The sequence below is a fragment of the Microtus oregoni genome, unplaced genomic scaffold, assembly GCF_018167655.1.
Source record: "Microtus oregoni isolate MIOR12 unplaced genomic scaffold, Mior012 000038F_ref0000394, whole genome shotgun sequence".
NCBI classification, from domain to species: domain Eukaryota; kingdom Metazoa; phylum Chordata; class Mammalia; order Rodentia; family Cricetidae; genus Microtus; species Microtus oregoni.
Genome location: NW_024543097.1, coordinates 2,097,902 through 2,212,500, shown reverse-complemented (window position 1 = coordinate 2,212,500; position 114,599 = coordinate 2,097,902). Strand labels below are relative to the sequence as shown.

General features: G+C 43.7%; 7 protein-coding genes, 1 long non-coding RNA gene and 1 pseudogene across 15 annotated transcripts in view; 8 read left to right on the top strand and 1 right to left on the bottom strand.

Moving 5' to 3' along the window:
• Nucleotides 1–461, top strand: part of Idh1 (isocitrate dehydrogenase (NADP(+)) 1) — a 22,060-nt gene extending 21,599 nt beyond the window's left edge. The window contains exon 9 of the mRNA XM_041631997.1: nucleotides 1–461. This exon is cut by the window's left edge and continues 429 nt beyond it. The gene's annotated coding sequence lies outside the window, so the exon portion shown is untranslated.
• Nucleotides 462–22,430: 21,969 nt separating this feature from the next.
• LOC121433479 lies at nucleotides 22,431–28,999 on the bottom strand. 2 transcript variants are annotated; one of them, XR_005972320.1, is made up of 3 exons: nucleotides 28,890–28,999; nucleotides 23,236–23,324; nucleotides 22,431–22,970 (listed from the first exon to the last, which is right to left on the bottom strand). It is a non-coding gene; the product is annotated as an uncharacterized LOC121433479 (long non-coding RNA). The 2 variants fall into 2 exon arrangements; XR_005972321.1 differs by having other exon boundaries at nucleotides 22,431–22,886.
• CUNH2orf80 (chromosome unknown C2orf80 homolog) lies at nucleotides 24,110–52,330 on the top strand. Of its 3 annotated transcripts, none has more exons than XM_041631904.1 (9): nucleotides 24,110–24,239; nucleotides 27,336–27,456; nucleotides 28,824–28,905; nucleotides 30,616–30,698; nucleotides 32,737–32,824; nucleotides 33,369–33,440; nucleotides 48,595–48,682; nucleotides 48,969–49,086; nucleotides 51,745–52,330. In XM_041631904.1, the coding sequence occupies exons 1-9, from the start codon at nucleotides 24,173–24,175 to the stop codon at nucleotides 51,764–51,766; spliced, it is 741 nt and encodes a 246-aa protein (XP_041487838.1). In that variant the 5' UTR covers nucleotides 24,110–24,172; the 3' UTR covers nucleotides 51,767–52,330. The 3 variants fall into 3 exon arrangements, with proteins under 3 accessions (XP_041487838.1, XP_041487839.1, XP_041487840.1); XM_041631906.1 differs by having other exon boundaries at nucleotides 24,182–24,259; XM_041631905.1 differs by lacking the exon at nucleotides 48,595–48,682.
• A 1,303-nt stretch (nucleotides 52,331–53,633) lies between these two features.
• On the top strand, nucleotides 53,634–56,184 carry LOC121433449 (gamma-crystallin A). Its single transcript, XM_041631872.1, has 3 exons — nucleotides 53,634–53,901; nucleotides 53,995–54,237; nucleotides 55,869–56,184. Exons 1-3 carry the CDS (start codon nucleotides 53,893–53,895, stop codon nucleotides 56,139–56,141), a joined length of 525 nt encoding a protein of 174 aa, XP_041487806.1. The 5' UTR covers nucleotides 53,634–53,892; the 3' UTR covers nucleotides 56,142–56,184.
• Nucleotides 56,185–66,842: 10,658 nt separating this feature from the next.
• LOC121433460 (gamma-crystallin B) lies at nucleotides 66,843–69,204 on the top strand. 2 transcript variants are annotated; one of them, XM_041631887.1, is made up of 3 exons: nucleotides 66,843–66,851; nucleotides 66,936–67,178; nucleotides 68,929–69,204. In XM_041631887.1, exons 1-3 carry the CDS (start codon nucleotides 66,843–66,845, stop codon nucleotides 69,202–69,204), a joined length of 528 nt encoding a protein of 175 aa, XP_041487821.1. The 2 variants fall into 2 exon arrangements, with proteins under 2 accessions (XP_041487821.1, XP_041487820.1); XM_041631886.1 differs by having other exon boundaries at nucleotides 66,936–67,184.
• A 9,602-nt stretch (nucleotides 69,205–78,806) lies between these two features.
• On the top strand, nucleotides 78,807–80,523 carry LOC121433457 (gamma-crystallin C). Of its 3 annotated transcripts, none has more exons than XM_041631882.1 (3): nucleotides 78,807–78,815; nucleotides 78,908–79,150; nucleotides 80,251–80,523. In XM_041631882.1, the coding sequence occupies exons 1-3, from the start codon at nucleotides 78,807–78,809 to the stop codon at nucleotides 80,521–80,523; spliced, it is 525 nt and encodes a 174-aa protein (XP_041487816.1). The 3 variants fall into 3 exon arrangements, with proteins under 3 accessions (XP_041487816.1, XP_041487817.1, XP_041487818.1); XM_041631883.1 differs by having other exon boundaries at nucleotides 80,248–80,523; XM_041631884.1 differs by having other exon boundaries at nucleotides 78,908–79,154; nucleotides 80,255–80,523.
• A 6,911-nt stretch (nucleotides 80,524–87,434) lies between these two features.
• Nucleotides 87,435–89,046, top strand: LOC121433461 (gamma-crystallin D). The gene is made up of 3 exons (XM_041631888.1): nucleotides 87,435–87,443; nucleotides 87,531–87,773; nucleotides 88,774–89,046. The coding sequence occupies exons 1-3, from the start codon at nucleotides 87,435–87,437 to the stop codon at nucleotides 89,044–89,046; spliced, it is 525 nt and encodes a 174-aa protein (XP_041487822.1).
• Nucleotides 89,047–107,115: 18,069 nt separating this feature from the next.
• Nucleotides 107,116–107,994, top strand: LOC121433499 (annotated as a pseudogene).
• Nucleotides 107,995–111,523: 3,529 nt separating this feature from the next.
• Nucleotides 111,524–113,158, top strand: LOC121433462 (gamma-crystallin E). Of its 2 annotated transcripts, none has more exons than XM_041631889.1 (3): nucleotides 111,524–111,532; nucleotides 111,620–111,862; nucleotides 112,886–113,158. In XM_041631889.1, the coding sequence occupies exons 1-3, from the start codon at nucleotides 111,524–111,526 to the stop codon at nucleotides 113,156–113,158; spliced, it is 525 nt and encodes a 174-aa protein (XP_041487823.1). The 2 variants fall into 2 exon arrangements, with proteins under 2 accessions (XP_041487823.1, XP_041487824.1); XM_041631890.1 differs by having other exon boundaries at nucleotides 112,900–112,992.
• The last annotated feature ends 1,441 nt before the right edge of the window (nucleotides 113,159–114,599 follow it).

Below are 114,599 nucleotides of genomic sequence, written 5' to 3'. Positions count from 1 at the left end.
GAGGTGCAGTTTGGTGAAAAAGAAGGGCACTCACTTCCCTGTGCCCGTGAGTGTGAGCCCTGGGGCTTTGTGTGCAAATGCTATCTCTGTGGAAGAGCTGCACAGTGAGCCTACACAGGATGGAATGGATAGATGTATGCAGCCATGTTTGTAAAGAGCATCTGTGTGTCCAATATACTAAGTATATTTTAAGGCCACTGAAGAATTCCAACTCTAGAATAGATGCAGACTGGAGGTTTTCCCTCTTTGATTTCTCTAACCCCTGGCCTACCCTAAGTATTATCCCACCCCAAGGAGCATATTTCACCCGTGTGCAATCATGAAAGCTGCACCTTTTTGGATTTCTGCTGGCCTCTGTCATTTCTTTTATATAAGTGTGATTTTTTAGAAGTGGATACTAAACACTATTCCAGTCCAGTCCTTCCAAACTGTTCATTTTAATTAAAATTATGTGCTAATGACTCTTCTGAGTGTTTATTTATTGTGTGTAGTTAGCGCCGCCTTCGTTTCTTTTCCTATTACTGTAGTGAAATGCCTTGATAAAAGCCACATAGAGGAGAAAGGGTGAGTTTTGCCCCACAGTGTAAAGTACAGTCCCATCATGACTCGGAGGAGAAGGGAACAGAAGCTTGAAGCAGCTGGTCACGTGTCCATAGTCCCAAGGCAGAGTGGGGAATGCCTGCTAGTGCTTAGCCTGCTTCCTGACTTTTACGTCGTCCAAGACTCGCTGCCCAGGAAGTGGAGCTTCCCACACACTAACCATCACAAATACTAGGTTATATCCTAGCCATAGGAACTGAATTTGAAAATATGTTTTTTCTCTTAAGTAGTTTACTGTGGGGGAAAGTGTGTAAGTTTGTAATCAACAGACAATGAGGGGAATCTACATGTAAAGAAATGACTGACTTAAGGGACAATTAACAAAGTGTCAGAGCAGACACTGCATAGACTGAAGAATGTGGGCGTTGCCGCGTAAGTTCATAGGGAGACAGTGAAGACTGCTAAGAAGGAAGAGGCACGATCATATTTTCAGTCTTAAAATAGCACTCGTGGAGAATTCGTGGTGAAGGGTAAGATCGCAGACACTTGAGGAAGGAAGACTACTTCAGAGGCGACTGTAATAGAGTAACTGGAAAGCATTGAAGATTCTATGGGAGGATGACACTGAGAAGATCATGGGATGGGCTTCTAAGATCGTGGAAGCGGATGGGAAGGACTGATGGCTCAGCGAAGTGCTTACAAGAAGACCTGAGGTCAATCCCCAAATAAAATAAAGAAGTCTGTGTAATCCCAGTTCTGAGGGGATGAAGACAGCAGGTGCCTGGCCAACCAGTCTAGCTCACTTGGCAAGTTCTGGTCAGTGAGAGACGCTCTCAGAAAAATAAGGTGGATTGTACCTGAGGAATAGAAGTCATAGCCTCTGGCCTACCCATGCACGCACACACACATACTCATTATACATAAGCCCAGAGAAACTGGACAAGTGTGTTTCTCTATAACAAGATATGTGGGGATTAAGAGAAAAGTTCAAGTCTTAGCACCATGGAAGGCTATCCACATCACAGTGGCTTTGGATCAGCAAGCTCTGTGGATCTTCACTCTTTCCACCTCAGAAGTCCATGAGGGGTGGGGAGATGCCTAAGCCAAAAGCGTTGGCCACCAAGCTTGGCAACTTGAGATTCCTCTGTAGTATTCACACTGTGGAAGGGGAGATCAAGGTCGTTAAGTTGTCCTCTGTGATACATGCGTGTGCTTCCCCATGCTCCACCCAATGAGAATTTAAAAATGTAAAACAAAAGAAGTCCACGAGTAGGCTGGCCATCTCTTGGCTTTTTTCCAGTCTGCCCTTCTGGCAAGCTTGAACTCAGGCTGTAGACACTGCCAATACATGAGGCCTTTCAGAATCCAAGCAGGGAGTGATGAAATACCCACATTTGACCCGGTGCCCCAGTGCCACCCTCATGGTGAACCCCAGCCTAAACCAGTAGTCACAGACCAGCTCTGTTGCAACGAAAACCTCACAACGTAGAGAAGGCCCCATCTCATCCCAGACAAAACAAGTTATAAACTTGCCACATCAACTCCTCGGAAGAGGGGAAGATACTAGCATTCATCAGTTTCCCCAAATTTCCAATTGACCAAGTTTCCCTAGGACAATAGGAAAAAAAGCCGCATTGTTTCTCACTAAAACTATTAAGAACACATGGAGACAAAAGGAATAAATACTTTCATCTACATAAAAGCTTAAGATACTTTGTTTTGTGGGGAGGTGTTTCAAGACAGGGTTTCAGACTGACCTCGAACTCACAGAGCTCTGCCTGCCTCTGCCTCCTAAAGCCTGGGATTAAAGCTGTGCACCACCGCTGCCCAGCAAATTTAAGATACTTTTGCCAAAATTCATGTAACTCAGAACGTACCCTTGAGGATGACTTCAAACGTGTTATCTCACTGCCTCAGTCTCACAAATAGCTGGGATTACAGACACGTATCACCATATCTGCGCTCAAATATTTTGGAACTAAAATTTACATTGACAAGATATGTGTCATTTTGGATGATAGTGGTCTCAGCTACGTGGAAATCAAGCCTGGAGGATGACTTGAGACCTAAACTTCAAGATCAGCCAGGGCAACATAAAAGACCAACTCTTAACATGAAATTGTGGAAGTTCTTTGTATTCGCCTTCCCTTAATTAAATTTACTGACTTCCATTTAGACTTTGGGTGGTAATATTTCCGTAATTATTATAATACCCATCTCACCCTTTATTGACAAGGTGATAATTGATGAAGTGTTGCATCTAGGGTGGGATCTGGGTGGTAGAGTATTTGCCTAATAGGCATAAGCCCTCTGCTCAGGACTCAGCACTGCACACAATCAGACGCAGTGTACAGCGTGTAATCCCAGCCCTCAGGAGGTGGACACAGGAGCATCTGAGGTTTAAGTTTAGCCTCTGCTACAGAGCAAGTTCAAGGCTAAGTATTACATGAGAGCCTGTTCCAAAAAAAAAAAAAAAAAAAAAAGATGGACAGATCATGTTTCCACTATCTTTTTGTTCCATAGACCCTTTGTGGTAGGTAGTAATTATGACTAGTAATGTGTTTTAAGGAAGGAAATGAGGGCACAGGAGGGAGCTTTGATTGAGACTATAGAATATCTCAGTGGCCATTTGGAACTGGACTTCAGGGGTCCTAAAACTGAACAAGGCCTTGTCCCACGCTACCTGAGTGCAGCATGTTTGAGAGTTCGGGAGGAAGAAAGTACAGCCTGGAAGAGAACAACGGCTTTGGACTGGGTGATCGATCTCTCGTCCCCTCCTGCTCTCAGAGATGCTGGGAGTTCTAAGAAGTGCCACTCCAATGCCCGGGCCCAGCGTCTGGCCAAGAACCAGTTAATGTCTAACAGCACAGGCAGATGAGCAGCTGCTGACTAATGTGTCCACAGGCTAATGGTTGATTTTGTAACCACTAGAGGGTCAGTGCTACTGACCTGGAAAATGGTTCCTCAGCAAAACCTGATGGCAGCAGGGTTCATGGACATAGGAGGAGAATTCCAAACACTGGAATTTTTATATTTCACAGGTATTCTTTCCTAGAGGAGTTTTAAACTGAAAAAATTCAAGTAATAATCAGGATTATATTTCTCCTATTCTTCATATATAAAATCTAATAGCCAGATGGTGGTGGTGCATACCTTTAATACCAGCACTCAGGAGACAGATCTCTGTGAGTTCGAGGTCAGCCTGGTCTACAGAGCTAGTTCCAGGACAGCTAGGGCTAATACACAGAGAAACTGTGTCTCAAAAAACCAAAAACAGTATGTATGTATATATAATTTATGTTATAAATATATGTTATAATTTGTGTTATAAATGTTATGTATAATCCATTAAGAAACATTTGTGTAGTGCAGATTTTCCCACAGATGAAGGCTCTTGCTCTCCCAGCCATTCAGGAGAGGAAGGAGCTCTAACTCCAATATAACAACAACAGCAACAGCAACAACAAAACCCAGCAAGGAAGGCTGGGGCACTTATGTTAACACTGCCAAAATGTCCTACTTTTTACTGACTGATGTAAGTGATCTCATCCACAATCCCTATTTTATATTAGGAGGCATGGAATTTTTAAACTGCTAATCTGCATTATTGTAAGCCAGGGGTGCAAAGAAGACAGAGAAAATGGGAGCCTCAGTGGCCAAGCAATGCTGTTTTATAGCAAAATGGCAAAAATTCTCTTTTGCAGTGTGATTGAGACAGGGTTTCTCTGTGTAGCCCTGGCTGTCCTAGAACTCACTCTGTAGACCAGGCTGGCCTCAAACCCAGAGATCCACCTGCCTCTGCCTCCCAAGGGCAGGGATTAAAAGCCCTAAAAATATTTACACGGGAAATGGATAGAAAATAAAGAACAAAGTTTCAATAAGAGACTAACAACTTTGTGATACCTTAAGTCTCTGGACTTTCTGATTCCTGGATTCCAAGGATAAAAGTGACTAACATTTACATTCCCAAACTCCCAGTGTAGGGCAAAGGAATGTTTCTCCTAAACCCTCTGAAGAAGGGCCACAGGAATAAACTGACAAAGACTGATTACAAATACACAAAAGAGCATGGAAATTTATTAATGTGTAAAAGGGAAAAAATCACAGCCCAGCGTGATTCAGAAACTCAATTGTCCCTCTCCTACAACACAGGATTAAGAATGTCCCCGATAACGACCAATTTAGGAGAACTTCATGGGTTTGCAAAACAAACACTGACCCAGGACAAAGTCCATAGAACCCAACAGATAATGGCATATGGGTGATTCTCTAGGAGACCTAAATAGAGGACTATAGCGTGGAGCAGACCAAAAACATTTATCCCATGAGTTCGGTTTTCTCTGATTAAAGAAATTTTGGAGATTGGGGGAGACTACAGGTAATTTATTGTGTTCCTTTATTAGAGGATCGAGTCAGGTCGATAAAGGAATTTACAGAGTGTTTTTTCTCACTTTGGAAGGAGTGAAGCAAGAGGAGACCAGAGTGACCTCATTCTAGTATGTTCTGTGATCCCTCAGTATTGAAGAAACAGTATTTAATATACCACTGAGCCAGAACACTATTTTATAGAAAGTCCTCAACTAGGGTTTGGCTGGTGTTTCCTTGCAATCTGATTCAAAATAAACACTTTCGACAAGAGAAAAAAAATTACTACAGAAGTGATACAGTATCCACCCAAGTGAGGCTTCCTCTGAGAGCAGCATTTCCGGTGGGCTCCTTTTCCCACCAGTAAACCTTTTGATCTTTACCCATCTTCTAGATCTCATGGTATCCCATCCGCATGCTCCCGCTAGCTCAACAGTTAGTGTGCATGGGAGACAGGACCTCTGGAGATCATAGACTGACTTAGAACCTGCATGCCACCGCACAAAGGCAGGTGTGGGCTAAAAGAAAGGGAAGGTGGCAGGGCTCCTGACCCACTGAAGACAAGTAGATACCTATATTTTTTTTCATTTTCAAGTATAAAGTCAATGGGCTGTGCATTCAGATGATAATCAGTGGGGGTGAGAATCATTGGAACAGGCAGTGGGGGACTTCAGGAGGTTGACAGTGTTCAGTCTCCAGAGAAAGGTCATGAATAGAGTGTCCTGTAATAATCTGTAAAGTCACATGTTTGTGGTTTGCTATATCTATTTTTAACAATAGCAGCTTCCTAAACACACTGGGAAATGTGGAGCTTTGTTCTCCCACCACAGCACGTCTATTACCATGCTTGAAAACACAGCATCTGTGATAGCCGGCTTGAACCTTTCCCAAGACCAGGTCTATTGATATTAACTCATGGAAGGAGTGGGGAGAGGGTTGTCAGTCCCTCACCTAAGGCTCCAGGCTCCCTTGTACCTCCTGCCTCTCTCCTGAAGGACCCCATGCTCAATATATGGGTAGTGTGTGGAGTGCGGACTAAAGCAGGATTATTTCTGTCTTGGTTAGTGTTCCTATTGCTGTGAAGAGACACTATAACCTCAGCAACGATTAGAAAGGGAAACATTTAGTGGGCTGGCTTACAGTTCAGATGTTTAGACCCTTATCATCATGGCGGGAAGCAAAGCAGCATGTAGACATGGTGTTGGAGCTGAGAGTCCTTACATCTTGATCCTGTAGGCAACAGGAAGTGGTCTGAGACACTGGGCTGGCTTGAGCATATATGAGCATATATATAAAGCCAACCTCCACAATGACACACTTTCTTATCCACCAAGGCCACACCTCCTACCAGTGCTACTCCCTGAGTTTATGGGGGCCAATTACCTTCAAACTACCACACCGGCTATGCATCTTTTCAGAGGTCATCATTAATGCTGTGGTGAGACTTCTTGGTGGTACGGATGTTTTGGGGTCATTCATACTCCCGAAAGTAACCACTCTACCATACTTTTGTAGTTAAGCACAATAAACTCATTTTTGGTTGACCAGTCAGATTTGGGTGGAATCCTTTCTTTGGTCTGTCCTTGGTGCCCTGTCTAGAGTTTGCTCACATTTCTCCAGGAAAAGTCACACTACAGGAAACCTAACCCAAATGTCCCAGGGAAGACAGTACAGACCCACATTCTCCTGGTCCAAGAACTTTCTCTGCAGCACTGGCTTTACTCTACCTTGCCTGACAGAATGGCACAATTCCAGTACATCATCTTCAATATTTTCAAACATATACTAGAAAGTTTCTCTTACAAGATGCCGTCATCTGAAATTTCCCAGTAACTTCAGCAGTACTAGACAGTAAATGTTATAGGAGAGACTCAGGAGTTTTTAGATGACTTTTTGGAGTTCCAGTCCCTTGCCTTGATGAAGTCATGACACCTTCCTGTTGGTAATATTTGGGATTAGTGTTTTGCTTTGAGTTCTATTTTGTGGTAGTTTGAAAGAAAATGACCCCGAAAAGGAATGACACTATTAGGAGATGTGGCCTTGTTGGAGGAAGTGTGTCACTGTGGAGGCAGAATTTGAGGTTTAATATGCTCAGGATACTGCCCAGGGAGTCAGTTATCTTCCTATTGCCTACAAGATGTAGGACTCTCAGCTCCAGCACCACGTCTGTCTGCACATTGCCGTGCTCCCTGTCACGATCATAATGGACTGAACCTCTGAAACTGAAGTGAACCACCCTCAGCTAAATGTTTTCATTATGAGAGTTGTCACGGTCATGATGTGTCTTCCCAGCAATGAAAACCCTAAGTATGACGTGTGAGAATTATGTCTTACACATAGTTTAGCTCTTCAGGAACTAAGTTTCAATACACATAATTGAATCACATTTTTCTATTCTGGGGGAATCACTAAACTTGCGTCCATTTCAAATTTTTCTCTTACATGTTTCTTATTTCAAGAATTTTTCCATTTCTTAAGTAATATTTGGGAACTATGAATTTCCCAGATAACTGGTTTTACATGACACAATGGGAAACTGACTTTGTTTTGATTCTGCTATTTAAGGCTAGTCTCACCTACTTGAATGCTCACAGATTCTCTCCTTGCAGTTACTGTTTTTGCTGGGATTGCTCAGTGAGTTTCCACCCCCTCTGATCCTGCTCTTGGTTTTTATTTTTGAGATAAGCCTGATGTCAGTCACTTGTTTATTTGTGCAAAAGCTGCCACGCCCTGTACTATTCCATGGAGACTTTAAGCTTGGATCTCAGCCAGAGCTGTGAGCCTGCTTTTTCCATCTTTGAAGAAGAGCTAATTTTTTTTCTCCTTTGTTTATGTCTTTGAACCCCATTCCTATAACAAATAGATTTGAGTTTGTCCTTTACTTCTGACACCCTTGGAAAAGCAGTGTTGCATAGCACCCATGGCCTTCTAGAAGACTTCATCTCCACAACTGGGGCTTCCTTGTGACTTACTGTGACAGGAATGCCTTCCAGAATTGGTTTGGAGTTAACTTGGGCCTCATTTTTTTTTAAAAAAAAAAGAACACATAATTTAATGTCCTAAAGCTGTGTCAAGATAAGCACCATCCTTATCTGTGCAACGAGTGCCTCTGTGTTTAACCTTGCCCACAGCTGTGATGAGGTCTTGGCATCTGGGGGCATCTACACCACGCGGTTAATATAGTCCATTTCCTCAGATTACAGGGAAAGTATCAGGCTTACAGCATCTGCCTCACAAACTCATAATTCTGAGCACAGGGTAAAGAGTTAAGGCCCACAGCATCTTTGAACTGATAGCATATCAATGATCTCATTGTCTATTCAACAATCAGATTGCATTGTTTATAAATAAAAAGAAGAAAACATCTGCCCATGAAATGAGTTTAGTCAGCCAGCTTTCTGGGAACTCTGTGGCCAAAAGGCCATTGTAACGGAGACTGTGCGTTAGTTTCCCTGCCCCCTGCCACCCAGACCCGGATAATCACACAGAAACCTTTTTAATTACAGCACTGTTTGGCCAATGGCTTAGCCGTCTTCCCATTTCTATTCATCTGTGCATTGCTACTAGGTTGTAGTTTACCAGTGCAGGCATGTTATTCCTTTGGTGGTTACATGGCGTCTACCTGACTCCACCTTCTTTCCTCCTCTGTCTCTGCTTGGATTTCCCACCTTGCTATATTCTGCCCTGCCATAGGCCAAAGCAGCTTCTTTATTAACAAATGGTAATAAAACATATCGACAGCATACAGAGAGGAACACCACACCAGGCTATGAGCAAAACTGTGAACATTTTGGAAGAGACACATCAGAGCTTGGTATGGTTTTGGAGACATACATAGCAAAAATGTCCATGTCGTTTAGAGAAGAAGATAGACAAGCAGAAACAGCCCACCTGGCACCGTATCCTCAAGTGCTTCTCCAGAAGTGAGCCAGCACATGCAACCAAACTCTCCATCTCCTTCTTCCTCAGCTAACTGGTCATTCTTCCCAAGTCTGGTTATGAACATGGACTGTGATATATATAGGAATCTACCAGAAGCAAAGGCTGCTGCCTAAATTCCAAATGCCATAGAAGGACGTCTTCAGAACCATCCAAAGAACACCTCAATCTTTGGAATTTCAGCATGCTTCATACAAGGTTTCTTAGGGTTTTTATGTCAGGATAAAACACCATGACCAAAAGCAGCTTTGGCAGGAAAAGATTTATTTCAGTCTATATCACAGTCAATCACTAAGGGAAGTCAGGACAGGAGCTCAAACAGGGCAGGAACCTGGAGGCAGGAGCTGGTACAGAGGTCATGGAGGGGTGCTGCTTACCAGCTTGCTCCTCACAGCTTGCTCAGCCTGCTTTCTTAATAGCGCACAGGACTATCAGCCTAGGGATGGTACCACCTACAGTGGACTGGGTCTGTCCGTGTCAATAATAGCTACAGCCCATACTGTGCACAGACCAATCTGGTGTGTGTGAGGGTACATCTTCTCAATTTATGTTCTTCTCAGATAACTCTAACTTATGTCAAGTTGATAAGAAAAATAATCAGACACAAAGCTTTCTCTGTAGTAGTTTGTTATGGCTAAAAAAAATAGTAGCCAGACAGTTTGCAGAATTTTTCCATTACTTAACTGCAGAGGGTTCATCAGAGATAGTCTGAAGATGTCTAAAAGGACATATGAACTAAATCTCACATAAATTATTTTTATTCCTACATAAATATATCAATGAATGAAGTTAAAATTTATATATCAGACTTACAAAGATATTAAGAATGACTAATAATAGGATGGAAAAATTATAAAAGCATACTATAAAATGTCATTTAAAACTTTGAAAAAAATAAACCCTTCCAAGTTGTTCATTTCCGGAATTTTCTATCTAATATTTTCAGATTAAAGTTGGCCCCAGGTGACTGAGGGACCCATGGATAAGAGGAACTACTGTCAGAACATCTGGTACTCACTTTTTTTGTTGCTGTTGTTTGATTGGTTTTGAGACAGGATTTCTCTGTGTTGCCCTAGCTGTCATGGACCTTGCTTTGTAGATCAGGCTGGCCTTGAACTCATAGATATCCGCGATGAAAGGCGTGAGCCACCCCATCCCCACCCCACCCCCAGCTTTTGTACTCACTTATATTTCATAATTCTTTGACCAATATTTTTTACACTTAATGCATTTTTTTCCGAAGTAAATCTTTGGCACTGATGAGATGAGTCAGCAATCAGAGCATCGCTGCTCTTCCAGAGGACCTGGTTTCATTCCCAGGATGAACACCTGCTGATTACTCTTTCTGATGCACACAGTTTAGTTGGTAAGTTCTCTCAGTTGTTTGACCTGTGGAATCAGCAGTTTCTGGTTTCTGGAAGACATACTCTGAGTCCCACTGTTACAAGCTGTTGGTTTCAACTTCTTTCTCCCTCACCTCTGAACCTTAAGTCGTTAGGCTTGGATTTGGTGGCAGACATTCTGCTAGTGAAGTCAGGAGGCTTGGCAGGGCTGGTGCGGTGCTCTTTAAAGCAGGGTCACTTGTTGAGTGAGGAGTTCCTCATTCTGTACCTATCAGGGATATGTGCCCTCGTTTTCAAGAAAATATACAATATTTGCCCCACTGCACACAAAAACTTAATCAAAAGACCACTAATCACAGATACATCAGGGATCATCTGCCACCACATCAGAGCCACGGTAGACATCCCTGTAAGCCCCGAGACCATGTCCTAACTATAACTCAAATAGCACAGACACTGAGAGAAACAATTAGTAAATGGGACCTCCCGAAACGGAGATGCTTCTGTAAAGCAAAGGACATGGTCAGTAAGACAAAATGGCAGCCTCCAGAATGGGAAAAGATCTTTACCAACCCCACATCTGACAGAGCAATAGCACTTTTGGGTATATACCCAAAGGATGCTCAGTGGTACCACAAGGACGTGTGCTCAACATGTTCATAGCACCATTGTTTGTAATAGCCAGAACCTGCAAGCAACCTAAAGACCCCTCGGCCAAAGAATAGATAAGGAAAATGTGGTACATTTACACAATGGAGTCCTATACTGTGGAAAAAATAATGACATCTTGAAATTTGCAGGCAAATGGATGGCTCTAGAAAACATCATATTGAGTGAGGTAACCCAGACCCAGAAAGACAAGTATAATATGTACTCATTCATAAGTAGCTTTTATTCATAAAGCAAAGGAAAACCAGCCTACAATTCACAACCCCAAAGAACCTAGGCAACAAAGAGGACCCTAAGAGAGACATACATGGATCTAATCTACATGGGATGTAGAAAAAGACAAGATCTCCTGAGTAAATTGGGAGCTTGGGGATCATGGGAGAGGGTAGAAGTGGAGGGGAGAGGAAGGGAAGGGAGTGGAGAAAATATATAGCTCAATAAAAACAAACAAACAAAAGACCCGTAAGCCCAAGTTACCATCTAATGCTATTTTATTAACCCAGTAAACACTTCAAACTGATGTTCTATTGTGTGGAGACCTCTGCTTTCCCAAGAATTTTTCTCCAGCTTCTGCACACACACACACACACACACACACACACACACACACACACAGAGAGAGAGAGAGAGAGAGAGAGAGAGAGAGAGAGAGACAGAGACAGAGACAGAGACAGAGAGAGACCAATTTTTTCTCTTGTTTCTGCCTGTCTAAGGATTAAGTATTACAGACTAGATTGACTTGGCTGAGTCAGTTTGGCTGAGTCAGTCATGGTCAACCCAGACTTCAAGGTAACCACCATAAATCATAACAGATCAGGGTCAAGCACCAGACCCTGCGGGCTAATGATCTGGCGTCCTCCAAAGTCAGAAGTTCTGGGTAGTATTCTGAATTCTGCCTGAGGGTTTCTGTTGTGACAGTGTGTACCTGCCATGCCAGAGAATTACAGTCAGCTTCCGTGGGTAAACTGGACACTCCTAACCATGCCTTCAGGGAAATCCAGATACCCTGAGGGTGTTCTCAGGTCTCTGAGCACTTTCTAATCAGTTCTATCTGTCTGCTAGTCTTGCAAAGGTTATCAGTTGACTTGACCCATAGAAACTTGGAAGATGATGAAGTTTTCAAGAGGAAAATGTATGGTTGGAATCATAGGGTAATTATTCATTAATGTAATGTGTGTGAGTGTGTGTGATAGGAAATAAAGAGCCTTAAAATAAGCTGATTTAGTCTTCCCTTGGAAGACTGTCCTTCGACATCAAGAGGCCAGTGACTCCCCACAAATACCTTTGACAGAAAAGGATTTTAGGCATAAAGAAAAAAAATGGTTCTACCTCTGGAGTTAAGGGATACTTAATAGAACCATAATTTACATTTAGACTGCATTCATAAGTGGAAAAGAGCTGTGGCCTAATGGGATGGGAAGAAAATTCTCTCTCTCTCTCTCTCTCTCTCTCTCTCTCTCTCTCTCTCTGTCTCTCTCTCTCTCTCTCTCTCTCTCTCTCTCTCTCTCTCTCTCTGATTCTCTGGCAATATAAGCTCTTAAACATGCATGCACACACACACACTCCCAACAAAATGTGCTGTCGGCATCCACACATACCAAAGGCTAAACCGATGGTCTCCCTTACCCAATCTTAGACTTTAAGCCTCCAAAGCTGTGAACTAAATAAACCCCATTTTCTTTTAAGTATCTCATATGTCAGATATTTCATCACCAGGGCGCACAGCTGGCTAATGATTAAAAACAAGAATATCTGAAGGAATACACTGCAATGAGCAAATCACCTGGAAAGGCTGTGGCATGCTGTTGCCACTATTACACACATAGTAACACAAATTCTTGTGCAACTTCCTTTGGAACCTGCAGATGAGCCTCTCCTCATTTTTTGGGTAAAAATTAACTTAATGAAGAACTTAGATCCATCTTTGGCTGCTGTGGGACAATGGTCTATATTCTGTCAGTTATGTTTAAACGCTGATTGGCCAGTAGCCAGGCAGGAAGTATAGGTGGAACAGCCAGACAGAAAGTAGAGAAGGGACAATGAGAACAGGAGTATTCTGGGAAGAAGGAAGCTCTTTCTGCAGTCCTGTCCAGACACTGAAGAAGCAGGATGTGACCTACACCACTGAAAAAGGTGGTTAACATAAATAAGAATAATGGGTTAATATAAGTTACAAGAGTTAATAAGAAGCCTGAGCTAATGGGCCACTCAGTTTATAATTAATGCAGACTCTCTATGTAATTTCTTTGGGGGCTTACCAGCTGTGGGAACTGGGAAGGACAGAAACCCCAACAAGCAGGCCTTCATGTTCCATTTGTCCATTTGCTGAACTAATGGTAGGGTTTGGGAGGAACCCCAGCCATACAGTTTTCTGACTGCTGGCAGGCTTAGCACATCTATCCAATGTCCACTTCTGCATTAATCACAATAACCAAGATAAAGAAACAGACGAAATGACCATGAATAATGAATAAACAAATAGTATGATTCTGTATATAAATGAAATTTGTATTAAGCCTTGAAAGAAAAGGGAATTCTGTCATTTGTCACAACATAGATAAGTATAAATCCATAATAAATAATAAGTTGGGCATAGAAAGACAAATATTCCATCATCTCACTTAAACATTTATCCTTCTGATGATGAATTTATAGAAAAAGAGGGAATAACAGTGGTTACCAGAGTCAAAGGGTGGGAGAAACTAAGAGGTGTTAGTCAAAAGACATGGGATGGGTGGCACATGCATTTAATTCCAGAGAAGTGGATCTCTGTATAGCTAAACAATTTTGAAAGGATATACAGTTTATGTTTTGATTTGTAAAATAGTATATGGAAAACATGTAGATGATAAGAGCCAATCAATAGTTCTAACGGCAGTGAGAATAGTGAACATTGTAGATCACACCTGTGAGTCTTCTGTGTTAGAATGAGTCCAAAGGTCCACGAACACTCACAGAAGCAGGGAGTTATCTTATTAATGACTCAAATAAATCATCAATTGCACCGTAGCAATGAGAGCACCATAGTGTGCCATTGCCTGCTGTCATTAATGAAACGTTATCACCTCTGCCGCAGCCTTGTGTGGCTGGGACATGAAGCCAGGCTTGGTGCATTTCTGGAATCTTTGATCTGGTAAAGATTAAATAGATATTGGTGTTTTAATTAATACAGTTTTGTATAATTATTTTGGGTCTGAGCAGTCAGGAGTGAACAAGCAGCCTCCGTCAACAGATTGGCACATTATCGTGAGACTGAATAAATCTACGTAAAACCTGAGAAAGCTTGGAAAGGAATCCTAGACACAAAGAAACAGTTTAGCACAGCTTCTTGGTAATCACAGTTTCTCTTTTCCCAACTGGCTCATGGCAAACAGGGGCACCATGACTCCTTTAAAAAAGATGCAGTAAAAACTATGCAGTTTCTTTAAAAACAGCAGCTTCCTGGTTCACCAGCACAAATTGTTCTGACTCCTTCAAGAGATCTGGCTAGAGAGCATTTAAATAGGGTTTGTGAGCAGAGTGCTACAACTTACTTAATTGCAACATAGACCTGCTGGGTGCCTGAAAATGGGGCAATGTGCATGGCTCTCAGAGGCAGCAAACACGCCTCTGCCATGTTGGACTGGGCTAAGCAAACACACAGGACCTTAGAGTTGGTCCTAGCCACACCTGCTTAGAATTTTTAAAAAAAGTGGTCTGGATCAGAAAAGTATTACAGATACGCAATAAAGACAGATTCAGATGAAAAAAAAAAACCTCTAAATGGGTTACAGTGTTGAATAATATATGTAGGCTTGAGAAAGAAAGAGGAAAAATAGTATAGACAGTTATAATGTAAAAGAATACAGACAGTCATAGGTTAAAGGAGTAAAAATAATAAAGTAAATATTAAACTTGTAGAAAAAGTAATAGAGTAAGAAAAACAAGCCACATAAACATGGAATATACACAGAGAATCTGGGTTATGTATATTATGGTGTTTTCTTTGAATTTTTTGACTGTGAGTGTAAATACAGAGAGACATTTCATTGTATGGACCACAAAGCTAAACCTACATATATATTTTAAAGGTATCTTAACTTCAAAATTTGGGTCTAAGAATATGTTGCTTTGGAAAAGAGGTTCTACTTTTGTTTCCACAGAAGATGAGAACCTGTGGATTTCTTCCAAACTAATGTGGTTTGATCAAATAAGACCCCCCTGAAACAGTGGCCCAGATGGTCCAACACCCATGACGACTTCATGACTGCTGGCTGAGATGGACCTACTACCCCACAGGATACAGCATGACAGACCTGATTAACAGTGTCCCCAATCAGTAGGAAGTATTCTAGACAACAACATCCAAATTCCCTAAATGATTGTTTATAAATGTTCGTTTACATCTAAAGGGGGATATGCTATAGAAATTTGCATTGGTATCGATCTTGGTTTATTAATACAAGTTTAAGGTCAATTTTGTTAAATGTATATTTCTGCTCTTGATTAAGATATTGTGTTTCTGTAGCTCATTTAAAATGTAATGTATAATTAAGATATATAGGTTAATAGATAATCATTTATAATAATCAAGCTTCTAGTCATGTTAGTAGGTTTTCTAGATAAGCAGAGATATATTTCAGTTAGGTAGATAATCTTCAACATTTTCAAAGACCTACAGGGCATGGCATTTAAAATGTTTTAAGAACTTAGGACTTCTCATGACAATTACTTCAAGAGGAAGATGGGCATTGAAGAAGCTCATTATGGAGTTTGCTAGTCAAAACTGCTCTTGCCTGGACTGCTTGTTGTTATGCTGTATGAACTGGACATGCAGGACCCATGAAAAAATGACTGCTGAAGTTATCTAAAGTAGGTGAGACAGTCCGTCAGGTTCCTGCTTCATGAAAGAGTCTGCCAGAAATTCTTCAGGACACAGAAGAAAGTGACTAACAAACTGCCAATATTGGCAGAACTGTCTTCGAAATTTCCTGCTTCATGGAAAAGTCTGTCAGATACTATGGGCCTGTAGGCTGAAGACAGATGCCCCAATGTTACAGAAAAACTTGGGTGACTGTCCAGGCAGTGAGATGTCTCTGTCAATTCTAGAGTTTAGGAAGTTACTTAAAATGCACTTCCTGTTAACTTAGGTAATATTATATCCTTCTGGGGTCTTTGATGGAATTGAAAAATGGATAGTTTTAACTATAGTTTTCCTTAGTTATGATAAAGGATAAAATATATATAAATATTGTAACTATAATTCTTGCTTGATAACTGGTTTTGTTATATGTAATTTTACAACATTAAAGTTAAAACCTTTCTTTTTATTGAACAGAAAAGGGGAAATGCTGTGGGAAGTCCTTCTGTATCTGTGTTGCTTTTATTGGTTAATGAAAAAAGAAACACCTTTGGCCTGTGATAGAACAGAATAGAGCTAGGCAGGAAAACTAAACTGAATGCCAGAAGAAAAAATGCGGAGTCAGGAGAAGTCATGTAGCCACTGGAGACAGATGTGCCAGAACCTTGCCGGTAAGCCACAACCACATGGCGATACACAGATTAATAGAAATGGGTTAATTTAAGATATAAGAGTCAGCTAGAAATATGTTCAAGCTATTGGCCAAACAGTATTGCAATTAATACAGATTTCTGTGTGATTATTTCTGGAGTCTGGGTGGCCAGGAAATGAATGAGCGGTTTTCCCGCAACAGAGCAGGTAGGAAAGATAGAAGTGACTGATGACCTAACTCATGTGAGAAGGAAAATATAAGTTCTTTCTGCTTTCCTGCTTAATTCCTGATGCTGGAAGAGCCATACCTTCTGTTTTCAGTATCCAATATACAACTAGTAAATAGGTTTGTGATTTTAAATCGAAGGCAAGAGGAAGGAGAGAGTGGGAGCAGGAAGGGAGGGGTAATGTTGTCTGCAAAACCATGTTCTAGCATGTGGAGAGTTTACCAGAGCAAGTCCCATGAGGAGCTTCTTGTTTGCAGATCATAAATACTTAAGGAAGAGGTTTTAATTTACCAGCATATGGGATGAACCAAAACATTAGAATAAAGGTCAATTTTACTTATTTAATTTCTCAGGGCCTTTGAAGCCTTTGCTGAGAATACCACATTAAGGCTTGATATTTACTTGTGTCTGGTTTGAGGGATTCAAAAATAAAGTCTGTTTTCTCTTTGCCCAAATTTGAAGTCATTGGGAGATAGATACAGAATCCAGGCAAAGAACGTGCTAATTTGATGACCAATAAAGCTGATATTGAAGGATAGCGTGGTGCCCTCAGTGATGCTAAGGTCACGGGGCTGTTTTATGAACTTGTTCACTGTGTGTGCAACTTAAAGTAGCACCAGGCACCCTAACAGCGCCCATTTAGTGTTGACTGTGATGTGTATTTTAGTCAAAAATAAATCATGCTACTACATGGTACCCTTGTGGAGGCCAAATTACTTTCTATCTTCAGCAATACAATGTGTCACAGGCTTCCCTGGTGGTACCTTATCCTGTCATGGAGGAGCCAGGAGAAGCATGTCCTAATGTACTCAGCTAAACCTGGGTATGTGTTCGCCAGCACTCACACACGGGTATGAAAAGGAGACTGTCAAATAGAGAATGTGTAACGGTCTAGTGTGATGTTTCCCAGGAAAATGGCTTTGAAAAGAGAAAATGTCCTTGAGCAAAGCATGAGCTGACTTGGGAACTTGGATTTCTTCAGACACTTGCCACTAAGAATATACCAGTTAGGTACGTTTTCCCCAGACTGACACAGAAGAATAATCTGCAAAAACTCTAACCTGTATTTCCTTGCTCCCTTTCTCATTCTTCTCACACACGACAAAGCAAAGCATTTGGAGTAATATCAATGAGATTTTTTTTCTCTCCACAGGCTACAAGAGGGATTTATTTTCCAAAAGTTCCACCAACCAAATACTTAGAACAAGACATTTATCCTTGTTTAGTAGCTCACTATGAAGCTGATTCATGCTCTAGCAATGGGGCCTCCAGAACTGTAGAGATAATGACAGCTATACTTCTACATCCTATTTCCCCAGCCCTCAGTCAGGAAGCCTCTGGCCTCTGCCTCACTTGTGGACTTGGGGACTTCTCTTTCTTATCTGTCTGTGTCAAGGGAAAGACAATCCAAATCCCTTCTGATGCTCATAACCTATGATTCTATGATTCCAACTCAGGTGCTTGAATATCTGTCTCCTTGAATAGCCCAAGTTTTCCTCCCTACCCCACACTCCCCCTACAGCCAGACCAGCTGGTAGAGAAAGGAAAACCACAGTCTTCTATTAAAGGTGATAAAACTAGTTTAAATTTCATTTTCTATATCAGCAAGTGCATTTTTATTTAAATTCAATAGGTGATATTTTAAAGCATCCATTTTTCTACAACATCACATTTCTACCTTCAGTATTTTAATAGCTGGTATATCTAATGAGCTAAATCTATCCTGCAGTGGGGAGGAGGGAAAAGGGACAGGGTGTGGGTCCACTGGTCCCACTTACATTCACCTTACACTTGACACCATTTATATGTGCGTGAGAGCTGAAACAAGCAATCAGTAAGTGAGACAAGGAGCGTGTCTTCAAGAGGCATGCAGAGAAGATGGCTAACACGTCTCCTTATGGTCACTGACGTTTTCAAAACATAGCAACAGCAGGAACAAGTCGGATCTTGTTTCTCAGGCAACCTAGAGGACAATCATCCATTGCAAATACCTTCCTTAAACAACAAATGACAAAAGGACTTTAGAAAATGGATTTACTAATTCTGTTGGAAGAATTGGAAGACCCTGCTTTAAGAGTTATCATTGTTTTCTTACCTAAGAACAAGTCATTTATTTGTGTGTCTGTGAACATGATCATGTATGTACACACATGTGTGTATGAATGTAAGTCCAGAGGTCGGCACCAATTGAGGTTTCTCCCTCATTTGCTCTTCACCTTATTTTAAAATTTTTATTTACTATATTTGTGTGCGGTGTGTGCAAAAGTGTAAGCGTGGGGGCACAGGTGCCACAGTGTGTGTGGGAATCAGAGCACAACTTTTGAGAGTGAATTCTCTGCTACTGTGGGTTCCAGGGCCTGCGCTCATCAGGACCAGTGGCGATCCCTCTCATCTGCTGAGTCATCCTACCATTCCCCCACCTTATCTTTTGACACAGGATCGCTCATTGAACACAGATCTCACCAATTTGGCTAGGCTGGCTGCCAGGCCAGCCACATAGGTCCTCCTGTCTCTGCCTCCCCAGTGTTGGAATTACACACCCAGTTTTTATGTGGATACTGGAGATCAAACTCCACATGCTTGAATGTCAGGCACTGAACTGACTGAGACATGTCTGTAGTCTGAAGTTTTTTACTTTAAAAATAAAATGAAAATCCTACTTTTAAGAACTTAGTGTATGAGTTGGGTGGTGGTGATGTACACCTTTAATACCACCAATCTGGAGACAGAGGCAGATGGATCTCTGTAAGTTCAAGGCCAGCATGGTCTACAGAGTGAGTTCTAGGACAGCTAGGGTTATACAGAAAAACCCTGTTACAAGAAACCAAACCAAACAAACAAAAAGAACTTAGTATATAGGGGGAAATAAGGAAAAACGGGGTGGCTTTTACTGGAGAAGAGAAATGGAAATTTTGCAAAAGGAAGGGGAAGAAAGAGGGAAAATAACACTGAGGATGTCTGAAAAGGTTAAGGAATCATGTTACTCTTTATTTATCTAAAATTACAAGTAACACATTCCAGTGTGCGTGTGTGTGTGTGTGTGTGTGTGTGTGTAATTTTTAAATGAAGTCATCCCATTTGCATGGACAGCGCTCCACTCCAAGAACCATAGACTATCTAACAGAAATCCCACTATCAGGCATGAATTACCCCCTTTCAAGTTGTAGGTCAAGGTTGTCCAAGAGACTCCCCAAACAGTACAGGCTATTGCTGTTGCTTTGGTTGTCTCCCAGAGGTTGGAAGCAGTTTAAAGAAGCCTCTGCTGCTGTTGCTTTGGTTGTCTCCTAGAAGCCTCTGTTGCTGCACTTTAGGTGCAAGACTCAGGATTCCAGCTGGCTCTGGCCTGAGAGCCTCCTCCCTGAGGACTAGTTTTCACATTACCAGAAGGTTCTATGCAAGCTGCCAATGGAAGGAGGCAACCAATAAGATTACCCAGCTGTATCACCTATGACTCACAACAATGGCCAGCAAGGCAAGATATTCTAAGGATTCATATCTTGATGGTAATCAACAGTTGTCTAATTGGACTTAAGACTCACTTGATAGGAAGGGAATTGTGCTTGGTACTAGAAATCTAGCCAACTACCTGGGGCTGATGTAGTTGATTGGTTTTTTAATTTGATTTCTTTTTTTTTTTCCAACTCTTTTGGGGGCCTGCCACCAAGCTCCCAAATGAAAACACAGAACCTTATTCTTTCTTATAAATGCCTAGCTTTAGCTTGGCTTGTTTCTAGTCAGTTTTTCTTAAATTATCTCATCTACCTTTAGGCTCTGGGCTTTTACATCTCTCTACTCTATTTATCTTTCTTTACTTCTTACTCCATGGCTGGCTGTGTGGATGACTGACTGCTGATTCCTCCTCTCCTTCTCTTTCTTGTTCCTCCTTTGCTCCTCTCTTCTCTGTTTATTCTCTCTGCAGGCCAGACCCACCATTTATCTCTCCTGTCCAGCTATTGGCTCTTCAGCTCTGTTATTAGACCAATCAGGTGTTAGACAGGCAAAGTAGCACAGTTTCACAGAATTAAACAAATGTAACATAAAAGAATGCAACACATCTTTGCATCATTAAACAAATATTTCACAGTATAAACGAATGTAATACATCTTCAACTAATATTCTCAACAGACTAGTGAGGTCATTGACCTTAGACGAGAACTTTCTGCCACTACTAAACCCACATAATTCCTAGCTGCATTCTAAATACTTCTCTCTCTCTCTCTCTCTCTCTCTCTCTCTCTCTCTCTCTCTCTCTCTCTCTCACACACACACACACACACACACACACACACGAGTGTGAAAGCAAACACATAAACAAACAAAAACCTTCTCTTTGCAGCAGATGGAAACCATCACAGGAAACCAAAACTGGTCAAAATGCAAAGACGAAATTGATCATAGGGTTCCCAGCCCCAGTGAATACATCTACAGTACAACTCCTGAACTTTAGGACTCAGAGAACGCCATGAGAAAGGGGACAGAAATAGTGTAAGAGCCTGAGGACCAGGAAATACGATGTGGGATTGTGTCTCCTAGTAATGGCAGAGTAGCTTCAGCCACGATACCTCAATACTACGATACTGAGACAAGATCTGAAGCAGTGCAACATTGCCAGACACGCTAACATGGAAGAGGAGAACTCATGGGGCCCCCACCAGTAAACAAAGAACTACAGGCAGGTAAGGAATACAGAGAGCAGGAGAAATATTCTTCCCTCGGGAGGAGCCCTCTAACTGGTAATTGGTTATCCAGTACCAAATCATATACATACAAGTAACACTAAACAGAGCGCGCGCGTGTGTGTGTGTGTGTGTGTGTGTGCGCGTGCAAAACAAAGAAAGGGGGCATTAAATCATGAGGGAGGAGGCATGGAAGGAGTAGGAAGAGAAGAAATGATATAATTATATTTTAATTTTTTAAACATGGGGAAGGGGTCACTTCTAAGATGTTTCAGTGACAGCCTTGTCTCCCATCATTCATCATCTCTTTTAGGAAATGAAGAGCACTTTCCCAGCTTAAGAACAGTGCAGTTGTGTAGTGATGAAGTCCCTACCCCTGGATGTCGCCAGTCTCCCAGCTGAAGGATAGTGCAGTTGTGTAGTGATGAAGTCCCTACCTCTAGATGCTCCTCAGTCTCCCAGCTGAAGGGTAGTGCAGTTGTGTAGTGATGAAGTCCCTACTCCTGGATGCTCCCCAGTCTCCCAGCTGAAGGACAGTGCAGTTGTGTAGTGATGAAGTCCCTACCCCTGGATGTCCCCAGTCTCCCAGCTGAAGGATTGTGCAGTTGTGTAGTGATGAAGTCCCTACCCCTGGATGTCCCCAGTCCCCCACATGCATCCACGATTGTCAACCTTCTTTGTACATCAGAGCACTTGGGGAAATTTAAGAAATATGATGACTTGATCTCACCCTCAGGGATTCAAAAGTAATGGTTCTAGGAGTTTTTAAAGTCCCTCAGGTGGAACACACAGCCAAGTCCGGAATCACTGATGCAAATAGAAACTGGATGCTCCAACAGTCTCTAATCCTCCAGACTGGTCCTGATGTGCCCAGACATGTCTAAATCCTAGAGCAGGCTTATTTCTCCTTATTACCCTGGAATGTTTGGTCTTTTCAGTCCACAGAGAAGTTTATAAAATTATATCCTTTCGTGAAAAAATGTTCCATTCATATATAATGGTTTGCTATATGCTGAGGGCATGAACACATGGGTGTGTGGTGCCCTATCACATGCACACCATATTCAAATGCTTAAAACACAACCATACAGTTGTAAGAGAGGTTATCTATTCTGTACCAATCCTACGCCCCTCTCATAAAACAAAAATAAGAAAACAAACAATTTTTTTACTGTAAGCTTTAATGTGACATGGGACTCTTCAGGGAAATGAGGACCCTGGCACATGGGCATTTGAGGAAGCAATAGCAACAGGATGGTCACTGTTGCCTTCTCCCCAAAGCAAGCAAGAGCAGCCAATCCTTGCTGGAAGTAGAGCCTGACTTCACAGGTGAGAGGTGCCTCTCGGATCCGGAGGAGAGCCAGTGACACAGGAGCAGAGAAGCACCAGGGCAAGCAGGCTTGGTTTACGTCTACCAGTGAATCACTGCACGATCATGGAATCTCTGCCCACTCTTCCAAAACTCTACATAGAAATACAGTTTCTTCGGGTCTTCATTTCAACATGAAGTCTCTTGTGTCGTATAAAACATACTAGCTGTATACCAGCCTTTCTCTTATCATCATTTCTCAGTCTGTTATCAGGAAGCCCACAGCCAGGAACTGTGCTATTCATGAGGGAAGATGTTTTACTCCCCTGCATAACCAAGAAAGAGGAAAGTGACAATTAATAGAAGCGTCTGTAGGCTGAGGCTATAATGCTCACGGGTACAGTGTTTACCTAGAATGAACAGGTTTCCTTCTCAGTACCATAAACACAAAGGAATGGGTGTTGGTAGCATGTCCCCAATCCCGGGGTAGAATACCCAACTAGACATTTAGGTGTTATCAGGAGAACAAAGAGAAATTTTCTACAAGCTTTCGACAAGGAAACGAGGGTTAGAGGAGGAGAGTGTGTAAGCAGGGGGACCACTCAACAGGAGAGCCATGGTGCACTATGTCCTAGTTTAGATGAACAAGTGTGTAAGCAGGGGGACCACACTCACCAGGAGAGCCGTAGTGCACTATGTCCTAGTTCAGATGAACAAGTCCTACTTTGATTTTCTGTTACTGTCATCAAACACTGATCACCAACCTGCAGAGGAAAGAGTTTATTATACCTTGCAAATTAGAGTCCGTTATGGAAGGAAGCCAGGGGCAGAGCTCAAGGCTGGAACCTGGAGGCAGGAACTGAAGCAGAAACCATGGAGGGATGTTCCCTACTGGCTTCCCCTCAAGACTTGCTCAACCTACTTACTAATACAACCCAGAACCACTTGACCAGGGGCGGCACCACCCACAGGGGGCTGGGTCTTCCTAAATCAATCATTAATCAAGAAAATGCCCTTACACACTTGCCTTCAGGCCATCTGAAGAAGGCAACCCTTCATCTAAGGTTCTTTCTTTCCAAATGACTCTATTTGGTGTCAAGTTGGCCTAAAACCAACCAGCACATGACAGTGTGTCCCCAGGTGGTGGCTCCCCTGGTTTTTCACTGCTCTGTGTTCATAGTCATTCGGTAGAATCGCCCCAAGAAATTGCTTGGGATACTCTGTATGGAGGAGCTGGAGTTCCACTGGCTTCTCCAGCAATCCTTGCTGGTCCGCTGACTCCTCCATCGTAGCCAAATGCTGTCTTAGAAAAGAAGAAAGAAGGAAAGAGAGAGAGGAGAGAGAAGATGAAAAGGGGGGGGAGTGGCCTCCTCGTCTCTGCTTTCTGATTAATTATTCAGCTAGTGCACCTATGCCTACCCACGTGAAAAGATACGTGAACAACTGAAGGCCAGGGCCACAGTTGGTCTCAAATATACGACCTCTCCACTATGTGCGTGGGAGGAGACACGAGGATGTTTATAAAACTATTTTCATCCAGGCACAGTTTCCTAGCAACCAGGCAGAAGCATCTGCGTTTAGGAAGACTTTGAGCAGCAGCTCAAGCCTTCCAATGCCCAAGCCTGCCTGCGGGTACCAGAAAGAGCAGAAGCAAGCAAGCGCTGCGTCAGCTCCAGTTGGTGAGACATTTTGGGGACTGGTAAGAGCCTGCAGCCAGCATAGCGTAGTAGACACTAAAACGGGACTGTGGAGAGGGGGTCAGCTTAGAATGTTCCGATATTCCAAGGGCCCAGGACTCCTAAAACTCTAGGGCTGTGATTTGGGGAAGGGTGGGGGTGGACTTGATGTCTGTAAGAGTTAGAGCGTGAGGCAGCCGACGTCTTAGCAGGGTCCCTCTTGTGTGTTTCCAGCTAGTGGTCTTGATTCCTTTGGAGCTCTATAGACAGAATAGAGTGACAGGCAAAATTCAAGTCTAACTGAATTCAAGCCTATGCAAATGGCTCTCTCTCATCCGGGAGAAGCCGACAAAGGAACCGATCCTCTCCAGTTAGCCCAACCTCAGCACACATTCAATGGTTGTTTTACATATGAAGAAATGAAAAGAAAAAAGTTATTTTGCATAACATGACACAGAGAGTTGGTCTTTCAAGGTCCTGACCCCCTGCCTTATGATCTAGAGGTGGTAAGCACTAGTATTCTTATTATTTAAAATATTATATATATATGATATACCTTCAGGGATTATGCCATGTTGGGATGGGGTGTTAAGAGAAGGCTGTGGCACCAATCAAAAGATACAAATTTGTAATTCTTAAGTGTGAAAATCAAAGGGCCTGCTCAGAGCTGTAAGAAAGAATTGATTGCTGGGTGATGGTGGTGCACGCCTTTAATCCCAGCACACAGGAGGCAGAGGCAGGTGGATCTCAGTGAGTTGGAGGCCAGCCTGGTCTACAGAGTGAGTTCCAGGACATCCATGACTGTTACACAGAGAAACCATGTTTCAAAAAACAAAAAAGAAAGGAAGGAAGGAAGAAATAAAGAAAGAAAATTGGTTAAAGTTAGTGCTAAGACTTTCATTATTCAGGCTTCAAAGCTAATGATCCTGTCTTCTGCCACGGTATTGAGCCCACTTCATGCCAAGAAATTGAGCCCACTTTCTATTAATGAAATAAGACAACATCCTATGAACTTATGCTTTTATAAATTATTAAATTAAAAGAATTTTAGCACATTTCGGCCTTCATGGAATGATAGAATGTCAGGGTGAGGTCTGGCAAGAAGTGAACTAGACCTGTTGTTGTTCGTTTTGCTTTTTGTCTTTTGTAACACCAGAGCACCGAGCAGCTTGCCCATGGTCATATCAACCAGTTGCAAAGAGGATGCCACATCCCAGTGCCTGGCTTCCCTTGGCCAGGGCTTTTCTTCCCCTAGGCCATGAGGCCTCCTAACTTGCAGCATTCTCTCCTACTCTCTCCAGATCAGAGCAACTGCAGTGTCTTTGGAATGCACCCATCCTCCATGCAGTGCTCCTCCACCTCTCCACCCCCACTGGCTCCCTCTCACAGGCTGCAGGAGAAGCACAGGCAGGAAGAACACGCCTTCTTTTCAATTACCTTTAACGCACGGATTGTAAATCACATGTACAATTTAAATAGTCTGTCCACATTTTTGTTACATCTTCTCCAGAGAAACAAAACAAGGAGAGAGAGGAGGAGGGAGAGGAGGAGGGAGAGAGGGAGGGAGAGAGAGAATAGGTGCAGTCTGTACTAAAACCAGCGACTGAACTACCACAAAATTGCTGAGAGAGGGAGAAAGACTGGTTTTAGAGAAACTGGTTCCCATGATTGTAGAGGCTTGGTCAGTCTGAATTTGATCAAGGAGACCAGCAGAGTCTGGAGACACGAGAAAGAGTTGCAGTTAGAATCTAAGCTGTCTGCTGACAGATTGCCTTCTTGCTAGAAGAGGTTAATCCCTGTTCATTCAAGGCTTTTAACCAGTTAGGTAGGGCCACTCACATCTGGAAGGAAATATACTTTACTTTAAAGTTCATCAAATTAAATGTTTATCTCACCCAGAAAGCAATTTTACAAAAAAAAATCCAGAATAACGTTTTGTTGTTGTTTGTTTGTTTTGCTTTTGTTTCTTTGTTTTTGTTTTTTGTTTTTTTTTCTTAAGACAAAGGTTGCCATGGCTGTCCTGGAACTAGTTCTGTAGACCAGACTGGCCTTGAACGCAGAGGTCTGCCTGCCTCTGCCTCCCGAGTACTGGGATTAAACGCATGTGTCACCACCACCCAGGGCAGCATAGCATGCAACAAAATAGCTAATAATAGTGATTCAGTCATCAAATTAGCCATCACAATGTGATTAAAATCTTTTTAAATTAACACAAATGATGTTGGTAGGTTTGATTCCTAGTCATATGTTGCTGAGTTTCCTCATTCAATAGTAATGATTTTTTTCACAATTGTGTGTGTGTGTGTGTATGTGTGTGTGAGTGTGCGTATGTGTGATTTCAGAGCCCCTTTGATTCCATTACCTTCTCTTTGATTTCTAGTTCAAAGTCAAGGTGAGCACTGAAGACACATTTGCCACTATTGTGTGGACTGTCAAGTGACAGTCCGTGACAGCTCTGGGAAGTCATGGGCAGTTCCGTCATGGGCGGGCTGTCAAACACACTGGGACTCACGGTGTCAACCGTACACAGGACACTTCCACAATATCAGACCACAAGTCAGCCTGTATGAGTGGTTCTGCCCAAAGAGCCTGGTCAACTGCTGCATGAACCATCCCTGTTTTCCAATATTAGTGCGATTAGTGTGAGGGTGAGCACACAGTGAGTGTGAGAAAAGCTTGAAAGAGGGCAGGCTGGACGGCTCAGAAGATCAAAATACTTAAAACACACTTAAGCCAAATACTTAAAGTCAGGTCTAAGGACCTGAGTTCCATTCTTGGGTGACATCATGAGAGAGCCAGCTTCCGAGACTTGTCCTCGACCTCCACACTTGTGCCTCGGCAATGGGCACCTGCACTCGTATGTACACACAAAATTAAGTTACTTAATAATTTTCTGTAATTAAAATGTGAAAGGAATAAGCTGTCAGATGGGCACAAGATCCAGGGCTAGCCTCCAGGTCCCTTTCTGAGTTGGAACTTGCTGGATGGGAGTTCAGAATTCTGAATGCTCTTGGATCCCTTCCACAGCCTCGGACTCCATGACTGGTATTTGTAGCAACAGCGTTCCTAATTCATATTCTCTCTGATTTGCTGCTGTAGTTTCTAGGCTTGCAGAAATTGCTCTTCCTAAAGGCTATCAGGTGGAGTGCAAGCTATCCGCTCAGACCTGGCCTTCCGCCATGGAAAAGAGTCGTGTAAAGCGGGAGGTGAAGAGGCTGCTGTGAGTATCGCCCAGATAGATGGCCTGGGGACTGGCGGGTGCGCGGGAAGCTAAGGAGGGATCTCGCTGCTCTGCGGGAGAAAGCCAGCAGACGTTCTGGTTTCTGTCTCTGCCATGCAGGCATATGCGGTGCAGGGCAGGATGCAGAATCTCTTGAGCAAATGCTTCTGCAGCAGCGTGCATGTGCAAGCTCCCCACAGCCTCGGGGGACAGTATGCACCACGGAAAAGGGCAGCACTTACTAGCAAAAGATACAGATGCCTAGATGTGCCCTGGGGCCCTGGCATTGAAACAGAGCCTCTGCAGCTTCTATTGCCACGCTTAACAAATTGACTTCTAAACTTTCTTGGCTAATAAAGAAAAGATCAAGTTTCCCATAAATTTCCCCCATCCCACTCAGTTTTTCTTTAACTTGGTATTTCAAAAATGTTGGTGAAAAATCACCGATCATACAACAAGAAGAGGTCATATTTTATTTTGTATGTTTTGTTGCCACAATCCTAGTATTTTTTTCTCATCGAAGACCATATAATAGATTCCATCAAATGTCCATTGTCTGCTTATAAAGATGACTGTCTTCTACTAAATCTTTAAAAAATGCCAGATAAACATGTATGGAATTCACTCATGTTTACACATACGCGTTTGGAGCCATTATAACAAAAAAACACAAACAGTAGTTAAGCATGGTGACTCTGGCAGGTGTAGAGGCGCACACCTTCAATCCCAGCACTATGGGAGGAGGAGACAGCTCAATCTCTGTGAGTTCAAGGCTGGTTTGATCTACAGAGTTCCAGAACAGCCATGACTGTATCATCTGTCTCAAACAGATGATAGATAGATAGATAATTTCCTTGCTGACCATGCTAACTCCAGGTATAATGTAAAATGCTGGTGCATTCTGTGGGAAATATTACAGAAATATATTCTGTTATGTTAGAGCCTCCTCTTCTTAGAGTATAAACACCCACAGGAGATGCATCTGCTTCTGTCTCCTGCTTGGATTAAAGGCATGGACTATAATGCCCAGCAGGAAATCTTTTATACGGGGAGCTTAGCCCTCCTCTTACAAAAAAAAAAAAAAAAAATCTTTTCTATATGTTGACATTTTGCATCCTTCCTGCTTTCCAACGATGAGTTTAGTATCAAGATAAATGTGATTTAAGTTCATTGTCATCAGGTGTTTTAAACCTGCAGCCTTTGGAGATCACTCCCCAAGCCAAGACTGAATGTTACAGCTCCTAGACCAACAATGAGTTCTGCTGCATTTTTATCAGGGTGGGGGAGGGACTGGGAAGAAAGTCTCTTTCTGAAGACGGAACCCCGTATCATTCCCCAAAGCTCAATGCTGCTCTCTTGCTTTCAAGGGGAGAGTATATTGGCATCAGACTTCGGGAAAATGAATTTGATCCAAAAGGAAGAGGCCAACTCACCTTTCTAGATGAGATGGTAAAGTGTCCTGCTGGTGCAACTCCCATTGCGTTCTGTATGTAATAAGGGGCCAGAACAGGGATCAAATGCCTGTGTAACTTAACGCATGCGCACGCACGGACGTGCGCAAGCATGCGCATGCGCACTCACACACGCGCGCATGCACGTGGGCACCCGGCCCTCTTCCCTGAGCTTTCCTCACCCTAAGGTTGTCCCTATGATCATTTTAACCCTCCAAATAGAAAGCAAAAAGAGAACATGAAAATCAACCTAGGCGGGAAAAAATTTAAACCAATGACTGCAAGATAAAACGTTGACTCACGGTGTTAAAGACCTTGTCAGAACTAGCAATAGGGTAGTCCTCAACTCTAATCACTTACTATCGTTTGCATCAGCACAGTAAGGCAAAGTGATACATGACCCTAGAATCCTTTTCGTTATTCTTACTGAGTTCAGGCTCATGTTACGTTCTGCTGGCTCATGACGCAGAAATTAGAGAAGAAACTACAGAGAGATTTAATCCAAAAGAAATCAGTAAACTCAGTTTACCACCCCCCCCCCCCCGCCCATGATCTATCCTTGTGCTGAGAGGGATGAGTCTCTTTTCCTCAGTTTCCCTCTGTGTAAAGCCAGGGTTTGTAGTTAAGCCTGCCTCTTTGTGTGCACATACCACACAGGGCATTAAAGAGGTCAGAGCAGAACTTCTCAAACTTTAATGAGGCTTTATTACAGAGCTATTTTGATTCTGGAGGTCAGGGTAGGGCCGAGTGCTTCTATTTCTAATGAGCACGACCATGTAACTGGTCCAAACATCAAGCTCCTGATGAAGTGTCACCAGGTGACCGTGGTCCAAACCCCTGATTTATTATTTAGGTTGACATTTTACTTAACTCAGGTCCCTGAGGGCATCACTACATTATTTAGAGATGTTTAGAACCTTAACCAATCCCCGACCAGCCTTTACCTTCCTGGCTATGGTGATGGAAAGGAAATGTTGGCACTAAGCGGTAAACACGCTTATTAAGTAAGAGCTGACAGATGACCTACAGAAAGGTCTTTGCTGTGATGAGAGTCAGTGCAAAAATTGACCCTCAGTTCTGTACCAGGTGTGAGGCTCTCCACCTATCTCTCAGTCTGGCCCATTGCCCATGCTGTGCCCCCCTGGAGTGAACTTCTCCATTTGTATAAACCCCCTTTCCTAAAGGCTCTAGCCCTGAGACTGCCTCCTCAGTGAAAGTCAGTCAGGATTGTTTCTGTCTCCACAGCTGAGCACCACAGTGCCTTCCTCCAGGGTCCCACACCTCCTCTGTCCCCTGGGAGTACAGGTCTAACACCAAACAGGACTACCAAATGTTCTCTATGGCTTTCTTTCTCCACTCTCTCCTTTTGCCTTTTTAAGCCCTAAGGAGAGGGAGGCCCAGCCTCATCAGTGCCTCACCCAGGAATATTCCTGAGCCCTTGGCAAGCCCGGTGCGAGGCCACATTCCCCAACTGCCAGTTGAGGGTTCTCTCTTTTCTGGACCACACACAGCATGTAACTGCTTAGTGGCAGATAAAGTAAATGTCTGGGTCCTGGAATATCCCTAACTGAACATCAGGCTGTTTATAAATAAGGATCTTCCCTAAGTGGAACATGACAGAGGCTGGGGCTTAGTGAGGCCATTGTCCAGGGAAGCGCTTTGCCAAAATCTGAACCCACACCGTCCGCTCTCTGTTTCCTGCTTCCAGGCCCACTATGACCTGGCCGTCAGTGTTGCTTGTCAATGGGTAGATCCCTCAGAAGACTTAACTTGGCTCCAGTGGGAGAAAGTGTAAGTTGAAATGCGTTTGATGTTTTTCTTTTTAATCTATCTGTTTATTTAGTGTGGGTAAGGAGGTAGGTATGGACACACCTTCCTGTGCATGGATGTGGGTGTATGCAGAGCTCAGAGGTCAATGTCAGTGTCTTTCTCAGTCTCTCTTCATCTTAGGTTTTGAAGGAGCATCTGTCTCCCACTGAATCTGGAGCTCACCACAGGAAAGCCTAGCTAGCCAGCAAGCTCCAGAGAGCGCCTGGCCCCATCTCCATCCCCCAGCATTAGGATTCAGGCTGTGTCAACCTGCTCAGAGTTTTACATGAATGATGAGGAAAGGCTCCAAACTCAGGGCCCATGCTTGTACAAGACAAGCTCTTTACCTACTGAGCCGTCTCCCCAGCCCTGGCGGGTTTCCCTTTTACAATGTGATGGAGGAAGGTCCAGCCCTACCCGGTGTTTTGTTATGAGGCTCTCTGATGTAGAAACACAGGGCAAACTTCTCCTCCAGCCAGAAGCCTGAAGACACACTCCATGGGCAGTTTGAGGACATGGTAGATGTGCTCACCTAGTCTGTATTTCTTATCATTGGTTTCCATCAAGTTTAAAAAAATAATCTTGCATGGGAAGCTTTCTCTGAGAAGCGTGACTTCACTGTATTATCTGTGAGAAGCATGACTTCACTGTATTATATAGGAGCTATGAGTCTCAATGGTTAGTTCTGTAGGCAGAGCCTGAAATTGCTTCCCAAGGACCATCTTACACGGTTTCTGGAGCGTGGAAGCAGCTAAGTACTTGAGTCTGTGCGATCATTTCCTCCCCGAGCTTATCAGCCTTTTCCTTAAGTGCAGTGATTCAGCAGACACATTCAACTGGTCAGAACAGGGAACTAAGGGTCTGTGATCAGATAGCTCATCCCAAAGTCCAGAGACCAGTTCTATTCTGCGGTCCTGGCTCAAGGTCACAGTTAAGAACTGACTGTAATAAGCAGAAAATCCAGTTTGAACAACCTTAACAGAGGAGCAAAGAGGAGATGAGAAATCAAGAGGAGAGAAGGTCGGGGAGGCAAGTTTGAGTGCCTGTATATCTTCAAAGTTTGTGAACTGGGCTGTTAGGCACAGTGATTTAAATTTCAGGGGCAAAGGATTTGCCAATAAATTGACTATCGGAGTTCAATAACTGGGCCTTACATGATGGAAAGAGAGCAAATTCCCTCAAATTGTCTTCTAAGCTTTCTCTCTGTCTCTGTCTCTGTCTCTGTCTCTCTCTCTCTGTCTCTCTCTCTCTCTCTCTCTCTCTCTCTCTCTCACACACACACACATACACACACACACGCACATACACACAATGCGTTTCTGTTTTTTTTTTTTTTTTAAACCTCACCTACTGCTACCAGATTCCACCTCCAGTCTCTTTTCCTGATTTGTCTGCACATAGAACACACTGGCCAGACCCGTTCCCAGAATCTAGGGGTATCCCAGCCTTCCTAAAGGTAAGCTTACAGTAAAGTAAGGCAGGTTCCCCCAAGCAGACGATGAGAAGCAGGGTGGACTCCTGCTAGCAAAGCCATAATCGGCCCCCGTGGGGCAGTCCGCATTTGTGACAGCTTTAGTAAAAAACAGACAAAAATGAAAAATTCATCACTTTGTTGGGAGATCAACAGAAAATCAATCATACTAATCCTACTTTAAAAGTGGATAATCCACAACCATGGCTGGTTACCTACGGATTAGTATCACCTTGGCAGCTATCAAAAAGAACAATAGGAGCCTGGAAGACAGATGGCTCAGTCAGCCTTACTGCGCAATTCGATCCCCAGCACCGACATAAAATGCCGGGCATGCTGGCATAAAGTTATAATCACAGCCCTAAAGAGGCAAAGATGTGGCTCCCTGGTGTCTGTTGGCAGCCTCGCCTACATGGTGAGCCCAGGTCCAGGGAGAGACCCTGACTCAGAAACCAAGGTGGATGGGTCCAGGGGAATCACCCGAAGCTGGCCTCTGTCCTCCATACACACATGCACACCCCAACCTTCTCTATCCATATTTCCCCTTAGGAAAGCGCCACTTCACGGCAGACCCTTGTATCCAAACCGAAAAGAGCGCGAAGCAGTGATCTTATCATCTTACGCCGGAGTCTTAATGGTGAGGAAAAGAGCACTGTCTATGTGGACACTCTGGTTTTTTTCTTTGTTGTTATTTTGATTTTCAAGACAGGGTTTCTCTGTGTAGCCCTAGCTGTCCTAGAACTTACTCTGTAGCCCAGGCTGGCCTTGAACTCACAGAACTCCACCTGCCTCTGCCTCCCAAGTGCTTGAATCAAAGGCGTGCACCGCCACACCCAGCTTCATTTCAGGATTTCTAAGCTCATTTTGGTACTAATGTATACTTACATGTTTTCAATATTGATTCTAAATGCCTGGAATTTACTAATAGTAAAATTTGTGATTTTAAATATGTAGTAAAAATTTGGCCTCCATACCGTAGTGTAAAAATATTTATGGGAGACAAGAAAAAAAAAAGATAAGAGATATTAATGTCGAGAAAACTTGGTTACACAATAATCTAGGAGTTATTACTGAGCTGCTGTGTTACCTTACACTGTACTAGAACCATTATAGCTGCAGTAATTTTGTTTTTTAATAAGGAAAAAGCCACAATATGACAACACATTGTTTTTGTTTCACAGAACAGTATCCCAATTGAGGAAGTCCTGAAAATTTACGGGGCCTATTCTTCTACTGAACCTGAATCTACGAAGGTAAGAGTGATATGGGACTAGTGATACCGAGAATGTATACATGCCAGGGATTGAACGCAGGGTTTATGGGTATAAGTTAAGCAAACGCTCTACCATAGACATATTCCCAGCCCTTAGTTCTCAGCTCTTTATGTGTATGGGTGTATGTGTGAGTGTCTGTGTGTGTGTGTGTGTGTCTGTTTGTGTCTCTGTATGTGTGTGTGTGTCTGAGTGTGTCTGTATGTGTCTGTGTGTCTGTATGTGTCTGTGTGTGTATGTATGTGTGTGTCTATGTGTGCGTGTCTGTGTGTGTGTATGCGTGTGTGTGTGTTGCTGGGGAGTTTCCTCAGAGTTTTCTACCTGCTAAGCATCCATTCTGCCATTGAGCTGTGTTCCCAGCCTCTGAATATACATTCACAACGATATACTTTCAGGCATCAGATAATAACAATTTTATGTCCAAAAGTAAAAACTGAGGTATTGAAATTTCTCAGCAAATAAGGCTCCTGCAGTCAATCCCAGCTCCCTGGTTCAGTTCCCCAAATCTATGTAGTGGAAGGAGAGAACACACTGCTGAAAGCTGCCCTCTGACCGCTACACGAATGCTTGTGGCACACAAGTGTCCACTCCCCACACACTCCAAATAAATAGTTGTATTGGTTTTGTTTTTTGAGACATTTCGCTTTGTAGCCCTGACTGTCCTGGAACTGGCTCTGTAGACCAGGATGGCCTCGAACTCAGAGATCTGCCTGCCTCCTGAGTGCTGGGATTAAAAGTGAGTGCCGCTGCCACCTGGCAATAATTCTATTTCTTTAAATCTTTATTTATTTATTATGTATACAATATTCTGTCTGTGTCTATGCCTGCAGGCCAGAAGAGGGCACCAGACCCCATTACAGACGGTTGTGAGCCACCATGTGGTTTCTGGGAATTGAACTCAGGACCTTTGGTAGAGCAGGCAATGCTCTTAACCTCTGAGCCATCTCTCCAGCCCAATTCTATTTTTAATAAAGGTAAAAACCAGATACAGCCCTATCTTGAGCTACATGTGCTTATAAAATGCTCCCTTTTAAGTGGAGTGGTACACAGTAACTACCAGTGTGTTCTGTGGAGGGCTGAGGAGCCATACATGGTGAGTCCTGTGGAGGGCTGAGGAACAGTACGTGGTAAACTGGTGAGCCCTGTGGAGGGCTGAGGAACAGTACATGGTAACCTGGTGAGTCCTGTGGAGGGCTGAGGAACAGTACATGGTAACCTGGTGAGTCCTGTGGAGGGCTGAGGAGCCATACATGGTAAACTGGTGAGCCCTGTGGAGGGCTGAGGAACAGTACATGGTAACCTGGTGAGTCCTGTGGAGGGCTGAGGAACAGTACATGGTAACCTGGTGAGTCCTGTGGAGGGCTGAGGAGCAGAACACGGTAACCTGGTGGGCCCTGTGGAGGGCTGAGGAACAGTACATGGTAACCTGGTGAGTCCTGTGGAGGGCTGAGGAACAGTACATGGTAACCTGGTGAGTCCTGTGGAGGGCTGAGGAACAGTACATGGTAACCTGGTGAGTCCTGTGGAGGGCTGAGGAACAGTACATGGTAACCTGGTGAGTCCTGTGGAGGGCTGAGGAGCAGAACACAGTAACCTGGTGGGCCCTGTGGAGGGCTGAGTCTGGCAAGAAAGAGGGGTCCAGACCCCACCATTTTTGCCCACTGTAACTTCTCACTTGTGCTTTCAGTAATGTGGACCTAGCAAGTCACACCTTGCATTTGTTTGACATATTCTACCTCCAGAATGAGGACCAGATCCATAAGGATTATGTTCAAGAAAAAAAAAAAAACATAGCAAATGGTGGCCCCTGCCCCGTTCTCATCGACTCCTTGGGCATCCCTGGCAGGATGGCCCAGTGCAGAGCTTTCTTTCTCCCTCTCCAGAGCCCTCAATGTGTCCTTTTCCTTCTTTGGGCCTCTACATTTTATCCTTCTATTTTAAAAAGGGCTCTGTTGCCAGCTGTGGTGGCACACAGCTGTAATCTCAGCACTTAGGCGATGGAGGCAGGAGAATCGAGAGTTTAAGGTCATTCTTGACAACATAGGTAATTCAGGCCAACCTGGACTACCTGAGGTCCTGTATTTGAAAAACAAAAGTCTCCTGAATGATTTTCAAGCCAGTTCCATTCTCACAGTTCATAAATGAAGACTCAATGAGAGTTTAAATACTAGCTACAATCCTTATGCTCCTGAAAATTTCTTTGGGGGGGGAGGAGGGGCTGAGTCAGCATGCTCACCCCCTGATCTTATTTCTGCTCATTGTCCCTTGTCTCATTGTCCCAAATGTTTCATTTGGACTTGGGAGGGAGTCAAGCGTAAACCAGGGCTAGGAACACACACAGCTGCAGGACAGTTGCCCGCTCTGTGTCCTCACCTGTAGATGACGGTATGTCAACAGTGGGCCACAAACACAGGGCAGCTGTCCCCTGTTCTTGCATCCACAGCCCACAGATGTAAGCGATGGGTCACAGCCACAAGACAGGTTGAAGGATTCAGAAAGAGGTCAAGGCCAGACACAGCACAGTTATATATCCCCTGTTCTTGTACCTGCAGATTGTACTGTACAAACAGTGGGTCGCAGAAGTTCAAGTGCCTACCTCATCCACCTCCACAGCCAAGTATTTACTGCGTCCTGAGGTTTTGAAACCTTCTCAGCATCTTCTGAGGTCCAAATCCCCCAGTCCCTGAAGGAATCACAGCTTTCTCCCTGACCACAAGCACTGCTTATCTGCGTGTTTGTTTGCTCTTTCAAACTGCGGGGTTGAATGTCAGGCATGAGCCAGTGAGCAAGTCAGGCAAGGCGCCTTGTTGTGGATGGATTTTCCTTTGGTCTCTAGTTCACAAAAACCGCACAAAGACTTCTTATGAATTATGAAAGCTCGGCTTACAGCTTATGCTTGTTCCCTAACTAGCTCTTATAACTTTAATTAACCATTTATATTAATCTATGCTCTATCATGTTGTGTTACCTCTCTTCCATCTTGTACCTCCTATTTCTTTGCATCCTCTGGCATCTCCTCTGCTCATAGATCCTCCTCTTCCTCTCTCTGTTCCTAAGTCCCTCCTATCTCTCCTGCCTAGCTATTGGCCATTTTGCTTCTTATTACATCAATCACAGCAAACACAACTTCACACAGAGTACAAATATCCCACAACACCCTTTTTTTATAATATAAATCTCATATTCTGTACTGAGGCTTATCTTGACAGGTGCTCACAAGGGACTGAGCAGCTTTTTAAGTTGAAGAAAGCCCAGCTGTTGTGGTGTTCCAGCCACACACACCACACTGCTCAGTTCCCAGAAGCATTCTTTCTGTGGCCCTGTCTCCTCTCTCCCTCACAGAAATATGTCCCAAGCCAAAATATGCTCACTGGGTTTCACTTGTGATTTTCTGTCCTTCATCTCCTGGCTTTGAGGAGGTGGTAGCTACACTGGTTGACCGATTAGGTCTCAGTCCCCATGCTTCATTCTGAAGGGGACAATGCTGTGACCTTCTGGTTTGGTGGGGTCATGGTGTACAAATGACCATGTCTGAGCACCTGGGCTAAAACAGGAGGCCGTGCTGCTAACGTGTGGGCATGTTTGCCCAGTCACTCAGTCCGTCATGGAAGAGTCGCTGTTCAGTGGCACGTAGCCTTTATCCTCACAATCAGACCAACCGTGAGAAGTGGGGATGTGTCTGGTCTACAAGGTGGCCAGCTTGGAAGATACTCAGGTCATACTGTACCAGGAACTTTCCTCGGGAACTAGCGTTGCCTTGTGGGCATGAGCTGCGATCATCTATTGATTCACATATGAGAGAAATTTACCTGCTGCTCAACTGTAGACTCTGAACTCTTGCTGCCTGGGTTTCAATTGCAGCCCTGCCAGATTCAAGTACAATGATCATTTCCAATATCTATAAACCTCCGTTCATAAAATCAAGGCTAGAAGGTAGGGTTGTTGTGGCCATTAAGCAAGTCAGCCCAATGAAGCCTTGGTGTTTAGCACATGAAAACCTCAAAATAATAGCTAGAATCAAGGTTCTGGAACCCAAGACTGGGCAACTGAATTAGTCTATGTTCTTATACATCAGGGTTTCATTTAGTTCTTTTCCTTTTTTTTTTTGTTTTGTTTTGTTTTGTTTTTGTTTTTCAAGACAGGATTTCTCTGTGTAGCCCTGGTTGTCCTGGAAATCACTCTATAGAGCAGTCTGGACTGGAACTCAGAGACCCACCTACTCTGCCTCCCAAGAACCAACTGCTGGGATTGAAGGTGTGAGCCACCACACCCAGTTTATTTTTCTCCTTTTTGAGACAAAGTCTTGTGATGTAGTCAGGCTAGCCTTGACCTCTTTGTATAGCCAAACTGGCCCCTGAACTTGAAGCAATCCTCATCTCAGTATCTCGAGCCCTGGGATACACCACCCAGCCTAGCTTTCTGTCAGGGTTTCTTAACCTCTTGAGCCAGACAACTCTGTGTTGCGTGTGTTGGAAGCTGGAACTGGGAACTGCCATGTGTAGTGAAGGGTTTAGCACGATGCCTGGCCACCAGCTAGCAGAGGCAAGAAGGCTCTCTCTGTTTGTGACAGTTAAAAGTGCTTCATGCCTGCCAAATGTGTCCTGGGAACAAAAATCTCTTCTCATTGAGACTCACTGCTCTAAGTATCCAAACATTAACCAGCTAATCAAATGTGTATATTATTATCACAGTGCAAACTTGGCCTGTTTGAGCTAGCCAGTCCCCAAATGATTGTGGTTAGCGAGAGCAATGCTAGCAGCCCCTCCCCATCCCTGCCAGGAGCTCCTACCTACCGCTGGTGGAATTGCAGGCTCCGCTCCACCCAGAGGACCTTCCTGCAACCTGGATGGGGAACCAGGAGGATCTTTCAGTGTATGCTCAATGTAGCATTTCAAAAGTTAAACTGTAGGACTTTCTTAAAACAGTCTTTTGGGGTTTAACATAACTTCGAAAGTAATGGTTTTAATTAGAAGTCAGAGTGGTTTAAAAGCAATAGATGTTGTCAAAGGTTCTTTACTACTTATATCAGAGTGACCTTTGGCTCCTTTGGATAAAATGTCTCCTAAGCAACAACTGAAACAGTTTCTAAACCAGAGTTTAAAACTCAGGGGAAAAACAAATCAGATTAGGATGAATTTCCGGCAACTGGAAAGGATTTGTGGCTACTGTGTGCAGCCTGGTGCCATTCTCTGGGGCTCTCTGCTGCCCCCTGGTGATAGAAAAGCAGCACAGGCAGGTACTGTTCACTGTCAGCTACAGGTGCCTGACAGATGGTCATTTTTTGTTAATAAGTAATTTGGTTTTCTGTTTGTTTTGTTTCGTTTTTCTGATGAGGAGGTCTTGATTCAGAGAAGGTTCAATTAAAGGCTTTACATAAGTGTGGGGTATTTACAACTGTTTTCAAATAAATTTAAAATGCCCAACTTGATTTCAACTGAAGAAAAATCATAAATAAATCAGCAGTCTCATTTGATGGAAGACAAGGGGACAAAAGAAAGGAGGGCAGAGAGAATGAAAGTGTGTGGAGGAGAGAAGGGCTCTGAATAAAGAACCTCAGGTCCTCAGCTTTTCCTCTGCCTTCCCCAAACTCACCCATCCTAAGAGCCAGCATTTAAACCATCCTGAGCAACACTCAGACATCAAGATTCCCGGGCAAGGCAGAGAGGGCCCTGGCCCAGATCCATCCCTTTCTACCTGCAGGCCTCTCATAAGTTATCTTTCCCTGGTCTCCAGTTTCCTATGTGTGAGTAAGCCTACGGTTGGTTACTCCTTAACACACCAGACTGTTGTGAGGATTAAGTGGGACCATGCCTATCAGTTACACGACAGCCCAAAGGGAGCCTTCCTCAGGACCGCCATTACTGCAAAGCCCACCCTGCGGGGGACACCAGCCTCCTCCCTGCCAGGACCAGGTGCCTCTACCTCTCACATTTACTTGAGGTACCTTCTCTTCTCGAAGCATTTTCCCCAGATTAACTCGTACAGACATGAAGATGAGGGCCTTGCTGGAGACAGAAGGACCTACAGTTTCTTTTCTTTTTCTCTTTCTTTCTTTCTTTGTTTCTTTCTTTCTCAGATATCTGCTTGTGAACCTACACTTTCAACAAAAGCTGAATTTTTGGGGGCGGGGGAGGGAGGTGTTTCAAGACAGGGTTTGTCTGTGTAACAGCCCTGGCTGTTCTGGAACTAGCTCTTGTAGACCAGGATGGCCCCAAACTCACAGAGATCTGCCTGCCTCTGCCTCCCGAGTACTGGGATTAAAGGCGTGCGCCACTACTGCCCGGCAAAAGCTGGATTTTAACACACTGGAGTAATCATTAATCAAAAACATGTCTTTGATATTAGTTATGTCCACCTAGACTCTAGGTCCTAGAGGGTAATAATTAATATCATTAATATTAATTATGTCCTAATTAACAGTATATATAGTTATAGTATAAAAACTTATCAAACAAGCCCCTGTGTGCGTGAGATGGTGTCCGGGGCTTACCGAGAGCAGGAGACCCTGTCCCGGGCTTACCGAGTGCATGAGACCCTGTCCGGGGCTTACCGAGTGCAGGAGACCCTGTCCGGGGCTTACCGAGCGCAGGAGACCCTGTCCGGGGCTTACCGAGCGCAGGAGACCCTGTCCGGGGCTTACCGAGCGCAGGAGACCCTGTCCGGGGCTTACCGAGCGCAGGAGACCCTGTCCGGGGCTTACCGAGCGCAGGAGACCCTGTCCGGGGCTTACCGAGCGCAGGAGACCCTGTCCGGGGCTTACCGAGCGCAGGAGACCCTGTCCGGGGCTTACCGAGCGCAGGAGACCCTGTCCGGGGCTTACCGAGCGCAGGAGACCCTGTCCGGGGCTTACCGAGCGCAGGAGACCCTGTCCGGGGCTTACCGAGCGCAGGAGACCCTGTCGGGGGCTTACCGAGCGCAGGAGACCCTGTCCGGGGCTTACCGAGCGCAGGAGACCCTGTCCGGGGCTTACCGAGCGCAGGAGACCCTGTCCGGGGCTTACCGAGTGCAGGAGACCCTGTCGGGGGCTTACCGAGCGCAGGAGACCCTGTCCGGGGCTTACCCGTCTCACCTGCACTCTTGTTCTCAGCACATTTACAACTTCATGTATTGCCATTTCACTTCACACAGCGATGGCTTTTGTTCATGTTTTACTGTGCTGAGGTTGAAGACAGGACCTTGTGCCTCCTCCTCCCCCTAGACAAGCTCGCTGTCTCTGAGCTACATCTTGAGTCTTTGTGTGTCTATGGGTATCTGCACCTGTGTTTGGAGGCCCAGTGTGACTCATGTGCCCTCTTCAATCACACAACATCTTTGATTTTACTTTGTTTATACGTGTGTGCAGCGTGCATTATATGTATACGCATGTTTACATGTGTGTTCATGCCCAAGCGTGCAACTGCATGAGGAAGCCAGAGGCTGGGGCCAGGCCCTTGATCTCTCTCCTCTTTGTTTATTGAGATGTGGTATCTCACTGCGTAAGCGGGAGTTGTTTCCTCTACTGTCGAGCAGGTTCTGTTGAGCAGCGAGTTCCTGGACGGTGTGTGCCTGGGAAGTTGCTAAGCAGAGGAATATGGGCTTCTCAACACTCCCATGAAGTCAGTTGTCTTCCAAAGTGATTATTACATTGTTCTACATACTGTGTTACAGTGTATGCTGCCTACGCTAATGTTCTCGAAACAGAGAATGTGTAATTTAGTAATTCACCATGCACTTTGTTGGGGGGGGGGGTGTTATAGATTTGTTTGTTTGTTTGAGAGTGAATCTCACAGCACAGGCTAATGTCAAACTCACTATGTAGGAAAGGAAGACTTTGAACTGTCATCCCCCTGCCTCCATCATCTGTGGCCTTAATTCATGTTCTGATCACTAATCAGCAACTATATATATATATATATATATATATATATATATATATATGACGGATTAAAGTCACTTGTCTATCTTTCTGATGAATTGTCCTGTCTCTTTCCATATTTCTGCCTCTCCCCCCCCCCAAGATAAGTCATCGTTTTGGAAAAAGTACTATAGGATCGCATCAGTCAAGGCATAGGCTTTCCCAATAATTTGTAAATTTTTTCACCAATGTTAAAATGTTCTGAAATATATTTCTGCAATAACCCAGCCACATTTTCAGAATCCCCTGGACAGCACAAATAATAAAAAACCCAGTGGCAGATATTAGGGCTCAACCTGAAGATCAGAAAAGCAAAGCAGCCAACCACAGCTTCTACCTGAGATAGCAATGGCAATCCTGCCTCCAGGAATCTCAGAATGAGACTGAGCTGAGATCTGTGTTCTCCTGTCTTCTACTCCTCTCCAGTGCTGGGTTCAAGTGTTTGTACCACTACTGCCCGACTTCTATGGTGAATAGTGTGGCTACTGGGAGTAAAGTGTGTGTCCCCACTGCCTGGTCTGCATGGCTGACCAGAGTGGCTGTTTAACTCTCTGATCTTCAGACAAGCTTTATTTATTAAAATACAAGTGAAATATCACTACACCCTGGATATGCATGAGCTAATTTTTCAGACAAGAATCCTGGTTTCATCTTGATAAACCTGATAGCTTTAAGATTCTATCCAAATGTTTTGACACCAAGGGTCAGAGCCCTCCCCGCTTCAGTCCTGATGAGGTCATAACAATGTTTCTATTTATTTATTTAAAATATATTTATATAATTTCACCTCTCCTTCCCCCCCCCAATCCTCCTCCCCTTTTACTGTTGCCTTAGCAATATTTTAATAAATCACTGCTTCGGTTTGCTAGGCCAGAGGTAAAAACATGACCCTAACCCTTGTGTCCCCACTCCATGCCTTCTCTGGATCAGTTCCTGCGTGCCTTAACACACACTCATCTTCCCTCGGCTCCAGGAAGCTTCTGCTGACTGCACTGTGGCATTTAGAAAGCTCACGGACCAGGAAGCAATTCATATAATCCCTTAGCAGAGAGATGATGAGAACAGATTCAGAGTTAAAGAAAACACGATGAACTCCAGATTAGGATCCAAGCGTCACCCCACTTTTATAATAATCTTTCCTATAACCCACACAGGAAGCTAAATGAATGGTTGATGTAAGTCACAGATTATCAGGACTCAGGACACTTCATCCGATAGGTCAGCCACGACCTCTGCAAATCTCAGGTCTACCTCCCCTGCCGCAGGAACACTGGAGCCGATAAATGCTTGCTTTTTTGGTTTTGTTTTGTTTTGTTTTTTTTACCAAGGACAACACAGGAGCCCATTTTCCCTCCCTCCCACCTGACACACAGCAGCCATAATTACAATACTGACCTAAAGCTTCTTTTCTGGTTTTTGTGCCGTAAGATCATCTTTTTAAACAGGTATTTTAGTTTGTTTCCTGTTGCCGTGATAATGTAACCTGACAATTTAAGAGGTAAAGGATTCATGTGACTCACAGTTTCAGGGTACAGTCCATCACTGTGGGGATGTCAAGGAAGCAGGAGTTTGGAGCACTTGAAGGTCACAATATATCCACAGTCAAGCAAAGAGTAATGAGTTAATGCATGTTTGCTAGTATTTGACTTCCTTCTGCACTGCTACACAATCCACTGTCCGCTACTAGGGAATAGTGCCACCCACAGTGGGGAGGGTTGTCCCTCCTCAATTAAAGCAGGGAAAGTATTTCCCACTGGACATGCCCATAGGCCAACCCAATCTACACAGTTACTGATTGAGAGACCCCTCCCAGGTGAGATATTGGCACTCAAAACTAACCATCACAATAGGTTCTGTGCTCCTTGAAGGGAGAGGTCCAAGTTTATGTTTATGCTCAGTTCTTTGTATCATTAATGTCGTTAAATGTACATAATTTTACATGGACACAAAGCCCAAAGGGAAGAAAAGTTACTTGTCTGTGCATGTGTTATGTGTGTGTACGCGTTCATGTGCATGCATGCACGCATTCGTAAGTGTGCACTGAATGTGGAAGGCTGAACTGATGTTATATGTTGGTTATATGATGTTATATGTTGGGCTCTCACAGAAGCAGGAACTCACCTCTTCAGCTACACTGTCTGGCCAGCAAGCCGGGGGGCTCCTGTTATCCCCTCCTTCCCTGCGTTAAAATTCTAGGTGTGTGCTTCTACACCAGCTTTTTACACGGGCAAAGAGTCCCTAACTCCAGTCTGCAGTTGTGTGGCAAGCGCTTTACCTCCTACGTCGTCTCCTCAGCCCAAGCTATGATGTTTTTAAACCAAATGTGAGTGACCACAATCCAGGGGCACAGAGGTTTCCCAAATAACGTGCTTCCGTGTGGAAATGCTTTCATGAGGTTTTTATAGTTATGCTACCAAGGAAAGTTATAAAGAAGGGGTTTTCCAAATTCGTGGGTGGGAACATCGGGTGGGTGGGTCGCAACACAGCTGGGGAGTCTCTGTCGTAGGTCTCAGACACTGCTTGATGACATCCTTAGCTTCCAGGTGGGTAGAAGTTAGTGGTTTGTTAGTACATTCTGAAGGTGTTTCATTGCTGTTGTTCTTTAGATGTGTTTGTATGTTTGGTTGGCTTTGGTTTTCTTGGTCTGGTAACTGCAAAGGCGTTAAGTCAGAGTTGGGCTATGAATGGGTAGCACTAAAGATGAATCGAGATAAAGGGGCTCCGAATCTGTAACATTCCTACAATGCTACATAGTGATAAAGTTCTAATCAGCCAATCAGCCTTGCAGGTTAACGTGAGTGTGGCTTATTTTACTTGCTTCCTGGATGATGCAACAGGAATTCTATGGATACAGGGGACTATGACCCACTTGTCACATGCTTCGCAATTCCACACAGTCTGTCGCCATCACAGACCTCATTTCAGTCTCGCTCAGCCCTCCCTGTATTGACAGACTTCAGCCTGGCTGTCTAGCACGGTTGCTGGAGAGCCTTCCAGCTCACCTCGGCTGCAGAGGAGATGTGTCCCGAATCTCACAGAGCGCGTGGTTCTGCGCTTCGCTGGCTGAAGCCTCCTGGTGTAGTCACATTTAGCTTGAAGGAAGGATTGAGACACAGATTTTTATCTGTACAACATCATGTCTAACTGTCCCCAAAAGAAAAACGAAGATGACTCTTGGGAGGGTACTAGACACTTGGGTCACATTTTCGAGGCATGAGTTATAGATGGCTGTGATGTGGTCGCAAGCAGGTATTTCTAATTTTGCGCCTGAAGGCTGAAGGGTGTTCAGCCCTGAAAGGCTGTTCTTAGCAGGGTAAGTGTAGGTGACCGCACTTCTGCAGTCAGGAACACTGCTGGCTACAATCCACCTGCCTCGACATGGAGATAAGAGAAGGACCCGCCTCACCAAACTCCCAGAACTCAAAGGATCCATACGAAGGCAGTGTAGCCCTTATTTCCAAACCTGATGAAACCACACACAGAAAAGGAAGTGATATAACCGACCTCTCGTGAATATAAAAAAATCCTCAACAATAGACTGTGTTCACTGAGGGAGGAGAAAAAGACGTCTTACCGTTTCTTATCCTTGTGTCTACATGTGTTTGTATGTATATACGCATGCATGTTTGTGGTGACACACGCGTGTGCAGAGGCCGAAGGTCGATGATAGATGTCATCCGTGGTCACTCTCCACGACTAGAGCACTACATGCATGTTTCGTGAGGCTTCTAGGTGGGAGCTGGGGTTCCGAACCCCGGGCCCTTGTGTGCATATAGTAGGCATTTTGACAACTGAGCTATTTCCGTCGCCTGAGAAATATGTTCCGAGAAAAGCATTTGATAAAAGGAAATGCAGATTTATCCTTGAGAAAAACGGACAGCTTTGGCATTTAGGTGATGACGTGCCCACCCATGCTTAGGAACAGCCGCAAGCGTTCCACTGTGGGACAGAAAACTGATGGAGAGGAGGCTATGTGTGTGTGAGTTTCCTACATAGTCCCCACTATTTTTCCTGTAAACCTAAAATTACCGTTCATGTCAAAGGTAATCCAAAAATATTTAAATAGTTAAGATAAAGCTTTTTTTTTTTTACAGGGTTTCTCTATGTAGCTTTGGAACCTGTCCTGAAACTCATTCTGTAGACCAGGGTGGCCTCGAACTCACAGAGATCCACCTGCTTCTGTCTCCTGAGTGCTGGGACTAAAGGTGTTTGCCACCACCACCTGGCTAAGATAATACTTTTAAGTTCTTTATTTTTTTTTATCACAATAAAGTAATACTTACCAAAGTAAGACAATAGAAAATTTCCTTCACCTGTTAAAGTATATTTTAAAATCCATAGCAAAAATCATATTTAATAGCAGCGTCTTCCTTGAAGTAAGAAATAAATCTGTGGCTGAAGAGATGGCTCAGTGATTAAACTTCCAGAGGCCCTGATTTCAATTACCAGCCACCCACATGGTGGCGTGTAATGGAATCCGATGCCCTCTTCGGGTGTGCAGACAGACAAGCAGACAGAACACCCATACACATAATAAAGAAATCTTTGGGACTGGAGAGATGAATCAGAAGTTAAGAACACTCGCTGCTCTTACAGAGGACCTGGGTTAAATTCCCGGCCCCACATGGCGGTTCAAAACTGTAACTCCAGTGTCAGGATTTCTGACACCGTCATAAGATGTAAAACACCAATGCACATAAAATAAAAAAATAATAAAGAAATAGATAGTGCTCACTGTCCTCCTTCCTATTTAATTTACACTGACCGAAGAGATAATTAAGCAAAAGGTCAACAGGAATACAGAAGCTGTCATTCTTTAAAATGGCATCATGGATACTTTGAAAGCCCAAAAGAATCAGCACACTATTTATTAATAAGCAGGGTTAGCAAAGTTGGCTGGATGTAGGATCAGCGTAAAACCTTAACTCTTTTCTGTAAGCCAGGAGTAAAGAGAAAGTGAAGTATGGGCAGATGATGTTGACTGTAAGATGAAAACAGACTTAGAGATCTAACAAAATCTGCAGGAGGGCTCTACACTGCAAACTTTAGGGATCTAACGCAATCTGCACAAGGGCTCTCTCTGCAAACTTTAGGGATCTAACGCAATCTGCACAAGGGCTCTCTCTGCAAACTTTAGGGATCTAACACAATGTGCACAAGGGCTCTACACTGCAAACTTTAGGGATCTAACGGAATCTGCACAAGGGCTCTCTCTGCAAACTTTAGGGATCTAACGCAATCTGCACGAGGGCTCTCACTGCCAACTGCAAACGCTGCTGATGTTAGAGAAGGCTTGAGTAGAGAGCTACAGCACTCACGGAGTAGAGCATGCGTGGTTGTGAAATTCTCAACTCTCCCCATAAAGTAATCCAGAGACTAACTCTCTCCAGACAGCGAGCTAGCAAACTCCTTCCCTCCCTCCTTCTGTCCCCACCCCCACAGACACAGACAGACAGACAGACAGACACACACAATTCCTTCATCCCTCAGCCCATTTCTCTTACTCTTTTCACATATTGACAAGCAGTTATCAAATCAGTAGGAAGCACAAACAGCCAAGAATAAACAGTCTCAGAAAAGAGGTCAAAGCTGGAAGGCAGCTGCCTTGAACTGTGGGACAGCACAGATGGCGTAAGCACTGGGCAAATCACCATGAACCAAAATGACCACGCAGAGTCTGGCAGCAAAGCCACACACCATCCACACAGGTGACACGATGTGCGTAGGAAGGAGACCTTGTCAACAAACAGGGCTGGTTCGGCTCTTGTCCTCCCTCTCACACCATGGACGAAAGTCCTTCCTGAAGAACTGGAGATTCCCACGTGAAAGATAAAAAGAGAAAGCCGTCAGAGGAGGTACCGAAGACCGCGCTGTGACGGCGGGGCGGCCATTTCTAAGACCAGCGAAATCTCTACCTCTCTCATTTACCATCTCTGCTACTCCTCCCGATGCTGACGGTGCTGGAACCCAGGCACCTCTTAAAATGCTGAGTCAGCTTAGTGTCTGCTGGGATCAACCTTGTACTTCCTCCAGCCGCATCTAGGCGTGGAAGGGGTTTTTCAGAATAAGCAACCTAAGAACAGAGTGTATGTGCTAAGCTGGTAATTACATGTACATGCTGATTGCGGAGTACGAACGTGTCTTTATGATACAGAACACACGAGCAGCAAGTGTCCCGCTGCTAGGCCACACGTTAGGAACACTCCAAGGTCCTGAGATTAAATGGCCTCTCTGCATTCATTTTCCCATGTGTTCTTCACAAAGAAGTCAAGATGATTTTATTGTTTGATTTAATTGTGTGTGTGTGTGTGTGTGTGTGTGTGTGTGTGTGGTGTATTTAATGCTGGGAGTGAATCAGGAGCCTTTGCATGGTAGACAAGTTTTTTTTTTTTAACTGAGCCCCGGATGAATTTAAAATGTAAATTAGACTCAGTCACACTAGCGCTTTTTAAACATTCCAGGTAGGAGTAAGCCTCACTTGGGCCAAGGCTCTTTTTTTTTATTTGGATATTTATTTATTTATTAAAGATTTCTGACTTTTCCCCGCAACCGCCTCCCATTTCGCTCCCCCTCCCCCAATCAAGTCCCCCTCCCTTGTCAGCCCAAAGAGGGCCAAGGCTCTTAACTGGTTATTTAACACAAAGCAGTCAGTCCTGGATCATATGCACACAAGTCTCACTAAATGAACCCATCAGGTTGTATTTGCATATTTATGCATTTATATACATGTAATAATAATAATAATGCCACCAGTTAGAGACAAACAGGCATGGGAGGAGTTGGAGGGAGAAGAGAAATTGGAGGAAGTGATATAATTATATTTTTTATTTTAGAAAGGTTGCTGATAGAGTTGAAATGTGTTAAAAAACTTCCCAGTTGCATACATAGCAATGCCCAGCCTATACTGTGCATGGGTTTGCGGGGGCAGGATGCCAGGAGGAGTTCCTCACTCAGACAAGAGAATACTTGAGCTCCATGGCAAAGGAAAGGCAAGAGTCTAAGGCAGAAAAGTTGCCAGGAGAGGGAACTGTGAGGAATGTCGGGTGCAAAGGGGATTTCTGTGTTATGGGAGCCAAGCAAGAGCAGAGACTGTAAGTGAAGACCATATCGCCCTCCTTTCGGGCGCCTCATCGGCACAGTTCACCAGGACTCCGGGTTGGCGAGACACGCCGCGTGCTATAGGTAGCCGGTGCTCCCTACATGAGTCTCACACAGCTGTAAAACAGAGCTGTCTTCTTTCAGGTCTCCCCGGCTCTGTTGCCCCGCCGCTCCTTGCACCCTTTTGCCATGTTGACAGCACCCAACGCAGCAGAATGCAACCGCAGACAGAGTAAGTCTGCTCCCTTCTGGCTGTGGAGAAAGTTAACTAGGAGGCGGGCCTGCCGAGTGAGGTCAAATGAGAACACTGATAGATTTCTATCTGGTGAGAGTTTCAAACGCCAGGACCCCTCATAACTTGATGTTCCCCTCCCCGACATCACCCTAAACTGGAAAGTTTATTTCTTAGACTTTTGTTGAGGGCGGCAGTGCAGCCCAGAAAGGCAAGATCTAACACAACGGTGGACACATTCTTCTAACGTTTTATACTCTGATGTGGTTATTCTCCATGTCTGCAGGTGTCAAGCCGAGGAGAGGGGCAATGCCAAAAAATGCCTCCAGCGGCTCTACCAGGAAAGCAATGGTTCAGAATGGAAATCCTGGAAAAGATGCTCATATGCACAGCTCAAGAACAAGGTACATCTGAACACGGATGCTGCGGGGTGACGTTGGCTATCGTGGTGAACGTTGAGTATTTGGAGTTCAAGGTTCTGGGTGTGAATACAGAGCCCATTGTTTATCTACTGTATGGTTTTGAACAGGCTAAGTAACCATTCTGTACCTTAGGTTCCTCCTTCCAAAAAAAAAAAAAGAGAATAGTAACTCACTGATTAATTAGGATTCTGGATGAATGGTGAGAATGGTACTTGGTACCGTGGTGAAGCCTAAATAAATATTAGCCATGACTGTAACGTCGTAAACAAATGCAGACAGATTGTAAATATATATATATATATATATATATATATATATATATATACAGCTTTAATGGAGAAATAGACTTACAGAACCACCGTTCCTGCGGAGACCAGGAAAGCAGAAGCAAGCTCGCTGGCCAGATTTATAGGTAAACATTAGTCCAAGGCGAACACGCCCCCTAAGGGGCGGGACTTATCCCTACACATGACTAGCTTTCAACTCTTGAAAATCACTCTTCACAAGCAAAGCAGCTGTTTCTCAGTTTCTTCAGATGGGGTGGCTGATTTTAGTATCTACCTACAGTTCCAGATGAGGATTCAGTCACAAAGGAGAACTTCATGGCATCTCCCAACTCCTGCCTTTTTTTTTCCCACCCACCCAGTTCTCAGCTGCTATGTAGAAGAATGTAAAGACTAGTCAGAGGTAGACAGGGCTGGAGGGAAAGTAGAAAGATTCTGCTGCAGTTGTCATTGTCACTATAGTTACCACAGCTCTGGGTTCTCAACCGGATTGTATAAGGTGAAAATAAATGAAACAGAAGTCAGAAAGACCAGTTTGGTCAGTGTGCCTGTCTTAGGCTTTCTATTGTCATGCAGAGATACCATAACCACATCAGCACTTAATAAGAGATACCAGTTTGGTCAGTGTGCCTGTCTTAGGCTTTCTATTGTCATGCAGAGACACCATGACCACATCAGCACTTATAAAGAGATACCAGTTTGGTCAGTGTGCCTGTCTTAGGCTTTCTATTGTCATGCAGAGACACCATGACCGTGTCGGCACTTATAAAGGAAACATGTAATTGTGGTGGCTCCTTACAATTCAGAGGCTCAGTCTGCTATGGAAGGGAGCATGGCGGCATGCAGGCAGATGTGGTGCTGGAGCGGAGAGTGCTACACATCTTGGCTCAGAGGTGACGGGAAGTCGACTGACTGTCACACTGAGTGAAGCTTGAGAGAAAGACCTCAAAGCCCCCCCCCCCCCCAAACACACAGTGACACACTTCCAGCAGAAGGTGTGGCCCAGATTAAAGGTTTACTTTACAGCCTCAAGGTCTGTCCAAGAACTCGCTCTGTAGACCAGACTGGTCTTGAAATCACAAAGATCCCCCCTGACTCTGCCTCTCAAGAGCTGGGTTTAAAGGTGTACACCACCACTGACCGGCTTCTTTTTTTTTTTTTTTGAGGAACTTTTTTATTTTAAATATTTGGGACTCATCATTTTCCCTTATGACTTATAGATACAATGTCATATCTTTGAGATGACAAAAAAGACCCTCTTTTTAAACCTTTAAGCATTAAAACAATTCTTTCTTCATAATTTTATTTTCATTTCCAGCCACTGAGTTTCTTCTGAACTAAGAGAAAGGCAGAAACTGTTTTCAAAACTCCCAGTTGTTTTGGGAAACTCTCAAGGATTTCTTGTTATTGCACTGGTGGCTTATTTGAATCAAAATGGATGTGAGCAGCATTCCCTGGGACAACTAGTTTCTCTGTGTTTTGCTTTCTGTCCTATAAAAGAGAGAGTATTATGAACCTCACTGGGTTGTTTTGAGCACTAAATGAGCCAATGTACATATAAATACTCAGAGTCACTAAGACCATACCAAGCAGAGAGGCACCTGTTCCTTCTCTTCCCATTCCCAGAGAACCCATGGCATTGCAGAAGGAAGCCAGATAGAGGGAGGAGAATTTAGACTTAAATACAAAGCAATATATGCAAAACCTTAAAATAATACGCTACCAGCACAGCACTAGAAAACTACTGATGTTAGGGAATGCTAATCCAAAGAAGTTTGACTTTCATGGTTTTTAATTTTAATTCGGAAACAATTCCAAGCTTAAAGATATGCTGCCGCGGTACAGCGGACCCAGATTCGCCATCTCGCGTTGCTGTGTGTTCCACCAGCTTTATGCGTTCTCTTTCTTTCTTCGCCCTTCAGTGGTTTGGTTTGTGTATATGGATATTGATAATCTTTTCTGAACTATTAAAACTTGTGCATACCCTATCAACTTAGCCTGCATATTTTACTCTGAAGCTCCTAAAAGCAAAGGCATTCTCTTAAGAAACCAATTATTAACTCCAGAATCTAAAGCACCACTATTTGATCTGTCACCCAAATAGCATGTTTTCAATGTCCCAAATAACATCCCTTTTAAGCATCCATTGTGAGATCACACACTGCAGTCAGTTGAGAAATATAATTCATTTTCAGATATTTCAGAATGTCCCATGGAAATTCTTTTACATCTTCACGGATCTAACCCATCTCTGGTACCTGGTGTTTGACTTTAACTTCCTATCGATAGAAAGCTAGTTTGTGTGTCTGTGCTATACTGATGTACTTGATACCAAAACCATCCTCTCATTCTACAGGTCACCTAAAAATGAGAACTAGTACCGTGGGTGCATAACAGAGTCTCTGGGAGCAGACAGGAAGCTTCGCCTTAAAGCCGCAATCGTCACCAGCACACCCGTTCTCTGCAGTCAGCCATTGCTGTAAACGGCATTGACTCTCAAGCCTGCCCGTAGCCTTCTTCTCTTGGAAGCATATTGCACACCTATATTTTGGCAAAAGGAAAAAAATGTGTATATCCTATGCTTTTTCATTTTATGCCTGGAAAGCTGCTGGAGAATTTGTAGGGAGCTCACTGTTCCTGGATGGGTGGGTTTAGACAGTCTGGTATTGATACACATTTTAGCAAATGTGTAGCATTAAATATTGCATAGAATGCTGGGGAAGGGGGTGGTTTTCCAAAGTGTTAACCCCAAATAGAATTATTTTCTCATTAGCATTCTTCCAAATAGAGAAAATGTAAGCTCATAAGTTTACATTCAATAAAGTTTGCAAAGAGGAATGGATGCTGGCTTTCTCTGGTGATGACCACTAGGAAAAGAAAGGTGCTTCTCTTTGTGCGTCCTTCCCAAATGATGACAAGGCACATGGTTTAACCAGCTTCAATACCAGCTTCATCAGATGAATGGCAACATACTGTACCTCTCCTTCCTTAAGGACTGGGCTGGCCAGCCTTCTGCAGAATAATCCCAGCGCCACAGGCAAAGTCAGGTGAGTTTGTTGACCTTTTCTGAAAAGAAGTGGTGCCCTCTCATGCAAGGCTGTGGCTGGGGAGGTCAATGTAGCCTTCTTACATAGCGCTTGGTCACAGCTGTACTTGAGGCTGACCAGGCTGCTTGGAACACAGGACAGATGCAGAGGAAATCGGTGGCCTGTGATCCTTGCTTGCCACGACTCCAGCTGCCGGGGACTTGGCCCAGTTTGCTCTGTGCAGCTTGTTGGCCGTGAGAAGACACTTCTTGCTGTCTGTGCTTCCACCATCCGGACATGTCAGTGAGCGATGGCTGAGGATTTTCATGCAAACGCTGGGCCCGCATTGCTAACTCTAGTTGGGTATCCTTTGAGAGTCCCCGCATGGGCATGAAGCAAAATTATGTTTGATTTCACTTCTTACATATACATAGGGTGAAATAACAGCCGATAATTCAAAATTTGATGATCCTCCATTCCTGCTCAGCTGGCAACAAGAAGGAAGTTCTGATGGCGGCCATCCTGGCTCAGGAAAACTGACAGTTTGGTGAGGGAAAATGCAGACAAACCATAGCACTGGTTTTAAGAAAAAAAACATAACCCTAGAAAAAAGGTGGTGACAAGAAGAACGGAAAGTCCTGTGCCTTTCTTTCTTGATGAGAATGCCTTGGGTTTTGGCTGATCTACTAGTTTTAGACCAAGAAGTGTTTAGTCTCATATATATATATATATATGAAGTATATATATGCTTTTAACTCTCAACTCAAAAATCACACATTTAAAAATTAATTTTACTACTTTCACCCACTGAATTTGCAATATATATTTATAATAGAAAATTAAGAAAATTTTAATTTGAAAAGGAAGAAACAATATGAGGACCTACATATAAACTTATCATGCCTTGATGGCCACAGCTGATGTTTAGTCTCTACACAGTTCTAATCTTTTTATCTTAAACATGTGCAACTTTAAAAATTAAATCTGTATTATACAGATGAAGACACACAGCTGTTTTCCAGTTAGAGGATTTTGGTTCGTTTTCTGCTAACTCTTGGTGCCTCAGAGTGCTTCTGAAGCTCATGATTCTCATGAGCACAGATGGAGCCCAGCCTCCACCTCAGCACTTTCTGTAGGCAAACACTGCGAACTGCTGGGTCCGTAAAGTATTTCTAGAGAGCCGCATAGGATGCGATGTGCGCCCTTTGTCTCCAAGGTCATAATGGCTCTGCTGACTTTAATTCCTTTCACTGGAGTTAGGGTGGACAACTCGAAAATGCCAGAGAGAATGTGAGCCCCCACCCCATGATCCCAAATGAAAAAGCAGGAGAACACAGAATTCCCCTCACGCGTTACCCCCGGCGGCCCCCTTTTGTGTTGTTCTTGCCAACACAGCAGCCATCCTGCTGTATATATATATATCAGCTGCCACTCCTGTCCCCATCACACTCAACACTGGTCATTTGCTGTCAACGACGATGGGAAAGGTGAGCCAAGAAAGAACCTCCAGGTTTGCCGTGTTTTCCCATGTCGGGGATGTGCCTTCCAGTTGACCATGTTCACCTGTTTTCCCTTTACAGATCACCTTCTACGAGGACCGCGGCTTCCAGGGCCGCTGCTATGAATGCAGCACCGACTGCCCCAACCTGCAGCCCTACTTCAGCCGCTGCAACTCCATCCGGGTGGACAGTGGCTGCTGGATGCTCTATGAGCGCCCCAACTACCAGGGCCACCAGTACTTCCTGAGGCGCGGGGACTACCCTGACTACCAGCAGTGGATGGGCCTCAGCGACTCCATCTGCTCCTGCCGTTCCCTTCCCTATGTAAGCATTGCTTCAGCCTGACTGGTGTGAGAACAGCAGCTGTTCCTGTTGGTGACTTTGTTTCCACTCATGTTCTAGTGTTCTCGGCAAGGACGGGAATGCTCGACAAGGGCTCGCACTAAGTATATCAAGGCCTGACTCTAAAACCTAAATAGAAGGAATATGGATATATATGCTCTTACTTAAGGACATCAATGTTGTTTTAGAACATAAAAACCATAGCATGATCTGTAAAGTTAAACTTGGTTTAATAATCACATTCCCTTCACCCGTGAAAGAAGGAAATGCTGTCATTTGCAATAACATGGGTGAACCTAGAGGGCACTGTGCTGGAAGAAATAAGCCAGGCCTGTAATGATAAAGGCCACCTGTTCTCTAAAGCCGCAGGTTCATGGAGGGAGAGGAGATGGGGTTGGAGATTTAGCTCAGTGGTAGCGTGCTTGCCGAGATGCAGCCCTGAGTTCTGCCCTCTGCAGCAGTTCTGCCCTACTTACTAAGGCTAGCGTGGTAGAGTGGGGACCAGAGGTTTGCAGTGATGATCAGAAATTAAAAACTCACAGCTAGAGAGAAGAACTGTGTCCTAGACATCTGTTTTATAGCACATCAATGACAGCTCATGCTATGTATTAGAATCATTAAAAATGCTAAAGCTGAGGCTGGAAAGATGGCCCAGTGGTTAAGAGCCCTGGCTACCATTCTAGAGGACCTGAGTTCAATTCCCAGCACCTACGGGTGGCTCACAACTGTCTGTAACTCCAGTTCCAGGGAATCCCATGCCTTCTTTTGGTCTCCATGAGCACCAAACACAACTCATGTAGTATTTTACATACCCACAAACAAACACTCATACACATAAAATAGAAATAAATACATCTTAAATACACAATGAAAACACTGAAAGAATTGATTCTCTGTGTTCTTACCACAAAATGATAATTATGTGGGGTAAATATATATTAGTTAGGCAGATTTAACCACAGTGCTTAAATACTTTAAAGCACCGTGCTATGCCAAATAAATATACACACACTGTTTGTCAATTTAAAAATATATAAGTACATTTGAAAGGCAGTCAATTAAATTTGGTTAATTCTAGTGTAATCTGGCTGTATTGGTGAGATTTTTCCTCTCTATATACTCTCACACTCACCTAGAACAATGGGTCTCAATTTGTGTGGCTTTGTGTTTTGCAGGAGTCATTGTTGACTCGTTTTTTATGAGACAGGTAATTAGGGATTTCATGAGATACAGTTCACATTTCCTGTGTGTGTGTTTAAAGAAAGAGAAGAATAAAGGTATAGGGACTCAAAACAAATCTGCATCATTACACACCATATGTACAAAAGGTGACTTCAAAGCAAGCTTGGTAGGATTCTGTTACATGGGCAGTAAATGTTTTCACTCTCTGCCTTTTGGTGTTAGTGTCCTCCGCAAGGCCTCCAGTTCACGGTTCAGTCAGCTTTATGTTCGTGCATTTCCTAATTCGTTAGAACAACAGCACACGCAGTAGGATTAGGAGAGAAGCATGCTTGACACAATCGCCTGGAACCCGTGTTTTCTGGAGGTGCAAGCAGGCTGCAATAGCAAGCATATAAATCATTGCTTTTCCCTGTCGTTGGTCATCACAACAGACCAGCTCTCACAGGATAAGGCTGTACGAGAGAGATGACTACCGGGGCCTTGTGTCTGAGCTCACGGAAGACTGCTCCTGCATCCGCGATCACTTCCGCCTCAGTGAGATCTACTCTCTGAACGTGCTGGAAGGCTGCTGGGTCCTCTACGAGATGCCCAACTACCGGGGCCGGCAGTACCTGCTGAGACCTGGAGACTACAGACGCTACCACGACTGGGGCGCCGTGGATGCCAAAGTCGGCTCTCTGAGACGGGTCGTGGATTTGTACTAAGCCTCATTTTGCTTGTTACAATCCACACAATGCAATAAATATATAACTGTGTCCATGGCACAAAGTGGCTCTTGTTGATCTTTCATATCTAAATTCTGTTAAATGGTATCTTAAGAAACTGAAAATATTGTGAGTGTTCACCTACTTTCTCCCAGTCAGGAACCAGTGCTGGGAAGTGACCTCTGGGCCTGCAGGAGAGAGAAAAGATGAACACAAGCAACCATTAGAACCCAGAGAAAGGAGAAAATGTAAAGCCTGCCTGTGGCTACACCACCCATGACAAGGGTTGTTAAGGAATGGGGCAGCTGACATCTCACAAAGAAGTACTCAAGAAAAGATGCCCAAGGGGCTGGGGAGATGCTCAGGGAATGAGACACTTGCTGCACAAGCTTAAGGATCAAAGTTCTGACACCAAGAACATGCACAGAGCCAGAAACGGTGGCGCACATCTGTAATTGCTGTGTGTCTGTAGTAAGATGGGAGACAGAAGTATCCCCAGACGTGGTGGTGCACATCTGTAATCGCTGTGTGTCTACAGTAGGATGGATACAGGCAGGAGAATCCCCAGACGTGGTGGTGCACATCTGTAATCGCTGTGTGTCTACAGTAGGATGGAGACAGGCAGGAGAATCCCCAGACGTGGTGGTGCACATCTGTAATCGCTGTGTGTCTACAGTAGGATGGAGACAGGCAGGAGAATCCCCAGACGTGGTGGTGCACATCTGTAATCGCTGTGTGTCTGCAGTAGGATGGAGACGGGCAGGAGAATCCCCAGAAGTTTCCAGGCCAGATAGCGTTGCATGAGCAGCAATGAACAAGAGACACTTTGAACAATGGGGAAGGTGAATAGCTATAACTAAAGTTACCTTCTGACTTCTGCACACACCTAATTCTCACAGACACACAAACATGCATGTGCTTGTAGATACACATATACATGTACACACCTCAGATACACATATTTTTAAAAGTAAAGATGTCCTCACATTAGTGAATTAACAGAACATTTGAAAGCGTTAGAACAAAAAAGAAACAAACTCACCTAAGAGAACTAAATGGCAGGAAATAACCAAATTGAGAGCTGGAATCAACAAAATAGAAAAAAAGAAAACAATACAAAGAATCAATGAGACAAAAAGCTTGTTCTTCAAGAAAACCAACAAAATAGACAAACCCTTATCAAAACTAACCAGAAGGCAGAGAGAGAATATCCAAATTAACAAACTCAGAAATGAAAAGGGGGACACAACAGCAGACACGGAGGAAATACAGAGGATCATCAGGTCATATTTTGAAAACCTGTACTCCCCAAAATTGGAAAACTCAACTTTTTGTTTTCTCTTGTCTTTGTTTTTGAGACAGGGCTTCTCTGTTTAACCCTGGATGTCCTAAAACTCTCTCTACAGAGTAGGCTGACTCAAAAAAGCTTAATAAAATAAAATGACAGCTTACAGAATGGAAAGAAATGTTTAAAAATCATTGATTTGTTAAGGCCTTAGAATCTAGAATATATAAAGACCTTTCCAACTAAACAATAGTAACAACAAAAACAACAACAAAAAGGATCCAATTAAGAAGGGAAAAAATAGAAATACATGTTTTTTCACAAAGACATATAAATTACCGGCAAACAAATGGAAAAAAAATCTCAATACCTTTAGAGATTAGAGAAATTAAACCCGCCAGGCGGTGGTGGCACACGCCTTTAATCCCAGTACTCGGGAGGCAGAGGCAGGCAAATCTCTGTGAGTTCGAGGCCAGCCTAGTCTACAAGAGCTAGTTCCATGACAGGAACCAAAAAAAAAAAAACAAAAAAACAGAAAAACTACGGAGAAACCCTGTCTCGAAAAAATCAAAAAAAAAAAAATTAAACCCAAGGCAAGATGCCACTAAATATTTATTCTGATGGATACGATACTATTTTAAATAAAGCTATTAAAATTTAATTTTAATTAAATCTCACTAAACAGAAAATAACCTGTGTTGGTGAGGGTAAGGAAAAAATAGAACTCTCTTAAGTTTTTGATGGGAATGTTAAAGGATACCTCTTTCTGTAGGAAATGACTTGGCCGTTTCTCAGAATCAGAGTCATCTTATGATCTAGCAGTCCCCATCATTGATAAATAATCAAAGGAAATAAAAATAAATATCCAATCAGAAACATACATGAATTTCATAACAATACTCTCGGTTTTTTAGGGATTTATTTATTATGTATACAGTATTCTGCCTGCATGTATGCCTGCAGGCCAGAAGAGGGCGCCAAATCTCATTATAGATGATTGTGAGCCACCATGTGGTTGCTGGGAATTGAACTCAGGACCTCTGGAAGAGCAGCCAGCGCTCTTAACCACTGAGCCGTCTCTCCAGCCCCATAGCAATACTCTTTATGATGACTAAATGTGGACATAGCTCAGTGTCCAAATGTCCATGGACTGCTGGATAAACACAGTATAATCTGTTAATATAACAGGTGATATCTGGCCATAAAAAGGAATGAAGCACTGATATGTGCTGTGACCATATTAAAAGTTAAAGACATCAATCACACAGACTACAGATTACACAGACCACACACAAGTGCATCCACTTATATGAAATACCCAGGATAGACAAAACTATAGTAACAGCAAGTACATTAGTGGTTGCTTAGGGCTGAGGGGATGCTTAAATAAGGGTGTGGTTGCTAGCATACAGCTTCTCACTGTGATGAGGTATATATCTGTAACTACATGAAAAACACTGAGTTGTGTACATGAAAAGCTGTCTTACAAAATACTCGCCACCATCGAATTCACCAAGTTTCTTTATGAAGAATATTCTTGCTGTGCAGTGGTGGCACGCACTTTAATCCCAGCCCTGGGGAGGTAGAGGCAGGAGGATCTCTGTGAGTTTGATGCCAGCCTGGTCTACAGAGTGAGTTCCAGGACAGGATCCAATGCTACAGAGAAATCCTGTCTCGAAACATCCCTCCCCTCCCCAAATTCTTTGCTACTGAAGGAACACACGTGGGGAAAATTAGAAACAGAAAATGCATAGTTTCTTAAAAAACTATGACTCTTACCAAGGTAGAATGGGCAGAAAATCTGTGGTTTCCTGGAGCTCAGCTAATTCACTGGGTTATCCTACTGTTCTAGGTGACGGAGAAGTATGTGTCATATCTCACAAAAAACAATTTATTAACTTGAAATCTCATCTTAGTCTAGGTGAACTGGACAGTGCAAAAAACTGCATTTTAGCTGATAAAGTTAAGCACAACACAATTTTCCTTTTCCAAAAATTGAGGTGAGTCCCTTGTTTCTTTCAGGCTCAGACATGTTATGGCTCTACTGGGTTTCTAGGTGTAGTATGTCATGGTACAGAGTCTGGAGCCCATGAACTTGGTTTCTGGCTGTATGAGCTTGTCTGTCACCTCCCTAGCTTCAATTCTGCAATTTCATGCTCTCATGAGAAGTAAATGGAACTTTGCCTGTTGGTGCCAGCAGATAGTAGAGGTGAATAAATAGGGGCCATCAGTTCTCCAGTGTGCTGTCCTTATGCTTATACAGTCATGCGCTGTCACCAGGGATGTTACAGGAGAAAAGGAACAGAGAGGATGAGTTGTTTTCCAGAACACTTCTCTACTTCGAGTGAATGTGAATAGCCTCTTTGATTTTTCCCAATTTGTCTCAAAATCACAATCTTCCTGCCTCAAGCTCTCAGGTAGCTGGAGCTACAGTCATGTGCTGCCTTATGCGGATCTCTATGCCATTTTAAGCATCACCTATTACCCATGTGTCACATGTGTAATGCTAAAAGTAAAATGTTGCAGGATTCCTGGCTGCTGTAGTGGTCCATGAGACCATGCCGAAGGTCTCCAAAGGCAGCTGGTCCCTGGCAGGGAGCCAAGTGATGGCAGGCAAGAGACAGATGGACAGGCATGTCATGCAGAGTGAGGTTGGATATTTATTTAGTGGGTTATGGAGGAGAAAGGGAGAAGGGGAGAAGAGCAGAGAGAGAGAGAGAAAGAGAGAGAGATGAACCAATACTTAGAGAGCCTTTTATGGTTGGGTAGATACTGAGATATTATAAAAAGGATGAAGAAATAGGTTATCAACCTGCCAGAACACATCAGTGCCCCTTTTATGGCCAAAGATCCCGAAGGCTGGCAGAGTGGATTTGTTTTTGAAGTTAGACCTTGGATCAACTATGGGAAGTGTATAATTTAGAGAAGTGTGTTGTCTGCACACCTGAAAAGATGGCATCTAAAGCAAGAAATTGGCATAAGGAAAGGCTGTTAACTTAAGTTTTGAGGGCAAACAGACTTGAGTTCAATTTCCAGTTCCACTTTCTATAACATAAGCAAATGTGTAGGCACTATGATACCAAAACCTAGAAATACTGTATATCAAAGATGTTAATAATATTATCCTTGACAAGGATTAAGATGTTGACAGCCTGTCCCTCTGGTAGAAACTTGAGCTGGGTTCTTCTGATCGCTCAGCTTGACTTTGACCTCTATGCTCTTGTTCAATCAGATTTGAGCAACAATTCTATCCAATCAGTTTACTGACTCTCTGCCACCCATGACTACCTTGGTCTACCTTCCTTATTTACCTTACCAATCAGTTTATCTGGAAACTCTTTAACTTTGATATTCCCCTTTAGTTATTTTCCATTTACTGACACCAGGCCCCATCATTGATTATAAACATCCACTTGCCCATTTCATTTTGATATTGGCACTCAAGTCAAACTATTTTGTTCATTACAAAACCCCCACATAGTTATTCCTTTACCTACATTTATATCTTGTTCTAAATAAAGTCAGCCTTGCCACGTCTAGCAAACATTATGACTAATTTTTCTTTCAATCTTTCCTTCAAAATGATATAACTTTTGCCAGTGGTATTGTTTTTTAATGTTATTTTAAATTAATTGTATCTTTGATTTTCATTGTTATTCTTACCTTAAAAATGGGGGAAATTGAGGATTTGGAGGTTAAGTGATTTTTCAGGGATTAAGGAAGCATTACCAGAAACTGCAAAACATGTGTAGTTATGTGCCACCATGGCTCCCCTAACACGCTGTCCACAGAAAGCAACTGTTCAGAAGTTCCGCTGTGCTGAAAAGTTGTAAAGAAAGTACTGTGAAACCGAAGAGTGGAACAGGGGCAGGCTGTTCTGGGGTGCTGTTTGCAAGTGTTGGATCTTCCAAGTCAATGTTATCTAAACTCCAGAACATCACTTGTGTCCAGGTATTTTCTGTGGGAACTCCCTCAGCCAATAGCCTTTGAGAAACCGGCCCACTTTGGGCAAGGTCTCATGTACTATAAATGCAGACAAAAAGCTTGCACGGGGCCTCTTGGCTGCTGGATTCGGTTCTAGTTCCCAGTGCATGCAGAGGACTGTGGATTGCTACCCTTACTGTGAGTTTATCCCCAGATACTCCATTTCAGGCTATTGTGGAACTCTTTTGTATGCCAACAGTCTTTGATGCTCCAACTTTAGAAATTGTGAGCATAGGCCACTGATTCAAGGCCCAGACATTGCTATCACTCATTTATCGAAAGAGGCCAACTTCCGTCACTGAATCAACATTTTATTTCTAGGCATCTTATTTGATCTTCAACATGTCATAATACAGTTTGCTTCAGGGATCCTTTGGGAATGACACTTGGTATGGGACAATTGTCTATATTCTGTCAATTATGTTTTAAACAAACACTGATTGGCTAGTATCAGGCAGGAAGTATAGGTGGGACAACCAGACAGGAAGTAGAGGTGGGTCAATGAGAACAGGAGAATTCTAGTAAGGAGGAAGCCCACTCCTCTTAACTCCTGCCCAGACACAGATGAAGGAAGATGTGACCTGCCCCACAGAAAAAAGTACCAAGCCATGTGGCTAACATAGATAGGAATAATGGGGTAATATATGTTATAAGAGTTAATACAAAGCCAGAGCTAATGGGCCAGTCCGTTTATCATTAATATAGACAGACCACTGTGTGATTTCTTTGGGGCTAAACGGCTGTGGGGCCTGGTGGGAGGACAGAAACCAGGCAGGACAGAAACTCAGACAACACCCACTGTTTGGGCAAGATGTTGGAGCAAATTCTACAGTAACACGTGGTATAAGCTTTGGAACTGGCAAGAGGCAGAAATATAACCATCCCATACTTTTTCATGTGTGACAAATTACCTGATAGAGATGACTCAAGGAAGGAAGTGTGCATTTTGGCTCACAGTTATAATAGAAGATTATAATCTATCATGGTAAGGAAGGCTTGCTGACCAGAGAGAGCAAGCCATGACTGCTGATTCTCATATGGCAGCCCACCAGGAGGCAGAGTGGGACTGGAAAGAGATGGAGATACATCCCCTACTAGCATATTTCCTTCAATTAAGTCCCAGTTCCTAGAGGTTCCACAGCCTAATAAACACAGCACCATATGAGGCTGTGGAGAACATGTCACAATTAATATGTCCATAAGCCACAGAGAACTAGGGTATGAACTTTCTGCTTATTAAGACCTACTATCAACTTCCTATTTTATTAGGCTGGTGTGAGTCCCCACACAAGTGGCTTGGATCAGGAGCTGACAGCTGTGACCGGGGTTTTATCTGGAGACACCCTGCACCTGGGAACTTAGGAGTGGCCTGGTTTCTTGGGGCTCACAGGATATTAGATTCCCAAACCCCTGCCAGGAAACCAAACCTTCAATCACCTATGAAGTGGACAGTCAACAGCCACTTTTTATAGACCATGAGGAAAACCCAGGATTATTTACAGGAAATCTTACTTCTTTCATTATAATGAGCATCCATGTGCCTATTCCAAGCTCTTTGATTTGTGTGCTCTAGGCACTAAACAAATATGACTTTTGTTTCTTTACAAATTATTAGAGAGCCTCTAATTCCATAGAAACAAGGGAGTGTACTTCTTTCTTCCATTCTAATCTTCGTCACAGCTGTCCAGTTCCAGGGAATGAAGCTGTACCAGATAGCTTCATCCATGTTGGAGCTCTGTGAAGACTACTTCTTCATTCAGGGTCATCTCCTCTCAAGGACATCATCTCCTTACCCGCAGACCACAAAAGTCTTGGACTATTAGATGCCTATCTGCAGGGGAGAAAACAGATCCCCATGATCGAAAGGAAACAGTGCCTGTTATTAGAAGGCAAGTGCCGAATCCAATCCATCACAAGGGGTTACAGCTGATGTGGAGATGTGTTTAAGGCTTGGGTTCTAGTAGAGCTGATCACATTTTAAACTTCTGTTCCTTGGTCTTGATTTATTTTTCTTTTTGAAATTTTATACCATATTTATTTATTATTTTTGTGTAAGTGTGTGTGTGTGTCTGTGTGTGTGTGTGTGTGCGCGCGCGCGCGTGTGTGTGTATACAAGTGCAAGCCTAAAAATATGAGCTTGATCTCAGGGACCCTTGTGATGGGAGGAGAGGACTGACTTCCTAAAGTTGTCCTCTGACCAGATGATGCAACACTTCGGAAAGCAGAACCTGCACCTCTCGTGGGCAACACAATAGAGCCAACCCCATTGGCAGAGGTATGGGTGAGCCAGACCCGAAGTTGGGAGCATGGGAGAACTGTCTCTATTACTCATCTGTCATGTGGCGGGATGAGTGGGGAAGAGATGCCTGTCCATCAACACCTGAGGTCCTAAGAGTGGGAGATCTGGTCTTGCCCATTGTGGGTGAAGCCATCCCATAACTGCTGGTCCTGGGTTCTGTAAGAAAGCAGATTGAGCAAGTCATGGGAAGCAAGCCAGTAAATAGCACTCCTCCATGGCCTCTGCACCAGCTCCTGCCTCCAGGTTCCTGCCCTGTTTGAGTTCATGCTCCAATTTCCTTTGGTGCTGAACAGCAATAAGGAAGTATGACCAGAATAAACTCTTTTTCCCTCCCCACACCCCACCAAAAGAGAGTCCAGCATGAGCAATTTTTCTTCAATAATAATAACAATAATAATAGTAATAATAATAATAATATCCTTTCATTAAGAAGCTTAAATATGATCACCTTAGTTAGTGTTACCATTCTCTTTATTTAAAAGAGGGCTCAGGAGAAAAGAGAGGTGAGCTCCATAGTATAAATATTACAACCATAATACAACAGTATGAAATAGACTTTACATGCCTTGAAGCCTGGAAGCTAGACATCACTGTGTTACCTGTGGTCACCTTAGCTAGTGGGATCAAGATAAGTCATTAGTTTCTTCTTGGAGTGAGCACTGTGGTACACTGTCCAGACCATCACTCAGGACCAAAGCTGAAGGTGCCTCCAGGACTTCCTTCAGCCAAAGAAAGCTGCTAAGGCTAAGCGATCCAACATCATACCCCTCCATGGTGTCAGCTTACATTAATATACTGAGCAATGAAGGGGCACAATGTCCCCTTGCCTTGCTCAGTTCATGATAGATCTAGAGTTCCCTGCAGGATTGGCTGGAGTCACTGCCACTGTATTATCTCACAATTCTAACAGCATGCAGGAGACCCCACGGTCGGGTGACTGGAGGAAAAGGGATAGGTGGATTCAGTTCACAAATAACTTGGCTTTATGTATGGGTTCAAGTAAAAAATCATGTTTGATTCCCAGCACTGACTTCGTAGCCCGTAGTCATCTGTAACTGCTGTCCCAAAGGATCCAAAGCTCTCTTCTGACCTCTGTGGGCACCAGGATGCATACATAGCTGTAGCGAAGCACTCATAAAATAATAAAATAAATAACTACTAAAACATTTTAATTTTTCTTACAACAAGCACACTTTGTATGTGAAGAAAAGTAGCCTGAGATCAGGGCATTCATGGAGTCATTGAACAGAAGTGAGTCACTTGCTAGTTCATTCAGGGTCAAACAGGGAGAGGTTAGTGTAAGAGGGGCTAGGACAGAGGTATGTGCATGAAGATATGGCTGCACAGTATGAAGAATGCCTGAGAGACTGCTCTTGTACACTGTAAAGATTTGTCACTTGTATTGGTTTAATAAAATGCTAATTGGCCCATAGGCAGGCAGGAAGTATGGGTGGGTGAGGAAGAAGAAAGGCAGAGATGCTGTCACCAGCCAGATGCAGAGGAAGCAAGATGAGAACGCCTTACTGAGAAAAAGTACCAAGGCACATGGCTAAACATAGACAGGAATTATGGGTGAATTTAAGATGTCAGAGCTAATTAGTAATAAGCCTGAGCAACAGGCCAAACAGTTTGTAATTAATATAAGCCTCTGTGTGTTTCTTTGAGTCTGAACAGCTGTGGGACCAGGCAGAACAGAACTTCTGTTCACAGATAATCCTATTACATACCAATACCAATGACAAAAATCCCTAAACCATCTAGGATTGATTGGAACAATGAGCTCACAAATATTATGTCCACAGTAGCTTATGGAAAGGCTGTGCCTAACTGCTCCTGAGCAACATTAATTCAGCCGTAATTACAACATCCAGTCTGAAAGACAGAACAACGATAGGCCTTTGAGGAAGTCCATCGGCCACTTGATGGTAACCTGGATCATTTCCAGCCATCCTTGGAACCCACACATAGTTCAGATTTTTGTTGCCCTTGAAGGGACTTGAACAGTAAATGTTTTATGTGCTAAGTAAACAGTATATGTCTATGAATAATCATCATGTTTCCCCAAACAAAGACAATGAAAGATGCATTGTTTTATAGTTTTGCAAAATCTTAATGTCATGCAGTGGGAAAAATGTCAGTACTCATTTGTGAAAAAATAATATTTTAAAAAAGGGCAATACAGTAAGTATCTGAAAATTGCCCTGACAGGACATCATTTTGAAGTTGACTAGGGGACCCCGGGGTTCCCATAATATATGGATGATGTGCATGGTATTCAGTCCCCAATCTGAGAAAGGTGGTGGAGGGTGCTGGGAACGTTTCTACCTGACTCTGCTACTCTGATGAGATCCCCTCATCAAAGGAACAGAGGCTTTGGTTGTGAAAAGTCTGAGCATTGGAAGGAGGAGCAGATTCTAGGTAGCCATCAGCAGAAGGAAGACTGAGAAATGCACAGAGTACCTGCTTTCCTTCCAGTCAGAGCCACAGCGAGGACCTAGCGTGCATCAAGCCTGTGTTCTGGAGACAAGGGTAGAGAGGAGAGAACCCAAGCTGCAGTTAACAATTCTAGTCAAGGCAGTCCCCCAGCTAACAGTAATAATCACGGGGTCTTGACTTTAACTAAGCTTTCTGCTTTTCAGAGTGCTTCCTCAGATTCTATCTCTTAGATCTCTCTTACTCAAGATTCCTGATTGCTTAAAGTCGTCTTCTTCTTCTTCTTCTTCTTCTTCTTCTTCTTCTTCTTCTTCTTCTTCTTCGTTTAAGGCAAACAGAAGGAATCTGAGGCAGGAACATTGCTAAAACCAATTTGCTCTGAGAAGTTGTTTAGGCAGAGAATTACAGTTTCACTCAGTCTTTTTTAAAAAACGAGCAAAGACTTTTCTGGTTGGTGGCGACAACACAACAGCTTTAGTGAATTAGAGCTACCCGAACCTACCAGAAAGAATGAACATACCAACCCCAGCAAGCAGTGGGAGGGAGGGAGCTCTCGGAGCTTGCAAATCCCCTTACTCACCGGAATGGGCCCTTTTGTGTGATTTCCTGTGGAGGCAGCACTCGGGACAGCTATATATACCAGGGGCAGTTCCCTGGAGCTTCACAGCACACCGGGCATCTCTTACCTACTCTCCGCGAGATGGGAAAGGTAAGTTCTGGGACCCTGACCTTTGCCCTCTCTAAGCATCCTTGGCTGGGAGAAAACTTGTCTGGTCCCTTTCTGCCTTTACAGATCACCTTCTACGAGGACCGCGGCTTCCAGGGCCGCTGCTATGAATGCAGCACCGACTGCCCCAACCTGCAGCCCTACTTCAGCCGCTGCAACTCCATCCGGGTGGACAGTGGCTGCTGGATGCTCTATGAGCGCCCCAACTACCAGGGCCACCAGTACTTCCTGAGGCGCGGGGACTACCCTGACTACCAGCAGTGGATGGGCCTCAGCGACTCTGTCCGCTCCTGCCGCCTCATCCCCCATGTGAGTGTGGCTCAGTCTTCATGATGGGTGTCTGGAAACACAAATTATCTTATAAAAGGTCATCTTAAACCGCCATTCCAACTAGAGAACAGGGTGGATGTGACAACTGGTGTGTGTGTCCAATAGGGTACCTGAGAGAGGAATCTCAGGAACTTGGTGGTGAGTTTAAAAAAAAAAAAAAAAAAAAAAAAACCTCTCATTCCCATTTCTTTCTTTCTTTCTTTTCTTTTCTTTTCTTTCTTTCTTTCTTTCTTTCTTTGATTTTGATTTTTTTATTACTTTAAAAAATTACCAATCCAAATTCCCACTCCCTCCACACACCCTCCCCACCTCCTCCAATCCTAAGAGAGGGCAACGCACCCCGCCCTGTGGAAAGTCCAAGGCCCTCCCTACTACATCTAGGTTGGGCAAGGTTTACATTCAAAGAGAATAGGATCCCAAGAAGCCAGTATATACAGTAGAGACAAATCCCAGTGTCACTATCAGTGGCCCCTCAGTCTGCCCCAGCTGTCAACCACACTCAGAGAGTCTAGTTTGATCCCATGCTCATTCGCTCCCAGTCCAGTTGGAGTTGGTGAGCTCCCTTTAGCTCAGGCAAACTGTCTCAGTGGGTCTCATCCCCATTTTCACATTGCGTTCGCCACTGAGAATTCAATACTTCAGAGAGGAATGGAGAAAAATAGGACATCGAAGACAATGCATTTACTACTTGTTCAGAACATAGCCCCCTCCATATAAGTCCCTAGTTCATTCCAACCACTTCAAGACAGAATTCAGTGCTACTTAGTCTATAAATGCAACGCACATTGGATGGTAGGATATGCTGAAGAGGTAGTGCAAGAGTTCAAGGCCAGCCTGGGCTACCCCTTTGTCTAGGACCATGCCACCCTGAATGCCTCCAGTCTCATCTAAAATGTCTTAGCTTGCTTGGCCTTGTATGTCTTCTTGATTATTTTTTCCGTCTTCTGGTTTTGATTCGTATGGAGTGAGCCCTATCTACTAGCTATCTTTGAGAATACACCAGCAAAAAAAAGCCAAGTTTAACACTAACACCCAAGATTCATGCTTTCTGGAGAATGAACACAGCATTCCTCGGCGGGTGGAGTGTGGGAGATGCGACACACAGTGCCATGGAAATGCAACTTCACCAAGACGGAAAGGAGCAGTTTGCAAAGGAGGCTGAGGAGCTGAATGCACTCTGGACTGAAACTGTGGCTTGGGAAGAGAAACAAGGGAAAGACTGTGCCTTATAAGGTGTCACTGGAGATTGCTCTCCTGCTCTATAGATACGCGAACATCAGCACACATGTTTTGCAGAAAATAGCTGAAAATTAGTATCTTTTCAATAAGAGAGTTATATCAAAATGCCACCTTTCCAGCAATACCCAGTTTCCTCCCTTGCCAAGGGCTGGCTCTTCAACAAGACCTGAGATAATGTGATGTTTTATTTTAAGCCATTTTTAGTTAATTGTGGTAAGTTTTATTTTAAGCAACTTTTAATTGCCAGGGATGACGGACTGGTAGACAGGCATGGAGAAGCCTGAGCTTTGTTTCTTGGTTGGCCACTGAAGCCCTAGATTCTTCAGTGATGGGCTTCAGGGGTAGAGACTTCTGAACTCTGCAGTATGCTTCTTCAGAATACAAACTTGGGCTCGAGATGTTCATGTTGGGGGAAGTGGGTGATGCTAAAGCTGGAAACTTAGCTTCTCCCTGTGTTCATTTGCTTTTCTTCTCTGTCTGCTGTCCCCAGCACTCTGGCACTCACCGAATGAGGATCTACGAGAGAGATGACTTCAGAGGACAAATGTCAGAGATCACAGATGACTGCCTCTCTCTTCAAGATCGCTTCCACCTCAGCGAAATCCACTCCCTCAGTGTAACTGAAGGCTGCTGGGTCCTCTACGAAATGCCTAGCTACAGGGGACGGCAGTACCTGCTGAGGCCCGGGGAGTACAGGAGATATCTTGACTGGGGGGCTCCAAATGCCAAAGTCGGTTCTTTTAGACGAGTCATGGATTTCTACTGAGGCCCTTTCATTCTCTGCTTTTCTTCTTTAGAACTGAATAAAATATGTAGCTTGTGATTCTGACACCACAAGAAGAGTCCTGCCTTCCTTTCAATCTCTTAAGCATTCCTGAGCAAAAACGGCACCAAACTAAACATGATAATCTTTCAAGATGTGAAGCATCTCCTATATAAGGCAGAGTAATGCTCTTGTTTTTTTTATTTTATTTTATTTTTAATTTATTTATTTATTAAGGATTTCTGCCTCCTCCCCGCAACCGCTTCCCATTTCCCTCCCCCTCCCCCGATCAAGTCCCCCTCCCTCATCTGTTCGAAGAGCAATCAGGGTTCCCTGACTTGTGGGAAGCCCAAGGACTGCCCACCTCTATCCAGGTCTCGTAAGGTGAGCATCCAAACTGCCTAAGCTCCCCCAAAGCCAGTACGTGCAGTAGGATCCAAAGACAAACACATAGGCATCCTCATGAATATTAACCTTCATCAGGTGATGAAAGGAGACAGAGACAGAGACCCACACTGGAGCACTGGACAGAAATCTCAAGGTCCAAATCAGGAGCAGAAGGAGACGGAGCACGAGCAAGGAACTCAGGACCACGAGGGGTGCACCCACACACTGAGACAATGGGGATGTTCTATCGGGAACTCACCAAGGCCAGCTGGCCTAGGTCTGAAAAGGCATGGGATAAATCCGGACTAGCTGAACATAGCGGACAATGAGGAATACTGAGAACTCAAGAATAATGCTCTTGTATAACTACATTCTCTAATGACTAAATGTGCAGGATTGAAGAAAACTTTAAATTATCAAGAAAAGTCATACTGGGCTGGTGACATGGGTTAGCAGGTAAAGATGCCTGCTCCCAAGTCTGGTGTCCTGGCTTTGATCCCCAAGACCCATTCAACAGAAGGAGAGTAGTCAATTTTCCCAAGAGTTGTTCTTTGACTCACACACTCTCCATACATACAAATAAATAAATAAAAATGTGATAAAGGAGAGATGTCTCAGTGGTTAAAAGCATTTGTTGTTCCAGAGGACCCAAGTTTGAATCCCAGTGCCTTCATAAAGGCTCACAGGAGTCTGATACTCCAGTTCTGGAGGATTTGATGCCCTCTTCTGTCCTCTACCAGTACCACACATACACAGTGCACTGACATACATGTGGGCAAAAATCCATACATACAAAAAATAAATAAAATAAAAGTAATGTAACAAAGAAATTTAAAGATAAGCCCAATTCTTACCAGTACTAAAAAAATCTGGTGGGTTTTTTTTTGGGGGGGGGGCATTGTTTGTTGGTCTGTTGTTTCTTTGGTTGGTTGGTTGGTTGGTTGGTTGGTTAGTTGGTTGGTTGGTTGTTGGTTTTCAAGGTGGAGTTTCTATGTATAACAGCTCTGGCTGTCATGTAACATGCTTTGTAGACCAAGCTGGCCTCAAACTCACAGACATACCTTTGCCTCTGCCTCTCAAGTGCTGAGATTAAAGGTATGTGCCACCACCACCTGGTTAAAACCTGGGTTTTCTTATGAATCCTGGAAAGAGTTTACTGAGTTAAAAAAAAATCATTGAAAATAGCCTATAGTTATTAAATGAGATTATAGGGTTATTTCTTCTAAAGTTCATAAATAAATCTGATGAGTTCAGGTCAAAATTCATCAAATTATCCCATCTTTGAGAGCTAGTGAATTGGCTCAAATGTCATCTTGCCCAGAGTAGAAACTTCATACATCCCCTTCTCCCCACACAGATGCAAGCAATGTCTCCGAGGAAGGAATGAGCTTTGTGCCTTTCCCAGGAGCCCAGTGCCTCACACAGGGCATGTCATCACTCCCTTCCAGTGAGCACTGCATTCCCTCCAGGCCACACTGACCCAGATGGAGAACTCATTCTCCACTGACCCCTGACCTATCTCTCACTTACGGCTTTGACACACCCAACTGTTTTTGTTATAGAGGTGTAAGTTTATTTTAGAAAAGCACCATTATAGAAATTTAACACTAGGCAACCCCTGGTTTTGTGGATGCAGCTCAGTGTAGAGAATTTGTCTAACATGTAAGGCCATGGATTCCATTCCCAATATCAGAAAAAAACAAAAACTATTAGGTAACTTTAGGGGCTTGTGCGCATCAGCAGACACGTCTGGGCGTGTCGCTTCCTCAAGCCCCTCTTCCTGCTACTTATCCATGTACACATTTGGGGGTGTCCTTTCATCCCATGGCTTCAGGACCTCATGTTCAATACCTAAGTATTGAATAAACACAGTAAATATATAATCCGCCATAAACGGGGTCACTTTGGGGAGTTAAGGAATTTCCTATTAATAATCATTAATAATTCTGGTCAAAGCTGAACTGTTCTGAAAAACTGGGGCATATGATCAGCTTTTGTAGGAATATATATTTGGCAAGATAAAATCCAAGGATAGTCATCTTTGGTTTTAATCGTTCCTAAACCCCAAGTTCTTTAACCTTTAACCTTCCAGCACCAGTTTAACCATTGGACTCCACTTCCTGAGATAAATTTAATTCTCTGTTCACCAATAGCAACTTATCAAATAAGAGCTAGATGTGCAAAAGCTGCTGCCTGTTGACTTTTTCACTTTTTGCGTGGAAGGCAGAAAATCACACCTGAAAAAATTATTCTTAAACACCTAAACTGGAAAAAAACAGAGTCACTTGGCTTTTCTTCTTCTTTTCTTTTCTTTCTTTTTTCATTCTTTCTTTCTTTTTTTTTTTTTTTTTTGAGGGTGGTGATAATTTGAGACGGGGTCTTTCTACATAGCCCTGGATATCCCGGAACTCACTATGTAGACCAAGCTGTCCTCAAACTCATAGAGCTCTGCCTGCCTTTTCACAACACTCCCCCTGCCACAGTGCTGAGGATTAAAGGCATGTGCCATCATGCCCAGCTTCCCGAGTCTTTTTCATTGTTCTTGAAAATTCTCTGCTCTCATCCGTGAAATACCGAAGAGAAAGGTGCTGTCCCCAGCATAAAGATACTCACCGATGGAGAGTGACTTGGGAAAGGTACGATACCCAGACCAGCTTCTAATGCCACCAGCTACTCACTCCCTCCTTCCTGTGTTTAAAATTAAGATCTCAGGTTTATATAAAGCAGACAGCTTGAGACAATTCTAGTGTCGACCTATATATTCTATAATCTAGATGCCTGCATGCCCTAGTTTCTAACTTCAAATCTCTTTGCTTGTTTGTTGTTTTGTTTTGTTTTTCAAGACAGGATTTCTCTCTGGAACAGTCCTGGCTGTCCTGGAACTGGTTCTGTAGAGCAGGCTGGCCTCAGACTCACAGAGATCCGCCTGCCTCTGCCCCCGGAGTGCTAAAATCACTCTCCTAGGGGTGCACCATCACTGCCCTGCTCTGCTTTAAATCTTTGTCTTCCCTCTTTCCCCCTTCGACTCTAAGCCTTCTTGGACTATCAACCTTACAAAAGGGCCACCAAACAGTGAAACGGCGCTCTATTGTGGTTGGGAGTGCCAGCAGCTGTTGCTCTGTCCCCAGAAAGCATTCTCAGTGTAAGAGCTCCCCCAAGTTTGCCTGTCCTGCTTCCATGGAGTTAGGTTCTGATGTAAGTGCACACACATCCTTTTCTCTCCCCTCCAGGCATCAGTCATAGCAAATGTAACAGCCATATTCACCTGTGATGAACTGCCAAGAGGAAATTATTTGCAGTCGTGGACCAAGGGGAGCACTGTTAGTGGCTGGTGTTCTGTGCAGTCTCTGTTTGAGACAGTTTTGTCTATGTGGTCACCATACACATAACTCCTGCTTATTGAACCAAGCACCCATGCTACATTAATGGCTAAGAAATAGAAAGGCAGGTGGCAGAACCAACTTCTCACTGGACTTCAGACACTAACAAACCTTAACTTTGAATTCCTTGATGCTGTTGAAACAATAACTTGCCATTTCAGATGGCATTAAAAATAGACAATTAAAATTACTAAGGGACAGGACAGGGGCAGGGCTTGGGGGGTGAAGCATTCCTGTTTTCTCACTTTTAATTATTTATCTTTACTGTTATATTGGCCTGTTAAGTCTATAAAGCCCAAGGTGTGGTCAGCCCACAGAGTGAAGTTCACACATAATGAACTCTGATGTGAGTATGCGTTAGGTTTGGTGTGCCAGTGAGGAACCAGAGGTGTGTTTCAAGGCCATGAGCACATGGATTGCTGTGTGTCCAATATCATTAGTCTAATATGCTGGTATAGAACAGTATGGAATGGAGAAAGGCAAAACTGGACAAAGTCAGGAGGCAACAAAGGCCCAGCTAAAGTATGATGAGATCCCCAAGCAAGGCATTGAGGGGCCTGTAGAGGCAGGAAAGAGAAAGAGCTAGAAGCAGGGGAAAGTCAAGACTATGCTCTCCAGAGAGAGTACTGAAATTCAGCGGGGGCACTTTCTGATTCATTTGTAGTTGTCTTGTAAGTACTGCACTTTATGTGATGGAATTTCCACTTGCTCCTCTCTTTATGTGCACATGAACTTTACAGAACAAGGAAGAGGACTTCATAGCAAACAGTGTTTCTACTTCATCGTTAAAGAGACTCGTAGTGGTAAGACCCTATTGCTGAAGTCACCACGGGCTCTAGTCCCAAGACACAGAGAAGTCGAACTAGAGTTGGGCTGAAAGCTTCCTCTCTACTAACTAGCCCTCAGTACTAGAAGGTATAAGACCCCTGGGGGAGAATAGTCATCAGTAGGTTTATCCAGCTGTGGGCCCTCAGTGTCACACCACCAGCAGGCCAAGCAAGATGTCCCCACTGCTCCAACAGAGGCACACATGTTGGGGAAACCAACCACTCTCTGGGTTTGAAGCTTCCTCCATAGGAGAGAATCACGCAAACCCAATTAAGATATGGTTGAGGCTGAGAGAGGTCTTAGTGGGGACAGTACTGCCCTTATTTCACTAAATGTGCCCATCAAATTGCCTTCTAAATAACTATGTATATACATTGATTATTGCTATCAGCTTTGACCAAAGAAGTTTTTTTTTTTTTCAGTAGGCTGTGGAAATTGCAGAGATTCACAACTGGTCAATATGATATAATTAAGAGATAGTCTATTGTTCAGTCATAAACTGAACGTCTGTATCAGCTCAATCACTCAAGGCTCAGGAATATCACAGAAGAAGGGGCAGAGAGAATATAAAAGCTAAAGGAAGACGAAGATTTGTGTGGGACACCAACTGCCAGGGATGGCATAGCCACTGCTTTTCTGAACTCACAGTAGGTGTGGTTACCTGCAGAAAGGTGGCTTGCTATCATCCTGTGATGGAGTTGGGAGGAAATCACCAGTTTCTACTCCTCCCTGAGAACTTGAACATTGGTAATGGATGCTGGTGGAGGAATAGGCATTTTCTTCAGCAGTGCAACTCCTGGAAACCCTTCACTCATGCTTTTGGAAACACCCAAATGTAACTCAGTGAATCATCAAAAACAACACCAAAAAGAAAAGGCCCTGAAAGCATTGGAGAGACTAGTTAAGAAGAGGAAGGGGAGGAAGAGGGTTAGTAGGAGTGGGAGGGAGATAAAATAGTGTAATGGGGGTGAATGTGACCAAAATGCAATATATGCACACATGAAAATGTCATAATGAAACTCATGATGTTTAATTAGTGTATACTAGTAAAGACAGTAAAGGGAATCTTAGTAAATTATTGGAAAGACCTTATGTGGGCATTTTCCAAAAAAAAAAAAAGAAAGAAAGAAAGAAAGAAAGTACAGTGATGGGCCAGGCAGGGTGGTGCAATCTGTGATTCCAATACTTCAGAGTGTAAGATAGAAAGATAATGAGTTCAAGGTCGGTTCACAATACATATAGAATTTATATCCAGACTGGGTTATGTGGAAAGACTATGCATTAAAAGAATTTTTAGTGAACAAATTTTAAGCAAAAAGAAGGCTTATTAAATATGAAGTTATGATTTCTGTTATTTTATTTATTGTTAGTAATTTTAGTTAGTATACCACAGGATAGATTTCATTGTTGTAGGCAGAGGCTGCTCATTTATTTCCCAGCTGCCCAGACCTAAAATAATTACACAGAAACTATATTAATTACAATACTGCTTGGCCAAAAGCTTATGCTTCTTATTAAGTAACTCTTACAACTTAATTTAACCCATTCCTATTATTTTATATTTTACCACAAGGCTCATGGTTTACCAGTAATGTTTCAGGCATCTATCTCCTTTTGCAGCTACATGGTGTCTCCCTGGCTCCACCAACTCTCTCTCTTTCTACATTCAATTTGAATCTCTCTCTGTCTTTAGTCTGTTAAGTCATTAGCCAAAAGCAGCTTCTTTATTAACCAATGGCAATAAGCATAATCAGAACATACAAAGGGGAATCTCACAACACACTGTGACATTTTTCACACCTGTACAGTATTGTATCATTGCATTTAGATCATGTTTGTCCATGACCTTATCCCTCCTACCCACCCCAGCTAAGCCTAAACCCTTATGCTACCATCTCACAATTTTATAATGAAATGTTCACATATGAGAGAAAAGCATGTGATTTTCACTTTCGTGAGTCTGGCTGAATTTACTTAGTATGATGATCTCTGGTTTCATCCATTTCAAGCAACATCATTTCACTCTTCCTTCCTTCTGAATAAAATTCCCTTAAGTAGACAGACGTTACCATGTTTTCTTCATCCACTCACCTGCTGAAGCGCACTTAAGCTGCCTCCATACCTTGGCTATTCATTCCTTCTTCTCTCTACATAGCCCTGGTTCCTGGAACTCGTTATTTAGAGCAGGTTGGTCTTGAACTCACTCACAGAGATCCACCTGTCTCTGCCCAGTTCTGGGATTAAAAGCATTCACTACCACTCCCAGACCCTGAGACGGGATTCCTTTTCCTTCTTCTTTCCTTCCTTTCTTATTTCTTTTCTATGATTATGGTGGCTTGGTGGAAAATGGCCCTCAAAGGGAGTGGCACTGTGAGGAGGTGTGGCCTTGTTGGAGGAAGTGTGTCCCTGTGGGGGTGGGCACTGATGTCTCTTTTGCTCAAGCTTCCCTCAGTATGACAGTCAGTTGACTTCCTGTTGCTTCTGAGTCAAGATGTAGGACTCTCAGCTCCAGCACCAAGTTTGCCTGCTTGCCACCATGCTCCCCACCATCATGATATGAACTGAACCTCTCAAACTGTAAGAGAGCCCCCTCGATGAAATGTTTTCATTTATAAGAGTTGCTGTGGTCATATTGTCTCTTCACAGCAATTAAAACCAAAAACCCTGACTAAGACAAAGATGTTTCCTTTTTATTTTTTATGTGCATTTGTGTTTTTTTAGGTGTATATGTCCTTGCGTTTATGTCTGTGTGAGGGCGTTGGATCCCCTGTAACTAGAGTTACAGACAGTTGTGACTGCTATGTAAGTGCTAGGGATTGAACCAGTTCCAGGAAGCAGGGCTATGTAGAGAGAAGAAGAAACAAATAGTCAAGGTATGGAGGCGGCTTAAGTGCGCTTCAGCAGGTGAGTGGAAGAAGAAAACATGGTACGCCTGCCTACTGAAGGGAATTTTATTCAGAAGGAAGGAGAATTGAATCAGCGGTCAGTGCTCGTAACTGCTGAGCCATCTCTCCAGTCCCCTCCAAGATTTTTAATGTCTTTTCCGAGTCTCATCCCTTTCAACCACAAAATAACTCTATGGAAGTATAGATTTCAGAAACCTTTGAGAACACTGAACACCTTTGGTCAGTTAATAGGCTGACACCCTTAATGATGCCTCTGCGACACTATTGACAATGTCACTAGTATTACCAGTGTTCATTTGCTTCAAGTAGTGTGCCAAAAGCATTATATACACAACCTCCTTCAGGAATGCTAACGTCTGTTAGCTCAACTGCCTGCCTGTAACCAGTTAAGTTTACAACTTGCTGCTTGCAGGGAGAACACACGCACTGAGGAAATAAGGTAGCTTTCAGAGAGCCAACAATAGAAACGTTGTGGCTAAGATGTGTGCCTTGGTTGTGTGGTTTGAGGAAGCTCGAAAAAAGTGGAGGTCTGTGTGGAAAATCTCAGTGGGATAGCACTAACCTAGTGTGAATAAGGCCTTGGGTTCAATCCTCACCACTGCTGCACACAGAAAGAGTCAGAGATGGAGGGGAAAGGAGAGAGGAAAGTGGGGGGAAGCTCGGATTTGGCATTGCACATCTATAATCACAGCACCAAGGTGTCTGAGACAGGAGGATTGCAGTATGTTCAAGGCTTGTAGGCTACATCGTGGGACCCTGTGTTGTGGTGGGGAGGAAGACTGTAGATTGGACTTCAGAGATCAGGGCGGATTTGTATCCCTGGCTAAATTGTCAACCCTTTCCCATGTGGAGGGATGCTAGAGCAAAGACAACTCTGTAAATAAAGATGTCATTGTACTGGGATGCAGGGGTAGTGTGGTGTGTGTGTGTGTGTGTGTGTGTGTGTGTGTGTGTGTATGTGTGTGTGTGTGTGGTGTGTGTGTGCGTGTGTGTGTCTGTGTGTTAGTTCATTAGCAGAACTCTGTCTAGCATCCATGAGACATAATATTTGATTCACAAAACTGCTAGAAAGTATTTGAAAGAAGTGGTTGGTCCTTTGGGCTGAGAAAGGTGGTGTCCAGCATGCTGTGGGTGGCATGTTGGCTTTAGATTTGTCCTTGTGTGGACAAAATCACTCTGAGTAATCTTATCTGAGGGTACTTATTTAATAGGCGAATAACGGGTCCTGGGTAGAGGTGCCGCAGTTGCCGAATGATAGAGGATGCCCTTCCTTCCTCCTCATGTGTTTGCTTTGCTTCGTTCTCTTCTTTCCCTCTCATCATTCAATCTCCGACCAGACAACTTCTTCTATGAGGTGTGATTTGTGGTGTCCTTCCTTGCAGCCTGGGTTCAAATCTCACTCTTCCATAGGAAATTCTAGGACTTTCCCTGGCCTTGGAAATGAGAAAGCAATTCAGACATCCTTGTCAGTCTTGGATCTTAGGGCTATAGGCTCCTTTCCCTTTGTTCTTACCACAAGCTGAGTTACAGGGGGCTGATTCTGAGTCACACAGAGTACCCTCACCAAAGGGGAGCTAGTGGTTAGGTCCTGAGCATCCGTTCAACACGTGGAGAAGAACAAAGATCAGAATCTAGATTTGTGTCCTGTCTGAACCAGCAAATCCTGTAAAGAAATGAAGTGGGAAGGAGAAATAAAGTTGGCAAATCTGTCATACTGAGAGACAAGTCAACATCTCCAGAATTCCCGTCTTCTCAGCTCAGGGGGTGCTTCTACAAAGGCACAGGTTTCTCCCAGACTTACCAAGTATCATGAAATCAAAATGTCGGGACATGGACTTCAGGTCAAAAGTTCAGGCTGACTTGCTGATAAGTTTAAAAAACAGTAAGAATCCAAATAAAACAACCCCCAGCAGCTCATCCAGGGCAGCACTGGAACACTCCAGAGAACCAGGCGAATCTACAATCACGGCCCCTGAATGCAGCATGTTAAACCCCCTCAGCCCCGGGGGCCCCTTTTGTGCTGTTCCGCTAACGCAGCAGCCCTCCTGCTATATAGACCCGCCGCTCTCTGGCTCGACACTGAGCTCACCACGGTCAGTCAGCCATGGGGAAGGTGAGCAGAATGCAAACTAAACAAAATGTCAGAGGGACCGGCCTTAACACAAGGAGAAAATTCTCTCATCCAGAACTGCTCTTCCTTTACAGATCACCTTCTACGAGGACCGCGGCTTCCAGGGCCGCTGCTATGAATGCAGCACCGACTGCCCCAACCTGCAGCCCTACTTCAGCCGCTGCAACTCCATCCGGGTGGACAGTGGCTGCTGGATGCTCTATGAGCGCCCCAACTACCAGGGCCACCAGTACTTCCTGAGGCGCGGGGACTACCCTGACTACCAGCAGTGGATGGGCCTCAGCGACTCTGTCAGCTCCTGCCGCCTCATCCCCCGCGTGAGTCCTGTTTGACTTCCTTTCTTTATTTCTTGCTTCCCAAGGGTCTTCGCGGTTTTACTGATGTGGGGTCCAGAAAGGTTTTTTTCTGTAAAAGTACCTAAGGGTTAAGTGGGCTTTAAGTTCCTGCCTACATTCACAGGGACACAGGCAGGAAGACAGAATTGTAAGAAAGAATTTATGCAGAAAAAATAATCCACTTTATCATTGTTACCATTAGGTTAATCAAAAGTTGTCTCAATGAATGCAGTCTTATGCTGGAATATAAAACAAAATTTGTAAATGAAACTTTGGTTAGTCACAAGAAGGCATTATACCCATCAGACTGATTTTTATCTACAAAGGAATTTCTGATAAGAGAGGTAATTACACTTTACTGGGGGGTAGCAAACATGGAAAAATCCAGTGATCAAACACCGTGTAAAGCAGAAACCAACTCTGGAATTTCCTTAGTTTTGAAAGTCAGCTAACTCCTCGGTTAAGTGGGTATGTAAATTAACTCTCCACAGAGGACTTTGATTTTTCCGAACTCTACTTTAGCCAGGCACAGGGATAACCTGTAATCCTAGCATCCAGGAAGCAAGGTTGAAGGATATTGAGTTTGAAGTCAGTCGGGGAATTGCAGAATAGGGGAAATGGGACTTTTGGGAACAAAGTAAGTTGTACTAATGTATGAAATTCTCAAAAACCAAAAAATGAAGTAAAAACATCTTATTTTAATGATGGACACACACACACACACATATATAAACATATGTAAAACTAAAAAACTACTAATCAATATACATTATTTATATTTCCTCCAACATACAGCTTAGAACAAACACAGGGAATTGGAAGTTAAGATATTTGAATTTTTGGCTCAAATCTGGATTCAATATCTTAAAAATTCCACTTCCTAGATGAAAAACAGAAACTGGGTATGTAGGAGCTTGTGATGCCAGCTGGTCTGTCAGTACATGGTTCTCCTGAATCTCAGAGGCCCCGATTTTACACCAACAGCCTCCTGTCTCAGCTAGCCAATCTCTCCCGCTGTTTGCTTGGGTGAGTTCTGGAAGAGACTCCATGGTCTTTCTCTAATCTTTCTGTGCCCCAAGCAGACAGGCTCCCACAGAATGCGGCTGTATGAGAGAGAAGACCACAAAGGCCTCATGATGGAGCTGAGTGAGGATTGCGCCTGCATCCAGGACCGCTTCCACCTCAGTGAGGTGCGCTCTCTGCACGTGCTGGAAGGCTGCTGGGTCCTCTACGAGATGCCCAACTACCGAGGCCGGCAGTATCTGCTCAGACCTCAAGAGTACCGGCGCTTCAACGACTGGGGCGCCGTAGATGCTAAGGCAGGCTCTTTGCGGAGGGTGGTAGATTTATACTGAAATAGGTTAACACTACCATTTTCTCATTTTGGAACCTAATAAAGTATTTAGTCTGTATTGTTGGCATACCCTGACTTCTGCTATTCTTTCATTGTGTGTGAATCCACCCGCCTGTAAATGCTCCCTGTTTAAAGGTTGATGAGAATGGGGAAGTTAAGGTGTTCAAGAACTTTTAAATTGTGTAAGTTTAAACACGTCTTAGATGGCTGGGATGTATATATGTACCTCAGTGATAGGGCTTTGTATCTGGTGGGGGAAGGTATACCTGATGGAGGAGGGTATACCTGCCTGAGAAAAGAAGGGCAGATCAAATTAAAGGCACACACCACTGTAACTACTAGAGAGAAGGCAGTTAGCCGAGGACACCAAAGAACAATATAGTCAAAGTTTTCTTTTAATCCTGGAAGCGGTTGGAGTCTTATTTGACAAACAGCTTTTCCAGACTCTTTAGGGAATTTTGTTTACTGTCGAGCGAGGGCAGTATTACCTACCTACGGCTAGGACTGCAGCCATCCTTGTAGTGCTAAAACTCCCTTCTTTCTGAAACCACTCCCAGTGCCACCCAAGCTAAACAATCCTCCTCCGTTAAGACTCTCCTCCTGCTGGGTGGGGGTGGTGCATTCCTTTAATCCAGCAGGCAGAGGTAGGTGGATCTCAGAATTGGAGGCCAGCCTGGTCTACAGAGTGAGTTCCAGGACAGCCAGGACTATACAGAGAAGCCCTGTTTTGTTCACGAGAGAGAGACTCTTCACAACTCATTCTGTTTTGACTGTATTAGGTACTTTGCTATCCCTGTGGTAAGACAGTGTGGTCGAAGGCAATTAATTAAAGAAAGAACTCGTAAGTTTATAGTTGCAGAGGGGGAATCCATAGTGGCAGCCTGGCGTAGCAGCAGGCCAGAGCGGAGAGCTGAGAGAGCGTATCTTCATCTGCAAACACAAGCAAAGGGAGCAAACCGGAGCAGGGCCAAGTGTGCAAACTCTCAAAGCCCAGCCCCAGTGACCAATACTTTCCCTAATCTGTTCTGTAGGGACCAAGTGTGCACATTCATGAGACTGTGAAGAAGATTTCTTATTAAACCACAGCCATTAAAGCTAACCAGCAGAGCCACTCAGAGCCTTCACACTTCACAAATTCTATCAACAGAGAAGTAAAAAGATGACCCCTGTTTACGCTTGGTGGGCACCCTTCTGGGGAATTCTTACCTTATTCACAGAGCTGAAATCAGATAATACATATTCATTTACAATGTTTGTTTGTTTACAAGAGGGGATCTCACTATGTTGCTCATGCCAGCCCGAACGAGATCTCAGCCTTTCTAACTTCAGCTTGCAGGTGTGTATCACTGCGTAGGGTTGTGTGTTGTGTTTAAAATGTGATACAATATGGAGTTGTATTTAGGTCAATATCTTATTCTGTTTTACAGCTTAGTGATGTACATTGTTTGGAGGTTTCCTAAATTCCTACATCTTTTCTCAATTGGTTATTGGGCTTTTATACACAAAGGTACAAACATATCATTATACATGAACTCTTATGTTGATATGCCATAATTTCAGGAGAGTAGAGATCCAGAAGGAGATTGACTGTTCATAGTGAAAGTTGTTTATTGCTTTTTAATTTTATTTCTATGGACTGTCCAGTGATTAGCTATTGAGATAGAATCTTTACTGTTTATTGATCACCTATCATGGGATTGCTATATGTAGTGTTGGGGATTGAAAAACTAAAAAACCTCTCTACTACCAGAGTTAGATATAGAAATACTGCTAAATACTCTTTCAAATGGTAAGATGTGCTCACCTTTTTAAGTAAATTACTAGATCTGGATATGGTGGCACCACTATAATCCCATAACCCTGCCATCTGAGGCAAGAGAATCACAGCAGGTTTGAAGCCATCCTGGACTGCGTAGTGAGTTCCAGGCAAGCCTGGGTTATACATTGATACCCTCACAACAAACAAACAAATGTCAAATACCAAGTAATATATACTTTTATTTGGGTACTTTAAATTCCAGTGTACTTTCAGAATCATCCCATGACAAAGTTCTAGGGAAAACAGAGTCATAATTACTTGCATATTTCTGCTGCTGTGTGTTTTATATTATCCTTAGCATTTTGGATTTGGAAAGTGTTTGCTGAGCACAAAGTACTTGTGTAACACTTCTTTTTTTTATTTTTATTTATTTATTATATATACAATATTCTGTCTGTGTATGCCTAAAGGCCAGAACAGGGCACCAGACCTCATTACAGATGGTTGTGAGCCACCATGTGGTTGCTGGGAATTGAACTCAGGACCTTTGGAAGAGCAGGCAATGCTCTTAACCACTGAGCCATCTCTCCAGCCCTGTGTAACACTTCTTTATCCATTTCTTTGGCACTTTCTTGTTTTCCAGTCTAGAGAAACATCCCAACTAGGAACAGTTTCCAGAGAGTTAGGAAATACTTTGTCCTTGCTCCAGGGACAAGAGAGAAACCAGAAGATTGCATTTTAGACCCAACACATCCTGCCTTCACCATCTGCCTGGAGGACAGGGAACAAGAAAGTGGAGCCATTCTCTCCCCCACCGCTGCCACTTTGCTCTTCCCCACTCCCTCTTTGTCCCTCCAACCCCTACCTATCGGCTCCTCTATTCCCATCTCCAAACCAGTGGGATCCAGGCAGAGTATCTCCCAATCCTCCTCTGTTGTTCAGAAATAAACTTTATCAATGACTCAGTACAGCCTGGGCTCCTTGTGCTAATGGTATTTAGGTTCACATATCACCCTTTGAAGGAATAAACTTCAGAAGTCATCCAAGTGCTTTTTTTTAATTTATTTATTTATTTATTAAGGATTTTTGCCTCCTCCCCTTAACCGCTTTCCATTTCCCTCCCCCTCCCCCGAACAAGTCCCCCTCAAGTGCTTTTTAAATGTCCCATTTTTTCTCACACCAAGTTACAATGAGCTTGCCACTTCTTTCCAGTTCCAAGAGAGCAATCAGCCCCGAGAAGCCAGGCTCCCGTGACCGTCATAGCCAAATGATGGCTCTCCTGGTGAATCACACATCTCGGCAGAAGGTCTGAGCATAAGAATGGCAGAACAGAGTTGATGGTGACGGTGGCACACAGGAAGGACGGTGTCCAAGTGAACTACCGCGTTTAAGATGAAATGCCATGCAAAGCGAGGAAACAAACTGTTTATGGAAGGGGCACACGTGTAAGTGCAGGCCGTTCCAGCCAGAAGACACCGGGTGTCTCATCCGATTGTCCTTGGAGGCTTCATCCAGCAGTAATGGAAACAGATGCAGAGACCCACAGCCAAACGTTAGGCAGAATCCCACAGACAAGGTGACCAAGGACTGTAGGAGCCAGAGGGGTCAAGGTCACCAGGAAAACAAAGACCATAGAATCAACTAAGCCAGACTCACAGGGGCTCACAGAGACTGAAGTGCCCACCATGGACCTGAATATGTCTGACTTAGATTCTCTGCACATATATTATGATTGTGTAGCTTGATATTCTTGTGGGACTTCCAACACTGGGAGTGGGCGTGTCTCTGACTCTTGCTTTCCTGTGGGACCCTTTCCTCCTACTGAGTTGGTTCCTCCAGCCTTGATCCGAGGGTTTGTGCCTAGTCTTATTGTAACTTGTTGTGCTGTTTTCCATTGATATCTCTGGGAGGCCTGTTCTTTTCTGAAGAGAAATGGAGGATGACAAGTGGAACAGGGGGAGAAGGAAGGGGGGGGACTGAGGAAAGTGGAGGGAGAGGAAACTGTTGTCGGGATGTATCACACAAGAGAACAAAGTTAAATAAATAAAAGAAACCCTTGACTCTAAACAAAACAACGACAAAAAGAATGCGTAAAAAATATAAAATTATAAAAAGTATAAACCAGACAGTGGTGGCATATACCTTTAGTCCCAGCGCTAAGAAAGCAGAGGCAGGAGGATCTCTGAGAGTCTGAGGACAGCCTGGTCTACAGAATGAGTTCCAACACAGTCAGGGCTATTACACAGAGAAAGCCTGTCTTGAAAAATAAAACTAAAGAAAAATTATGGACCGATTCAAAACATTAGAACATTCCTCTAAATGCCACACCAAAGTACATCGGCTTCCACAGCCCTCAAGGGACCAGTTCTCACCTCCAGGGAAACTCCCAATCCACAGACTCCACAGTAATCTCCTATGTGTCCTCTTTTCCCAGGAAAATACCCTAGCATCGTGGAGCCTGAAAAAATGGGAGAAAGAAGCCTCACAAAAGGATGAACATCACATTTTTCTCTCCACCCCAGTGAAGCAAGACTCAGACGGATGAAATATGTTAATCTCTCAGAAGAGCTGTTTTTGCATCCTTCTGCCTGTGGACTGGCGACTGCGCGAACTGCAGATTGTCCTGCTTGGGATGCTGTCTTCCACCATCGCTTAGAGAGCTAGGGTTGATTGTGGGTCGCTTCCGGGATTAGACGGCTCCTGAGCCCACGATACATACTCACCTCCAGCTTCCCCTTCAGTGGCAGCCCAGTCACGCCACACCTGACACATGTTCACCTCACACACTGCACGCAGGCTCACACCTGACACATGCTCACACACTGTTCAACAACACACAGGCTCACACCTGACACATGCTCACCTCACACACAACACGCAGGCTCACACCTGACACAAGCTCACCTCACACACAACACGCAGGCTCACACCTGACACATGCCCACCTCACACACAGCACCCAGGCTCACACCTGACACATGCTCCCCTCACACACAGCACGCAGGCTCACACCTGACACATGCTCACCTCACACACAGCACGCAGGCTCACACCTGACACATGCTCCCCTCACACACAGCACGCAGGCTCACACCTGACACATGCTCACTCACACACTGTTCAACAACACCCAGGCTCACACCTGGCACATACTCACCTCACACACAGCACGCAGGCTCACACCTGACACATGCTCACACACAGCACGCAGGCTCACACCTGACACATGCCCACCTCACACACAGCACGGAGGCTCACACCTGACACGTGCTTACCTCACACACAGCACGCAGGCTCACACCTGACACATGCCCACCTCACACACAGCACCCAGGCTCACACCTGACACATGCTCCCCTCACACACAGCACGCAGGCTCACACCTGACACATGCTCACCTCACACACAGCACGCAGGCTCACACCTGACACATGCTCACTCACACTGTGTTCAACAACACGCAGGCATTGAGTCCTATATAACCTTGTCACTCATGGAACTTCCTGTAAGCATTTAAACAGAGTCCCAGCTTGGCCCACCCATTAGCTTTTCTTGTCTATAAGAAGTCTGGGGTGTTGCCCTTGTCTGTTCAGTCCGGGGTTAAAATAAAGCCTCCACAATGATCAATAAAATCTCCTTGTTTGGGCCCTGAAGATGTGCTCTACATAAAATTTTATATCAACAAAAGCAGTGATTTTACACACACCCCATGTACATTCATGTCCCCTTGTGCTCCTTCCTCCCTAATCCATCCCATCCAAACTCTTCGGTACTCTGAGTAATAGTTTTCTCCTACTTTACGGTTTTTGCCAGTCAACACCTCCCCCCACCCAGAGCCCAAGACTCAGAAACAACTCCAACAAATGTAACACTGCTCTCAATTTGCGTTTTATTATTGAAAACGTTCCAATCGTAATGACTATCTGTGTGAGATACCCTGCCTACCTATTCTCAGTTTTCTAGACGAGTTTGTAGCATGTGTCTATGTGTGATCAGAAAGCCAGAAACAAGAAAATAATAACTGAAATCAACATATTGCACATAGCTGGGGCTTCAGTTCCTAATCACCAGCTGACTGAGCCAAAGGCAAGGCCAAGTGCTTCTGTGGGCGAAAGAAGTGTGAGCGATTCTGTGGGCATGAAAGGAACTAGGCAGCAGCATCTTCCACTCCGCTGCTCCCTCTGCCCCATCTGACTTCTCCAAGCCAGTAAATCCCCAGGAACGTCTTCCTAGAGTCCTGCTTCCCGCGACATTCCAGCCCTGGCTCCTCTAAGTCCTTTTCTCTGTTTACCCTCTCTCTCCCACAGAACAAAGGCATAGCCAAGATCCCGCCACAGCTGTGTACCATCGAGTCTAAGGTCTGATGAGTTTTGTGTTTAGCTGGATTTGGTTTTCTCACTTCCTCAGACTCAAATTTTTCTTTTTATCTCTAAAGTTAAACAAATAAAACTACTTTCCTTTTCAGTTGCAGACCACACATTGCTAAAATGTTCTACTTTTCCTCCAGGGTGCAACAAAGTCACAAACAATACTGGAGACAGTGTTTGCTTGTTTGGCATTTTGGTTTGCTTTGGTTTTTCACGGTGAAAGTGTGAAATTCTGGCAATTCCCTTGGTAAAATTGTTCCAATTTCTTTCTTACAACCTTTAATTCTAAAAGTCTCCAAAGGACTTGAAATTTTCAACCTTCAGCTGTCCTATTAATCCACGTTGGGGGTTGGGCATCCACAAGCAGTAAGTATAGCAGGTCTTACACAATTAGATTTACCACATTAAGATACGCTCTGCTCCCGACTATTTTTTTTTTTTTTTTTTGTCTAACTATACAAAGAAGAGTGTGGTCTTTGAAATGGCTGAAGCCCTGCTTCTATTATTAAACACACAATGTGCCAAATTACTTTTTTTAAAACCATCTCAACAGCATCAGCTAGCGATAGCAACCCGAACGCTCCCGAGTGAATAGGACCGGAACCCACAATGAGTCCCGTGGGCTACGGCAGCAAAGAGAAGAGAGGAGAACATGAGAGTGCCCTGCCCCCTGCGAAGCCCTATTGTGTTGTTCCTGCCAACACAGCAGACCTCCTGCTATATAGACCCTGCTCCCAGCCCTACACACCCAACAGCACCATCACATCCCAACCGCCAACACCAGCCATGGGGAAGGTGAGCCCAGGGCACTCAGGGCCTGGAGAGGGACCAGCCCTCGGGTCCATGCCACAACAGACCTCTGAGCCTTGCCTTGCCTTCCAGATCACCTTCTATGAGGACCGCGGCTTCCAGGGCCGCCACTATGAGTGCAGCAGCGACCACTCCAACCTGCAGCCCTACTTCAGCCGCTGCAACTCTGTGCGCGTGGACAGTGGCTGCTGGATGCTCTATGAGCAGCCCAACTTCGCAGGTTGCCAGTACTTCCTGAGGCGCGGGGACTACCCTGACTACCAGCAGTGGATGGGCCTCAGCGACTCTGTCCGCTCCTGCCGCCTCATCCCCCACGTGAGTCTATATTCTGATCAAAACTGAGTACCCTAATTTTAGGCTAGATGTAGGGCTGAGTCTTTTTTTTGGGGGGGGGGGGGGACTGAGTCTTTAGGTTAAAAAAAAATCCATAAAAGCCAGAACGGATTAGTTCATAGCCCCACTCTCCAACACACAGACACCGAAGAGCGAAGTGTTACCTAGTTACAAATTGGCCCATAAGTATTTGCGCAGTAGGACAGCATTGGCAGCATGGGGGATGTATGAAATCTGCGCCTGACTTGTGATCATTTGGGACGGAACGATAGAAAGATTAAATTGTGCTTGTACTACACGGTGGTTACTGAACACAGAAGTAATATATTCAAACCCTCTTTCCTCTTTCTGTACCCTCTGTGTCTCTGGGGTTTCCTCCATCAGTCAGAGGACTTTCCCTCGACCCAGACCAACACAGACGCTTTCCAGCTGCGCCAAGGATTTCTGTGTGTTTCAAGAGGCTGTCATTTATGAATGATTGGCCCTTGGGTTTAGTGATTTTCTATCCCCACTTTGTTCCTCATTGTGTCTATAAATTATTATCTGAGCATCTGAGGCTTTAGATATTTAATATCTTTACGTATTCGAGTATAAAAACAGGCCCCTCGAATGACAAACCTCAACAACAAGCTGTTAAAGCCAGGATTTCGCTGTGAGGCTTGCTTTACGGTGCGGGAGGTGGTCCCACCCTGGAAGTGTCTGTGGCGCTTGCTTTACGGTGTGCCGCACAGGAGGTGGACAGTGCAGGAGGTGGTCCCACCCTGGTAGTGTCTGAACTCATTCCCATCTCCTTTTCCTTCCATTCGCTCATAACTTTCTGACCTTAGAACATCACCGAATCTGGCCGCATTGTGACAAGTTTATAAGGAGCCCAAGTTACTTAATGTGTCCATCATCTGTTTCAAATAGCTCAGGCAAGTGAGGCCATCCTAAGGCTTTAGAACTGTTCATCACTGCTGGTCTCTGTCTCTGGGCCTGCCAGGCCGGTTCTCACAGGATCAGACTGTACGAGAGGGAAGACTACAGAGGCCAGATGGTAGAGTTCACTGAGGACTGTCCCTCTCTCCAGGACCGATCCCACCTCAATGAGATCCACTCCCTCAACGTGCTGGAGGGCTGCTGGGTCCTCTATGAGATGCCCAACTACCGGGGGCGGCAGTACCTGCTGAGGCCCGGGGAGTACAGGCGCTACCACGACTGGGGCGCCGTGAATGCCAGGGTGGGCTCTCTGCGGAGAGTCATGGATTTTTATTGAATTGGTTTTTTACTCTACTCTTTCTCCATCTGGAAGTTAATAAAATATTTTCTGTGTGTTCCTGGCACTGATTCGTTTCTTTTTTTTTTTCCTTTCTCCTGCTTGTTTTATGTTTATTGGTTCAAAACAGGGTCTCAGTATATATCCCATGCTAGCCTCAAACTTGTGTGTGTATGTATATGTGAACATGTGTGTGTACATGTATGTGTGTGCATGTGTGTATATGTATTGTGTGTATGCATGTGTGTATGTATGTGTGTGTGCATGTGTGTATATGTATTGTGTGTATGCATGTGTGTATATGTATGTGTGTGCATGTGTGTATATGTATTGTGTGTATGCATGTGTGTATATGTATGTGTGTGCATGTGTGTATATGTATGTATGTGCATGTGTGCGTGCATGTGTGTATGTATGTGCGTGCATGTGTGTATGTATGTGCATGTGTTTGTGTATGCATGCGTACAGCCCATATATATAGAACTTGAAAGTTAACCTGGCTGTTAGTTGTGAGCCATCTACTTTGGGTCCCTTTGCAACATTCTTGTGCTGGTCTGGCCTAATGCATAGGCCAGAATCACTGGCCTAGGGGCGCAGACAGATTCCTCTCTGATGCCAAGATGCTTAGATTACAAGCGCTAGTCACCAGGCCAGGATTTTCACATGGGTCTGGGCATTAAACTCAGACCCTCATGATCGCAAAGCAAGTGCTATATGGACTGAGCATCTCTCTGGTTCAAAGTTGAGATGCTTTTGATTCAGCCTCCACACTGCCAAGATGACAGATGTGCACCACCCTGACCAGAACATTAGTTTGCTTAAATGTGAATGCATACCACTGTAGGGATAAGTCCCGCCCCTTAGGGGGCGTGTTCGCCTCGGGCTAATGTTTGCCTATAAATCTGGCTCGCAGTGCTTGCTTCTGCTTTCCTGGTCTCCACAGGAACGGTGGTTCTGTAAGTCTATTTCTCCATTAAAGCTATATATATTTTTTTACAATCTGTCTGCATTCGTTTATGCCGTTACATACCACACACACACACACACACACACTGCAGGTAGCAACCACAGTGTGTGATCCATGAGTAACAAATTCTCACAGTAGAGGTACACCTTCACATGAAGAGAAATTTACAGTTTATAAAACATCTTTATGGGCTGAAGAGCTGCCTCAGAGCATAAGGTCACCTTCATATGTAGAGAACTTTACAGTTTATAAAACATTTGTATGGCTGGAGAGCTGCCTCAGAGGGTGAGGGCACTTTTGAGGATCCAGGTCAAGTTGCCAGCACCAATATGGTGGCTCACAGGTGACTGTAACTCCAGTTCTAGAGGACATAAACTCTTTTCTGACATAGGTAGCCACACGTTATATATACATATATGCAGGCAAAGCACTCATATAAAGTAATAGCTTTTAAAATCTTTTTTAAAGTAAAAATAAAATACCTTCATAGTATGTTTTCATTTGTGAAATCTTTTCAGCCTGTGAAAATCATGTTAACTTCATTGATGGGAATAGAAGCCGATTCAGAGTTCCACAGGCAAACCTTAGGAGGAACTTTGGGGTCCTGTAAAGGAGGGGAAGGAAGGAGTGGAGGAACCAAAGGGATCAGGGACACCAACAGGACACAACCCACAGGACCAACTAACTGGGACTAGTGAGAGTTTGCAGAGATCAGGGAGTATGCAAATAGTTATGATTAACTAGCTCAGTATTCTTGTGGGCTCCTAACAGTGGGAGCAAGAGCTGTCTCTGACTCCTTTGCCTATCTGTGGGACCCTTTTCTTACTACTGGGTGCCTTGTCCAGCCTTGATGTGATGGCATGTGCCTGGTCTCACAGGAGCTCGTTGTGCCGTGTGTGGTAGATGTTGTCCCTGGGAGGTCTGTTCCTGTCTGAGGAGAGGTGGAAACGGGGTAGATCTGGGGAAGAGGGGAAATAGGGGTGGGGAGACTGGGGTGATGGAAAGAATGGGGAATTTTGATGGAGGTAAGTGAGAGAAAAATTAAAACAAAAAGAAACAAAAACATGATGCTTCAAACCAGATGGTTAGAAATCACCTCTCTGTTCAGTTTCTTTGAGGAGTGACCATCTGGAAACCAAGATTCAAAGAAGGTGTCCTGATTTGAAATCGGGTTTCTAAGACTGGGCACCATAAGGGACTTCAGAACCTCTCTCTCTCTCTCTCTCTCTCTCTCTCTATGTCTCTCTCTGTCTCTCTCTGTGTGTCTCTGTCTCTCTCTGTGTCTCTGTCTCTCTCTGTGTCTCTGTCTCTCTCTGTGTCTCTGTCTCTCTCTGTGTCTCTGTCTCTCTCTCTGTCTCTCTCTGTGTGTCTCTGTCTCTCTGTCTCTCTCTGTGTCTCTGTCTCTCTCTGTGTCTCTGTCTCTCTCTGTATCTCTGTCTCTCTCTGTGTCTCTGTGTCTCTGTCTCTCTCTGTCTCTCTCTGTCTCTCTCTCTGTGTCTCTGTCTCTCTCTGTCTCTCTCTGTCTCTCTCTGTCTCTCTCTGTGTGTCTCTGTCTCTCTGTATGTCTCTGTCTCTGTCTCTCTGTCTCTCTCTGTGTCTCTCTCTCTCTGTCTCTCTGTATGTCTCTCTCTGTCTCTGTCTCTCTCTGTGTCTCTCTCTCTCTGTGTCTCTGTCTCTCTCTCTATCTCTCTCTCCTTTTTTACTTAACTGGATGTTTTGCCTGCATGTATATCTGTCTGTGCACCACTTGATGTGATGCACACCACAGGGGCTGTTGGGCCCCCCGGAACTTGAGTTACAGACAACTGTGAGTCGCCATGTGGGTGCTGGAAATAGAACCAGATTCCTCAGGAAGAGCAGTCAGGTCTCTTAACTGAGAGCCCTCTCTCCAGCCCTTTCAAAGCACTTCTGATCCCCCAAAAGTGGTATAAAAAGGAGGAGTTTGCAAATCTCTTCCAAACTCCCTTTCTGCTATGGTGGTCACCTGATACCAAAGTGGCCAAGGACAAATAATTAGAGGAACATATAGAGTAGAGGGAAAACCTCCACTTGCCCAGCCGAAAGGGCAGAAGCTCCAGCAGTATTCCCGCATTACTCCGGTCACCTTACACCAAGGAGGTGATACTCAGGAAGGAAAGGACATACAAAGTTCAGAGATGCTGACCTCGGTGTTCCCAAAGCTCTGAATCAACACCAACAACCCTTGCCTTGAGATTTCTTATAATGGGGGTAAAATAGACCCGTGTGTACATAAACCCCGGAAGTGGGTGCTCCGTTTTTGTTAGTTCAATATATATGTGTAGCGGACACAAAACAGGTTGTTGTTTTTCCAAAAATTACTGGTTTTCAATATGGAATCATGGAGATTCATGTCAAAGTAATGACAGCACAGACTTCAGGTTCTTACCATGGGATTAGTGCAAACAACCAATGAAGAACTGAATTTAAGTACACGGATAATTGATAGTTTCATCCCCCTTGTGTAGACATGCACAAAGTCATACATGGTTACACAACATGTGTCAGCACACTATGCACAAGGTTCTAGGAAGCTAAGACCTCATTCACTTCTGTCTGTGCTCTCCTTGCCTCTTGCTTTTACTACCTTCTCTTCTGTTATACTGCTGTGGCCATTGCTTGAGTTTTTAGAAAGAAACCTACTTCTAAGTGCTTAAACACTAATCTGGTTGTATCTTTTCTCTCCTCTACAGGATGGAGCTAAAGTCTGGTACCGTGCAGTTGGTCAAAAGTCTTGGTTTTGGACCCTTGGAGGTCATAGGCCCTGGTTGGAAATCTCCTACTGTTACTTACCTATTGGATTGCCTTCTAAATAATTGTCTTTAATCCCCTATATTTGTGTCACTACCAGCTTTCGTCAGGGGAGTTTCTTTTTGCAGTGGGCAGCAATAGCTGCAGAGAGAGATGCATGACTGGTCAAAGCCCAGAGAATAAAAGTGTTCAGCCGTAAATGGTACCTCTGTACGACACTGCCCAACGCTCAGGGAACATAGTGAAAAAAAAACTGTAAGAGCCTGGGGATGCAGTGAAGTCTGGAGGAATAATGTCTTTCCATCATAGCCATGTGTCCTAGTTAAATTTCTGTCAATATGATTAAACACCAAATAACAAGGCAACTTCTGAAAGAAAGTGTTTAATTTGGTTTATGGTCTCAGAGAGTCAGAGTCTGTGGTGGCAGACTGAGAGAACTGAGAGCTCTCATCCCGGTATGTCAGATTTGTGTGTGTGTGTGTGTGTGTGTGTGTGTGTGTGTGTGTGTGAGAGAGAGAGAGACAGAGACAGAGACAGAGAGACAGAGAGAAACTGAGAGACAGAGAGAGACAGACAGAGCGCACAATGGGTATCACATGAGTCTTTTGAAACCTCAAAGTCACACCTAGTGACATACTTTCTCCAACAAGGCCAAATCTCTGAACCCTTCTCCAAGAGTTCAGCCAACTGGGGACCAAGTATTCAAATATATGAGCCTCTGAGGACCATTATCATTTAACCACCATGCATGGCACTTTTGAACTCACAGCTTTGATTCCCTGCACGAGACCTGCATAAGATCAATATCCTGTCCAGGAATTGGGAGGGGTCCAAGAGAGTCACTAAAGGTTGTTGGGGGATAGAGAAATTTCTTCATTGCTGTGACCACTAATAAGGTGCTGTTTTTCTTTCAAAAGCCTTTTGCCCAACCTTAATGAAACCTTGATAACTCATTGGTTTGTTTGGGAGGGTGGCGGGGGGGAGAAAGAAAGGAAAGCAGACGAGAGCCAGACTATCTGGGAAGAAGACGCATTATATACATCTACAAAAATATCATAATGAAATCCATTATTATGTGTAGTTAATAAATGTTAATTAAAAAGACAAATGTTTTTAAGTGTCAAAAAGGCCTAAAAGACCTAAAAACAACAAGCAGATTTACGCTGTTTCTCCACTACCCATAACAAAAATTCTTGCTTCTCTGAGAAACTAGCCCCAACCCACCAGTTTATCATTTATTACCTAACCACAGTCACCCCTTGCTCTCACCTCTACACACAACAAATGATTCCACAGCTCTTTACCCTTCCTCAGATCTTCCTCACCTGCCTGTGAGCTGCTGCTCCTCCACCTAGTCTTCCAGCCAGCTCAAAGTACCCTGGGATCCCACAGCCAGAATGAGATCAGAGTTGGCTGGGCTGTTTTAGACTCAAGAGCAAAACCAAGTCCATGTTAAACAGACAAACAAGGTGGAAAGCTGTTACTTCAGCAGCTAGAAGTCCTGGGATAGCACCAGAATTAAGGATAGTTGATCCATCAGGCTGACAAGAACAGCCTCAGGCTATTGTGTCCTGCCTTAACCAGCATCTGTATCATCCTGGAGCTGGTATCCTTGGTAACCAAAGGTGACTGTAAGATGCAACAAGAAAGGATGAATGAAGGAAAACACCAAGAGCAATCTTTAGCCACTAGAGTGCACATCCCCACGTCAAAAGAGGACCTAAAACACCATCAGATTTTTGAGAGTAGTGTAAAGAAACCAGAAAAGAACGCGCAAATGACGACAGAGAGAGGAAACACAAGGTGAGCAAAATACCAACTGAGAAGAAAATTTAAAATATTAATGTTATTATTTTATAATATTAAAAGAAATTTACTTCTTAACACTTATTAATTCTATTATAATCCTTGGAATTGACAAGCTACCAGGGATGAAACCTACAGTTGGCACATTCATACTCCCGTAGTTGTGCTGATAAAGAATGCTATGAGGAGCTGGAGACATAGCTCAGCACTTAAGAATACTTCCTGCTCCAGCCTGGTCTACAGAGTCATAGTAGAAGGCTGTTTGTTTGTTTCCAGCTACTCAGCCCCAAAATAATCACACAGAAACTGTATTAATTAAATTGCTGCTTGGCCCATTAGCTCTTGCTTCTTATTGGCTAACTCTTATATTAATTTAATCCATTTCAGTTCATCTCTGTATTGCCACAAGGCTGTGGCTTACTGGGTAAAGTTCCAGCATCTGTCTCCAGTGGGGTTACATGGCTTCTCTCTGACTCCACCTTCTTTCTCCCAGCAGTCAGTATAGTTTTCCTGCCTAGCTCTACTCTGCCCCATCAGGGCAAGCCAGCTTCTTTATTCATTAACCAATAAAGGCAACACATAGGCAGAAGAACCTCCCACATCATAGGATGAGTTCTAGGACAGTCAAACGCTACACAGAAAAACCCTGTCTCAAAACAAAACAACAGCTGTAACATGATTAGTTTAAAAAAAAAACCAGACAGATATAACAGTCAAAAGCTACACAGAAAAATCCTGTCTCAAGGCAAAACAAAACAAAACAACAACTGTAGCATGATTAGTTTTTTTTTTAAAAAAAAAAACCAGACAGATATTGGGGTTCAACCTGAAGGTCAGAAAAGCAAAACAGCCAGCCACTGACTCTTACCTCTACTTCAGTCCATAATGGTGATCCTGCCTCCAGGAATCCTGTTCCTGAGAGCTGTCTCCCCCCATTTTATATTTTTTTCTCTAGAATTATAATTAAAGCCCAGGATGATCCAACATTTCAGAGAACCTCTGTTGCAGTTTCTTCTGAGTTCTGCATCCAGAACAATTTCAAGGCTGCTGACTGAGAGGATCCAGCCTCACAGAAAACTCCAGTTAGGACATGGCCATAATTCTAAATTTTCATTGGGTCCCCATAAGATTACTATCACCCCCAATCAGCAGGAAGTAGCCTAGAAAACTATGCCCACATCCCCCCCAAAAAATGGATTATGATGTTTGTCTTTGTTTAGTGTGTTGGTTACAAGTTGTTATGGATAATGATCAGAAAAAAAAAGCCAAACAAAGGAGATCAGATCAGGGTCTTGTTTTGAAAAAGAGGGGAACTGCTGTGGGATAATGCTTTTGTACACAGGAAAGATTTGTCACTTAATAAAATAATATTGTTTATTGGTTTAATAAAATGTTGATTTTATTAAAATTTCATAAAATGTAGCCAGGTAGGAACTATAGGCGGAGCAATCAGACTAAAAGCATTCTGGGAAGAGGAAAGGCAGAGACGCTGTCACAAGCCAGATGGCATTCTGGGAAGAGGAAAGGCAGAGATGCTGTCACCAGCCAGATGGCATTCTGGGAAGAGGAAAGGCAGAGACGCTGTCACAAGCCAGATGGCATTCTGGGAAGAGGAAAGGCAGAGACGCTGTCACCAGCCAGATGGCATTCTGGGAAGAGGAAAGGCAGAGACGCTGTCACCAGCCAGATGGCATTCTGGGAAGAGGAAAGGCAGAGACGCTGTCACCAGCCAGATGGCATTCTGGGAAGAGGAAAGGCAGAGATGCTGTCACCAGCCAGATGGCATTCTGGGAAGAGGAAAGGCAGAGACGCTGTCACCAGCCAGATGTAGAGGAAGCAAGATGAGAACGCCTCATTGAGAAAATGAAGGCGTAAGTCACAAACAATGCCACACCAATTCGGGGTTATGATTATTAGGGTGGTATTTATTTAAAGGGGAAAAAACTTACAGATCACTGTCCCAGGCAACAGCCCTCTTCGCAACCAGGAAAGGAGTCTAGTCGCAGGCGGAGCAGGAAGTGAAGAGAGAGAGAAGAGGGAAGTGTCCGCTTTTTTAAAGGGAGAGAAACCACGCCCCAGTGGGCTGGTACCTCAGCGGTGATAGGCTGGAGGAGTGGGAGGACCTCCCGCAACACCTCCCCCTTTTGTTTAAATAAGAGAGTTCTAAACCTACTATGAAATTATATACAATAAGTACAAATATCCTATTCTAACTAGCTTAGGTCTTGTATAATAAATAACTTGGCCAAGTCATGAGAGAAAGTAACTACATTTATATAGTCTTCAACCCCATCGAAGATCTGAGAAGGGAAATAATGTTACCTGGGTAATTAGGAAGTTCAGTAGAACAACTTCCAAAACATGCAACAAATTACAGAGACAACTAGCTACCTGGGCAATCACCCAAAGTCACATTAGCAGCGTTGAAGCAACCAACTTTGGCTAAGGCCTAACATAACTGACATACCATTTTCTAAGGCAAGCAACTTTTCAAAACTATCTTACCCTGTCTTGGCAGGATATGACAGTCCTGTTTTATCCATTGATGCATGCTCTGTATCTTTGTCAGTTGTTGAGGTATGGGCATTTCTTTGCCCAAACGCCAGTTCTGCCAAAAAGAAAGGCTCCAGGTGGAGTGTCTTTGGTGCTCAACATTCTCTCGGGAATAGAGTGGTGTTGCCAGGAGCAATTGTGTCTCACTACCACAAAACTCTGAGTTAGATTAAAGGCCATTTTCTACAGCTCTTTGAAGAAGTTGAAGATTATCTATCTATACTGAGTATAATCTCTATATATCTAAAGAACCTGATTAGTCTATTATAAATGACAAACTTAGATGACTATTAGTCTATATAATTCTCAATATCTATCTAACTTAAAGACTAAGACAATAAACGACTGTGAAACAAATGAGGACAATGACCTCCAAATATAAACAATGTACAAATATACATTGCAGTAGGCAAATATATATCAATACACAATCATTATATAAGTATCTTAATCAGAGGTAGAAATGTACACTGCAATATGGTAAATATATACTATATATATATATCAATACAATATATGTCAATACATAAAAAAAATGTTTTAAACAGAGGTAGAAACATGCATGCGTACAATAGTCAATATAATTTAACTTTGTATCAATATACAAGAATCTATACCAATGTATTTGTCTAAAAACAGTAACTCACAATTACAAATCTATTATCCCATCATCCCTCTTTTTTTTTTTTTTTAAAATGATCCCTGAGCGTATAAAATTCCTCCCCCAACCCTCAATCGTGTACTAATTATAATCAACCCCTAAATGATGTCCCTAAACCCAAGGGCAAGTTTTACTGGGAAAGGGGACGTCGTCCTCTAGAATTACTTCCAGCTGTCATGGGGGCGACGTTCTTTCTGGGGGATCCTGTGAAAGTGAAATGATGGTTAAATTTCAAGATCAATGTCTTTTAAAATTGCCAATAGTCTCTGAGTATTTTGTGCAGGTCTGGCCAAAATGTTGTATAAGATGTGCACCATTTCAGCTAACCAAGTTGGAACTGTCTTGTGCAGCTGGTACCAAAAGCAGGTCTTGTAGTAGCGCTATCAGCATCATGACGTCATATCAACCAGGTGGAGTTGTTGTTATGGGGCCCCATCTTCTTCCTGGAAACTTCAAATGTCACTTCAGGAAAAACTCATTGTTCATTATGAAAAACTTAAACATTAATCATATAGACATATATAAACATATATATATATTCAATGAAAGACATGATAGATATATTCAATGAAAAGTATGATAGATATGAAGAAAAGCAAAGATGTTTTCTAAACTCATATTTCTTTCTGTCCCATATCATGGCTCTTGACATGAGACAGAAACTCCAGAAACTCTGGGTTTTTCTCTTACTAACAGGCTTGGAATTGGAGAGGGACTGAGCCAAAGTCCAACTTCAAAACCAGCTTTATAAAAATTTAGAAATATGGTTTAATATTACTTACACAATCCATTCAGTTGTCTTCATATTTCCTATTGGGCAGGTATTTTTCCATCTGTCAGTATCCAAACATCCAGGGTCCCTTGAATTTCTCAAAGATGAGTGTTTTCCTGTGGAGATAAGAACAGAACCCTGCCCCCATTCTATGTTTTTCTTACCACCTGTATGAATATCATCATTGTGGATGAGTTGTCATTTCTCCTTTCCAAGAGGTTTCTCCTCTTCAAATCGAAACTTTATTAATTTTGATGGTATCCACAATTTTTCTTCTCCTGTGGAAACAAGAGCAAAACCCCTTCCCCAACGTAGCACATCTCCTGGCTTCCACTGAGAGGTCAGCACATCTTTGAAATAAATCGGTTGATTTAGTTCAGCAGACTTTTCCATTATCCAATGTCTTTCTGCTGCTGTCGTTCCTTTCTCATTAGCGTTAAGAAAATTCAAGGTTAATAAAGCATTATGTAATCTATTTCTGGAGGTATTTTCAGTCCCTTTCTGTTTGTTCAGCATATCCTTTATAGTACGATTTGATCTTTCTATAACTGCCTGACCTGTAGGATTATTTGGTATACCTGTAATGTGTTTTATATTATAATAATCAAAAAAGCGTTTCATTTTCTTAGATACATATGCTGGACCATTATCTGTCTTTATTTGCGCAGGTATACCCATGATGGCCATAACTTCCAATAAATGTGTGATTACTGAATCAGCCTTTTCTGAGCTCAGGGCAGTAGCCCATTGAAAACCTGAATACGTGTCTATGGTGTGGTGTACATATTTTAATTTACCAAATTCCATAAAGTGGAACACATCCATCTGCCAGATTTCATTTCTCTTAGTACCCTTTGGGTTACTCCCTGCAGGCAACGGTGTTTGATTATAGAAAGAACAAGTAGGGCATCTCTTTATAATGTCCTTAACTTGTTGCCAAGTAATGGAAAATTCTTTCTTTAGGCCTTTACTATTGACATGATGCTTCTTATGAAATTCCGAGGCCTGCAACACATTTCCAATCAATAATTGATCAATCTCAGCATTGCCTTGGGCTAGAGGACCAGGCAGACCTGTATGGGATCGGATGTGTGTTATGTACATCGGACAAAGCCTGTTCCTGATTACGTCTTGTACCTGGATAAACAATGAAGTCAACTCTGTGTCATCTGGTATAAATTCAGCGGTTTCAATATGCAAGATAACTCTTTCTGCATATTGTGAATCTGTAAGTATATTAAGAGGTTCTTTAAAATCCCTTAGCACCATAAGAATGGCATATAATTCTGCCTTCTGGACAGAATTATAAGGGCTTTGTTCCACCTTACTCAATTCATCTGACTTGTAACCTGCTTTCCCTGATTTATTTGCATCAGTATAGAACGTACGGGCTCCAGTTATTGGAGCATCACGTACAATTCTAGGAAGAATCCAAGAAGTTCTTTTTATGAGATTAAGTCTATCACTTTTGGGATAGTTGCTATTAATTTCTCCCAAAAAGTTAGCACAAGCTCTTTGCCACGGTTCATTGTCTTCCCATAACTTTTTTATTTCTTCAGTAGTAAAAGGCACTATAATTTCTGCTGGGTCTATACCTGCTAGTTGACGAAGTCTCAGCTTACCTTTTATAATTAATTCAGAGACCTTTTCCACATAAGTTTTTAATTTTTTACTTGGTTTATTAGGTATAAATATCCACTCTAAAATAATATCTTCCCTCTGCATTAGAATCCCTGTAGGAGAAATTCTGGAAGGCAATATGACTAGGATGCAGCTAAGATTTGGGTTCACCCTATCCACGTGTGCCTCCTGTAATTTTTCCTCAATCATTGTCAGTTCCTTTTCTGCTTCAGCTGTCAGTTCTCTTGGACTATTCAAATCTTTATCACCATCTAAGGTTTTGTTTAAATGAACTATTAGATCAGGTGTTATCCCAACAGCTGGTCGTACACTGGAAATGTCTCCTAACAATCTTTGGAAGTCATTAAGAGTCTTTAACCGGTCTCTCCTAATTTGTGCCTTTTGCGTTTTAATTTTCTCTAACCCTATTCTGTAACCTAGGTAATTAATAGAATTTCCTCTTTGAATCTTTTCAGGGGCAATTTGTAATCCCCACCTAGGCAAGACTTTCTTTACTTCTTCAAACATCCTTTCTAAAGTATCTTTATTTGAATCAGATAATAAGATGTCATCCATGTAATGATAAATGATGGACTTGGGGAATTGTTTACGAATTATTTCCAATGGCTTACTTACAAAATATTGGCACAGTGTAGGACTATTGAGCATACCCTGTGGGAGGACAGTCCACTGATATCTCCTATTAGGCTGAGAATTATTATAAGTAGGCACTGTGAAGGCAAATTTTTCTCTATCCTTTTCTTGTAACGGTATAGTGAAAAAACAATCTTTCAAATCAATAACTATAAGAGGCCATCCTTTTGGTAACAGAGAAGGCAAAGGAATTCCAGATTGTAGTGGGCCCATAGGTTGAATTACTTTGTTGACAGCTCTTAGATCTGTCACCATTCTCCATTTACCAGATTTCTTTTTTACAACAAACACAGGAGAATTCCAAGGGCTGGTTGATTCTTCAATATGGTGAGCATCTAGTTGCTCTTGCACCAGCTGTTCCAATGCCTGTAGTTTATCTTCAGCTAGAGGCCATTGTTTGGTCCATATTGGCTTCTCAGTTAGCCATTTTAAAGGTAGGGCTGTTGGTACCTCTAAAGGTTTGGTATTTGCTGTATGTTCTTGTACAGCCTGAATGGCTGGTGACCTTTTTCCATAATACCTCATCATATCCTTCCCAGAATTATGAGTTCCTGGAAATACAGGAATGTTAATCTGGGTATTCCATTGCTGTAGCAGGTCACGGCCCCATAAATTTATGGCAATATTGGCTATATATGGCCTTAGTCTTCCTATTTGCCCTTCGGGCCCTATGCATTCAACCCATCTTGTGCTTTGTTTTACACGAGATAGGGTTCCAATTCCTAGGAACTGAACATCTACCTCTTGAAGAGGCCAATTCGGATGCCAAGATTCTGGGGTAATGATACTTACATCCGCACCTGTGTCTAATAAGCCTTCAATAAAAGTGCCATTTATACAGACTCTTAGCTTTGGTCTTTGATCATTAATAGAAGTCTGCCAAAATATACGTTTACTCTGTCCTATTGGGTTTTTTGACTCATCCTCCACACGTAATTCTTCATTTAGACCAGTATTACTTTTTACAGCAGAAATTGGAGCTTTTAATTTTCTTGGTGAGGCATGTTCTCCACTGTGACTGGGAATGACTGGGCCACTGTTGGCTTGGGGGCCTGCGAGAGGCCCCCCAAGGAGTTTCCCGATGATATCGGATTGCCCCGTCTGTCTGTTGTTGACCTACATTCGTTGGACCAATGCCTGCCTTTACCGCATCTCCTACATATACCTGAAGGCCGAGGTCTCCTATTTTTGTCATTCCCAGAAGAGATATTATTCCTAGAAATTCTTTGCCTGCAATTCCTTTGCAAATGTCCTAATTTACCACAATTAAAACACCTGGCAGTTTGATGTCTCCTCATTGCTTTGGAAATCGCTTCTCCTACCCAAGATTCATCATTATAGCTAAACGTCTCAACATTCATCGTATGCTGAATCCATTCATCCATAGGTGCTGATCTAGACTTTAAAGGCCCAATTATCTTTTTGCATTCTATGTTTGCATTCTCAAAAGCTAGAGATTCAAGAAGTATTCGTCTAGCTTCTGGGTCTGTTACCCCTATGTCCAGAGCCTTAATTAATCTTTGCAAAAAGTCAATAAAGGGTTCTCTCTGTCCCTGCCTAATTCTGGTATATGATTCAACCCTTTTTGCTGGATCTTGTATCCTATTCCAAGCATTTAAAGCTGCTTGGTGACATAGACACAGTACTTCATCGTCATAAAGAGCTTGGACCTGTGGATCAGCATATTCTCCTGCACCAAGAATTTGATCTTGGGAAACCTCAATACCTTTTGCTCTTCCTTGCTGTTCCATATGTTTGGATTCTTCTCTGAAATAAATTCCGAACATCAAGGAAGGTCCATTATCTAAAACTGCAGACACTAACTGATGGAAATCATGGGGAGTAGCTCTAGCATTAGAAGCCCAAGTCCTTATCATTTCCTTTACATATGCATTGTGCAAGCCAAAATTAACAACAGCTTGCTTAATTTCTTTCAGATCATTCATTGCTATTGGCGTCCATCTAGCTTCTCTGACTCCCTTTGAGCCTTTAGAAGTTGATGCTTTTTCAGAATTAAGTATAGGGTATGTCGCTAGAACCCTGGGTAAGCCAGTTCTAATAGCTGGTGGAGGCCTTGTATCCTGTCCTTGTGCCTCCTTCCTCTGTTCACCAGCTGCAATAATTTCCCCAATCTTTTCAAATCTTTTTATCATTGTCTCTCTTAAATCCTGAATCTCCTGACCTGTATATATTTCCAGTGATTTCACTGAGGTATCAATTTTTTGGTCCCCATTCTGCACCTGTGATTCCAAAGCTTTAATTTTTTCCTTCAAAGATAACATGTCCTCCTTAAACTTTTCTTGTATATCATGTAGATTCCCATCTTGGAGGTACATTCTGTCTGTTACCTTATCAAAACTTTGTGATAAAGTCTGAACGTCAAATTCAACAGCCTGAACCCTTTCAGGTAACTTTCTAATACCCTTGGATATGGAATCAATTTTGTCTGTCATAGTATCCACTTGTTCAGATAACCTCTTATTTTCAATAATTTTAATCCTGTCAATTAGTTGTTCATTATTAGTTCGTAAAGATTCTATCATTCTTAGGAGTGCCATATTCTTCCTTAATGATAGAATATGGAAAAGAAAACTGAAGGCTAGTAACAAGCAAATTAAGGTATCCCCATAATCATATAAACCTTGTATGATGTAATTCATTGTATTAGTAAATATAAATTTACTAATCCATTGTATTAGTGAAAACAAAGCAGTAAAATTTGCGTTAGAAACAAAAACTGCAATATTACCTATTATCCAGCAGGTGGCGCTGTTGCAGAGTCGCGGTGAAAACATGGTCCTGTTTCAGTGCCTTAGTAGATGTTAAAAACTGGAAAATGCAAGTTTCTCAAGAAAATAAATCTAATTAAATCAATTCCTGAGACGGAACAAGTCACCCTGAGGGGTTGCAGCTTTCAGCAACCACGTGCTCTGGTTCGTGTCACTTAAGAGCTGTACTTGCAAGGGAGATTTAAAAATGACTCAGAAAAGAGCAAACCAAGCGGCCAGAGACTACGCGGGCCTGTGGAGTTTAAATCCACGTGGGGAGTCCAAGGCCGCTGGCGGCTGTGGAAGGGGAGGGCTCCCGCCAAGCCGAACTAGAGCCCGCCAAGCCCGCGGCCGCCAAGCTGAACTTGCACCCGCCAAGCCTGCAGCCGCCAAGCCGAACTTGGGGCCGCCAAGCCGAACTCGCGGCTGCGAGTGGGGAAAGGAGAGGTTCTAAAACCAAATGTTGGGCGCCAAAATGAAGGCGTAAGTCACAAACAATGCCACACCAATTCGGGGTTATGATTATTAGGGTGGTATTTATTTAAAGGGGAAAAAACTTACAGATCACTGTCCCAGGCAACAGCCCTCTTCGCAACCAGGAAAGGAGTCTAGTCGCAGGCGGAGCAGGAAGTGAAGAGAGAGAGGAGAGGGAAGTGGCTGCTTTTTTAAAGGGAGAGAAACCACGCCCCAGTGGGCTGGTACCTCAGCGGTGATAGGCTGGAGGAGTGGGAGGACCTCCCGCAACAAGAAAAGGTACCAAACCACACGGCTAAACATAGACACGAATTATGGGTTAATTTAAGTTGTAAGAGCTAGTTAGTAATAAGTCTGAACTAATAGACCAAAGAATTTATAAATAATATAAGCTTCTGTGTGTTTCTTTGGGGCTGAATGGCTGTGGGACTGAGTGGGACAGAAACTTCCATCTACAAACAACAACAAAAAGAACACTGACTGCTCTTCCAGAGACTTGGATTCAGTTTCCCACACCCACATGGTAGGTCACAACTCTCCGTAACTTCATTTCCAGGGGATCCACTGTCCTCTTCCGACCTCTGCTGTCACTGAACATGTATCTTGCATATACATATACTCAGATACACACAAACACATGAAATAAGTATTTTTTGAAAAAGAACGTCATAAGAGCTGCAGAGAAGTCAAGCACAGGTATAAGCCTGTAGTGCCAGCACTGAGGAGGTCAGCATTGTCAAGGACAACCTCCCGAGGCCAGCATTCTCAAGGCCAGCATCCCTGAGGCCAGCATCCTTAAGACCATCATCCTCAAGGTTAGTATACTCAAAGCCAGCATCCTCAAGACCAGCATCCTTAAGACCAGCCAGGGTGAACTAACAAAAGGTTGTCTCAAAAATAAAATAATAACAAAAGTACAAATTGGAGAGAGAAATGAGAACTAACTTTAAATCCAGTGAGTCTACTCCTAGGATTCTAAGTTACAAAGTGTTATATGCAAGGAGTTTATTGTGGTGATAGCCATAGTAATAAAGAGTCAGAAATGGCCAATCTTCTGTAGCACAGGAATAGTAAACTACAGCATTTTTATAATGAATACTTGAGTGTTTTTCAGGGAATACTTAGGAGATCATAGTCTGGAAGGTGTTTGATATAGTTGTAACTAAAATTTAAAAATTCAAAATTCTATTTATGATTGTGGAGGCCCAAAAATGTGAACCCATTTCTATGTTGACCAAAGGTCAGAGAGTTGGAAACTTACCTCTAGTTCCTTCAAAGTTATTGTGCTTCTACCTCAAGCAAAGTTCCCACCTAGACCAGAGAGTTCTGCTCTCTCAAGGTGTTTGTCAACAGGTGTGGCTAATAGCCAGCCCTTGTATTTCAGAAACAGAGAAGTAGATATACTTCTACCTCAAACAAAAGTCTATGGATTCAACTAAATTCCAGTTTTCTTAAGGGGATAACATTGGATTCCACCCAGGGAGTGGTTTACCTGGTCTAGGGTGTGAGCACAACTTGTTTTGTTCTAGCAACAGAATGTTTAACTATGAATGTAGCCCACAACCTTCAAGTGGTTTGTTCATTTCCTTGTATCATGTCAATTCAGTTTTTTGTTTTACTCCTACCTTTTGGGGTCGGGGGTATTTTAAGCAGAGTTGGAAATTAAACGTGGGAGAATTTTCAGTTCTCACTGGAACTCCCTCCTGATACTATCCTATATGTTTCTCCGTTTTATTATTTTCATTTGTATCTTCATATTTTTTACTATTTTTCTAAATCCCCACACCTCTACCTTGGTAAGTATTTTTGTCGAGGCTGGTCCCTGAAATATGATATAATTTCTACCTGAACATTTTATATATTCTTGCTGAAATGCGGCAGTGTTTTTGTTAGGTGCACACTGTATGAAGAAATTGGTCTCATTGTGACATTTTCTTGCACCCATGTGCTGTATTTACATCACGTTCATACGCATCCTCTTTATCCTCTCTTGTTCCCATGTTCCCCCCCCAACTGGTCCCCTTCCTCTTTTCCAAATAGTAGCCCTTATATTTTTACATCTCTTTAAAAATCTAGATGGTTACATTTTAGACCATGAGAATAAATATGCAATATTTGTCCTTCTGAGCCTAAATGATTTTGCTTACCATGATGTCCGCCAGTTCTATCCATTTCCTTACAGATGACATGATTTCCTGCTTCCTTATAGCTGAATCAAACTTCATATGACACTTTCTTTAGCCATTCATCCATCAGTGGGTACTAGGCTGATTCCACAACTGGGCTATAATGATAGTTCCGTGATAAACAAGAACACGAAATGCAACAAGATTTTAATACAGTTTATTGCATGCATGAGTGCAGTGTCCGTGCACATGTATGAGAGGGTACATGCCCTCCTCTGTAACTCTCTGGCTTCTCCTTCTAGGCAGGGTCCCTTCCTGAACCCGGAGCTCTTGTTTTTTGTTTTCAGCAAGGCTGCCAGTCAGTTCCCACAGTCCTCCTGTCTTCTCCCACACAGAGCTGGGTTTGCAGGTCCACAGAAGACCACACCTTGCTATCATATAAGACCGCAGCTTATTCTATAGATTCTGGCATCTGAATTTAAGTCCTCAGAGTTGTGCAACAAGTACTGTTACCCCTGGAGCCGTCTTTCCGGCCCCCAGTAGCAGTAATTTTCAAAGGAAGCATCTGTCGCTGTTTGATTTTGAAGTAAAATATTTCCATGAACCAAAATGTTAATATGTAAAGAAAAAATTAAAAATAATGAGCTACTCTTAATTCAACTTCTCCTGGAAGTAAGTGCTGTGTAAGCACGGTTGATATTTTGATTTATATGATTCTAAGTGTATCTCAGCCGTCATACTGTTTGATACTACCACTGTGTACCTCTGGAAGTTTTCATCATTCCAGACTGCAATTCTGCCCTCATTAAACATCAACTCCCTGCTGTCAGCTCTGCCCCTGGACGGGTCCATAGGTGTTGTTCTTGATTCCCAACGTAACTTAAAGGGAAACTTACACGATGTCCGGAGCCCTTGATGTCCTGCAGATGAAGGAGGAGGATGTCCTCGCTGCGGGAACCCACATAGGTGGCACCAACCTCGCCTTTCAGATGTAGCAGCACATCTACAAAAGGAAAAGCGGCGGCATCCACATCATCAATCTGAAGAGAACCTGGGAGAAGCTGTTGCTTGCAGTTCAGGCTATTGTTGCCATCGAGAATCCTGCTGATGTCAGCGTCATCTCCTCCAGGAGCACTGGGTAGCGAGCTGTGCTGAGGTTTGCTGCCGCCACTGGAGCCACTCCTATTGCTGACCGTTTCACCCCAGGGACCTTCACTAACCAGATCCAGGCAGCCTTCAGGGAGCCACGGCTTCTAGTGGTGACCGATCCCAGGGCTGACCACCAGCCCCTCACAGAGGCGTCTTACGTGAACCTGCCCACCATTGCCCTGTGTAACAGACTCACCTCTGCGCTATGTGGACATCGCCATCCCGTGCAACAACAAGGGAGTTCACTCAGTGGGCCTGATGTGGTGGATGCTGGCCCAGGAAGTACTCCGCATGCGTGGCACTATTCTCTCTCATGAGCACCCATGGGAGGTTATGCCTGATCTTTACTTCTACAGAGACCCAGAGGAGATTGAGAAGGAAGAACAGGCTGCTGCTGAGAAGGCCGTGACCAAGGAGGAGTTTCAGGGCGAATGGACTGCACCAGCTCCTGAGTTCACTGCTGCTCAGCCAAAGGTGGCTGACTGGTCTGAGGGTGTGCAGGTGCCCTCGGTGCCCAGCAGTTCCCTAATGAAGACTGGAGTACCCAGCCAGCCACTGAGGATTGGTCAGCAGTTCCCACAGCACAGCAGGCCACCGAGTGGGTTAGAGCCACCTCTGAGTGGTCCTGAGGTCCTCTGCAGATACCTGAGCAAAGGGGAAAAAGGTGGAAGGAAAATAAAGTTCCTACAAGCTGTCAAAAAAAAAAAAATACATCAACTCCCCATTCCCCACACCCTAAAGTATCCTTCATTCTGTTTCCACTCCCTGTATCAAACCATCTTAGGTATCTTAAATAAACGGCATCGGAGCATTTTTGTTGCCTTTTGTGGCTTCTTCAATTTAGTTTGATGTATTTTCTCTGCTGAGTGACCTTAACATTCTTGTGAACGTCCTTTTAAAAACACGTACAAGGCCTTTTTTTCCCCCAGGATTCCCGACTATTCCATTGATCTACACATCTGGGTTTAAACCGGTACACACTAATTTTTTTTTTTAAAGATTTATTTATTTATTTCTTATGTATACAACATTCCGCCTCCACGTACGCCCACTTGCCAGAAGAGGGCGCCAGATCTCATTACAGACGGCGGTGAGCCACCATGTGGTTGCTGGAATCAAACTCAGGACCTCTGAAAGAGCAGCCGGTGCTCTTAGCCACTGAGCCATCTCTCCAGCCTGGCACACACTAATTTGTGTGTGTGTGTGTGTGTGTGTGTGTGTGTGTGTGTGTGTGTGTGTGTGTGTGTGTTTTGTTTGTTGGTTAGTTGGTTTTCTGAGACAGGATTTCTCTGTGTAGCTTTGGAGCCTGTCCTGGAATTTGCTTCATAGATCAGGCTGGACCCAAATTCACAGAGATCTGCCAGCCTCTGCCGCCCAAGTGCTGGGATTAAAGGCGTGTGCCACCAACGCCCGGCTACCACAGTTTTTATCTACCATCGATTTGTAATAAATTTTAGAATCAGGAATCAGAAGCTTTCCAAATTTATTCTTTTCCAAGTTTGTTTTGGCTGTTTGGGTCCTTTGAGATGTCAGGCGAATCTTAGGGTGCAGCTTTCTATTTCCGGATAAACGGTTGCTGGGGTTTTGGCAGAGTTGCCTTGACTCTGTGGACTGTTTTGGGTACTCTGTGGGTAGTTGTGACATCTAAATGAAACTTAAGATTCTGATCCATAAGCACAAGATTTCCTTCCACATGTTTACAACTTCTCTACCTTTATCTTCAGAACTGCTTTTGTAGTTTTATGTTTGACATACTTTCTCCTCCTTAACATATAGTGATTGTTATATCCTTATATAAATTCTCAGGTTTTTGAGATGATTTTGATTGCCACAGAGCAACTCATCAAACAGATGATTCATAATTTAATTCACATACTATTCTGGACATGTTTTTATCTTGTTTTTTGAGACAGGGTTTCTCTGTATATCTCTGGACATCCTGGAACACACTATCAACCACGTTGGCCTCGAACTCACAAAGATCCTCCTGCCTCTGCCTCCCTGAGTGCTGGGATTAAAGGTATGTGCTGCTACCACCCAGTTCTGGACATTTCTCTTATATCTAATTTTCGATAACTGCCACTGTCTTTTTTATATACTTTTAACTAAGTCCTTCAGACAGATTCTAGAGATGTTCATATTAGATCAAAAGACTAAGGACTGAACTTTCATATATATATATATATATATATATACATACATACATGAATATATATAACAGCCAGGTGGGGTGGAGCATACCTTTAATCCCAGCACTCAGAGGCAGAGACAGTTGGATCTCTGTGAGTTTGAGGTCAGCCTAGTCTACAGAGTGAGTTTTAGGACAGCCAGGGCTATGCAGAGAAACCCTGTCTCAAAAATCAAACAAACTAACTAAGAAACAAATGTCCATATATGTATATACACACACAGCAGGGGCTGGAGAAATAGAACAGTTATGAACCCTGGCTGCTCTTCCAGAAGACTCAAGCCCCAGTACATGCAGTGACTCAAAACCATCCGTGACTCCAGTTTTGGGTGATACAAACCCCATTTTCTGACTACTGCAAGCACTGGGTGTACGTGTGGTACATATACATATATTCAAGCAAAATGCTCATACACATAAAATAAATCTTTTAAAAATTATAAATAAATAAATAATGTACATCAGAGGTGCCTTGTTTTGGTACAAGACTATAGTCCCAAGATGGAGTCAACAATGGCCCTATAGCTAACCACCAGGAGGGCAGAGGGAGCACAAGAACAAGCAGGATGTTTAACCAGAAACTGTCCTCAAGATGAACCCCAAGAGGAGGGGTAGACCCGTGGGCCCTACATGAATAAATCCAGTTAATTTTGTGCAAGGAAAACAATTTCGGGTATGGGACCCAGGCACTAAAGAGTCCTACTTTGGAATGAGATGGAGTGTTTAAAGCCAGATCAGCTTCCTCAAAAGTGACGGTTCTCAAGGCCAAGGGGGAAGGAGATTTGGTTGTCCAGGACATCTGGAAGAGCAATCCTGGCTGTCACAGTTAAATGAATGGGTCAGCTGACGCCTTCATGTGGGGACAGGATGCTAAGAAGCATCTTGCATTGCTCAAGACAGCATGTTTCAGCCCAAATGTCAGCATTGTGCCAAGGCTGAGAAACCTTGCTTTAAAGAGAGTGAAATACCTGTTGGTGCTGCGAGTCTTGGGGACAGGAGAGAGTCCAGCCCCCGTAAGCAGTGTGTTCGCTACAAGGTGCAGGGTTTGCTCCAGCGTGATGAAGGCAGTCTGCGAGGTTGTGTGGTTCCAAATGCTCTCCTTACAAATTCCCTTGCATTTACCCTCAGCTGGAACGAACTGGGTTGTGTTCCCAGCAAAACATTAATAGAAACTTACCAGTGTAATAATGATGGGACTGATTGCGCTCACACTCAGGGTTCAGGACCGAGGTGTCTAAACAATGTTTCTTTAGGCATCATTAGTTCTCTGGTTCCCAGCTGATCAATACAGAGCTTTTAAGGAAGCTCTTTTTTGTTTGTTTGGTTGGTTGGTTTTGTTTTTGAATAGAAGGTTTCTTTGTGTAACCCCTGGCTGTCCTGGAACTCACTTTGTAGACCAGACTGGCTTCGAACTCGCAGAAATCCTCTTTCTTCCGCCTTCAGAGTGCACCACCATCCCCTGAGGTAAGAAAGTTCTTCAGGACACAGCAGAACCCCATTCGACCCCCACCAACCTGTGAAGGTTCATTCAAGCGATCTTCCACTTTTTCCCTTGAAATGTTAGCAGGCCAAGTAACTATCCTGCCTTGTTATTCGAATACACATTGTCTGAATTTGTAAAAGGTAGCTAAAATATTTTGTTACAAAGGTTAATCAGTTAAGCACCTATGCTCCGTTTCAGTTTCCCAAATCCGCTTCATGTAAAGCACAGAGCGGCATCAAGTGACCCTTTAAACCAGGTCAATGATTCGTCATCCATTCGAAAGCTCTGGACAGACTAAGAGAAAACGTACAATAACCCGTGCCTCCCCCACAGTCATTATATAGAAAGGAGAGAGAGAAAGCGCCAGTCCCACCGCGTGCCCCTTTTGTGTTGTTCCTGCCAACACAGCAGACCTCCTGCTATATAGACCCTGCTCCCAGCTCTACACACCAACAGCACCATCACATTGGAACCGCCAACACCAGCCATGGGGAAGGTGAGCCCAGGGCACTCAGGGCCTGGAGAGGGACCAGCCCTCGGGTCCATGCCACAACAGACCTCTGAGCCTTGCCTTGCCTTCCAGATCACCTTCTATGAGGACCGCGGCTTCCAGGGCCGCCACTATGAGTGCAGCAGCGACCACTCCAACCTGCAGCCCTACTTCAGCCGCTGCAACTCTGTGCGCGTGGACAGTGGCTGCTGGATGCTCTATGAGCAGCCCAACTTTGCAGGCTGCCAGTACTTCCTGAGGCGTGGGGACTACCCTGACTACCAGCAGTGGATGGGCCTCAGTGACTCTGTCCGCTCCTGCCGCCTCATCCCCCACGTGAGTCCCTTCCCAGCTCCCCACCACCACCCCCTACAGTCGGCTGGCTCTGAGTTCTTTGCTTACTAAGTTCTCCAAGGTTCCCTTGAAAACACGTCTGAAGTAAAATTCTCCACCGGTCATTTTCATTTATTTTGCTGAAATTAAACTCGCCAGTGCTGGGACTAAGCAGAGGACCGTTTGGTTCTGAGCCTCTGGGCCCTGGGAGCGTATGCCAGCAGGCTGCCTGGTGAACTGAGGCCGTTCACCCGTTTCCGACTTCATGAACTTATCAGGTCTGGTCAAACAGGGTTGAGCTGACAGGAATAGCTGAGTTACATAACGCCTGCCAAGAGATGGGGAAATGGGATTTCAAAGCTTTGGGGACATCCTGCTGCTATCCAAGGGGAGCCCAAACAGTTTGGATCCCATCTATTGTCTAATATGGGGAACACACCACCTCTGTGAGGGTGAACCCTCCTTTGGATATTAGTCACAGCTCCTGCTTCATTCTTTCTTCCTCCTACCTTCCCTCCCTCCTCAATCTTTAAGAAAGCCTTCCTCTACAGCCTATGGGTGCCAAAACCTGAGGCAACAAAAAAGATACCTGGGTTGGGCTTTATTCCTGAATTCTCCATCCTCTTCATGTGGAAGAGGCTACTGAGATTCAAGACGGTGGCTTTTGCTAAGGTTACATTTGGCTTTTCATTGTAATATCAAGTTATTTTTATACTTTCCAAAAAGAGCCTCAGATCACCATGAATCTGGGGAGGGGGACAGAAAAATAGTTGCTTAGAAATGGTTCTGAGGAGAAGCAGTGTGTCAACATTGCCAGAGAACGGTTTACGTCCAAGGAAGGCGGGTGGCGGTGACCTCCTGAGTTTCACTGTGTATGTCCTCCTGAACTACTCACGGTGGCCTTTCTTCCGGTTCAGTCGCCTCTGGTATTTAAAAGGAAGGGGCCCATCCCCCGGCGGCATGTGCTGACTGCCAAGCTCAGGTCAGGTTTTCTAACGTCCCCTTGTCTACTCTGCGCGTGCACAGTCCAGCTCTCACAGGATCAGGATCTACGAGCGCGAGGACTACAGAGGTCAGATGGTGGAGATCACCGACGACTGCTCCCACCTCCAGGACCGCTTCCACTTCAGTGACTTCCACTCCTTCCACGTGCTGGAAGGCTACTGGGTCCTCTACGAGATGCCCAACTACCGGGGGCGGCAGTACCTGCTGAGGCCCGGGGAGTACAGGCGCTACCACGACTGGGGCGCCGTGAATGCCAGGGTGGGCTCTCTGCGGAGAATCATGGATTTCTACTGAAATATTTTCACTCTACCATTTTCTCCATCTGGAAGTTAATAAAATATTTCCTGTGTGTTTCATGCAATAATGGAGTCCTTTGTTTCTTTCACCCTCAGGGGAGGGGACAGCAGAACTATAGCCAGAAACGATGTGGATGGTCCCATACATTTGGTGGGTGGGAAAGGGAAGGCAGATGAAGACACACACAGCTTAAGACAGCACAGATCTTCCCGGGAAACGGGAAATGGGGGTATCTCTGTAAGTGTCAGGTCCTACTTCCTTCTGTTTACTAGCTGGGGGGTTTTAGGGTCAGGGAGAGGGGCTTGAAAAGTGTTTTTTTTGGGGGGGGCACTGTTGGCCAAAACTAAAGCAACCAGTGAGCAGCCAGCTCAAGGACATCCGAGAGCCATATCCATCTTTCCCACCTGGCCATTACTGGGGGTTCACGGGGCAGGGTATTCAAGAGTGTAGAGAAGAAAGTGACAATGTTTCTACAAATCAAACCACTGTAGTTAGAGAAATGGCCTTAGCTCATCCGGAATGGAGGAGGGTTCACAAAATGCCATGGCCCTGGCTAACACCTGGGTCCTGCCCACTCACTAGCTTCAAGTGGTGGGTTACATCACTTGGCACTTCTGTGCCTCAGTTTCCTAATTTGAGAAGAAAGGGGCAATAGTCTGGGCAGATGAAGATCAAGTATGCATTTTGTGGTCTGTTTGTGGAGATTCTTTGATAGTGGGGCCAGGCTCAAGGTAACTGCTGCTGTCCATGAGAATTTGTAACCTAAAGCTACAATGAAACTCTTCTTGTTTTGAGTATTTGAACCAAAGTCAGTGCTTGTCAAAGTACTGATGATGACTTGAAGGTCGGCTATATGGCAAGCTCTCGGAATACCTTACTAAAATTTTTAGAACCTGACTTCTGTCCCTGGCAGCTAATTCTTTTGCACACAAAATTAAAGAGCTACAAGTCTAAGTGGTTTTGTAGCTCAGAATCATATCCAAAAAGAGTCACATCTCCATTTTAAATACTGTGTTCTTTACTAGAAAATGACCATAAATAGAACAGGCTCCTTCTCTGTCTCTGTCTGACTCGGTATCTCTCTCTCTCTCTCACACACACACACACTTGCAAAGAGAATTCAAAATAAAATAAATCTTTTTAAAAAATTAAAAGGAAGCTGCGCAAAGGCACACACGCCTTTAATTCCAGTACTTGGGAGGCAGAGGCAGGGGGATCTCTGTGAGTTCAAGGCCAGCCTGGTCTACAGAGCGAGTTTCAGGACAGCCAGGACTGTTACATAGAGAAACCCTGTCTTGAAAAATACAAAAAACAAAACAAAACAATTAAAGGGAACTTTAAAACTTAGAGAGAACATGAGGTAAAGAAGAAATAAGCAGCGTGCACTATTTAACCTGTTTAGTCATCCATGGATCCCAATTTTTTTTTCTTAGCAGTC

What these genes read in the sequence shown, in the direction of transcription:
- CUNH2orf80 (XM_041631904.1), top strand. Translation starts at nt 24,173, where the DNA reads ATGCCCAAGCCTGCCTGCGGGTACCAGAAAGAGCAGAAGCAAGCAAGC. An exon ending in TCACCTTTCTAGATGAGATG is followed by an intron (nt 28,906 to 30,615) that starts GTAAAGTGTCCT and finishes TCCTGCTTCCAG; the next exon opens with GCCCACTATGACCTGGCCGT. An exon ending in TGGCTCCAGTGGGAGAAAGT is followed by an intron (nt 30,699 to 32,736) that starts GTAAGTTGAAAT and finishes ATTTCCCCTTAG; the next exon opens with GAAAGCGCCACTTCACGGCA.
- LOC121433449 (XM_041631872.1), top strand. An exon ending in CCTGCCGTTCCCTTCCCTAT is followed by an intron (nt 54,238 to 55,868) that starts GTAAGCATTGCT and finishes TCATCACAACAG; the next exon opens with ACCAGCTCTCACAGGATAAG.
- LOC121433460 (XM_041631886.1), top strand. An exon ending in GCCTCATCCCCCATGTGAGT is followed by an intron (nt 67,185 to 68,928) that starts GTGGCTCAGTCT and finishes TGCTGTCCCCAG; the next exon opens with CACTCTGGCACTCACCGAAT.
- LOC121433457 (XM_041631883.1), top strand. An exon ending in CCTGCCGCCTCATCCCCCGC is followed by an intron (nt 79,151 to 80,247) that starts GTGAGTCCTGTT and finishes CTGTGCCCCAAG; the next exon opens with CAGACAGGCTCCCACAGAAT.
- LOC121433461 (XM_041631888.1), top strand. An exon ending in CCTGCCGCCTCATCCCCCAC is followed by an intron (nt 87,774 to 88,773) that starts GTGAGTCTATAT and finishes TGGGCCTGCCAG; the next exon opens with GCCGGTTCTCACAGGATCAG.
- LOC121433462 (XM_041631889.1), top strand. An exon ending in CCTGCCGCCTCATCCCCCAC is followed by an intron (nt 111,863 to 112,885) that starts GTGAGTCCCTTC and finishes GCGCGTGCACAG; the next exon opens with TCCAGCTCTCACAGGATCAG.